This window comes from Parambassis ranga, chromosome 13 (genome assembly GCF_900634625.1).
Source record: "Parambassis ranga chromosome 13, fParRan2.1, whole genome shotgun sequence".
Taxonomy (NCBI): domain Eukaryota; kingdom Metazoa; phylum Chordata; class Actinopteri; family Ambassidae; genus Parambassis; species Parambassis ranga.
The window spans coordinates 19,606,920-19,734,052 of record NC_041033.1 but is presented as its reverse complement, the minus strand read 5'-3'; the positions used below and the strand labels follow the sequence as shown (position 1 = coordinate 19,734,052).

The window sequence follows — 127,133 nt, the reverse complement described above, 5'->3', positions numbered from 1 at the left end:
AAAGGATGGTGTTCAGCCACCGCACAGTAATCAGTCTCACATGGCTGCATGTGTGTTTGTGCTGGTTTGAAAATAATCATTTAGTGAATTCTTTAATAAACTCAACAATTTTGATAACAGATTATTTGAGTCATTTAAGAAATGTGAAGATTTGGTGTGTTGTTTTTTTTTTCTTCCTGTATCAAACCACGGGGGAACTGAATATATTCGGATGTAATGAGCTCCCTCACTAACTCCAGTGTGTGGAGAACTCTGCAAACAAAATGAAAAATGAGGACTGCTTGATATTTGGTCTGACTTTGCTCCATGAATAAATAAATCATATTAAGGAAAAATAACTGGGCCTGTCCTGTTGAGGTTGTCTCCATGCAGCACAGCCACAAATATCAATAATTAATTAATTGAAACCTTTATTAGTCCCACAATGGGGAAATTGCTCAAGGCAGCCCAGCAAAGAGCGCCATACGCCAGTGAGTACACTGGAGGCTATGCAGGTAAAGTGTCTTGCCCAAGGACACACAACAGTGACTAGGGAGGAGTTGGTATCGAACCACCAACCTTCCGGTTACGGGACAACCCTGCTATACCACTGCGCCACTGCTGCCAACTTTTTTTTTTTTTTTTTTTTTTTTTTTTTTTTTTATAATCATCATATCTCTTTCACAATGACAGGAGTTTATTTCTCTGCTCTTTTTTTTTTGGTAATGTGTCCTAACACACAAACACCAAGGTCAAATTTCCCCTGCAAAAATAACATATAATCATCTTTGGCCAGAATGCATAATAATATCTGTTAATAAAGCGGACACACAAGGGATTAAACGTCCACAGGTGGAGGAACATTACAACAAAGTTTCACCATAGAGGTGAAATCCAAGTACTACATGACTTTTTTGTCACTTTAGTCATTCAGTCATTAAAAATAGTTGGTTATGGTTAAAAAATTATCATAATTTAAACTAAAACATGTCACAAAAATAAAAAATACATCTAACAGGATGACATTCGTATTTTTGGCAACAAGCTTTGCTGCCATTTTCTTGATGATCACGATAACTCTCTGCTTAAGTCCATTGACAGTAAAAACTATGGACAGAGCTTCCGTGACGTCACCCGTTTGTTTCTGAAGAGCCGTTTTGAGGCTCGGTGGGAGGCTCCAGGACGCTCCGACCACCGCCATGTTGGCTGCCAAAACTCCAAATACGGACAAAGAGGGGGAGCACGAGCGAGGTTTAGGTGGGCGGGCGATCGCGGAAGCTGGAAACTTGTGCTGTGATACAGCAACCGCCTGTTGCTCAAGCGGCAACGCCCATAATTATGCGTAATTTTAAGTCCGAATAAAATTAAAATGTGTAAAATGTAAAAAAATTCACCCCCCGTACAATTGACACTAGAAGGGAACCTATCATTTGAGACCAGAGTGGTTTTTTGTACCAGGCTGTAAACATGTTAATTTCTGCTGTGAAGTCGGACATTTTAACATGGGAGTCTATGGGAAATGACTCGCTTCTGTTGCCAGCCCCCAGCGGTTGCGGCGTGAACTACAAGTTTTGACACTTCCGCATGGACTTTAAGTCTGAGCCCCGATGGTTGCCGCTTGCTTAAGTCACACATGTGACATGCACTGTGTTCATATGACCACTGGGGGGCACCAGAGAACATCAATCTGTTTATTTATCAGGAAGAAAAGTTACATGTAACTAATTATTTTAATTAGTGTCGCTCTGCAGCTGTTGTTACTTTAAGCTGACATTTTAACAGACTTGTTTTTGCACGTTGTCGCCCCCTAAAGGCCTACTGTGCGTCTGTTCAGCCACATCAAAACCATAATTTCCCTGCCCACCACCTTGTGACACGGTGTTCTACAAAGTTTTCTGTAAACTTAAAGCACTTTTGGAAATTGCTGTTGCTAATTCTGGGTCAAACCTGACAGGCTCCCGCGGAGCCGAGTCTCAGCTCTGCGCTCTGAGTAATTTACTCTGTGGCTGAAGGTTGGTGAAGAAGAGCAGTTAGCTCCAGCTCTGATTGCTCTATTGTTCTCTTCACACGGTGACACGTCGCTGTGTGAATTACCTCTGTGAGACTTTGCAGCACGTGAAAGTTCATGTACAGTATGTTTATTTCTGGAAGCAACAATGATGATTTTACTAATAAAAGCTCCAAACTCTGACAGAATCAGGGTACTTTTTTAATAATTAAATCCTCCATTGAAAGGAAATTCCCCCGGTGTGTGAAGAGGACAGACAGGAGAGTCGCACCATTAGCAGCATTTACAATATTACAGTTTCAACCTTTTAAAATGTCTCCACAGTTTACCACTTGAACTTTTTCTTTTCTTCCAGTCAAAGATAAAAACTCTCTGGAGATGGCTAAAAATAGATGATGAAAAATAGAAAAGCAGAGAGGTAATAAGGGAATATTGTACCTCATCACACTGTGTTATTCTCACCCACACACACACAGTCCACAGTCAAATAAAACTATTCATTCTCATCCAGACTCTGGTCTTTACTGCAGCATCGCTTGTCAGTGTCGGCTTTAGGAGGATACAGTGCGAGCTCTGCTTCATTTCCCCGGGTTCTTTAATTTAGCTCCCCCTAAGGATGGAGCTCCCTTATCCTCATTTACAGGATAATTTGCACAAATGATCCTAAATGTTAAGTCTTAATCAGAATGCAGGGATTCAAGTTGTATCTTTTTCACCCGGGATAAAGGCAGGATTTATCTTCTTACCTTGCCAGGCTTTTTACTCAAATACGCAGAATTTGTTGCAGATTTTTCTGACTACACAGTAATAAAATATTAAAGCTGTGCCAGCTCTCTGTGTGAAAACACCTTCTTTTTGATCGCATGATTTGTCAGTGTGGTCCTGTACCGCTGAGATGATTTAGAATATATATTAATAATGATACATTTCTCTTCAAAATTTCCTTCATGTCTATATTTTCAGTCGGGATTTGAAAGATACACTCTGTGTGTGTGTTTGTTATCTACCCAACTCTAACTGAGCCTATCCCATAGACCCCCATTATAAAAGAGCCAATATTACAACAGAAACATTATTGTAAATTATGCATAATTATCTGTGTATCTGCGTCCACCTGCCCGTCTGTATTTGGAGTTAAGGCAGACTATGATGGTGCCAACATGGCGCCTCCTGCAGCCTCCCACAGGGACTCAAACCAGCACTTCAGAACTGTACGGGTGACATCATAGAAGCTTCATCCCTGTCTTACTGTCGGTGGTAGAACTCTGAGGGTGACAAATGTGAATGAATGGAGTCATTTTCCGCTTCTGTCGTTGTGGAAGTGGTGGCACCAAGTCTCATACGTGGCTACAAACTGCTGTAAAGATCTCTCACACTGTCCCTTAACATGCTGTGTGCTGAAAACCACTTCCCATCAGACCCCATGAGGTTCAGCAGCGACCTGACACCTTTGGTCATTTGGTGACCGGCCTTCTCCGGGATCTCTGCGCCATGTTTGACCTTGTGGACCTCCGGAGGTGAGAAGCTCCTGGTGCCTGTTAGCTGACTTCTGAGTTCCTCCTTGTTTAACAAGCACTTTGTTTCTCACAACACTCCTGCTCGAAGAGAATTCCAGTAAAATGTTTCCCCCACCACAGTAAATAAACGAGTGCAGTTCCTTTGTTTGTGTGGGCGTGTTCCTCTGCAGGCACATCATAAATCTGATGTATTTCATTTAGCTCCCCTTGCTGGAGCACAGAAGATCTGACGATAAGTGAATGGTTCCATTCCAGCCAGGAGCACATAATTGCATTATACAATAAAAATAACTTATTAGCCGTGACACACGGGGTAATTGGTCTCAGGAAGCTTCTGCAGGTCCCGAGGAGTTGAGGTGGACTCTTCTGTAGGCAAGAATTTTTGAGACGTGTACATTTAATCAAAAAGGTCAGAGTGCTGAAGTAAATGGTGTGATACCCCCCGGGGGGGTGGGCTGTTCAGTGCCTTTGCCGAGGGCGGTCCGAACCGTCAAGAGGAGGAGACACATCCGTCTGTCCTTGTTGTGTCCTGCTGTCTGAAAAACACCCATTTTAGCACAGAGCGTCCTCTTCATTTGATTCCCCCTGCAAAGGCAAATAATCACTTTAAGAGTGTTTTAGCAACTGGTCTCGCAGCATATGTCCAATCATAAATCTATGACTAATTACTTCAGTTTATCCAAACACAGCAAGTACCCCCTAATTAGCCAAACAATGGATGGTAATGTCTGGAGTTTCCATGTGGGCTTCACTGTATCAAACTGAAGATGTGGGTATTGAAGCAAAGTGTTTCCTATTTTTCAGTGCGTTCATGAAAACGATGGCCTGAGCCCATATGCTGTTAATTATAGAACACTTAAGACCTGCCTGAACTATTCATCAAAATTACTGGGCCGTCTTTTCACATCCAGGCTGATGTTACAGAGAGGAGGTGTGAAACTAAAACACACACACACACAAAACTCAACACTGTCCTCCAGCTGCATCTGATTTATTCATGCAGCCAATTCCCATTCAAGCACCTTTGTTGTTGAAAAACAGAACTAGTGAAATGAAATATCATTTTTTGATTTGATAAAAGAAAACACGCTCCGTGTAGACGTGGAGCCGTGTAGCTGCTGCAGAAACATTATGTCATGATGGAAACAGCAGAAGCAAATACAGCGTTCTGGATGAAATTCTGGAACGCAAAGCTTTTTTTATTTTTTTGTTTATCTATCGATTCTTTTCACATTATATTTTCCTGTTCTCTGTCAGAGGCTTTGTCAGCTCCAGGGAAGTAAAAAGATGAAGCAGCAGCTGTGGTAGCAGCCGCCTTCGAACTCAGCTCTTCCTTTGGATTTAGTTTGATTGTTTCTGACAGCATCGCCCTGTCCCACTAAACCTGTGTCTGTTACTGAGTGGAGTTATAAAAAAACACACACAAAAACAATAGTGACATTGTACAGCAGCATCTTAGAAAGATAAATAGTGTTTTTCATGTTTGTAAGTGTAGCACGGCAGTGAAAACGAAGGAAAGGTAAAGCTGCTCTCATCACTGCTCCGAGGCTTCAGGTCAAAACACGAAGGATTTACATGGAGCAACAAAGAGAAATGACACAAATATGCATCACAGAGATGGATATTCAATACAAAATATGAGGAGCCTGCCTGCATTGAGTTACAGCTTCATATTCATATTTTTGTGTGCATTGTGAAATTGTAAACGTTACCTACAGCACTGCTGTGTTTCTAGCACACCGCTGATCAGTCTGCCTGCATTGGAGCTACATTGGAGACATATAAGCTGATCAAAGAAACAAAGTTATAATAAAAGATAATAAGTGAGTTGAGGAGACTCAGGCTGAGATCATGTTGGGGGTTAAAAACACAACAAACCCGGCACAGTTTCAGCACCATTCATCCTTTAGGTGTGTGAGCTCCTCCACTCTGTCATACTGTGTGAAAACAGTGAGGCTAAATGAATTTTCTGCTGCCATTTTGACTTTAACACTATTAGTTTCAAGACAACAAAGAGCAAAACGCTGTGAATTCACAGCTTTAATCTCACTGTTTATTTTAGAAGAAGACAGAAAAAGGAACCTGCCTCCTCCTCCTCCTCTTCCTCCTCCTCCTCTTCCTCTTTCTCTCTGCCAGACCAAACAGCATCATCAGTGAGTCAGTCCTTCAAATCTATATAGTATGTCACACAGCTGTGTTTCTGTGTGTGTGTGTGTACATGAAGCATGAGGAGGGTCAACAATTTGATCACTTCTGCATTTAAAAAAAAAAATTCTCCACAACCTAGAGCATGTGGACTGGCAGGTTTTCGTGTATGTGTGAATGAAACGAGAGGCCAGGCGTGTCACAATCCAAACGCACAATGTGAAAACAACCCCCCCCCCCCCCAAGGCTGATCTACATAATAGTATCATTCGTAATGGGACCAAAAAGTTCTGTAACCAAAATAATTCTGTCAAAGTGACTTCAGGCTTTTGTATATCAAAGAGAGAACACACACACACACACACACACACACAGATTCGAAGGAAATTCTGTCATCGCTTTGTTTTTTAGAAGCAGTGTGTGTTGACTTCTGCTGTCTGGGTGTAAAAGTACGCCTAATGGAATATGTGCACGTGCAACTTTTTCTGCTTTCTTTGATTGACTTTTGACTCCACCTCAGGTGTGTGTGTGTGTGTGTGTGTGTGCTACAGGCCGCAGCAGTTAAACACCAGTGTGATGTCGTACCTATAAGCAGTCAGTATTCAGAGCGTGCCCGTGGCAGTGAGGGGGATGTTAGCTGTCTTTTAGAGCAGATTTAAAACTCTCATATGTTTTAACTTCCTGGTTTGCTTATGCACTTCACTCACTGTCACACGTCCCACCTGAGTGTGGAACAGACACAAAGCATCATCGTCGCTACTCTTTCACCAAACCTCTGATGGATGAATTAAAGACTCTGAATCCTCTCTGTCTGATCTAACAGCGTCACCTTTTCACCCACAGAATGCCTTTTCTGCTGCTTTATTTATTTATTTTTTAACACTCACACTAAATGTTTTGCTGCAGCTCGACCCTATTAAATTATGCATCTTCCCTTGTTTAGAGTGTCTCAGCTGAGGATGAACCGAGCCGACGTGGTCTCTCTCTGTTTATAACTCATCGCTTGCTCTACAGACAGCTCCTGTATGCTGCTCATGTCATCGGCGGAAATCAATAACACCTATTTTTTTTTTTTCATGGACATAAAGTGCTACATGATAAGCTGTCCTGAAACATTAAGCATTTGTTAACCTTTCAGTCAAGCCGGATGCTTCCACACGCTTGGTTTGAATGCGTACTGATCCTGCACTATGGACAGATTTGACCTCAGGCGTAATTAGCCTAATAAAAGCATTAGATATGCTGTCAATATGATTTGCATAATGTGCAAAGGCGGTTTCATTCCTGAATGCAGGCGGTGTCCGAGTGACTTAAAAATGCTGCGGTGACATTTCTCTGGGTCTTTTGTTCACACCTGTCAGGGGTGGGGTGGGGTGGGGTGAAATGTGATGGGAGACGGCAGCTGCAGCTGTGGTGACTGCCTCCGGTGAGTCCAGAAAGACATGGCTGGAGTCAGGTACCACACACACACACACACACACACACACTGTCTGCATCTCTAAAACAAGAAGGAGAATTTCATCGTGTGCTGACAGGATTAATTTCTTAGAGCTTTAGTTCTGACATAATCCACGGAGATCAAAACCAGAAGGAGAAGTGAACTGCTGCACGAGCTGAGGTAACCGAGGAGAAAATAATGAAAAACACACAAAGTAGCTGCAGTAATTCATATTTCAGAATGGGTTTTAACATGAAAAAAGCTTTTCAAAGACATGCAAATCAGGTTTCTTTGAGTCCATGGGTGGTGCAGTGCTTCCAGTGTGAATTTTTATTTGCTCCACTTCACAGATTATTGATTATTATGTTGCTGATGTGTATCCTACTGAAAATGACTGAAAGCCATGTATTGAGTCATGTGCACAGAGGTCAGGTTATGTTGCCCTACAATGGGGCAGCACAGCCCCCCCCCCCAAACAGGCCTCTTTTTGTCTTTTATTTTTGGAAAATTATGCCTCTCACATTACCAGCATGCAGCATTGTGCCGCTCAAGGTGCTAGTATGGCACATTTTCCATTTTCTCTCTGCAGGTCAGTTGGAGGCAGCCCTGGCCTTTGTATGCTCCATAGAAATATGACACCATCACCCCGGCTTCATTTCCAGAGCTTAGACGTTTCTAAAGTGCTGCTGCCGCTGTTGTTGCTGCTGTGTTTTGTCACCACGGTGGGGATCCAGATGAGACCTAACCTCAAAGAACACTCAGCCACATTTCTCTATGGCCAGCTGGTTTACCATTCCCTGCCCCATTAGCTTTTATGATTGGTCCACCATTTGCATAACTAGTAGAAAGGGGAATGACTGAAGCCAGAATCTAAGGCAGCCCCTGTCCATTCAGGCATATGGTGCTATAGGGCTGCACAGCAGATGTGGACCATCATACAAACCAGTTCAGGGAGAGCTCACACTGTGCTTTTTTTGTCGGCTGCCCTGCCTCTCTACTCTGGAAAATAAATGCAGCTGCCTGTCATGTAATTACAGTACCTGAGACAGCAGGTGTTTCATTTTAGCCTGTATTTTCGGACCGTGTGCAGGATTCATTGAGGGAACGGATGGTTGGGCCTCGGTAGGAATCAACCTTTTGCTGATTTTAACAGCAAATATCTGCCTGTGTTTATCCAACACTTGGCTTCGGAGTGGTAAAATTATCTGTGATAGGAAACAGATGAACTGTGACAGCAATGTGTAGATATCTTTTCCCATCAGTGCAGGTAATGAGAAATAGTTCATGCACGGTTTTTACAGAAAAAGTTTCTTTTTCTGAGCAGTAAAATCCGGCTGAAAGAAGAGTTTTCTTCTTTCCTCTCACATAAATATCTGGCAGGAGTTGGCTCAGTATGAACGTTATGGTAGCTCAGACTCATAGTTTCATACATCTAAACAATAAATCCTCAAATGCAAAGAAAAGAGGTGATCAATACAAGCTTTAGTGTCATTTAAAGAGACAGTCCCAAAAACAACTACTTATATTTATCCATCTATCCAACTAATAATGCAAAAGGCAGCCAGTGACGTCACCCACTGAGTGTGGAGGCTCCAGCTGCCGCCATCTTGGCACTGACTCATCCCAAAATCATACATAAAGAGGGACATTATATTAAAGGTAGGGTAGGAGATTTCATTCTGATGCACTTTTTGTTAAATTAGTGTAACTTCTCTTTACAATCCGATAGCAACCAATTAGTTCGGCAGTTTCGCTTTAAAACGAAGAATATGAATCATCTGTGGAAGCTTTAAAACACTAAAAACATCAGCCAATCCTCCGGGTGGACCCTGCGCGGAGTATTGGCTGGTTGTCACTCTCTTCCTGCTCTGCGTGCACCAGAGAGGTACGTGCATGATGGCCGAAGTCACAGACCGCAGCTCGTCTTCAGGTCCATGTGATTGGGAGGCGTGGCTTCGGGGTGAGCTCCGAGAGAAAGGGGCGTGTGTTTACTTTCAAAATCTGGCTGACTCTCACTGAGTTTTCAAAATCTCCTACCCTACCTTTAATCGACCAAAAGTATCATTGGAGGTTTACATGGTGGTCTACAGGGATTAGTGGGCCCTTCTGCATTGACTGTAACCTGCTGGAAAAACATGTTCCTACAGGAAACTTTGCTTGATTTGGGAATGAACTGTCCCTTTAAAAACTAACTTTTTTTAATGCCACTTGTGTTTGTTCCTTTGCAAATCACAGCAACAAACTGGCGAGGTGTGGATGGAGTGATGCAGTCCTTACCTCTGTCCCTGCCTGTCACATGCTGCCTTCCTCATCTTCTCTTTCTTGTATTTTAGTCGCTCAGTGATGGAGCACTGTCAGATTATCAGGGTCCTTTTGTTCTCAGGGGAAAAAAACAGAAGTGAAGCTGTGTTATTTCATGGCTGAATGACATGGCTGATGCCTCATTGTTCTCTCATTAGGTCTGAAGTTAAAGTAAATGCTTAATTAGAGCTGATTTGAAGCATTAGTTACAAAGATAAAACTCTTTCTTTTATGATTTAAGAGCACTGTAGCATCCTCCTCTTTGCTAGAACAGGCTGAGGTGAAGTTATTGTTATAATAATTCCACCAAGGACTACAGGCCTTCAGGCTAAAGGACATTTTGCAGTGCTGCAGCAGAATTCATCCTGCAAGCAGGACTTACTGTTCTCTGTAAAGAAATCCTCTTTACCGGAGGCGTGCAGGGCTCCAGGCTCAGACGGCCTCACAGAAAGGAGAGCCTCAGATTTGAAAATTCCTTTTTGTGTAGTCAAACTAGCTGAAGCAAACATCAGACTGTGATCATTTCCCGTGATGCTTGTCCTTCACGCGGGGAGATCAGCACTTTTCTCGGCTCACATTAATGCAAAGTGCACAAGAACAAATGAAGAGTGCTGTCTGCTTTGGTAAAACAGGCCGTCGTGCTTTCTTTGGCGTAGTGAGCTCAGCTCTGCCTGCAGTGAGTGTAAATATTCCAGGCTCCCTCGCTGCCGCCACCACACACTGGCAGTTAACTCCCGCGCCGCCCTGCCCGCTAACAGGATTAGCCCCTGAGCTCCACTTGTTTCAACAAAGTTAAAAAACAGGTCTCCTGGTGGCTTCTGGGACATCAAAGGATCGGTCTTCAGCTATGACAGGTTTATTAATAGTCACGTATTGCACAGCATCCTCAGAGGTCACGTGACAGTAAATACATTCACAAGTTTAAAGCGTAACAGTTGGTCGAGCATGTTTAACTAAATAATGGCACATGGTGCAATATTACATTATCATATTGCATCAAATTAGCCTCATTAAAATCTTAGAAAACGTGTTGACGAGTGAAAATGAATGTATGGATGACACTCAGAAGACGCAGCTGAGCGGTAAAATATGTCTGTAATTGATAAGCAGTGTGACATATGTCAGGGCAACTGAGCTCATGTAGAGAGACGACATATAGTTGCTCCATAAACTCCAATAATAAAAAAGTGTCAGCTGACCGACTCAGCTCCTGAAAGACCTCCAAGTAATGGGGTCTGCATCAGTGTGATGGCCCCTATTCGCCTGCATTGGTGCCCTCACAAGTACTATGTGGTCTAAAAGATGAAAAAGGAGCTCAGGTGTCACCACTGTGACATTGGTGAGGACATCACTGCTCCTTGCTGTTCCTTTCTGATACCAACTTCAACAAAGATGGGACCTGTATGCTCTCTTTTGGCTACATGTAAATGTAGAAGCCTAAATACAGTGCAAAAAAACCCTGGAATCCTCCCTTCTAATACATCCTTCCATGTTGGAAAAGTTGTAGACACAGCCATTAAAACTGTCTGCACAGCATTTAAATAAAACACAAAAATAAACACAAAATATTCCCTTTATTTTTTTCTACCTTAAGACTACACAGGGTCACCGATGTAGCTCTAAGAGGTATCTACATTTGCAATTTATTTACAGCTTACTTTTATGTCTTCATATTTACACAGTCAAAGAGAAGCGCTAAAAACACAGTGTTGAGAACAAAACAAAGCTCGAAATGAGTCCAAAAACTTTAGAAAAAGATACAGTCTTATGACGCAACAGTTCTCAGTGCAATATTCCACAATGCAAATATCCTTCATTCATAATATGTAGAACATACATATATATATATATTTTTTTTTTTGGAAACAAAATGTCACAGAGTCAACCAACATCAGGAAAAAAAAACATGTAACTGTTTGCTTGATCATTTGTACAGATTGAGACACTCAATCATGCTCCCACCACCCACTACACACACAAACGAGTTCATATGTTTGATGGGGAAAAAATGATAAAGTCATGAGTGTGCAGTGGCTTGGCATAGTTCAAAAAGTACCAGAAGTCAAATCAAAGTCACAATTTCCAAAATAGTCTCGACGACTCCTCCCGAGTTTTCACATCATGACATTTTCCAAGCGAGCAGAATCGTCCTTTGCAGAATCCGCTGCAAGGGGAGACGCAGATATATACGGGAGCTAGAAGGAGTCCACGTGGGTTATTTCCAAGGTTGGCGTGTATAGACGACCTTTAGTCTGTAAACGGGAACTAGTACACCTGCAGGTCTGATGCATTTCAGCCAGCCATGGGACCGAGTGGAGCCCTGTTCTGGAGAACGAAAGCACTTTCGATGCTGACCTGTGGGCAGCCCTTATAGGGCAAAGGCAATTTGTATCTTTCTTTCTTTAACCACAGCACGATGCAAAGCCTACATCTCTGCAGCCAGCATGTTAACATAGAATGCATCACTGATGAGATTTGTTTCTGTTGTGACTGGACATTGTGATGAGGAATACTGACTGATAAACAAACACTGCCTTCAATAACGCGACCGAGATCCGTAGATGCAGCCAGTCTAATGAAAACCACAGTAACTGATTTAACTAAACCACCTCTCATAGTTTATTCCATGTGTTCAAACACCCTTATGTATTGTTCAAGTACAACAATTAACAATAAAAGGGACAATAGTTCACATTTTTTTTAAATTCACATTTGTTATACTGTTAATTCATATAGCTATTTATAAAACAAAATCAAAATAGAATTCAAAACCATTCCTGTAAAATACCTTTTGCTGTTTAATACATGAACTCCACAGTATTTTCTTACAGGGTTGGCTCTGTACTATTTTCATCATTGAGTTGTTTTGACCACAGTCAAATAAAAAAGGAGCAGATTTAATCTCGAATGTTTTCATTTTCTTTCATGGAAAAACAAAATACCTGTTAAAAAAAAAACAAAATACACACCAAATAATTAAAAAAAAACTCATATCCCTTTGTCATTGGTACAATTTAAGCTTAATTAAGCAGTTTTTGCTAATTTTGTAGTTCATAAAAAAAGGCTAACATGCACATGTCAGGGTGCACTGAAGCCTCCCAAGCTAAGACCACGAATGAGCATCAAGCCTCCTCTTAAAAAATAAAAAAAAACTAAAAAAAAAACTACAAGACATCACACAAATGAAGGTGCTTTGACAAGTTCAGCTGGGGTTCTGATGAATGGCTCTACCGCCAACAGAAATCTCTCTCATTATTTATGGATAACTGGGGGTATGAGGGTTTCAAGTATAAAAAAGAAGTGATTAAAAGAGAAGGAATCTCCTTGGCTGAGGCGCAGAAAAAGGCAGAATGGAGCAAGCTTGTGAATAACAATCTGCAGAGTCTGGCAGTAGAGTGAGCCAGTGAACATAATGCATTACCGATACTCCTCTTGGATTCCTTTGAACAGAATCACCAACAGGGATGAGGAAATGGAGTCACAAAAATGAGTCAAAGACATCGCAAATTTTCATCCTCTAGCAGCCGCACTTGGAGAGCAAAGACTGTTAAAGAATCTTCAGAAGGAGAAGGGCACTCTTCTATTAATACAGTGCAACTGATTGCAACTATTTTGTTGTTGTTTTTTTTGTTTACAGTATATTAAAAACCAAGTTGAGCACAGTCAAAGAAAGAAAATGTGGTCATGTACACAACTGTCTTTGGCAAGAAGTCCCATGTCCTAAATGTGAGTCTGTCACTCCAGAGCCTCGTGTTCATGTCACCTTCGGCCCATTTCGCTCTGTCTCATGAAATGAATGTTGTTGACACTGTCTGCCAGCTCGGGGTACTGGTCGACTGAAACCACGTAGTATCCATCGTAGCCTTGCACCTTCCCCGAGCCCAGGAGCTGCTGCTTCTCTCCTTCAGTCCAGGTTCGCGAGCCCTCCTCTCCGTCTCTCAGTCTCTGGCGCTCCCGGGCCCAAGCGTGGGCGACGGCCCTCTGCCGGGCCAGCTCCAGCACGCGGGCTTTCTCCTCGTCCACGCTGCTGCCGTAGCGTGTGTTCAGACACAGCGTGCCATACTGCAGCTGGATGTCAGTAATGCGCCTAGTCCTGCCGTTGAGAACAGTGTTGACCTGAGACACCGTCACGTTGACACCGTTCTCTAGAGTGCGCCGGCCCACCGTCATGCCGATGAGGGCCAGGTCTCCCTCCACTGAGCCCAGCTTGACAAAGTAGTGGGTGTCCATACCCGTGATGGTGAAGTGGAGATTTTCAAGGTAGAAGGCATCGTTCAGGACCGCCGCCATGCGACGCCCGTCCTCGTTGGCGACGCTGATGATGTCGGTGCTGATGTGACTGTCTCGGATTGCAAATTTGACCCCTTTACCGAAGAGGGACCCGCCGGAGGCGAAGATCTTCTTGTCCTCGGTCTGAGGGCATCCGGCACTTTTGGCTCTGTAGATCTGTCCGAAACGCTCCAGCTTCACAAAGGCCTTCAGCTGCCTCTGAACTTCACACTGAACGCCCAGCAAAGACTGCAAAACAAAGACATTACTGTTTAGTCACACGGCCCCCGCAGCAGATACATAGAGTGAAATATCTTTTCTGTCTGTTCTCTGAGCCAGAAATTGATTCAAACTGTTTCACTTCTGCCTGTTTGAAGACATTCTGCCTTATAACAAATATTCACTTCTGATTGCGTCACACGTTAGCTTGCAACCTTTAAAAAATCCTGCACTGCTCTGCACTGTGACTATATATATTTATATATCTGAAGGTATATATATCGCATTGATCTCACGTTCTTCCTTGATTAAACGTCTCCATTATGTACAAAAATAATGATGAAATTGCTCCTGTTATCAATGGCAAACAACACATCTGTGATGCTTTGAAGCTGTGAATGTATCACACATAGTCAAGGTAGGGGCAGAGGTGTTTGTCAGCAAATGCAAATCTCTCTGATCATTTGTGACAGGCATGATATTTTGAAAAAGGGTGAAATTGCTGTATTCTGACAGCCATGCTGTGCCAAATATGAAACAGGAATCTGCGGGTAACTACTGTATATATCTCATTGCTTAAGGGATCAAAGCTTTGTATAGATACCACCATTTGCTTCAGCCAAAATTAATACTTTGTCCTAATACTACTTGACAGGAGATATTCCTCAGGAAGAAAGAAAGACGTTAAAACGAGGAGTGGGATATGAAATGGAAGCTGGCCAGCACACACTGAGACAGTTGCCTGAACGCATCTGAGAAGCAACAAAAAGACTCTCAACCGGCAGTGAGCCTTCTTGCCATCGTCCAAGATAAGAGGCTGTGAGCATCCTAAGGAGTTTTTGTCAAACAGTCACGTCCAAAGTCTTCCTGACAGTTTCTAATTCTGTCTCCCTGTGTGTTGGGAGGGTGGCTATGGGCTGGGGGACCTGGGTGGGGCTGAGGAGCGTGGACCAGCATCTCTGCCCCGCTCTTTGACGTGACGCCGCATCAGATCCCATATGAAGAGGAAACATAAAAGTGGGAGGAGGGGACAGCTGTGTGGTGTGCGGGCCCTCGGGAGCCATAGCCTGGGGGGACACTTCACACCATGCCACTCCATGTTTGTTTACCGTGCCAGCGTGTGACCCGGTCAGCTGTCCCAGGGGCGTCGGAGAACGAGGGGGGGGGGGGGGGGGGGGGGAGGAGGAGGGAGGGAGGGAGTGGACAGGGGCCAATGTCCTACACTTTACTGAAACAGCCTCCCGGGACACTCCCAGAGAGGCATCATTCACGTAGCATGGGGTGCAATCAGCCCGCAGCACAACACAGAATGAGAGATCAAGCCTGTGCAGCACAGCCCTCATCTGTCTGGCCCCTCACGGCATTTTTCAATCTGTATGTGTGGATTCAGCAGCACGGAGAAAACGAGGGGGCTTAAATGGACGGGGACAGAAAGGCAGGCGCACAGTTCTACTCGACAAAACGCCAAACGTACAGGCTACACCACGTGCACTTTTAAAGTTATATTTATGCTTCAAAGAAGCGCACACTTAATTAGGCTCGCCTGGCCATCTGCAGTGAGGATCAGCGTGGCATTAACCATCTCTCAGCACCATTTTTGAAGCAGGAATTGTAGATAAGAGCATTATGCCTGGGCTCAGATGCAGGGTAAAAACTAATTATCTCAATCTTTCCCTACATATCATTTACAGTTACATACTCGAGAGGTGTGCTGAAGGCAAAGCCTCCTCACAAACATAAATAAAGTCTTTAAATCTGGGCTATGCTGCTATTTAAAGCCTCAATTACAGCATTTTTTTAGAGATATTAAAGTCTATCATGGGTATTTTTTATGTATAATTGTAAGGGCTGGGCTTAGAGATGAAACATTGCTTATTATTACCCAAATGCAGAAGCTTATTTTTAGTGCTTCACACATATTGAATGTAGCCTCATGTGTTGTATGACTAATTTAATTTTAGCATAATGGAAGAGCTTCTGTCAAGAGCGCTTCCAAGACACTGAAGCTGCCAGATGTTTGGGCTTGCCATGGTCTAGTTACTCTCAATAAATTCATGAATAAACAAGAATCTGATCCTTCATACAGAGAGGGAATTCTTGGGCTGTTAAACTGTACGACTGTACAACGCAGTTAAATCAAATCTGCTCTTAACCTTCTGCACATCGAGCAGTTTTTTGTTTTCAGTGTCTGTAGGCTTATTGTTCACTACAACATAAAGTCCTGCACCTCTATGGAAAAAGCCCAATAATGGCCTCTAGAGACCATTTAGACATCAACAGAAGATTCCTGCTGATCAGCCAAAGACTCATATATATATTTTTTGATTAATAATAATAATAATAATAATACATCAAACTTATATAACGCTTTTCTAGGACATTCAAAGACATTTTACAGATGCATTATTCATTCACACCACATTCACACAGTGGCTAACTACAGATGTAGCCACAGCTCCCCAGGGGGAGACTGACGGAGACGTGGCTGCCAAGGTGCACCTACGGCCTCTCCGACCACTGCCGATTCATTCATACGCATTCATACACCAGTGAGTGCACTGGAGGCAATGTGGGTAAAGTGCCTTGCCCAAGGACACACAACAATGACTATGGCAGAGCTAGGATCGAACCGCCAACCTTCCGACAACCCTGCTCTACCACTGAGCCACTAATTTGTTTATAGCTGCTTTATACATTAATAGCACAACTTTAAGCTTCGATTTGGTTATATTTTCTGACTGATTCTTATGTCATACATGATGCATTCAAGGACAACCAGAATGTTTTATAGCTAATTATAGTAATTTACAATTTCTAAGTATTCAACTGCAGCCTCCTGGCAGGTTGTCAGAGAGGGTTAAATATCTAAAATGGAAATAGCGAGGCTGCCTCTGGATCTAGTTAGATATTTCCTCTGTTGCGACTCCTTCTGTAGATGTGGTACCTTTGGTGAGTTCAGAGATTTCTTTGTGAAGTGTCAGGCACAAGCAGCATGCATGAGTCGGTCCCAGGGGTTTTGACTAACCCTCCCAAAGCACCCCGTGCTGCATAAGGACATACAGTATGTGGAATATTTGCTGTCACAGGTTTACACTACACATATATGACCTGAAGATTACAGGCAGAAGAAAAGATTTTTTGCATTTCCCTCATAACTGACTCAGATGTGCCTGGAGTAACAGAGAAATTCTTGCTGTTTTAAAGCAGACTTGTAAACAAACATTTGAACCAGTGCTTTAGCTTAAACACTCTAAAATGAAAAGAAAACACTAAGTACAAATTCATCAGGTGTTAACGAGATAGCACAGCATCATTGCTTTGTCTTCTCCTTTTCATGCGTACCTATTTAGATAACCTTGTATCATCCCAGAAGCTTTTAGACTTCCAAATAGATGAGAACAACAAATACCCTCTGTGATGAGGTAGCAGTCAGAGTGTCATGCAACATGAATCTGTGCTCTTGATGGGTGCCATTCACTAGTCAAGCTGTAACCAAAGCCAAGAAAACAACAGTGGCCTCTTCAATTATTCAGCTGAGTTGGAGGCAACTTAAAAGGGCTGATAATAGCGAGAATCAGAGCATGTCTACCACTCCTCAGACCTTGGCTAACAGTGTAAAACTGAGATGAAATCAATGGCCAGTGGTGAAGGGAATGGAGAGTGAATTTCCCTAATGGCAGGACAATTACAAGAGCTGTTTAGCCTGACCCCATTCCCCAAGATGGGGACTAGGGGCAGAGTCCTGGCTCACTGGGCCATGTTTTGGCCTGATAGCTGGCAGCTCCTCTGGGAGTATGGCTACACAAAGCATGCCTATTTGCTAATGATGTTGGAAAGAAGAGGAGGAGAAGAAGTGTAAGGTTAACAGAGGCAAAGAGAGAGAGAGATACAGGAGGAGGTGAAAGGGGCCACCTTTGTGCTGTCCCACTCTTGTGTCTTGATCTGGGTGCGCACTAATTCGTAGGACGGCTCCATGGCCTCTGTGTTCGGTTTACGATAGCCGGGGATAACGTTGTACAACTGGAAACCGAAAGTCACCAACCAGCTGTTCACATCTGCAGGAGAAAATAAAACATCACGTCATGTACATTAAGAATAAATGAAACAGCAAAACGAGAATTAATTTGTTAACTCCGAGCAGTTCACACTGTGGTCGAGTGGCTGCCTCCTTGAAATCCTCCTCACTCTGAGCACTTGATTTGTTTGTGAAAGTGGACAAGCTATGCTAAACACTCGAGATGTTGGTGGTGATTCATGTCCACTCCTGCAGGTGCCACACTAATGACACACAGCTGGGTCCCTGAAACGCCGTGTGACATCGGAGAGCGTCTGCTGCGCGGATAATTACACGCTGTAATTTCATGTCATTTCAAGGCAGCCGAGACTTCAACGCGAGATATTTTGAAAACTCAGCGGGTCCTTCTGCAATCATTTTTTTCCTAATGAGATGCTAAAAGAGAGGAAAGTGACATGTCTGAGATTCAAATCTGTGCAATCATAATGTGGTTCATCTAATAGCAGCCAGCAGCACTGTGGTTATAGGTGCCGCCGCCTTCCCCTGTAATAAATCGTCATTAATTCTGAATATCAGACTAAAGGCTATGGCCGTGACTGGAAGTAAAGCCTGGTAAACCTGGGCTATTTGTTTCTTGCTCCTTTCAAAGTGTTTGTTATGGACGGCACAATCATTGCTGTGACACTTGGGGGGCAGGTTTGTCACAGACTGGCACTGGCATATTGTGGCACCTGACAAAGCTTTTTTAAATAAGAATTTGTTTGAGGACAATGAAAGGACCCTGGTAATTTAGTGAAAGGAATGTAAATGTCAGGCCCATCAATCACAATTGAGGCAGACTCACTATAGTATATCTATCCGTCTGCTTAGCATTCAAATGCCAGTCAACCTCTCATGGTGGACTGTGAAGCTGCACGCCTTTCTGTTGGGCAGGCAGCTAAATGGCTTTGTTAAACAGAAAGGAGTCGATTCCACCTGAACAAAAGTATTTTTCCCTCATTATTGTCTAACAGGTAAATTAAATTGTTTCCAAAAACGTTATATACACATGTAAATATAATGCACACAACAAATGCAGAGAGTTAAATGAATAAGCTCCTGCTGAAGCCGAATGGTTTCCTTAACAATGTTGTTTTTCATTCCAGCTAGGGGAGGCTTGATACAACCAGCCCTGGCTACGGCTTCTATGGATCCATTGTGCTCTCCATCTCCAGTGGGGTGCTTTCACTGCCATTTACCTCCTCCCTACCACAAAGAACACTGAATATTTCTAGGAAGGGACCTGAGTGTTCAACAACAGAGAGGGCTTTGCCGTAGAGCATTGTTCCCTTTGAGCACTTTCAAAATGATAGCCACTGAGCACATGCACATGCACAAGCACATATGCAGGCATGCACGCGCGCACACACATACTCAGATGGAAAAACAGGACCCCAGTGTCCTGGTGAGGAAGCTCTTAAAAACCTCCCAAACACACAGCTTTTCATTTTGGCAGTGTTTGTTCTTCTTGTTTTTTAGGATAAAAACCCACATAATAAACACAATTATCCGACAGAACTGTTAAGATACAGCCCCCCCCCCCCCCATCATGTTTAAAAATGTTATAGTTTGACATTTTGGGAAAGAGTTTATAAAGACATGACACTGTACAGATATAATTCAGGTGGCTCTGTCTCTGCAAGAAGTGTCTTTTCAAAAAGCAATTTAAACCAATATAACCTTTTCTGATTATGTGATTGTTACTGTAATTATGAGATCCAGATCCATTATAAGATATTATTGTGTAATTACACAATATGGGTCTTTTTTTCTTTTGTGAATAATATGCCTAAAGGCTTAAAATGCAGTTTGTGCGTAGCTGCATCGACGCCACACTGCTGCCCTCTGTCGTGGAGTAAAGTTTCTTTTATTATAAAAATGAATAATCTCACATCCGTGGAGAGGACGTACCTGTCATGTAGCACTTGATCTCCTCATTATTGCTGAGAGGATTGTTGTTCTTGAACATGTACAGGTTGAACGGTACGATGTGGTTGCTGTTGAGACGTTTCCAGATGTCATGGTTCGGCGTGGTCCAGCGGCCAGCGAGGACGTCGTAATCCCGCCTGCCCATGTGGACCAGTTTACTAAGTGGCTCGTACAGGCCTCCTTGGTATCCAATGATGATCTGGAAGTTGGGGTTGGTGTCAAGGTAAACCTCTCCGAATGCCGTGTGGAGGATCTGCTTGATCATGAGGCCTGAACCGCTGAACACAGCCAGAGGGGTGCCGATGTTATCGCAGGCCACATAGTACTCATCTCCGCTGCTTAACTCCATGGCAAACAGGTGTCCCTGTAGGTCATAATACAGTGAGGTGATCTCAGAGCTGGAGTGATTGTACATATGGGTGACCCGAGTCGGGCTGGACAAGTCAGCATAGAAGAACTGCAGGTGGTGACCGACACTGCTTCTGCTGGACACCCTCCTGCCCAAGCCATCGTAACGGTACTTGATGCTCCAGCCGCTCACTTTGTTGTACACTTTAATCAGCAGGCCTGCCGAGTTGTACTCAAAGTAGTCGTTTCCTCGCTGCTTGAGGAAACCGTCCTCGTCCATCCTGTACTGGACGTCTCCCAGGCGTGTAATGCGGTCTCTGATATCGTAGCGTAGGGGGGTGAGGCGAGCGCTGTTTCCAGGACTGAGGAGGTGCAAGTTTCCATTGAGGTCATAGCTGTACCTCCACAGAGGTTTGTCGTTGATGGAGACCACCTGCAGCTGACCATCGGCATCATACTCGTACGTGTAGCGTGTGGTGTTGGCATAAGGCCCCACCTTTAGCTCCTTGGCCACCACTCGTCCCATATTGTCATACTGCACCATCATCCAGTACATGAGTGAGCGGAAAATCTCATACTGGACCTCCTTCACTCGGCCGTAAGCATCAAAGTGTTTGGTGTGGGTCATCACAGTTGTGGTTATAATCTGGTTTATGTCATAGTAGATTACTCCAAATTTACCAAACTGCTCTGTTTTGCCGGAAACGTCATCATAGCGATACAAGTCGATTGGCAGTGGTGTTTCATTAATGACGGCCTGCATGCTGGTGACACGGAAACTGTTGTCGTAGACATAGTCGAATCTGGCGTTGACCATTCCTTCTTCACTGAACCTAAAAATCTGTCTGTCAATCAGAGGTCCAATCTGACGGTAGCGGATGGTGCAGGTGAAGCCCTCGCTCTGCAGGTTGACAGTCTTCAGCATGCCTGCCACCTCGTCATAAGAGAACCCGATGCGCGTGGTGTCATAGAGGATTTCCAGCATCTTGGCCAGCTTTCCATAAGTGTAGATGACCCTGCGGCCTGTGCCCAGATAGGTGGTCTGCAGCAACTGGCCCTCCTCGCTGTAGTCCTGGAGCACTGAAGCGTTGCCTTCAGGGGGCCGGTACGTGTTTCTGTAGTAGCCAACAGAGCGGGAGGTCTCTAAGGTGTGCCTTGCAACGTTGGGCATGGTCACAGAAGAGAGTCGATCATTTTTGTCAAATTCAAAGATATACTGCCTCTGGCTGTAAAGCAGCAGGACCATGGACTGAGGAGAGAAGAGAAAGAACATTTTACTCAGACTGACTCACAAACAGCCACAGCTACCAGTCCTTAAATATAAAATATGTACTTTCTTTAAGGATATAAAATGAAAACATGCACACAAACTTTTGTGTATTCACACAGAATTAACACAATACAATAAGAGTAGTTTGGCAATGTACAAGACACTGAAATGTTATGCCATGAAGCAACATGTAAAATGTCAAACGCAATAACAGATTATGCATAATGAATCTGAGTCAGACCAAATCTAATTTTCATCATGATCCTGCGGTTGTCAATATTGCTCTGTTAGAATTTCCTTAAGATGATTTCACAAACATGGTGCTTCTCCTTCCTCATATATGGGATCTTTTAATCCGAACTGGATGAAGGAATGGAATTTGTTCTTTTAACTCAGCAAATCGAATATTTTCATTCATGCCTGTCTTGGACCAATAAATGATGTCTTTATGTCTGTTGTAAAGCTGTCATCTTAGCACTGAAAGGCTGCTGAAAAAACCCACTATAGAGTATTAACAGGGTGACTGGCTTATATTACACATCTAAGCTAGAAGAAAACTCAGCTCTTCACCCTTTTTCCAAACAATCTTCAATTAGGAGAGTAGAAAGTGACATTTCACTCTGTTCTTTTCATCAGAGCTATTTCAGGTTGAACTTTGCTGTCAGACTACGGTAACAAAGTATAACGTCTGCAGTGCAGCAGACACTTTTAATTACATTTGGCTGATATCTGTGCTCGAGCCTGATAATGCAGCACAAACACGGCTGGAGTATTACAAGTTAACTTTCAACTGCAGTCTAAAATCGTCCATCAAGTTCCACGCAAGCACAATGTATCTGCACATGGGCCATGCCGTTTTATATTACTTCATTTTTGTTTTTTATCTCTAAACCATGTAATCAGTTACACAGCATCAACAGCTGGTACCTTCTCGAGATAAGTGTAGCTCCATGATTTGCCATCAGCAAATATCTGGGAGGTGATCCTGCCGTTCTGGTCGTACTCCATACGTACAGACATGGTACCTCTTTGGATACCTGCCACGTGCCCTCCAGGGGAGTAGGTGACGTTGACCCCATTCAGACGACTGCTCGGTGCCCACAGAGTGGGCCGGCCGGCATGGTCGTAGTGGATCCGTAAAGTAAACTTCCTGTGGTCATCATAAACCTTTTCTGTCCTTGTGATTCGATCGAAGTCCAAAGACAACAAGTTCCTGTTGTGAACCTGTAGAGAGCAAAGAAAGAGGTGGTTAGAAACACCTAATCTGACCACTACATTTTCACCAAGTGGGATGTTTGACAATGACGGCGTGTAGTTGGTGCACTGCTCTTCTGAGGTGAAGCCTTTTCAAGAGACCTTTAATCACAAGGTGATTATTTTATATTCTTCCTTTCATAGCCTTTAATTACAACAGCAGAGCTCTATCTCAGGACTGCAGGAGCCACTGAAGTAATGAAATTGTACGAATTACCACATTTCTTTGTTTGTGTAAAAATTCAGCAGAGTCTTAGTGGAAGTATGCCTATTCATGCAAGAAACATTAGAGTCACATTGATCATTAAATTCATTTTCACTGCTTACTCAAAAGAATTACCAGGCGGCGCAGATGATTCTCATTTTATTTAGCCTTTTCTGCAAAATGGAAAAGAAGGAAAAAAACAGCTCTTCTCCAGTGTGACTCAGTGCATTGTGCATATAGCACACATCTACTGAGTGTGTGCGGGTGAAAACAGTGACCTTTGGCTACACTGTGATCACACTGTGGAGGCAAACAAATCAACCAACAGTCCTACCGTCATGTTTCTAAGCATGCAGCCTCTGTAGGCAGAAGCTTCAGAGGATACAGAGAGAAAATAAAGGAGAGTGCTGGAAAGACTGGAGGTCAGAGGAGAACTACTAATTACTTTAAACTCCAGCTAGTACATTTTAGAAAAGCTGTAATTAAAACTGTGCCTTTAATTTTGTATCATTTTTATTATGTTTTTTTCTTATTATTCTTGAGAGACCCTGCTCAAGTGTGCTTTGGCTTACAAAAAAGCTTGGCAATGCTTAAAACCAACTCAGAGTGGCTCAGAAAGCTGCTTCTGGCTACTTTCCAGCCACATGCCACAGAGCAGGTCACACAGGGGCGGCTGAGGAACCTCACTCTTTCAATCTTGCAATGAGAGAAGCATGCTTAGGTCTCTCGTCTGTGAAGGAACACTTACACCCGAGGCAATTAACGTCACTGATACCTAATTGAGAGGATTACTTTAAGTAAAACCAACTGAATCATTAACAGCACGGATCCATGGATATTTGGGGCTGCACAAGCAAACTGAGCCCCAAGACTGACAGACTTCAGTGAAATTGCTGCACCTTTTAGTCATTTCTTTTGCTGGATATTGAAGCCTGAGACCCCTCCTGCTTTGGCATTTCCTGAAACACTATATTCTGTATTTTGTTTATATGGAGCAGAGGCTTGCTGTCTGTCCCAAAAAACGTTCTTACGCCAGGATCTAATTTGCCAAAGACTCCTGCTGTAGAAGGAAGAAAACAACCTACGGCAATGATCCCAAGATCCTTCCACGAGAATGGAGAGGTCTTATTTCAAATTGGACATCACCTCTAAAAAGAATTTCTCAAGAAAGTATGTGTGTAGAAACACAAAAGACACTGTTGGAGCACACCAGATAAACCATTCCCAACATAAAAAACTACAACGACACATCTGATCTCTCAATCCATATCAAAGATTTTTGTGTCAAATGACAATCTCAATCTGTCATTTTGCAAGTAGGAATGCCTTTTATCAGTTCTGGTGATTATTTCGAATCAGTGGCTATGTTCTTCAATAACACAATGGTATCAAAGAAATCATCTTATTCTTGTTTTTGGTCTCCATCTTGTGCGTCCTACATTTATAAGCTTCTAATAAACAGGTTTGTCTCCATTTTTCATTCCTGTGGTTGAAGATCTTTGCTACAGTAGAGTGCCAGCCACAAGGGTTCTCTCATTACTGTACATTAACACACTACTCAAACTAAGAGGAAGGAGTGTATGCGCCTCAGGAAATCATGTACTTTGGAAGCGGGGGGGCCTAAAAAAACCATGTGAAGGAGCGGCAAACCATCAGTGATCTGATTACAACGGTATGAAAAGCACAGCATAACACACACATGCAATGTGCAGTTCCACCTGGAACACTTTCCTCCAACATCTCTGCTCACAACAACAAGTCAGTGAAGCCACAGAGTTTCCTCTTTTGTCTTTCTCTGTTCTGCATTCAAGACCCCCCCTGCCCCGCCTGTTTCTCTCCAGCCTTGCACTGCCACACACTCACCCAGCCACCCACGTAATATCACTTGACATGTCACTCAAGGTCGCTCAATGATTCCAGCTCTGTTCATCCCCTCTGTTCTTGCCATTAGGCTGCTCCCATTTCCTATCTCACCCCGGGGGCCATTGTCCGTAACATACATTAGAAGCTTTCACTTCCAAAGGGACGAGGAGGCCATTAAATGAACAGCCAATGACAGACAAAGTGGCACCTCCCCATTAGCTGTGTTGTCTCCCGGAGAATGTGGAAGACAACTTAACCGAAGTCGCCGTTTGCTTTACAAAGCCAAGAAAAACACAACAAGCCAATCAGGATGTTTTGTTATCGGTGTTCTGTTAACAGTTATGTCCAGTGGGCCGTATTCGTTTCTTTACGATCAAACATGGGCTGTTTATTTCATTATGAGACGGGACCTGTTGATATTCTGTGTGCAACTGTATCAGTGCTTGGTACTTGCTCAAGAGGGAATTATTGGGTTTCTCTCTGTAACACTGTAAGTTATTGACCCGACTGTGTAAAGTGCCCTGACATGACTTGTGTTATGAATATGACTCAGTCGTTCTCTAAACTTTGATTTTAACTTCAAACCATTTAGCAACTATACTTAGTCGTATATAATCTCAAATGTCAGCTCTGACTCACACATTAATGAGTCTGATTATCCAGTTATTATCGGTGATTCACATTTTTAACCTGTAAAATCTGAAGCTTTATTACAGCTACAGGACTGAATGTTTGATATTTGCCTACAGATGAAGTCGGGTACACTCTGATAATCTCTCTCTTATCAAGGCAGCTAGTTTACCCTTAATCTGCGTCCGTATACAGTGACCTGGCCACGAGCCTGCTCCTTCCTCTGCCTCCACTCCACCAGGTTGAGGCCGTTGTCGATGGCCAGCGTTACATTCCTCCTGCTGACTGTGGGGTTGACGGTACCAGCCAGCAGGTGGGGCTCCGTGTACAGCGACACTTCCATACCATTGGCCAAAACTAGGCGCAGTGAGCCGTCCAAACCGATGAAGTAGCTGTTCCGAACTTGATCTGTGAATGCAGAGAAGAAAACCACTATGATTAGGATGAAAGGCGAGAAACAAACATGAGCTCCTTGTAGCTGATTTAAGAGGGCTAAATCTAATATTCATCTGAGCGAGACACACACATAATGATCTAATATGGCTGCTCAGCAAAAAGAAAGCCTTTAGCAGCAGTATTTAACTGAACCTCTGCAATAATGTTGGGTCTGTGACAACAAAGATCAATAGTGAGAGGTTTCACAGGGCCAGTAAAGTAAAGTTTTACAGCTGTTGCAGCAGCCTGGAGGGTAAGGAGGAATGAAAACTATCAAAAGCTGCTAGCTTGCCTGTGGCCACGGAGGGTGAAAACACACACACACACACCCCGACACACACACACACACACACACACACACTCATTCACAAGGGATAAATCTGAGCCTGTCTGTTACTGTCCCTAGGTGACGACAGCCTGTGTTCCATCTCCAGACCAGTGACTAATGTTCTCACTGAGCATCTCATATACATTTATCAGAGTGCCTCCTCCTTTGTTCCTGTCAGTAGACTGACAAGGACCAAGATGAATATTATTCTCAATAAAAAACAACAGAATATGTATATTTTAGTTAAACGTCATTGAATGTGCTGATGAGTCATGTTGAAGTGGACAGACAACAACAGTAAACATCATGAGGGAAGATGAGGGTTTGCATCCTTTTGTTTCGCACAAAGCACTGCGGGGGTGTGTTGGGCTGCTGTGACAAGAGATATGGCCGAAGGAGGTAGGGCTGACCTTGTACTGGCCCTTACGTCTCTCCATCATGCAGGCACTTCAGGGGTTGACCAAAGACCTCTGAGGCAGACCTTACCAAAAGGAGGCCTCTGAGACCAGATGAGGCTGGAAAAACTGCTGAACTGAAGGGATTCACGCTAATGCATGCATACAGATCAGCAGGCGGGGAAGGGATCTACAGTGACATTTAAGGAGGCAGCAGTCGGCTTAAAAAAATAATGGAAGTGCTCACTCTGTACTATATATAGAAATTGTAGCTGCACATGTGTTTTACTTTTATAGTCAATGTATTTCGTTAACTCTACACCTGATTGGAGTTGCGACTATAAAGCCTCCTTGAGTCTTTTTTGAACAACACTGTTATCAACTTCACATAATTTAGTTGAGGGTTTGCCGGGAAGAGGACAAAAACACAGTCAGATGACCAGAACAGAATTGTGAAGGCAGTGCATTCATGTGTTATGTGATCACCCAGTTGCCAGCTTACAAAGCAGACAATAGTGAATTAATTAACAGCAGAGTTCCTGGCGCCGCATTTCTCACAGGCACATGTCTAAGACAAGGTCACAACATGGAGGTGACCACTACGTGCGACGACATGGAGGAAACCAGAGAGTGTCATCTTCTGTTTCAGACTTTGCAGTGAGTCAGGGTGGAGGACATATTCGAGTTTAAATCAGAAGATACTGGGTGGAAAGCTGTGTGTGTGTGTGCAGCTGCCTTTTAAAAACTAAAAACAGCTAAAGTTCAAGGCTATCAATAAGTAATCAATGAAGCAACAGGTGAAAAGAAGTCCCTGCATCCTTCTCGCTAAATGTCTCAAGGAGCTTGTCTGAACCACCAGCACTGTTTGTTTGTTTTTTTTTTTATTTGGATTTATGACAGAAAATCAATATTTGTTTCATTTCTGGGAAATGAGCGCTGCAGTACACATGTTATTAAAACAGAGGAGCCACAAATACAACAGTGAGCAAGCTCTATAACTCTTTAGTGGCGAGACATGATGTCTTCTGTCCCTGAGACGTAGCCACGCAGGTAAGGCTGGGTTTTATTTACATAAGTCCTCATATTTCTGAGACGCCTCCACATCAATACAGTCAGATAAAGACATATATTTTAAGCAGCACTGGGAAATTACATTTGGAAAAGTCAACAGCTACGTAAAGAAATGTAAAGTGCAGGTTATTCTGGGTCATTCAAACCCTTCACTACTAACAAGTTTTAAATGGAAAACCCTTCTGAGTAGATAAAACTGTCAGTTAGCCCACATGGTGGCAGCCAACAGTACTTAGCCTAGTAAGACTGAGCCCCACCAGGCTGAGCCAGGGGGTACCTGTCTGTGTGGTCCCTGTGAGGTCTGCGAGGGCTCAAAAAAGCCCCAAAGTGAGTCAACAGAGATCTCTGAATTACTTTTTCTCTATTCCCTTACCTTACCTTACTGGCTTTGCCTTGGGGCTTCCTACAAGGTGCCACTGGCCCTATACAACTTCCAGAATCAGACGAGCACAGCACCTTCAACTCATCAAGGGGCACCTTCTGATCCAGTTTAACCCTCAGAACCCCATGAATCGCCTCTGGGTTTTAAATGCATGCTTTGATGTTAGCAAATGCTAAAATTACACTTGTACATTATAGAGAGAGAATGTTACATATAGACATGTCAGGAAATGATGGCTGTGATACACTAAATGTCTCAATTGCAAAATTGGATCAAAAAAGGCCAAAGAATTCCCTGCTTAGGGACACCATGATTGACTCACATGTCATTGGGCAGTTTTGGCTGATCTGTCAACTTTCTACTGCTTTTTAGAGATGATATAAATCTAAATAATAAGTAAATTTTTTACTTTAAGATTGACAACACCTGTGTTTTCTTTTTCTTTTTGAACACATACTGGAGCTTGTTCTGCTTCTAGCTATTGGCTGTACTGTTTCCATAGAGGTGGTAGAAAAATGAGCCAAATGTAACAGGGGTAAATAAAATGAAGAAAAAAAATCCAAAACCAAAATATGTTTGTGGTTTAAAAGGTTAACTTTCACGACTGTAACTGCTACATGTATACAGGCAGGTTAGCTGAGAAGGGAATCAATAAGACATAAGTCTTATCTAACTTAAGGTTGTAGGTAAGTCAATATCTTTCACTGCATATCACAGAAAATGCTGGGGAATCCTCTTTATATCTACAGCATCAAGTTTCCACTTCACATCGTTAGAGGGATTTTTTTGTGTTGAAGCAAAGTTAAAGGTTTTGGCCTTTTCCATTAAAACAACATTCCTCGCACCGTCACCTTCGCCACCTATGTGCCGGAGTAAAAGACACTCACCCTGCATAAGTGTGTAGAAGGTGCCAGAGGCTGACAGGTTGGTGGTGACGGTGATATCCTCTTTGTTGGAGCCCTCCGTCTGGATGCGGACCGAGCTGTCGACATCTGTGCGGTAGCTGCTCACTCGGCCCGTGGGGTAGGTGATGTTAGTCAGACGCCCGTAGCTGTCATACCTACAAAGAAACACACTCATGTGAACCAAAGAGAGGAGTGTCATCTGGAAGCATGAATAAACAGTAACTGTGGCAGTCTCATCAGCAGTGCTGTGATGTGAAAAATCTACTGAGGCTTGTTTTTTTTTTTTTAGATTTGTCAAATCACAAGGAAGCAATCATAATCGTAAATGCAGGTCAGGTATGCATAAATGCACGTAGGTACATAAATATGACTAATGAGTGGCTCTGTCATCTCCGATTTGCTGTGATTATGAGCTGCTCTCAGTGAATAAACTGTTCAGGGATAAACTGTTCTAGCTGTAATCACAGGTAGGAGTTTTTTTTTTTCGTTGAGTCCGATATTCCCTCCTCAGTGCAACAAATTGTGAAGATGTGTCAACACAAGCAGTAAACAGCAGCAAATCCATCAGCGCTGCCAACCTGAGGTAATATAAAAGTCCAAACTTTCAGCTTTAATCAATGAAGCACAATCAACACAACTTCTAAAAAGTGCACAGCAGTATTTTGTAATTTTTTTTGTAATAGTAGATGCTGAGCAGGTTTTCAGTTCTTCAAACAGGATGTCAATGAAACATTAATATGAATGCCTGTCAGTAACTCCTGATAAGCAAAAAAAACACACACTGAATGTTTGGAAAAAGCTAACGCTCAGATTAGTGATATTACCAAATCTCATTATGCAGTCTATGAAATAGGAGCACTGAGGTGCGACTCTTTGGAGAGGGCAGCGTCTCACCAGCCTACAAATCAGCCAGTTCATCACATTCAGGAACATGAGTAGCCAGATTGTTTCATTTTGCTCAGAGAGCACATCAGCGTCGAACAATTTGAAATCTTTTAGATTGCCAGTGTTCCAGAATGGGAGTGAGTGAACGGTACATTACTTAGAATGAAGACTTTTATCTGTGCTCTGAATTCAGATTGGAAAGCCCTCTTCGATGTTGCTGCCTGCCATAATAAAGCCTCTAATAAATGAGATGGCGGGTGCTGGTTTACAGATATTTCCTCAGCGCTGCCATCTCAAATATCCAATATGGATAGGAAGAGTGGGAGAGGAATCATCTCCCAGAGATAAATGTTATCTGATCTCCACTGTACTAGAGACTGGGATTCATAGTCCTCCACTTCAGGAAATACTAAATAGCAGAGTAATTTATATCTAAGCGTTTGATTTCTTTTGATACTGCTTGCATTTTATCAGTGAGATATTCTCACTGCGTTCATCCTGCAATCATCAAAGTTTCTGCAGTGAAAGCACAGCAAGATACATGTTATCTGCACTGTGCTGCATTTAACTCTTCAGTTCATCTGACAGAGTGCTCCTGTTTGTCTTCACCTCTGCACAGTCCACAGGACAGAAATCTCATTCTAGAGTAACACTACATGCCCCAGCTTGATCACTGACCCAAACTCTCCCTGTCTCAATTAGAGCCTTAAGCTAGTTCCATTCCTTGAGCATCAATGCTGAGCTCTAATGGCTCCGGCCAGCTTCAGCTCAGCTGCCTATTAGCTTGCTTTCTCTGGACAAGAGGGGCATGCAGGGACCAGGGAGCTCAGCAAAAAAGGGGGAGGACCGTTTTCCCCCCGGTTGACCACGAGTCCATTTGGATCGCATCACCTCTGCGTCACATGCTAGCTCTATGACCTTTCACGCTGGGCCCCAACAATAGGCGGAAACACTTCATATCAGCATCACCTCCAGCATACCTCACTTCTGCTGCATGCGGCAAGCTCAGGTTCTCATATTCTCCCGAGGCGTTCACACAGGTGAGCTGTTGTTCAAATCAATAGAGCATTAGCCTGAACCCAGTGGCTACATCATACACTAAACAGAAGTATTATCACTTTGTTAAATGGAGCATAAGAGAATAATTAGGTGTCTTTCAGAATTCAACATGTATTAATACATTTACAGTAACCCTTAAGCATTAGCACTTATCATCACAACGAAAAACATTAGGAGGTCAGCAGAGCATCTGTGCACAGAATTAATGTCAGAGCATCCGAGGTTGCCGAGGGTTACAGCAGAACGACGGTGTTGTTATCCAGTCGATGCTTTATTGTTTTGATCTATAGACTGCGGGATGTACGCGCATGTGAAATAATGTGGGTAAAATGTTTAGCAGTGCATGTTGTCGGGCAGAGATAAATAGAGGTTCTGATGGTAGACAATTATGTTTCCGACCCGGAGGTGGTGGAGTGACCTTCAAAGGTAATTATTCCAGAAAAACAGCCTTTATTGTCCCTAAATGAAACACGGATGAACTGGTTTGTTCACAGGTAAATATGCATCGCTTGATGTGATGAGAAAACAATAAATAAAATGACACATTTATTATGAAACAAATTCTTATCACATGAATATATTATGGAAAAAATGGCTGACAGTTTACGTTGCCAGCATCTTGCTTTAAAACCTATATATTTTGGTTCTTCTGCCTTTTTAATGAATAGTTCTAGACTTTTTTTGCGATCTAAGTTTTGTTTTTGCAGGATGTGATTGACTGCTGATTAATCCATTACACTGAATTAATTTTAGTGCTGTCAAAATTAATGTGCTAATGTTTGTGATTATTTTCCAATTACTCTGGTTAACACAGCCACCTTTTGTTCACATCCTGTGGATCCTGATGCATGGAAATATGAAATCAACTAAATTAACATTAAACAATAATAAATTACATTTTAAATAACAGCATATGGATGTATTGATTCTAAATATCTGATCTTAAAAGCTTTAGTCTTAGATAGTGATTTAGTGATTAGTTACAATTGATGATAAATTATGCATTATTTTTTGATTGACATCCTTTATTAACTTATTCAATAAAGCTGAGATGAACTGGTATACAGAGAAACTTGACCATTTGTAGTGAAAAGGAAAATAATTGAATAAAAACTACATCCAATTCAAATATGCATACTGTAGGATGAAATTGTAACTCAGAAATGTTAAAGTTCATAGTGACCTTTTCAAGGTTTTTCATAGCTGTGGGACAATATTTCGGAGTGTCTGTGTGTTTTCTTGTGGGGTTATTAAATAATACAGTATATGTAATTCAAACATCCTGAAAATACTGCAGTAATTTTTTTTTAAAGCTGCCATCTTACAGAAATAATTCTGAATTCCAACCCTTCTGTGAGTCTGCAGAGGCTGTAAGCTGTCCACCTTGATGCTTATGCATGGCTGCATTAGTGCTGTTTTCACTGCATCGTTTTTTTTTTTTTCCAGTCCGACCATCTCAGATGACAACCAAATCAAACACAGGTGATAAACGTCTGCTCGCATTAAACCGAGCGTCTGATTATGTGTCAGAGTTATATTCCTCCAGCGAAGGTGTAACAGATGTCTGACCAGCCAATCTGCTTAATCACACTTTTTGGACTGACATCCAGTTAGCACTGTATCCCCTTGGTACATTATATTAAGCGAAGGCACAGACTGCTCCACACGAGTCTCAAGAACATGAAATCCTTCGCTCATATGCTGAACGTGTGTGGGTGGCTTTTCAATTGTTCCCTCACAATGTGTGCTTCGCCTCAATCAATTACCACCTCTGACTATTCCATTATGCTTGTACGGCCAGGCCTCCACAGTCCTACGGCTAAAATTTGCTTGCCAGCAGATATATGTTGTTCCCATGCACAAGTGATGGTCTGTGGCCTGTCACTGCAAGCAAGAGTTCAGATCAGTAAAATATCATCCAGTAATCCTATTTGGTATGATAACAGCAAATAGGATTACAGCCACACTTGCACAGGTCTTGTATTCTGACTGACATCAACATCTAGACACAAGTAGGCAGCTTATATGCCAAAATACTAAACCCTGATGCCAAAGAGCTCTTCAACAGTTCTCACTCTCAACATCCACTCACTTAAGCCTCTGAGCTTTCAACAAATCAGATATAAGTTTGCTGTATCACCACAGAGGTTCACTGCACTGCCAGGGCTCAGGGCTAACATGTCTGAATGGTGACTGGATAAATAAACATTTTAAATCCAACATTTCTTCATCACAAAATGTTTCCACAATGTGAAGTTGGCGATTATAAAAAGTTAGTTCTGGTCCAGTGAGCGCTGGTGATTCTGTGATTCTGTTCAACAAGTTGAAGATTCTTGTTTTTTTTTTTTTAAATACATACTCACACCACAGAGTAATAAACAGCTGCACAACAGTGCTGTTTTAATGAGTTTGTTGTGCAGTCATTTTTTTATTGTGTTATATTACTAAAGCTGCATGAGTTGAAAGTGAAAATGGAAACTGAAAATATTAACAATAAACATACATGTATTTATAAACTAAGGTGTAAATTGGGATGATTCAACAAATTGTACCACAAACATATATTATGGCAGAGCTGTCATTTGTGTCTGTACATTAATGAAGGGCTGGAGTGAAGCTGGTTTCTGTACGTGTGTAGTCATCCCTGCTGATGTTTTAGATCAGATGTTAGATTAGTTAGTTTGTGGTGAAACAATGTGGCATTCTTTTTGGTATATAGGGAATATAAAACACACAGTGTACTTACTCAAAGAAGGTTGTCCATCCATTTTCATTTGTCTTAGTTGCCAGCAGTCCTGAGCTTCCATGGTAGGTCATCAAAGCCAGTTCTTGACCCTGGGCAGCAACAGTTTTGAGTGCGTTGTTTGTGCCGATGGTGAACCAGAAGGTCTGCCCATCGGGGACCATCAGCCACAGTGGCATTCCTGTTGTGTCCCGACGGATGATGACTGTGTTTTTGTTCTTGTCAGTAATGCTGCTCACATCTCCCACTCCTGTGTAGGTCAGATTGTAGAGGTAGTCTCCTGTAGTCAGACTCTGTGTGAAAATGTGGCTGCCGTTGGAGTCGAACAGATAGAGTTCATCGTTAATGGGAGAGGACACTTCATACATGCTGAGGGGATTCAGATATGGCTTGTTCCTGCGCACATATCGGATACGAATGTTCCCCAGATCTGCAATGTAGAGCTCTCCATCTGGACACACTGCCAGGGATGAAGGTGCGTTCAGCTTGGCGTCCTTGGCGTAGCCTTCATCTCCAGAGTAACAGTCGCAGTTGGCATCGTTCTTGCAGTCACAGCCACTTGGTGCTCCAGCAACCAGGGAGATCTCTCCATTGGTGGACACCTGTCGTACTCTGTTAATTTTCTTCTCGTCTGACTCAGCGATGTACAAAACACCATTGTGAGACACAGCCAGGGCGTTTGCGGACTCCAGAGTGGCATGGATGGCCACTTTGCTCATAAGAAAGTGGTCGATACCAGGGACTTGGCAATGCATGGGGCGACCTGCCACAATACGGACTTGATGGTTTTCTGAGATCTGGAGTACAACGTTGTTGTCCAGCACGTACAGGGAGTTGTCCATGGGACTCACTGCCAGGTCTGTGGGCCACTCAAGGCGCACCTGAGAAGGAGGGGGAAAAAAAACACACCAAATAATATCAGCTTCAGGTCACAAAACACAGACCATGCTCTTATTGATCCACACAGTTTCCCTTTATCAGATAGAAACAGTCCCTGGAGAGAAGAATCATTTAAAACTACTAAAAAAAGGATGCTGTGAAGACTGCTGTGGAAAAAGGTTGGGTATCTCATGGCTTAAGCCAGAAGCAAAACCATCTTTTGAAACAATTTATTATCTGATAAAGAGGAAAATAACAGCTGTTGTACAGTTAAAAGGGATAACACAAAAACACGATTCTTAAGATCAAGGAGGATAACAATGGTGGCGAAGAAGGGCAGCATGAGGAGAGATCATTCAAATGATCAGATTAACTGAAAAAAAGCACACTGCAATTGATCATGAGTACTGTGGACACCTAAGGACGAGGCTTATGCATCCTTCACCTCTACACCAAGTCTCTGTTTTTCTTGCTTTAGGTTATTAATTTTGTAATGACATGAGATTGCATAAGTCCTTGAAAGAAACTGGAGCATACTTACCCAATGAAAGCCTAGCCTGTCCCTGGCCTCCTAAATTATGACTTATTGTTCTGCTAACAATGTATCAGGCTTTTAACAAATTGGAATGATTGGCTTCATCCAATTTATCGGTCTCCCTCTCACTTATGATCCCAGTGGGATCTCCTAGAAACATAATATGAAGTGCAATATTTCAACAGAAGCCTTGGAGCACCAACAAAGGAGACTGATTAAAAACCTGGACCAAAACACAAAGACAGGTTGAGATTTTAGGCAACCTTTCAGATGAGCGCAGCCTTAACATTGTTTGGGGGTACTTTGTCCTACAACTGGGAAATAAGAAAGAAGTTACCAGGCTTGACTAATTTGTCATAATGACCTGGAAATGCATATTTCATATATCATTAACTATAAAAAGGAGGAGAAACCTCCTGAGCATCAGCTCATGTTAACATGAAACAAATTGTTACACTGACTAAACCTTGTCAGTGCTTTGGATGAGTAAATATACAACTAAAGAAAAAGACTGAATGCATCAATATATGAGAACTGACACCGGATATCTGGTCCAATCCCATCTCTAATTTTAAGAGGTCATTAATATTTGAGCAAAATATTTCAAAAACTGTGAATGCTGCAACAAAGGGTCACAGAGTGGGCAAACGATCTGAAAAAAGCAGTGATCTAACTGATTCCAAGCATCTGTTTCTGTATTATGAAAACAAACTACACACTGATCAATAATCAAGGCTTATTTACACTGGTTTAGTATTACCTGGGGATACTTACTTACTTAGATGCACTGACCATATTATCCTATTATCCTTGTTATTTGATACAAAATAGACACACATAACAGCTGTTAAGCCTCTTGAAAGACAGCAAAATATTTTGCTGTTCAGATGGATTTGAGCTTGTGTAGAAGTACAAGCCTTCTGAAAAAAAAACAAGAGGAAGGTGGGAGACATAAAAACATCATACAAAAAAAATGAGCCCAAATCACAGAGATGCAAATTTACACAACTAGTGTGTTTTTTTCCCCTTAAAATTACATCCTTGCACATGATCACAGACAATATCTGCAGTTATTACCCCCAGGTAATACAGTCCTGTGTGAATGAGAGTTTTAATAGGACTATTAAGGACAATAGTGCAGCTATTTGGCTATGATGTGGGCATCCACCTACCATTCAATCACCAAACACTATGTTAAACTACACTGGAGTAGCAAGCTGTAGCAGCAGTTTAAGAGTCATATTGTGGCTGTTTCCTGGTGTGCTATGTGCACATCCATCAAACTTCCTAAACTTATATAACTAACCTATTTATTTAAAATTGACAGGGTTTTCTGTGAAAATCATTATTAAATAGTCTCTTCACTGCATTGGTCATATTTTGACTGTGCTGTTCTTGTGGAACACGTGTCCACCTTGGACTGAAAAGCAGATCCAAGCATCACAGACAGCTCACATCCTGTAAAGCTACCATCATCCCCCACAAAACGAAGGAAGGTTTATATAATAGGATGTGTTTTTTGGCATATACATACAACATACAGGAGACTTGCAGTGGATACATGTCGTCTTTCAGTGAGCAGAAAATGCATTTACTCGGGTAATGAAGGGGAGACTTTCAATTTCTTAAAACCTATTTCTTGTCAACACTGCTGGTTAAATATTTCATGAGCCAGAGTGTGGAGTGGCTCGGGGGAGCTGCCTGTAAGGAGGTTTTCACGCCACTCTGACTGATGAGGGGATATTTCCCGAGCTGCTGTCCCATATGCTGTAACACGATCATACCCTCCCCGTTGTACAGTGGGGCAGCTGTCAGTCGTGGCTGCACGACACATCGGCCACTGGCTAAAAAAAAAAAAACAAAAAAAAAAAAAAACCCAAAATATGCACATCAGCCGAGGCAAGCAAGCCATGGAACACAACACAAAACTATTTTTAAATATATCAGAACTTCTTTTAAAACTGTAATGACATTTTCCATTAGCAATCTCCTCACTCTTTGCTCGTACCAGCATGATGCCTGACTGAAGAGTAATATGTCATTATTTGAAGTTCCTCTCAGATTTTGGATTGAATGTCACAGTCAGAGTCTTGATAAAGCTTTCTGAAGCTGCTAACACCCTTGAAATATGTTCAAGAGATCTTGTTTTAAGACATATTTTCCCTCTATTTAAGTCTGAACTCAGCAGGGAACGTGGAGACTTGAAACAGAAAATGGAACAGATTTCTGAAAACAGCAAGAACCCCCTAAGCCTTGGGTATAAACAAATTAAAAGATTCGTCAGTGAGGTCAAACTCTTGTCCTTTTGTGTGATAGTGAAAAGTTGAAAGAAAGAAAGGTCACACAGATGTACGTTATATTAAGAGAAACATTTGCTGCAGTACACTTACTGCACAGATGGCATAGCAAGATAACAATGACCTCATCAGAGGATGGAGAGAAATCTGACATTTTGTCTTGCTTAAAACAGGTGTGGTACAGCAAAAGTAATGACTCCTGTGATGAGCCTTCTCCAGAGAAGCTCTAGCTCTAAGTGAGGGGTTGGGGAGTGTTTGAAGTAGGAAGCTATGTGCTCTGGATGAATTTTTAATGGATGCTTTTTACTGTCTGAGTGTCTCTGGCAATGCTTGTGTGATTTGTCATCATTGTGGAGCTGCAGTCTGCCTGCCTGCATCCTCCTGGCAGTGGAACAGGGATGGTGAGCATCTATAGGCACTTGTGTGTGTATGTGTAAGGAGGTAAGGGAACAGCAAGCAGAGGTCACAAGGGGGGCTGCAGTACCCGCGGGGATGGAAATGGGCAGCTGGAGGCTTTGCTTCCTCTACTGAATACATCATTTCAAACACACACACAAATCTTCTCTCCACCAGCATCCGCGGTCCCTTCAGGACCTGTTTGCCAGCTGTATTCGACAGCATTCATGATGGGACAGGAAACTAAAGTAGTGTATGCACACAGAACTAGCATAGATATCAGTCAATGCTTAACTAAAACTACACACAAAACATATATGTGCACATGGCAAAGATAGAAAAACTACTTAGCAAGGATGCTATGGTATGCAAAAAGTCTATCTTGTCACCTCTAAAGGGAAGTCACCATGCCAGAGAGCGATGTGACCTCAGTGCAGTGTCCTTGCCTGGGGGATGTGTTCTGTCTGGTACATATGAGTGTGTGCGCGTACATCAGTGAACATGTGTGCATGAAGGTTATAGGTCATTCGTGTCATCCGCCTACAGCTATAGGTCAACGGCCCTCTGCTATTGGGGATGTGTGACCACTTGACATACACATGGAAGCTCGCAGGACTACAGTGCAGGACTCTGACTTTGGCTCCATGGTGCTTATATTTGTTTCAGCTGCTATGAGCCTGGCCGGTCTGGACTGAAACCAATTAACTGCTCATTTACATTTTTTATTTGTATTTGCTCATTAACCATAAGATGATTTAAAATTTGCATTTCAACTGCCTGCCACAGCTGTGTTTGTTGCTGCTTTTTCTGAATCCATAATCCTTTGGACTGTCGAATATGATCTCAGTGGATTTCAGACCATCTTTTAGTTAATGGGTCTGATATCCTCCTCTCTAGTCAGAAATGCAGGTTTTGTAAAAAATAGAAGCACCATATGCTATATGTAATACATTTCCTAAATCTCTTTGTTAGACTTGCAGCCTATGCTTTTATCCTCTTTACTCTTATATCATCCATATTCTTAAAGGCTGTCCATTTTTAATGCACAATACTGTCACATTGTATTCATTTGTTTTTTGCCAACTTGCCGCAAAATTGCCCCTAGCAGCAACCTCCATAAAACATAAAGCCAGTGCCAGAAAGTGCAGTCCCTGACACGTCCACCTGTGACTGCCTCCAAACGCGAGTCACTCCCCATAGATCCTCGTGTTAAAATATTCATCTTTACAGCAAAAAATAAACATGTTTACAGGCTGGAAGAAAAAAAAATGTTCCTTTCATGAGAACTGCAGTCTTTAATAATCTCATCCACTTAAATTATTTTGATCTTATGCATAATTAAAGGCATGAGCGCTTTGAGTGACAGGTGGGTGCCATCACAGGTCACATGCTGGCTGCCTCAGCGCTTTGTGCGGTCTACCTCTTTGCCCATTTTTGGATCAGCTGAGAGTTCTGCACTGCCAAGATGACACCAGTGTCAGGTAACATATGGGTAACGTCACAGAGGGTCTATCTTCATATACTGTCTTTGACAGTATATAAAGCTTTTCATCCTACCCCTATAGGGTACAAAAATCTGAACTGACATTAACTATTTCAGTCATTAAAGATGAGAAATACAGTATTTAGCTGAATGTATGCCTGTAAGTACTAACTGTATTGTCCTTTGTGAAGCTTATAAGAGACCCACACTAACTGCATCCTGCAATAAAAACAAAAGCCCACATGGGGTTGGGTTAATGTAAGCATCCTGCAGATCAGGGTCATTCAAGGAGACCACTGCTGGTTGGGAGACAGGAAAGCACATGCTGGCTGCACAGGTCGGAAAAAGTCACATACCTGAGAGATGTCCATCACAGCATCACAGCTGAGAGGTCGGGCGGAGGTCAGGTCATTGAAGCCCAGAAGAGTAGAGATGATACCATTCTGATCAATCCTGCGAATCATGGTCCCGTCCACAAAGAAGATTATGCCGTACTTATCCACCGTAATGCCTGCAGATAAAAAGTCACCCAATGAGCAGATGAGGAAAATATCCAGCAGTTACTCTGTTTATCTGCGACTGAATGTGAGAACAGAGCACCACTAAATTACAATTAAGGCCTATTCACTGCAATAAAATTAAAGGCTTATCACAACAATCAAAACTCATTCTAGCATTGATTCTTTAATCAATAGAGGAGAACAATGGAAACATCAAAACAAATGAAGACTACTGTATTGAGTAAGCATTGATTCAATTCAATTAAAATTTCATCAGTGCATTATCTTGCTCTCACTGTCTTAAACAATGATGACGCTGAGAATATGATTCACATTCTCAGCTCTGTATTTTTCTTCAGTCTACATACAGTTTTTCTGTTTCCTGTCCAAACCCTGGACTTCACATGTGCACATTTCAGAGGGACAGTGTTATTTCAGTGCATATGACTCATGATGTTATCCCTGTAGACTACAAAAAGTAAGCATGTGACCTAATGACTAATGCATCAGCCCAATACGGAAGCCACAGTAAAAAAGAAAGAAGACCCCAGGAAACTTGCAGAAAGGCATGTAGCAATGGAATTAATTCAGTTTAAAAATAACGAGCTGGTATGCTACTTGTGAATTTATGAATGTATTGATCTTGCCTCTGGGACTCCTTTCTTCAGAAATCTAGTGATGCTGAAACATGACACACTATTCATTATAGTAACGTTCATGCATTACCTCTGGGGTTAGTAAGAGTGGCCTCCACAGCCTTTCCTCCGTCCCCGCAGCGGGCGTCATCGTACGGGAGACACTGGTCACCTGTGCCGGCCACCAGCTCCAGGTTCTTAGCCACATCTTTCACAACATTTAGGGATTTCACCTTGAACACCTTTCTGCTGCTGGTGTCTGAAAGGTACACTGCGCCGTTCACTGGACTGGTGGCCAGGTAGTACTTGTGAGCGGGGCTGTTGCTGTGTGGAGAGGAGAAAAAAAAAAAGGGAGAGAGGGAAGAAGCTCGAGTCAATAAAGCTGGAAGGGCTACAGTGCTTTCAATAAGAAACATTGTGTAATACAATTAAAATGGATTCAAAAGCCATTTAGAGAGTCAATTGGGCACAATTACAGTTTAAACCCAGGACATGGAAAAAGAAAAATAGAATGAGATTAAACATGGCAAAATAAAATGAGATTAAATATGACATAATGGCGGAGCTTAGAAGTCATCTACAATACAGTCAGCTTAGTTAGAAATCCCTGTTGTCAGAAGAGACTGGAAATGACACTCATCTAAATATATGTCGACAGATATACAGTACATAATGGATCTCTGTTTGTTTCAAATGAAGGGCTGTGATGCTGAATTAGGAAAACAAAGAGAAGTGAGGGTCTAGTGGGTGTCAGTACTGGGGGTACAATGACAGAAATCCTTTCTCTCCCACCACAGTATGAACGTCCGTACGATAGCAGCAGCCTGGTTATTGCTACAAGTTCAAAGAAGTTTATTCTCCATTTCTCTTGAGACTTTCTCACAAATACATAGCTGAGCCTACAATCCAAACACATTATGCATCCATCAGGCAGATACTCCTGCACAGAAAAAAATATCCTATTAAATTCCCAGCCAAGTCAACAAAGTAATCCTTCATATCCACAGGAGGTTGCCCAACCTGACAGACAGACAATAGAACCAAATATAACCAATCCTGCTGTGGCAGGATGTATGCAATCTGTTGGTGCACTCCACTCCAGGATAGGTGTCAGAAAATACAGACAACAAAGATAGCTGCAGACAAATAAGTTCAATGACACTCTGCTACACGCTACTGGATGCTAGAGACTCCAGGCAGGACTCATCTGTTTTGATCTTTTGAAAGTGACTTTACAAAGCTGCCATGAATACAGCACACAAGGCACATGAGACACTTGGATTAAAGGTTTTTTCCTCATTGGGCGTCTGATCCCTTTTGACACTGAAATTTCATTAATGCGATGCAAAAACAAACAAACAAACAAAAAGCAGGAGAAATATCATCGCCACTTTTAAGATGACCAGAAAGTTAACAGGGCAGGATACGGCACAGTTCTGCCGAGGCCTGATAAGCATGATGGAAAAAGCCTGACAGCAGGGCGTCTTTCAAAGTGGATTAAGACAGTATTTCAACCATAACCTTCAGGGCTCCTTTAGGGCTACCGGTCAGCGCGACAGTGCCAAAGCTGACATTTTTAATTTTTTTTTTTTAAATACAATGGGAAGAAAGACAAGTGGGTCTGTGGGATTGTCATCTCCAGTACATGATTTTAAATGACAATTGACCTTCAATGAATCAGTAGTGACAGGGCAATGCAGCAAACCTCAGGCACACATGTCACAGTCAGTCCCCTGACAAAGCTGACTGATATGCTGGTCTACAGTACATTCCAGGTACAGAAAAAAAACAACAAAATAAAACGACTGCTGCAGAGTAGGTCAGTGGCAGTTCTCTATAACTGGATCCTACTTTGCATTCTATCTGCCATGTGCAATCAGCTGATACCTTATCAGCTCCCATAGTTGCATGTTGAACAGTGTTGGACCCCCATAGTGTTTGAAACTATGAGGTGTTATTTGCTGACCTTGAGCTACGGACATTTACTCCATCTATATTCACTGACAACATCTAGTTTGTAGGAGATAATTGGATTTTGCTGCATGCTGTCGTGGAAATAGTCGGAGCGGACGGGGACATCCTTAGTAGGGGGTCAATGAACATTGCGGTGAGATCACCCACCTCCCACTCCTATCGCTAGCTCACACATGAACAGGAGGCAGCCACCCATTTTATACAGACACACACTGTGTTTTCCTGGATAAAAAAAAATAATCTCCTTTTTAATATGCAAATGTGTTTGGAGTGCTGAGACCAAAAGGACGGGGCTGTGGCGTTTCTGGGGTCTTGCCTTAGCAAGCACAGTATGTATGGGCAAGTCAGTGTACGGACAGCTCCTCTCTCATATGCAACACTTTTCCCAAATAAATATAACTGCAGAGATAGAAAAAAAAAACAGAGCTTTTGGGTGTTTTGTTAAAATAGTCACTCTTGAAAACAGAGGTCACCAGCATTATAAAGCTTTTCATCCACAGTTTGACTACGTGTTCCACAGTCATGACCCTGTGATAGAAAGTCAATCAATAGCTCTTTGCTTGAGACACAGTATGAAAAGACAGCCTGTGGAGATTTCCCTCACCACCTGCTGCCATGGCAAAAAAGGTCTCAGTATCTTAAGCTTTACCGATAGAATCTACCTAGTCCACCCTGCACTCATCTCTGAACCTGTAACAGGGGGTGTGGTTAATCTGTATATTATGGTAAAGTATAAATAAGTAAACCAATTAAGGAAACTTTCTGAGTACTTTTCAACAATGGCTAGTCTGCTCTGCTTCACACCTGCTTGGTGCACTGCTGGGAGATTAAGGAAGTGAGCCCAGTATGAAATCATTCAGTCATTAGTTGTTTCTATGATGCTAACTGTTTAGCCTGAAACCTCTTCCTCCTTAGACAATCAATGTTTGATGATGATGTCATGTTGGCAGTGCTATCTCACTTAACTCTTTAGGCTACTGCTGCAAAATGAGTTAAATTTGGTTGTCAAAGTAGTGTTACGGAAAGAATGGTCTAGGTTTAGCATTCTCACACCTGTGTCATAAAGACAACAAGCTGTGTGAAACTGAATAAGAGGCTATAAATCCTCATCTGCTAAGTTTAATGGTTTAGCCACTAGTATATGTATATTATGAATAAATATGTCATTTTTAAAGGTTTTAATATGACTTAATTCTGACAGATAATCCACTTCTGCAAATCCTTTGATACTGTTAACAAAACCTGGCACACACAAAAGTGAGTGGTGAGATGTCCTTACCAAATGCAATCCCCTCATATACAATAGACGCTGGTGCAATAGTATACATTTTAGTACACCGGACAATTCAATTTGACAACCCTGAGGAAAAGCGAAGCCTTTACTGAACCAACAATTTGCTGTGTTTTAACTTGTCATTCACACATGCAGATGCAAACACACTATACACAACAATGCACAAGAAAGCACAGGAGACACCGTTAATAAACCTAATGCATCTCCTCCTCTGTAAAGACAAATACTGCACACTGTCTTACAAGATGCTCACAAGTGCATGTCTGGAACGCTTTCAAAAGGTCACTGATAGCCAGTGTTTGGAAGGTACCCTTTTCTTTATTATTTGAAGCAAATACCGTATAGCTTACCTATGCCTGAAGTCTTTATTTCTGTCAAAGTTTGCCAGAAGCAGCAAAAAATGAGAGAGGAAGAAAGAGGAGAGGAAAAGGTTAGTTGTTAGTAGATAGAATTAAAAAAGAAAGGGACAAAATTAATCATGACAAGACGGTTTTTCTTTTATATTTACTCAAACCTCTCCTAACAGTCATCAACAAAGAGATTCATCTTTTCTGGGAAGGCTTCTCTTAAGACCCCATTACATCCTTTTCAGCCCCTTCTGAGTACCAAACTCCAGCTGATACAGGTGGATGAGAGAGGCGAGACCATCAATCCTTTGCCTTCCGGGCATTCCTGTCTATCTCAATCGACCTCAGTGCTTTATGACCTGTGCACAAGCCCATCCAAGCTTATGCTCCAGAGCGGGATGTTAGTAGGCTACTCCTAGCCGTTACCTGAGCTCCAGGACGCTGGTGACATTCCCTGTGGTGAAAATCCTCCTCACATAGTTGAAGTCGCCCACGTACAGACTTCCATCTGAGCCGCAAGCCAGAGCCACGGGGGCCAGCAGCTTGTTTCCGTCAGCGAGGCCATTACAGCTGGGGCAGGAAATGCTGCGCCTGCGCCCGTTCCCCATCACGCTGCCGATTACAGGAGGCTGCTGAGAGATGAAGACGTTCTCTCCGTTGCCCATGTGAAGAATACCTGATGAAGGCACAGGAAAGACACAAGTATAACCTGCAACTGAATGTGGAGCAAATAAACAAGCATGTTGACGATTAGGGCTGTTGCTGGACTTATTCACTGGAAAAGCATAAATTTTAGGCATAATTATATTGGACTTAAAATATGTTGGCAGAGGCAGAAAATATTTTATTTCAAATAACAACTGGTTATTGTAACTAGGGTACTAATGATGACTGAAACCAGCTAGTCATACTTAAATATATTTATATGCAAATATTAATTCCAACACTATGATAATTACATTATTAGGTAGCGGCTTCTTAAATGCCCTGTTTACACAACAAACACTTTGATTACACATAATTAAATGCAGTTTGGACTTTAAAGTCAGGACACGTCCTGATGCTGCAGTCCAGACTTCCAGTAAATAAACTTGAAGCATAGATTTCCAATGTGGTGTATAATTTAGAAAAATTCATACCATAAGATTGATAGAACTAATCAAGACACCAGTGCAGCTGGATGTGTATGTATGTAATGATGTGTTGTGCAGTTAACAAGTGTTGGAGCAGATGATTAAAATGCTTTATATAAGACTGTGTACAGGCTGCTGTTTTCTACTTGTTCCAAATGGCATAATACAATTTAAAAGGTATGTTAAATGAGATTTAAAATAAACTACGCTGTGAGCAAACATGCATATTCAATCTGATGTGAGTCTAAATAGTCTTGTGTGTGTGTACCTCCATTAACTGAAGCCATGGAAATTGCTCTGTGTGCCTGTGTTTGCAATGAGAAGTCATCTTAGTGGATGAAAACACAGGGACAATTTCACGGCAAAATGGGGACCGGGAACCCCTTTGGCACTAGAAAAATCTCTTGGAGCAAGAAAATTACCACGAAAAGCACACGTATAGTTCACGTGCAGGCATCCAGATACACACAAAAGCATGAACATTCTGTTTTTTTTTTAACACTAGTGTTGCAAATCTGCTCTTGGAAAATGTTCAGATATGTAAATGTGAAGATGCTCCTGCTGCCCGATCAATGTAATCATATTTGAAATTCAGCATCTGCATGTCTGTGGTAGTTTTTCTGCTTCTGAAGCTGCTTGGTGACCTGAGTTCTTTGAGCAGCACAACATTTGGTCTATCAGAAACGATCAGCCAAGCATCCCCTTTCCTGGGACGTGATTTAATCTAAGGGACTGCTGCTGCTGGGAGAAGCAGTCTGACAGCAATTAAATTAGGGATGATTCTAAAAATGCTGGGCATGAGGAAGACGTGGAGGTGCCAAAGGTGGGGGGAGGGCGGGGTGGAAGAACTGGCAGTGCCGGTGGTGAGGGGGCAAGTGGCAGCTCTCTCCCTTGCCTGGACGCTACATTCAGACTCAGCAGGTTTAGTGTGACAGATCAAAGTGCCACTTTCCTGCACACTTTTCAACTATGCCTCATCTCCTCTGATGAGCCCTTCCAGATACAAACAGACGGCGGAGCCAGCTAGTGACAAGTGCTGCCCAAAGTTATTCGTGCTGCCACCTTTCAGGAGTAATTTGCTGGAAATAAGAAAATTGTTCCCCCTCACCTAAAAATGGACGGCGGTAATAAAAAAGACAGATCTATCTAAGGCTACATGGAAAAAAAGACACAAAGATGCTACAGGCAGGTAGGAAGGACAGTTCAGCGGTACTCTGAAAGCATTGTACTGTGAGGCACAGGGTGGACATGTGGCACTTCCTGGCACAAAGCTGCCTTGTTAAATGAGATGACTACTTCCAGTTTATACAGGTTACTTTAGTGTATTAAATGCTTTTTTATTTCTGATATGGGAAAACTGCTTTAAACAAGACATGCTTGCTAATGTGATCACCAGCAAAATACTATCGATCTATCTGGTGTAACTTAGCAACAAAGTTTCATTCAATTCTGTTTCTATTCAGTTTCTAATACTCAGGTAAAAACATAATTGATTTTTTTCTAACAATGCAACATACATGATGGGCAAACCAAACAATAACAGGATAACACAACAGTATGAACAGTATGAATTCAAGCTGACTCACCACTCTGGATATTTAAAGCATGGTGCTTGTCTATAGTCCATCCTCCCAGTTTGGAGGCAGTGGTTTCGTATCCCTGTAGAACAGCAGTCCTCTTCTCCCATAGTATAAGATCTGGACATGATTCATACTCAAAACCCACTGAAACTGAAGAGGGAGAAAGAAAATATAAAAATATAAAGTTAGTGAATTACATGATATATACGCCACATATACAGTAAATAATACAGTGTATATATATCTGCGCTTACCAAAAGCCTCAGACAAGCCGTAGACCTTCTGGCTGTAGACATCTGTTTTGTCCCACACAAAGTCATAGGAGAGGTTGGGGGCTGCAGGAAACCATTTCCTGAACAGCCTGCCTTCCACCGCCACCATCAGGTGAACCTTCATCAAGTTGAAAGGAATTGTGGAGTGGGTGAGGACCACCCTCAGTATGGACTTGTAACCTGCGGTTCTGCTGCTCAAATAACTGAGTTTCATTTCTGATCCTGGTATGGGTACATCCTCCTGCAGAGACTACATGCACAGAAAAGACAAAGCTTATTAATGAAAGCAACACATGCATCCTGCAAGCAGCGGACAGGTTAGAAATGTATTCATTTAAGCATTATTAAACATTATTTTTCATATCTGTGCCTCCAACCAAACACACAGACAGGTGGAGATTTTAAACAGTAATCGGAGGACAATTCTGTTCATGTGTTACAGAGGATCAGATGATCATTATGTACTCCAAAAGAGTATTTTTCATAATTGATTTAATAATAGCAAGCCCTTCATTAGGACAATAGTCTTCCCTGCAATCCACATGACAATGGAATCACAAGGGTGCCCTTGGGCTTAGAGCCTGCACAGCCCAATAATATATGGAGTAATAAAAGTTAGTTTAGTGGTAGACAATGTTATTGTGAGAGGAATTTTCCACAGAGGTCAGACCTGGACCCCTTTGATGAAACAACGGCAGGTGAGCACTGAGATTGGACAGTGTTCACAATTAGGATCAAGGGTTGACCAACGTCTCTCTGACATAATTACATCCTCCTGTCGCCTGTCTCCACAGCGCAAAACATGATGTAGAGTAAGTATTAACACTGCGGGTCAAAGCGACACTGATCAGAGGACATGTTGCTTACATTGTATTTATTTTTAAACATTCACAGCTATTCATAGTTAACAGACTAGAATTGCTTTTAAATGTGTAACTGCTGTCCTCCCTGTACACTGCTCTTGGAGCACAAGGAATGGCAAAGACAAGGGAACTATAAATAGACTGAACTGCACACTAAATTCACTGATATGCCATCAATCTTATGAAGTGAACTGGGAGGTAATGAGAGAAGGGCACAGAGATGCCTGCTAGACATACAGTACTCACACAACCAGCCACACATAGACGAAGTGTGTACTTGCAGCAGACACAGGAACACAGAGAACAAAAATGTGTAATCTTAAAATGTAAAAATAGTCTTTCCAGAGGCACTTAACCTGGCAGGCTACACTGTGAGATGTCTTCTGTGTGTGAGGCAATAATAAAAACTCAATAAGGCAATACAATGCATGTTTCAAATTATCGAAATTCTTCAGACCAATTACACAAGAGAGCTAAAATCACAGCATTGCCATGAGCCAGAGTTACTGTAACACTTGTGCTTGATGAATAGTCTCCTGAATCTCTACCAGCTGTTTGCCATGAATCATATGCATGAGAGACCCACGCAGATTACAACCTGCAGGGCAGTGTAGACAGTGTGTGTGTGTTTGTGTGTGTGTTGGTGTGGGTGGGTGGATGGTGGGGGGGTTAAGAGTAGCACCTGGATTTCAGGTACGACGGTCCCCCGTTCAGCGCAGGAGCCGGCGAAGGCAGTGAGTGGAGCTGGGGACACCACAGGAGCGGGCCTGGTAAAGCTGCTGAGGTCACAGCTAGGGATGTCATTCTCCTCATGCCGCATGACGATGGTATCCATGACAAAGAAGCGTCCCCATGGCAACCAGAGAGTGTGCTCCTGGGTGATGAATGGTGCACGCTCAAAGTGCAAGGCTATGGCAATGCCCCCATTGGTCACCAAGTCAAAACTGGAACACAGACATGCACAATGTCAGAGAGGATGAATTGATTCACACGCTCTGAGGATGAATTACATATTTTTCAAATTAATACTTTGGAAATTCCCATTAGCAGTGCTTCAATTCAATAAGTATTGTGAATATAATAAATATTTTGTATTCTCTATTTGAGTGCTGTTTTAACAAATCAAACACTAATACATTAATGTGTTAATAAATGCAGATTGTTAAAGAATGCTTTTGCTGCTTAGCATCTTTCAGGCATACAAATGCAATAGGATCCTTTTACCCTAGGAGCGTGTAATGCATTGCTCCTGCGCTCACATTTATATGGGAGCAAGAGAGAGATTTGTGCTGCAGGATGGAGGCAGCCACCACTTCTTTATTGATCCCTTAGACGAAGGCTGTCCACTCTAACATCAGTCTAAAAGCCCTGCAATGCAATCCCATCTACTGCTGCATTAAAGGCCTTCTGCCTCTGGTCAGACCCATCTGTGTGTGTCTCTGTGATGTCATCATCTCTAACTGCTGCGTGGTGACAATAGCATGCCTGCACCTGCACTGGACTTCTGCAGCTCTTGTCACTTCTCTCTAAGAGCCAATTAGCACCTGGTCACCTGCAGGCCCCAGGGACAAAACCTGCATCCTAGCACAGGAAGCACCTTTTTCAAATTACAGGTTAAAAAAGCAGGTTCTAATAGTGGCCTCTAAACAAGGCAACCTCCCTCTTGGGTTAAGCATCTATATAAAGAATCTGCTTGGTCTAACTTCCCTTGAGGGTAAACATCTGATTGCTGTGGTGATAAACAATGGCTTGTCCTGCCCTTGGTATTGTGCCCTTGGCTGGGTGTGAGCAGAGTGAGATCCTCCAGCCGTCTATTGGCCGCAGTAAAGGGCTGTTAGAATACACACATGCAGCCGAGATCTGACAGTTACCATATAGCTGTACAGTCTGGTCAGTTTGCATGATATCTGGCAGACACTTGTGGGCAGATGGGTAGTGTAGCCAATCGATGAAGGAATTCACTGGCTGTTATCAATCATGACAACAGCCTTAAACCATGTGACAAAACTTATTAAGTTACCTGCAACAGCCTTGCCTGCTTGTGCCCTCAGGAAATGCATCAAGCTCGGAGAGTTAACCTTGCCAATGAATTTGGCATGCCTCATACAAATTATACACAATCATTTGCCAGCCAATGTATATTTATAATGAACCGGATGATTTTCAGCTCAGGTTAAAATGAGTCAAGGGCAAAACAAACTGAGCAAGAATGAATGAGGAGAGTGAAGAAAACTAAGAATGGATGCTTTAACCCTCCGAAGCCCTCCTGGACCGGAAGACTTTCTGGTCATCAGAAAAGTAAATAATATTATTATAAGGCTTTTGTTAGTAGGAATGGTTCAGTTCAGCTAATGTATAATTAAGTAAGCATCATTTGAGGCCATTATAAGCTTAGATTGTTACATTTTCTGATGGAACTGTACACAGACAAGAATTAGCTAAAAGTCAGTCAATGCATTAAAAACACAGCAGCAGATTTTGGGGGTTAAGGGGTTTAACAAACCAAATAATGACTCTTACACATGTTCCCATCTATATCATGGCTCGTGTAGTCACATCTGCTGATGTAATGAGCTCAAATCCATGTCAGCATTTTAGTCATTAGGACAGAAAAGCTTAAAAAAGGGAATGGGTCTCAATGCCCAGCCAATCAGAAAATGGCTACACAGCTGTAACGAAACTAAACTAACCTTCTTTGTTTAGGCCAGAAAACTTTTCCAAAAGGTAATTTGAAAAACGAAACCCTCGGACAATAAAGAACACATCATAAAAATGAGTTGAGACAGCTTTCCCATTTCTAAGTGGCTGAACAGGTGCATTTCTGATTTCACGCTGCACTGAGCCTGTTTACAGTGATTGCAGGGGAGTTGCAGGAGACTGGGCATGTTTACAGGGGAACCTGGGAGATGGAGTAGTGTTTACACATATGCTGGAAGGTAGAAAAGAGTATAGAGCTTTGCAAAAAAAAAAAAAAAAAAAAAAGTGATGCATAAGAAAAAATAGGGCATGCGTAAATGGGGAAAGGATAAAGATGAGGGAAGTCAGTGCAGTGGAAAGAGCATGAGACCTGGGCTCAAGGAAAGCACAGGATGTAAGTGAAAGAGGAGTGCCCAGAAAGGAAAGGCTTAAGGGCAGTGGGAGATTAGAGAAGGAAAGGCGTGAAAGGATGGAGAGCAGATGAAAAAGTGAAGCAGGTGAAGATGATGAGGTGGAGATGAGAGATTTTTTTGTAAGGGTAGGAAGAAGTGGAGAACAAGAAGAAGATGGGAGGAAGGAATGAGGGGAAGCAAGAATGATCAAGATCAAACCAGTGGCAGAGATGTGGGCCTTTAGAGTCTCGGTGGCTGATAAAAGTGACAGGAAGGAGTGGAGCTTGGAGAGCAAACAACCAATTCATGCTGTGCTGTGATAGAAAGGCTTGGTTTGCCACAAGGCCTTACGACTGCTATGAGAGGGGAGACCAGGGGATTGGAGTGCTGTGAGTGTGTACTGTACGCTTGCACAATCATATCCAAAACCATGCTTGGAAAAGAACAAAGGGAAGATTGCTTGCAGGTCTTTCGCTCCTAGAAAAAAATTAAAACCAGCTTTTTTTTTTGGTCTGGATATCTCTCAGAAATTTCTCCGAGGCAGTTTGAACAGATCGCATAAACGAAACATGCATATGCAGAACACAACAATTTCTGTGAAGGAGTTCTGGTGGCGCTGAAATGATACCACAATAAGCAGGACAATGAATGCATCGTACGTTTCTGCTGACGATGTTTTAGTAAGAATTATTTCACGGACAGAGAAGTACAAAAAAAAAAAAAACAACACATAATTAATTTAGGTCATTTTTCTACCCATGCATTGCTAAGCCTCAGAGTATATTAGGAGTGGATATCGATGCAAAGCAAATTAATCGCTGGTCCGTGACCTAAACTTAAATGTGCCTCTTAATTGTCTAAATCTTCCATTGTCAGACAAATAACGTCCATCTGCACTGTGTTTTCTAGCTCCACTGAGATGCTTTGAATTGGCATATTTTGTTCTTTCCCCTCCCTGCTGCTACTGAAGCATAACTTATGAGTGTACCAGAAGGGCTTTGTTTGATTTCTCTGGGAATTGAGCCGAGAACTCCAAAATTGGACCAAATGAAAGCACAAAGCAGATCAATGGCGGCACAGTTTGCTGTGGCAACTGTGTATTTTTTTTCCCTTTATCATTAGAACTCAGAAAAACCCACAGTGTATATTAATTCAAATATAAATATTGTTACATCTCTATACAGCATACTTCTGTATTGTATTATCCATGCCTTGTTTTTTTCTTACCTTCCATCCTGCCTGGTGATTGTGTAGCCATAAGATGGGCTGTTGATGAAACTGATGTTGACTCCAACCAGTGGTGTGCCATCCGAGGTCACAACTTGTCCACGAATGACACAAGCATGCCTGCACAGGAGAGGGAAGGACCAGCAATGATGAACCAGCACAAAGGAGCACGAGCTAAAATGTTATTTTAGGTGTTGGCAGATATACCTCCAAAAAACACCTGAGAGGAAAGGAATACTGCAGGTTTAGCTATGATAACATAAATGAAAGGTGTATGATTGTTACTTCTAAAAACAGATCAGTAAAGAAAAAATACACTTTGTCAAGATGGGCTACTGTAAAAATAAAACAGAGAAAGCTAACACCTCCCAGGATGTCTCTAAGGGTTTTTCTATCCAGAATGGAAGGATAATGAGATAAGGAAGCTTTACTTTGCTTTTGCTCTAATTAAAAAAAAGAGGATTTATCTTTTCCATTACAGAATGCAAGAGAGGGAAATAATAGGAGTGCAGATTGCATGACTTGCTTGGCTGATTATCAAGACCTCAACAGATTTCCAGACTGACATCAGGTCTCCAGGAGCTGCATAAATTAGATCTGATTATCAGTCCCCACCAATCAATAGTGGGAAGTCATCCAAATTCACCTCCTAATCTCACTGAACTGATGAGTTGAGACCTTGCTGTATCACGTCTCCCTTGTCGACTCCTGTCCTCGTCATTATCAAGGCCCAAGCTCATGGCCGGCCATCTTTTTTTTTGTAGTCGTTTGCAAAAAAAAAAAAAAATTGGTCCCCTAACAAATGCCTTGCTGCCACTTCTTCATTAGACCATGGCTATTTTTAATACATTTGGGTCTTAAACACTGCCACAGACTGGAAACAATTAACACTAGCGTGTTAGTAGCTGCCCTCAACATGTCCTTACCACAGGCAAGATCATTCACCCCACACTATCCTAAGTCCCCAGGAACCCAGTTTTATGTTAATTAGGCCAGGTCCCCTTCAGAAGACCTTGGCTGTCCACGACTGTGCTGTAAACAAGCAAGGAGATACTGCTCTGAATCTTTGGACTCACACCCAAAGATCGAAGAGGACGCATTTACAAAGACTTACTACTAAAGTTAACCAAGCTCTGGCCTATCTGTCTGTGATTACTCATTGGCTGCATTAGTTTATTTTAGAGTCTTGTTTGAGGAGGCAATCATCCACATTTTCTTCAGACAGAGCTGTGAAATTGGAACTATCTCCTTCCTGCCTCTGTGAGCCACATGGGAAGATGATTCCTCGCTGTCAAGACAAATGATTTAAATATTGACATCAAATACAGCAGAGAGAAAAGAGCAGCGGAGGAAGCGTGAAGAATTTGCTGCAGAAACTTTGCCTCCGTGTGAGGTTTCGCTCGTCCAAGGGGACTGATAAAGTGCAAAGGGACTTCACAACCGCAACTCCAACCTCCGCCTTATCATGCATCATCCGCAGAGGGCAGAGGGAGGACATGTTGAGAAAAATAAACAGGTGAAGCCCCTGAACTCAGCATGAAATCATCCCTGGTTTAGATTGTTGCTGTATTATGGATAACAAGGCTACGTCAGGTCGAGTGTTGTTAGGCTGGATTTTTTCCACAGATGTCAGCTTCACCCCTCACTTGCGTCTTTGACATGATGAAGTTGAACAAGCCTTGAACTCACTCTGAGGATATGAATCAAGTCTGCTGTTAGACAAAATACTATATGGGTGTAATAATTAAGCATGTCAGCTGAAGGGACTTTTAATGAAAGTGAACAACCTCCGGTGAAATAAATGTCACATATAAACAGAGCAGTACCCTACACTGTTTTCTTACAGTGTTATTTCAGACACAGTAACAAATGCATGCCAATGGGCAAGGCTAATAAATAGTACCATTACCACGGAAGCAACAAAAACATCATTACCCACGCAAATGACTTGATTACAGGGTAAACTCTGCTGCAAATGTAAGCATGTCACTGCGGCCCTTTTTTCCCTGTCTGTATGTTACACAGCCTGCTGAGCAGTGTAAAACTTTAGCTCTGCAAATATATAACACCGCTAAAAAGGCTAGAGCACAGATAAAAAAAAAACAAACAGGAGCTTTTCTGACATTAATGGCCTAACGCTGATAAAAGAGTCCTAAATAAAATAATAAAAGCACAAGCCTGTAAATGAAGCGAATGGCTTCTGCCTTGCTATTATAAGCCAGCTATCAATCTTGGCCCAAATTGTTCCACGGACAAAGTCCCTGTTTACTATTCTGGTCAGCACGCACTGCTGGGTCTAGAGGCAGTCTCTTGTATTGTGTGTCATGGTGGAGAATCAAGACGTTTTATGCAGTGGCAGATGCTTTATTCGGTGGCACCTTTGCAGCCATTTGTGGTGGAAAACATCAGAAATAGCGGTCCAACATGTCTACTAGCATCAGGAAGTGGTTAGTGGATCAATAGAGAGATGATCGGGTGACCAGGGCAAGGCGGATCAGGAAGGAAGATGCCGAGACTGTGCCTGTAAGGCTCATCTTAAAGCCCAGAGCCCCCCCCGTCATAAATGCTCATATCTGTCAGTGGGTGGGGAAAGAATACCAAGCATGAATAATAGATTATCACTGATATTTTTAGGTGAGCCCAGGCCTCCAATCTTGCAGCTTATCTCTGGATTCTTCATTTTACTTATTTATGGCTGCATCTTGTGAGAGAGAGACAAGAGGATTACTCAACCCTCTACGCCTCGTCCTCTGTCCAGTGAGGAACTGCAAAATGTTGAGTGGTTCTTGAAAGCTAGAAAAATGTCAATGAGGGTAAAATGTCACAGTATCAGCCACGAAAAGAAAAATAATGTGATTTATATATTTTTAAGATAAAGATAAAATAGTGTAATTATGTGTTGTCCACAAAAAGGAAATGATCTTGCCTGAGCAGGGACACCTTTGACTTAACCTTCAAATGCCACACTAAAACATAACTGTCTGAAACCACAACCACAAACCATGAAAATCCAAATTGACATTCTACAAATAAAAATTCAAATATTCTCAATCTGATCTTTATGTTGCTGCGGCTGTTTGTCTGTTGCTGTCACACAAATATAATAAGCCAAAATGAGAGAAATACATAAGCAAGTGAAATGCAAATAGGTGACACAGCCTCACAAGCGATTAAAGATGAAAAGAGAAGGAGACAAAGGAAAACAGAGGCAGGGGGAATCTTTTGGGACAGTTGACTGCTATCCTGTGTGATATGAAAGAATCTCAGATTCCATGGCTGGGGTGTCATGAGCTTTGCCTCTGGGAGTGGGCCTCAGATGGATTACAGTAAAAGTAATCACAATACATGAATATGAGATGCCTCTCTTGGTGGGGAATGCTCCTTGCTTTTCGCCACATTCTGTGTTTGTCCATCATCATTTGTCCATCAACCTTTCAGCCGAGCATGTCACATGTCTCTGCCCGTCTCGACCTACATTTCCCTACAGCTGCCTCCACTCCACTCCGCTGCACAGACATTTTTTTTCTGGATTCAATTTTTTTTTTTTACATTTACTAAAAAGTGCAATAGCTATAACAGGCTACAGCAATTTGAACTGTCCTACATTAAAAAATAAAACCCATTGACTGATTTATGCTTGCTCCTGAAATGACATTACTTAAAAAGTGATGTTAGCTAATTCAAATTCAGTCTGGACCACTGTTGAGTTCAACAGAGCATCAATTACCAACTTGACTACCTCCACTGAAAGAGCACAATCTCAAAAAACTCTGAATTAAAAAAAAAAGAAAGAATTCAATCAAATATTGATGCTAGAAATCTTTTCCCAGGAGAACAGCAGCTCCCCTCTCTAGTTAGACATGGGTGCACTGGGTGCTGTCTGGTGGGAGTAATGCACAAGTCACTCACATGCCATCGAAGGGGTTGGCTCCGGGGATGATGTGTGTGCTGTCCCTGCCCACCAGGAAGCGCACACGCTCATAGAAAGTCTGCAGGTTGCTCTGTGCAGAGGACATCTGTGTCTCCTGGATGATGTCCAGGGGATCCGGGGAGCCCACACACAGAGAGGTGGTGTGACAGGTTGCCTGCAGACAGCAGTCTGGATCCATGCAGTCCACCAGGCCATCTGACAAGGTCAGACAAGTCACACACACACACACACACACAAAAGCACGTTAAACAACAGCATGGACACACACCTGGCAAAAGCAATCAAGCAATATACAGCAGTGTGGAAAAGTTTTGGGTACAAGTGATGAGCTTATCCAGTATATTACGTGTGGCAGGTTGCTTCTTATTCCATGATTCTGAGACTAAGGACGTGCAGAGGCCACACCATCCACTGCGGGGGTTTTTGTTCTCATCTCATTCTTTATGAGTCTGGCTGAATGTTTTGGGATCGTTGTCATGCAGCAGATTGAATTGGGAACCAATCAGATGGAGATCATTTATTCTCATCAAATTCCCAACTCCATTTACAGAAACGCAGCTCTAAATCTGCAAGGAGGTCTCAGCATAAATCCTCCACTACTGCTGCTGTCTGCACACACTCTCCATATCTTTACTGCCCAAATTTCCTGCTGCTATATTTCGTCTCATGTTAATATATGCACAATACTTCAAGATATAAAATAAGCAGAGGATACAACTTAGCTATAATCAAAGAAAAGCAGAGAGAGAGTATTATGTGTCGCTTATTTGGGGCATTTGAAGGGAGTACTAGAGAAAAACATGAAAGAAAAGAAGAGACAGGTGGGGATTAATCATTTTGATTGTGGTTATATAGTATTATAAATATCTTAAGCATTGCTCTTGGTTATTAGTAATTTAAATAAAATAACACTAAACAGAAGGAGCTGTTTGCAATGCACTTTACTTTGCCGAAGTGGGTCATTGGACTCCCTACCCTTTACTTTCAGGGCCTATCTGGCCAGATGGGTGGTAAAAATAAACTCTGCTGTCAGGAGTCAGTCAAATCCCCAGCAGCACCTTGCTTTTGCCATCGAGAGCTGTGTGGTCTCTGTACAGTGATGGGGAGACAAACTGGCCCTGCATAAATAAGGAATACTAGCGCGAAGCTCAGGCCAAGAAAGAGGTCTGGAAGAAAGGAAGTCACGTCTCTCTGTTGGCCTCAAGAGCGGCGCAGCCCCCTGGGCTGGCTCTGTGTGTGTGCCTGGCTCTGCTCTGGGCTAGTTAGAGGGCAGAGCATAGACTTCCTCCTGGGGCCAGTGAATGTTCAAGGCCTCGGGCCAGCGACTCTGCTTTTTAATAAAAAACCTGTTGTCCAGGTGACTGGCTGTGAGCCATTCCTCATCCACACCTGTGTAAGAAGTGAGGCTGCAAAAGCATAAAGCCGGTACAGTATATTCTAAAGCACAAAGGTGGTTCATTTTATAGTCAAATCATGTCTGGGTAAGAGTCTCTGTTGACGTCTGGCCAGTGTCAGAAGTCACTGCTGTGTGTTGTTTGTGATTTTACCTCCATCGTTGTCCTTGACATCACTGCAGGCAGTTTCCATTGAGGTGTCACAGCCAGTGCCCCTCCAGCCCAGCTGGCACACACAGTACCAGCCATTGTTACCCAGAGTGCACCTACCATTTCCATTGCACAAACCAGGACAGCCCTCTGTGTAACAAAAAGGGGACAAACACAAAGGTTGTTGCAGAGTACACAATAATGCAGTTTTAATGGGTAACAGATCAACACTGGGCATCGTCTGTGCAGAAACAGACAGAGTGTGGGCTTGTAGATGACAGAGGCTGGTTGCTAACGTTTCTCTAGTAGCTAAAGACTGAAGTCATGTTAGGATTTTAAATGAGTGAGGCTATAATGACCCTCAGCTGAAGTTGATTAATTTGATACACCTTTTGTGAAGCTTCTAATATCCCTTTGTAGTACAATCAGATAAGAGGGATCTTCTAAATCAATATTCACTCATTACTACAGTAGATTGGCCTCCTTTAGCTGTGCTGCTATGGCTGGCTAATGAGTGCAATGGTGTATATGCTGGTATTCCTGCACATAATTGGATCTACTTTTATATTTTTGTGGATTTTAAGCATAATTTTGTCACTAATATTACTGATACTGTCTTCTGTAAAAAAAGAAGGTCTATATTATTACTTGATAATTGATCCAGGCTCATCTTAGCAATCAATAAGACTATCCTTTAATGGAGGAGTGCATGCTCAGAAAACAAAACAGTATAGTAGTATATAAGGCAGTGTCATTCTGCAGGGATGGGCTGTGCTTACACTAACTGTGGACATGTGACCCCAAGGGAGCTACTGTAAATGCAGGCTGAGGCAGAGCGACAGGTGAAACGTTCCTCTGTTTCTCTTTGGATGTGTCGTCACAAGGGCCTACAGATCAGAGGATTATCTCACCCATTTTCTCCGGCTGTTTGACATTTATCTGGTTCTTTATGATTCATATCCTCTCACTGAAGAAGAGGGTTAAAAAATCTGAAGATATCAAACACGCCAACACTGTCACAGTTTGTGTTGTTAGTAAGCTGCCTTGATAGAGAGAATGCCAAGCTGACCCATTTTTTTTTTTATCAACTTAAGAGATGGGGGCAGCTGTCTCGACTGTGCGCTCTTATATCACAGACAGAGAAAGAAAGAAAGAAAGAGAGAGAGAGAGGCAGACAGAGAATAGGTGTGGGCAAGCGAGAGAGGCAGGTGTGCTGAATGGGAGCTGTATAAAAGAGAACAATCAGCTGATGGAAGAAACAGTGATGAGAAGGACACAGAGACCATCTTTAGCATGAGAAGAGTTAGAAGCAGCACCAGCAGTAGATGGGTAAAGTTGGACGCGGCTGGTTGAGTGATGCTTTAGTTACATTTTGTTTACTTCAGCACTAAGTAAGGAAGGTATTATAGCATGAGCCGTCTGTTCAATGAACCGCCTCATGTACTGTAGGAGCTGTATTGTTTAAAAAAAAAAAAAAAAAACTAGTCGAGTATTTTTCTTTGATTCGACTTGTCTAGATTGATAAACGCCAAAACAATTTGCACTGACGAGATTTTCTCAGTGGAACTAGGAAGCCATGATTGATTCACTTGCCACCAGCTGTCATGCGGCAAAAATTCAGCAAATATTTGGCTGATTCGGAGGCTTTTTACAGATTATGTGCAGAGTAGTGTGAAAACTAGTAAATAAGTAGCTGTAAAAAGTAAGCATTTGTATTATTTCTTTCATATTTGTAAGGGTTTACGTCTTTATGTATGTATTATACTGTACAAATGTCATGTTGGCATTCTCTTATAGCCGTGATTATGCTGTTTCCACAGAAGCACAAGACTTTATATTGTAGAAAAAAAATGAGCCATACTGACTAAAAGTATGACAGGTGTGGAAAAAACACCCACAAACTGCTCGGGATTCAGAGGGTTTAAAAAGTGGGAATATATTTATATACAAAATATGAGTATGAGTATTTTTTGTGTCTCAGTCGCAGCCATTCATTTGTACTCTTGTACTATTCCTTGGGTTTTGTAAAATAGTGTAGATCTATGTAAATAAAGGAAAACAACAAATTCCCATCTGAATGTTCTGTTTGAGATTCACTACTGAAGGCTGATATAATGATTCAATGCCTTGCCTCCTAGACACTTTCAGGAATTAGCTGTCCTTTAATTTGAGCAAATGGACGAAATAGCTCTGGTTAGACCAGTGGAGACAGATGATTAGTAAGCTCAGAATGTTTATTACAAGGACAAATAAAGATCCACTCTCTGTTGGCACTGGTACAACTTAATTGGCAGCCCTTTCAGAGAGAAGCCCCTGCTGAGCCCTGCCCAAGCCTGCCTGAAAATGCAAACGTGAGGCTGCAAGTGTTCGCACAACTCCTCTGGCAGCCGCACTCGTGCCAGGTGGTCCATTACCAAGGACACAGTCAGAGCGAGAGAGAGAGAGAGAGAGAGGGTGCTGGAGGCAGAGAGGCCAGGTTGCAGCAGAGCCTCCACCCCCTGCTCGCCCTGCACCAACCAGACCATGAACTCTTTTAATTAGAGAGGATGCGGCCTCAGCACCTATCAGGCCGCTCGCATAGCTGCACACTCATCCATAATGCATGGCACAGGTTATGAAGCCCCCTTTTCCCCAACACCCCCTATTGAGAAAGCAGGATGCACACAAACCAAACATCCAACACGTAAGGAAAGCAGCGCAACTTTATCACACGGTGCGAAAGTGCTAAGAGGAGATTACTGTGTGACAATATGGCAAAAAAGTTGATGGGGGGGGGGGGGGGGGGGGGTAATTAGAATGAGTTGTTTGGAGCAACAAGAAGTGCATAGTGTGTGCAAATGTCAATGTAAGAGAAGAGCATGGAGCGTGTGCATGATTTGTTAATGCTGGCTGGAGTTACAATGGGAGGAGGGCAAAATAGAAGGAAGGAGGAATGCCATACCTTTCACTACCTTATCCAGATAGTGAGCTTGGGAGATAAAAGACAGGACATATAAGGGAGGTTTGAACAGTGCCACTTCCATGACAGGACAGCAAGGCAATGTGTTAGTTTACAATTACAAAAAGGAAAAAAAAATAACAATGCAGTCATGAAGCATTACAAGCATGCATTACAAGCAACACGACACGTACGATCCAACACACAGGAGAGGAATGGAGATGGAAAAAAAGACGGGGAGGTCGTGAACACGGAGAAAGAGAATAAGAGAGGAAAGATAAACAGAAGAACCAGAGAGAGGATAAAAAAAAAATATGGTTCAATCTGTCCCTGTTTATTAACTGCTACGATCGGCAGAGTGTCTCAGGGGAGTGTTTCAAAAGCAACATGATTGATGCACATATTACCGCCCATAAATGTCTTAACCAGTACAGGAGGTCGGAATGTTCAACAAAAAGTGCTTTTAATCTTGAAACGCCTGTACGGACGATGAGGTCACCAGAGGTTTTGTCAATGGCAGGACCTCTTGGGCTCCGCTGCACGGGGGGCTCTGGGACAACACAGAACTCCCAATAATGAAAATTGATTTAAATTGAGATCTTTGGCATCTTAATGGATGACACTGAGGAATATTCTTGTCAAGCGGGGGGGGGATCTCAATATGGCACTTATAAAAGTCTCATCAATAATGTAAGGTCAGCATATAAAACATTCACAAACTGAGTCGAGGCGCTGTACTCAGGCAGCTCTGCATCAAGATATGCAAAAGAGTACTGTGAAAAACCATTATCTATTTGACTACAAACGTACTTATGAGCATTCTCAAATTTTTGTCCCACCTTATTTCTGAGTCAAATTGTTGTTCACTAAACCAAGAGGGCCATTGTATTCCACAGCGCAAGTACACTTTTTTTTTCTTTTACTGGATGCATTCAGTTACTTTCCTCCAATAAATCAAAGAAATAAAAGAGAAGAAGAAAACAAACAGAAGAGGAAAAAAATGAGGAACTGATGCACACACACACACAACCACAGAATGCTAAAGTTGCAGTCTTGCAAAAGCAGGCATCACATAGCATGTCCTTGGCATCGCCTCTGATGTTTAGGAGAGGTTTGACAGTGCTGACATCAAACATTGAGAAGATAACTGCATTATAACACTTGTCTTAATGAGCTCAGGTTGCACGTAAACTGTCAAAACCTCAGGAACATCCATCACCGTAACTAAAAATATCTGCATTCTCCACCTTTGAAGCAGTTGACATTTCAGAAACAGAAAAGACGGGTTACAAACGGAGGTCAACTACTGCTTGTTACTGTTGAGCTACTTGTGATAAAAGCCTGGCTGCAGTGGGAAATTAACATATTACTGCAGTCACCTCGCCTGGAAAGCAAACAATAGCAAAAAGTACATTTTCAATCTAAAGTGTTGTGTACACTTAACAAGAGTTCTACCGCTTAACTATTCTCTGTTTAAACAAAAATAAAAAAGGGCAACATTATCAACCACTGAACCACAGCTGGCACACTGAGAAGAGATGATGAAACCACCACAAACCACACAGCACTTAATCATTTCAGTCTCTGGCAAGTAAATACAAACTGAAACTTTTTTTTTTAGGTTTACATGAGTCAAGGTTTTTAAGAAAGCTTTTGACATCTGGTGAAGGTCTCGAAAACTTAACTTGTGCGAGTGTTTACAGAAGAAGAACGTCAAAAAACACAAAGAGCTAAAAGCGGTGGTTGACCTGCTTCACAATGACTCACATGTCAGCACTTGAAATTCATAGTAAATGGAATAAGGAGCAAAGAAAGAGATGGGGAAAGGGATGAGTAAAATGAAAGGACACCTTAGCACATTCCCACATTAAAATGCATGAAGGCAAGCCTCAGATCCTTGAGTAAACCTGTTCATGCTTTACCGAGTTGCACAAATTCAATTAAGCATGCTTTTCCCTCTCTTTTCCGACTGGACCCCATCCCCTCACACCCAGTTCCTCATACACAGGCAGGCAGAATGTCAGCCTTCGCTTTTGTTGGATTCCAAAACACACAGACAGACAGAACCCCCCCCCCCCCCCATTCCACCCAACCCAAAACCTCTTCCCATCCTACCAATAGTGCAGTGTTCTCCGTTCCACCCGGGACTGCATTCACACTTGCCGTCCTTGCAAGTGCCATGTTCGTTGCAGCGTGGGTGACACGCCCTCTGGTCACACCCAGTGCCCATCCAGCCTTCGTCGCAGCGGCAGGTGCCCGAAACACAAATGCCATGGCCACCACAGTCCGCTGCACAAATCTCTGTGGGAGACAGGGACATAGAAGAAAGACAAAAAAAAGGGAGTGGGGGAAGACAGACAGAGAGGAAGAGGGGGTGGTGGTGGTGGTGGTGATGGGACAAGGCAACAGGGGTGGAAAAAAAGACAAATCCAGAAGTTATTGTCAAGGAAAGGCGGCCACGCTCCACTACCTTGTCTGATGGCAGCTGAAAAGAAATTCCTGCACCTCATGAGGGGCAATCCTTTTTGACAATACAAATCTAATAAGTCCATTACCAAGAAAAGACAAGGATTGCTGTGGCCTTAGCAGACTTATTCTTCCCCTTGCCTCTTCTCTGTTTTGTAAATTCATCTCTTTGTGCTATGAAGGTGGGGAAAAAATACACAGCTGGAACTTCTAGAAACGGCAACAACATCAGCCCTACCATTTTGATTAAACTGTAAGTCTTATCTCTTTTATTTTTCACGCTGTTTTCAAAGCTTGGCCACATGGTCTGCTAAGGGCTACAGGCATGAGGCAAGGCTCCACACGCAGCGATTCAAACCACAAAATGTCAATACTGCTATTTTTATTCTAAGTACTGTGTACAAGAGGAAGAAGTACATTCATTCATGGAACGGAGGCGACCGAGAGACAGAGCCGTGGTAAAGCTCGGCTGACGCTATTGTGTGGCGGCTGAAAGACCTCCCTGACTGGGTGTGATAGAGCCTGGGACATTACCCTCATCTCATGAACTCGAGGGAGAGCATGACATGCCGAAAGCTCAAAGAAATTAAACACTGACAGATTACTTATGAATCTCATTGAAACGTTAACCTCTTTATTAACTATTCTGTATTAAAAGGGGCTTAGCAGTATAGGGCAACGATGAACAATAGGCCATGTATTCCTGGCTTATTAGCCAAGCCAATTCAAATATGACCACAGGGGACCAAACTGAAGGTAAAATCTTTTAATAAGTCAATTACTGCCTTTACAGTGCCTATTTTGTCATTGTTACAAATTCAATCCGAGTGCTGTTTTCAGCCAGAAACCATAACGTGCCACTGCTAGCTTAAAAAGCTTAAATAAATAAATAAAAATCACTCTCTGCTAATTACAGCTCTGCGACAAGTGCTAATAATATGCCTGACTTTTGATTTCTAGGTATAGCATGCTAGTAGAATTTGAATTAGTTTTCCTGCGAGTGCTTAAGCAAATAAAAAAAAATACAAATTTGGCCACAGAGCTCTGCTTATGCATCTGAACCAGTGCTTCATCCACTAAAGATGATATTAAACAGGAGGTGCTAATGACCATAATGAACAGCGATCATTAGCACGTATTTTGGAGGAAAAAAAAAAAAGAAGCTGACTCCCAGTTCGTTCTTCAGAGTTATTAGAATGCATAGTGGTCGGAGAAAACAAACCGACTGTGAGACAACTGTTCAGCTGGAACAAAGGAGAAACCTTTAACGTGATAAAGATGCAATTACAGCCTGCAGGCAAACCCTCATTATCCGTGGCCAGAGGAGTCCACAGTGAGAAATACCCCCATTCCCATGATGGCTGCTACCATTTGTGCAAAAGGACCATGTAAACAAACTTTCCTCTGGGTGGGAGAATGGCAAAAATGGCATGAAAACACACATATTAAAGGGCATAAAACCTCAGGCATTGTTTTATTGCGAGTAACAGCATTACAACCAACTGTGCACACCTAGGTTGGACTGTTCCAAAGCCGCACAAGAAAATGAGTTTGTGACTTAAAAGTATTTGGGAGGAGGATGGGATTAAAGAATCTTTGAAAGATATATTGAAAGCTTTCCATCCTTTTTTTTTTCTTTCCCCAAGTCAGCAAGGTTACGGGCTGCCGGCTGTACTACCACACCACTGAGCTTAGTGTTGTATTAGTCCACAGAAAGCTCGACAATGAACAGGATAAAGGTGGATAAAGAGCCAACTCGTCATCATTTACAGAGCTTTTTCTCTGCGAGGCAAACTCAGACTAACTGCCCATTTCCCTGAAAATCCTTGGGATTACCTAATAGGTCACTGTGTCTGCGTGGAATGTAAAAGGGATTCGTGACTGCTGTGCAAAAGCTTTGATTTCGGAAAAAATATTTTGCGAGAATACAAATTATGTTGTCTGAATGAAAGCAGCTGAAGCAATTGTATCAGTCTGTATGAAAACAGAGCTGATGTAGAGATTATCAACACATCAGAGAGCTGCTCAAATGCAGCATCAGTCTGCAGGAGAATCCCCATAAACACAAATCACATGTCTCATGTGTGGAGAATTGTAAAAATTCCTCAGCTGGCATGCGGTATAATGAAAAATACAAAAAAGAGACACCTTTTTCCTTTGCATCCGCCAACACTGCAAGTCAGTGATGCCTGCATTTGACAGCTCTTTAACAATCCACCTCTGAGTTCAGTGAGGTTTTTCCAGTAAAATACTTCTTTAGTAAATGTGAGCAGGCACACTGCTGTCAGAGCCAAACCTATATTGTACTCATTTCATCCTTAGAGCCCCAAGAAGGTATATTCTGGCTCTAAAACTGTATCTTATTCTCCTGCATACCTAAGAGAGAACATTCCCCATAGACAAAATGAACACAATGAGGACAATCCTCTGGGGGTAGGGGGTAAAAAAAAAAAAAATTCAAAAATCTTCAGCTGTGAACCTGTGCACCAATGTGAAGAAAACCAGAACTCAACAAAGAGCATTAACTTGCATTAGATCTTGCCTCTGACAATATCCCTGCTATGCATGCTTCCCCTCCCTTGTGTGGCTTCCAGCTGTAACCATGTGGAAAGTTGAGTGAAGCCAATCGTAAAAAGGAAAAAGCAAAATCTTTGATTGCCAGCCACGGACCTCCAACTGATCATTGATGAGAATAATTGAGGCTTTTATGTGAGCCATTTTCTTTTATGCCAATTTCTTTTATGGAAATCAAAAATGTTTACTTGTGCAGGGAGCCGGCCATTTATCAAAGTTATACAGAACCAAACGATACAATATATTTAGACACAAAGGCGAGGAGATTATCAGAGATGAACTGATGGGGGATGTCAAGGTTGCTGTTTGTTTTATTTTTATTGTCAACAGTTACAGTTCTAAGTATTGGTGGACAAGCATTTGTAGTCATTGCTGTAAGATATTTATTGATTCTATGAAACATTCAACTACAGTATCGTGTTGCAATTTAATTGATATTTTAAGATTTGTACAAACTGTTGCTTCTTCATATTTAAGCAACATTAAGTGCATAAGCAGATGGCTAAAATCATGTTTATACCCTAAGTAATTTCTTGGCTAATTTAACTTAACCTCTGCAACATTTTCTGTGATTTTTTTCTTCTTCTTGGTAAGCAGAGCTTAAGTGGTACTGGCCAGTGAAAAGGGAGGACTGCTGCCAATATTTACTCTCATCTGAGGGAAGTACTCACCTGTAGCGCAGTCGAGGCCCGTCCAGTTGGGATCACAGCTGCAGGTTCCGGTGTCTGCCAGGAAAGCTCCGTGTCCAGAGCACTGGTCCATGCAGGAGGCCCTGGGGCTCTCACATCCTGGCCCGCCCCACCCTACAAAGCAGTGGCACTCTCCCTGGACACACACCCCTCGGCCTGAGCATGTTGGATCCAGGCAGTCGACTAAAAAGAGTTCCAAAGAGGGAGTGTTAGACACACCAGTCACCTGCTGTTTGTCTTTTTTCAGAGGCAACCTGGCATCTCTATTTGATCCTGAGTGGAATGGCAAAATGCAGCGGGCTACCGCTCAGCTTAGCACATATAAAAAAAAAAAAAAGGGTACAGAGAGGAAACACACACGTAATGATGCAAGGAGGCCTACTTTTTCTTAAAACAGAGCCAAGATTTTCAAAGAAGCAAATTAAATGGCTGTTTTCACACTGGGTCTTATGGCACAAACCTGCAGGTACAGCCCACGCTTCGGCTGGCACTCATCACTGCACAGTGAAAATCCATCGCAAAGAGGGAAGCTCCCTTAATAGGAGCATGTTTCTTCTAAAACAAAAAGCCAGAGTGACGCAAAGCTAGAAATCCTATAGAACATAAGGAGCAGTAAGGAAAGGCCTGAGGCAACAGCTTGACTTCCTGTGCGAGGGAGCATCCTCAGCTCTGTCGTAAAGATTAGTTTGACGAAAGAAGCCGTTGACTGTCTTCCCTCTGCTACATCTTTTCTGTACATTGTATCAGTGCACACTGTATCGCTTCAATTAGTATGCAAATATCAAACTGATTCTTGTTTCTATACCATGTCTTTCCCCGACACGATGTTCAATGAGAGTTCCCTTTGTAGGGAACAAGCACTGTGGGAGCACACAGTCACAACATTTGTTTTTTTTTTGCCTAGACAATATCTGCGAGGTACACACAGATGGCAAATGGGCTCCAAGAAGGAGCAGTGTCTAGCTACTGAGAGCAGCAGGCCACGCCATGGCAGCTCCCCTTTACCATGACATAAATGGGTATAAAGGCTGTTATAGCGAGACAAACAGGATCCCTTGCCTCTTAGCAGATGGTTTGGGCACAAGGCACAAAGATCAGAGGCTAACTGACAAGAAACTCTCTCCTGGCAATTAATCATTGTGGCTGAAGGTCACATGGAAGAAAGGTAAAAATGTTAAAGGGCCCTCGTCCACATTCCCATCCACTCCTTATGGCTAACACTATACCTAAAATAGAATGGGGGCCTATGGATGTCACAAACCCCCATTTATCAAACTCCCACGGTCCATTTTTCATCTTGAAATGAGAGCTGACAAACACAATGGCTCCTTCAGTCTTATCTGGTCAAGCCTTATCCAGCGAATGAATGTAGAGTTCCTAATAGATTAACATCAGGATGTGCGTCTAAAAATTCAGACAATAAATGGACTGTTTCTATTAGCGTAATGTCTTATATCCATGATTTATACAAGGAAAATTCACCTCGGATGCATATTATGAAGTGTTATGGCTATAACGCTTCATAGAGGATGTCCTCTCTTTACAACTACAATGACTGTAAGCCATACTGACTTAATAGGCACCACCATTATGAGGAAAATGTCAAGCACTAACAAGCTAAGCTAGTGGTTACAGCGGGATTTATTCATTTAGGATACATTACCAAGAGTTTATAAAACAATTACCTTCTTCACAGTTCTCCCCCTTGTAGCCGGGGTTGCAGATGCAGGTTCCCACGATGCAGGTCCCGTGGCTGCTGCATGAGATGTCGATGCACTGGTTGGTGGGAACGTCACACTCTGAACCTTTCCAGCCGCTGTGACACATGCAGCGACCTTTAAGGTATTGACCATTCCCACTGCATAGCACTGGACAGGCGGCTTTGAAAAGAGCAGACAGCATGCATCTGTTTGAATGGAGCCCTCTAACCACAGCTTCAAAGAATGGTGTGCTCAATATGACTGAAATGTTAAAAGGTTTCCTGTCCTCCTAGCACCAATTACTTGGTGCATCCAGAGCAGATGACAACACCTGACAACATACATCAACAGATATATTTATATACAGTACACGTGGCTGTTAAAAAATGTATTACAGCATGTATAACCGACACATGCACAGTGTGTTTAAAGACAACCAAAGCAAACAACACGCTGCCTAAACTTGTATTTTATGTGATTTTAATGAGGTTAAAAATTAATACAGCCTTGGTTTTAATAATTGACAGAGTGAGTCAACGCTTGCCTTAAAATTCAAATTTTTTTTTTCTCTATGCACCACTGTGAGGGGGTAAAAAATTACCAGTTGTATTTTATTTACATAACACATTCTTGAATCCAAATGAACATAATAAACTGCAAGAAGACACAAAGGTACTTTGTTAACAATCCTCTTCAAGAGCATATTTTTGTGACTAATCTTGTTATTTTCACATTACATTCAAGTAGAAGTTTTGCTCTGAGGTGTCGCAGAAGGACAACAGAGTCGATGTGAGAGTTAAATCTCACACAGAAGGTGTGCTGTAATGCCATGAAGACCTTTTCATTTAGTTATAATCAAAGGTGTGGCTCGAGTCAAGTGTCTGATGTGACTTGTTCCATCTATGCTATCTCGCACTTTCACACGTTGTGAGAATGTGCCACTGCAGGCTCACAGGCACGGCAAAATAAACCGCCACTGCTGCACCCTTTACACCGATCAGAGACATGCAATAAAGGTGTAACGGTTAGAAACAGGTGCTGCAAAACACACTTTTTGTCATTTTCTATTGCAATAAATAGAAAAACTCCATGGCTGTGTATCCTTTAAGTCACGGCAGGACACTTCAGGTTGTTAAAGTTCAAGGCTAAGAGGGAAACTCAACAATCCCATCTTGAGAAAGCACTTGGTGACGGGGGTGGAGTAGCACTGCTTCATTTAATGAAAAAAAAAAAGATCTCAAGTACAATTAAAAGCAATTGTAAGATTAAAATTCCTTCGCCGCAGCCATGCAGTGAATATAATTTGGTCAGCCTCCTGAAATGAGATGTGTCTGAATGATGAAGATTATTAGCGGCATTTTGAGTGAGGCAGTGACTCACCTCGCCCACAGTCAGGTCCTTTGAATCCTAAAAAGCAGTGGCATGTTCCAGCGACACAGTCACCGTTCCCAAAGCAGTTACTGGGACAGTCGTCAATAGAATCTGTAAAGAGAGCAGTCAGGAGATTTTCTCAGTAATGTGCTCTGAAAAACAATTTTTCCTCCCACTCATTTTCTTTATGGTTGATTATTATCCCTTTGCTAATGACAGTGATAAACAGAGGCTTCAGGCCTGTCAACATTTCTACTTCACGGCTCTGAGTGTTACTAATGTTTCACACCAGCAGGAGCATTTTCAAAGAGTAAACAAGTTCTGATTGTGTAGGATTTAATATACAGTGGATGTTATAAGTGGCTCGCATGTGTCATTTGCTGAACCTAATTGGATGCTTTTATTGCAAACAGGCAAAGAGTCAGCAACACTACATCCTCCATTGTAATGTAACCATCTATGGTCTGATTTCAGACCGCTGAAACAATGAGTAGACCAGGCTGACTACATTGTGTTCCTTCGTTGTCTATTTATCACAATGCTATAAGCTAAGTTACCTGAAACCTACTAGTTCTTATCAAGTGGGTCTTTGAAAACAACCTATAAAGTCCTGAATACAAGACAATAAACTGAATCAGGAATAAAAAAATTGCAGTGGGACACACAAACAGCACCACAACACCTTGTCTAAGTGTGTACAAATCAAATAGTGTGTGACTTACCGCAGACCCACAATAATTCATGCTGATCCAGACATGTTTTTTTTCTTCGGAGTCACTGGTGTTTATAAATGCCTCTCCGAGTACACAAAGCGTGCAATATAAATAATCATAAAAACACAATGCTGTGTTGTGTTATTCAACACTACGTTTCTTGCAGCCCTTGCATCAAACCTCTGATATTTCATTTTTACCACATCATAATCCTAATATATTTTTGCTGGTTTTTTCCCACAGATTTGTGGACCTGTAAATGTTGTTGTAACGCTTTTTAATTGCCTTCAGCACCCCTTTTTAATTTTCAGGTGACAAGAACATCATGTACTAATAAGCTTTTCTTAGCCTGGGACACCAGGAGGACAACACTAAGATAGATTTGTACGATTTTAATATATGTTTCGTGTTAGTATTTATGCCGTTTACAGGCTGTCTGCATCGCATTCGTTTTTAACTGTGATTATGACAATTCATTGTATTGCTCTCCCAGCACACAGTGTATTTTTATGTGTTCCAGACAATCAGCAGGACATACAGAGCCATATTTTCCTCTATTGATCCCTCTAACTAAATCAAATTCATTTGCAAAATAATTATTTCTGCTAAAACGCCATGTTCTGACACTTGTTTTTATTAAAAAAAAAGACCGACTGCTGATCTCTCAAGTACAGCAGCACAACTGTGAAATGTGATGCTCACTGAATTAAGTCTGAAATGGTGCTGAAAAATATTCAATCTTGTCCGTTGCCTTCAGGCAGCAGAAACTCTGAGGCAAAACTTAGTGAACAAAGCATCTCTTGTGCTCCACAAAGGGGCTAGAAATGTGAGCCATGGATTCAGCTTCCCTTTACTCTGGAGAGTCAATCATCACTGAGGATGCAATGCAAGACAGAGAGAGAGAAAAGACAAAGACAAAGAGAGAGAAGGAGAGAGAGAGAGAGAGAGAGACAGAGAGGGAGGGAGAGGGACATACAGGCAGACCAGAGATACAGTGAAGACAGAGAACGGTGGGCAGAAAGCAGAGAAAGGCTGCTGGTGTTTTCTGTGCTATAGAGGCTTGCAGGGGAGACTGTCCTCTGGTGTGGTGGAGGCAATCAGGACTTTGGTGGGGTTTCGATGGCTGTAGAAGAAGGTCAGGGCTGCTTAGCTCAAAGCTATAAAGAGACAAGTCGTTTGTGTGTGTGAGGGGCGTGATGGTTAGGGAAATTAGATAGGAGTGTGTGCATAGGGATTAGAAATGCCTACCAAGTGTTACAAATATTCAGACACTGTAGTGTAAATATTGCAGGGACACAAATATTGCAAAGTAAGGTTGTCATTTATTATTCACCACGAAAGATTCTGAAACTAATCCACTGCAGGTTGTGCACACTAATGTGTCTCTAATGAAGGCTATCTTTATCCATCATGGACATTTCTGTGGTGAACAATAGTCTGTCAATCTAACATGTTTAATTGAGCAATCATGGACTGACGCTGACGCAGTTTTGTAGACTACACACTGCCCACGTCTACTGCCTGCGATTCCACCGAGAGCAGGGAAGGGAGGCCATGAATATCTCTTAGCCACACACTCGACATAGGCCAACGCATAAATCACAGATTCAAGCAGAGCTTCATTGAAATTCATTACCCTTCATATCAGGGGAGCTAACTATTGTGTGAGTCTCTCCAGTCGTGGAGGACAGAGTAGCATGCAGTAGGCAGGTTTAATCAGCGACTTGCCATGCTCTCAGAGGATGCACAACACCTCTGAATGATGGGTGGTTGTGTACAGAAAGAATCTCTACTATAGACTGGGACAGGATATGGAGTAAAACTCCTGGAGTAAGACATTGGTGCCCGCTGGCTCTTTGCTTTACCTTCCTGCATAGGAAGTCTGAAGGCTGAAGCATGTCTGGCACCAGGCAGCAGGGACAAATGTCTTCATGCTCCAGAGGGTTGTGATACAAAACATTCACTAGGACACATTTCACATTGCCATGGAGCCACAGCCAAGTAATGAGGAGCAACCCAGATTAAAGACAGGGACGCTCCATCCCTGCAGATATATTATGGCACGCCTGTGTGCACCAAGAAAACCTTTCATTTAATACATGTAAAGAGCATGAGGCACCTTCGTGACGGAGAAGTAAGACATTTTTTTCCTGCAACCCCTGTCAGAAAGACTAAAATAATGTCTCTGTTAGTATCTTTTAAACAAGACTGCTTGTGTTTCTCAGCGTGCCTGTTCTGGATATTGTTCACATATATTTCTATACCTAGGCCACTCTATTTGAAGGTCAACTCCATCCCTCCACGGCTCAATACAATTCAGGCAGTTGGTGAGATTCAATTTCTGCTGAAGGGCACTTAACCGGTGACCCATTTTAGAAAGGGCCCCCCTGCCTCCCTCTGAGCAGATCAGCTCCAATACAAATGCACAGAGGCAGACTTCTTGCTATGACTAACTCTGCCCCACCCCATCCGCTGCACAGAATACCTTATCTAGATGTGTTTTCTCTGATGCAAACCACAGGAGGGCTTCATGCACACTCAGTCAAGAAGAAATAACCAAAAGTAAACACGCTGCCCTGACTCCCCCTTTCTTGTGTCATATCATATATTAAGTATTGAATTACAGCTGTTGTTGGCACAGCAGGGGGGGCATAGTGCATGTCTTGCCTGTCTCCACTTGGTGTTGAGGACAGCATCTCATCGATCTGCTGCCTGGCACAGCCCTTGTCACAGATGGACTCTGGCCCAGGAGCTTTTAATTAAAGAGCAAGTGAGAACAGCTCCCAGCTGCCATCCCTGTGAAAGTCGACACCTCAGGCCCTCTCACACCTTGCTTGATACAGCAGTGCTAATCAAAGGTGCTTTAGGGAGAACAAAGAGGCGCGTACAAAACGAAGTCACCTCCACAAAGAAGGACGTATGTTGGAAACACAGGCGCGTGCCGTGCAGAGTTAGAGTCAGAGCAGAGAATTATCTTTGCCACTTGGAGAGTAGATGGAAATGGGAGCAAATCGTGATCAAAAATGGCACTAGCAGGAGGGTACAATCATACTTTGAATTGTATGCAAATGGATCCCAGAAGCTGGACCCCTGATTCGCTTGGAAGACACTCAGGCTAATGAGGATATTATGATCTCTCAATGCCCTACTCAGGGGCATGGCAGGATAGCACTGATGTCCTGATTTTTGTAATATTCAGCTTCACCTTGATTAACCTGCACTTTCTTTGGCTATTGAAGTCTACCAGTGTCTCTGACTCATGCCCCAAGTTTGAGCTGTTTGCTATGGAGCGCTGCTGGTTGGCATTATAGGGATTATGGATTGCTATTACAGGTTTGAGCAGCGGGTCATGCCCAGGGCACTCACCTATGGCGGTGGTGAGGAAGGAGACAGTCTCAGTTTCTTTTCCATCGTTGTAGATGGCCAAGTGCCAGATGCCTGAGTCCATATATTGGATAAAGCCCGTGTCGTGTGTGGTGATGGGCACGAGGCTCCGCTGCATAGCCACAGGCCCTTCCAGACCGTGGATGTCTTGGGCCAGGAGCCGCCGCCCATCCAAAAGCTCCACAAAGTCAAACTGCAGACACACACACAGAAAGTGAGAAAGACTGATGGATGGACCGCAGACACGCCATTAGAGTGACACATGAGACTTGAGTGCTTTCAGCCCTCTTTAGAGCAGAGCATCATTTGGTCTGCATGAATAACTCATCATTCTAGAGGAGCTTGAGTTAAGTCTTGGCACATCTTGGCAGGATGGGTTGGGATAATTTCATAGGCCGCATTTCTTATATTAAAGTCTTGTTTAAAACTATTAGTGTGAAAAACGGCAAAAAAAAGCTGGAGGAATAAACGTAAAGTTAGTGTTTACCACATAACATCTGCAACGATTTGCTTCATATCAGTGCTGAGTCAATGAATACCAATGAGACGACATTTCATTTTCATCTACACATGGAAGGGAATCTTGACTCATCTGCCACTCCAAGTGTAATCACATGCAGCTTGCATACTGCAGTCTAGATTATTTTCTTTGAAGTAAAAATAGAGGAAAGAGGCAACTCTGATCTTTTGACTGAAAGCTAAATTGCGCTGGACGTTGGTGCAAACAAAAATACTGCTATGAACAATTTGCAGTTGCATTTACAGCAGACGTCTGAAGTCTGCGAAGCAGGCAGTCAGATATGATTAATAACATGATCTCACTCTGCGCATCTCACTCCGTGCTACACATAGATGGGAAATTAGCATAAAGAAAAAAAAAACTCTCTTTCTTGGCCTGTGCGCCCCGCATTTTTGTGTGATTCATCGATGGTATTGAACCTGAAAGAAATTCGCCATAAATCCCTTCTGCAACAAAGAAAGTGATTCATAATACAAAAGAGAAATGTATGAATTGTTTTGTATTCACCACATGCTCCTACATGGTTAGACAGATATTTTTTAAACAATATCCCAATTTATATTCTGTGGCAGAAGAAGAATGGAAAAGTCCTTATACAATACAGGCATGATTACAAAATGTGTCACACCACTGTCTAAAGAAATAAAACATTCTGTGTCATATTTTTGTTATTAAACACACTCAAAGGAGAACATTTACATTAGAAACTATTCTTTCAACTAAACACAACAAAATGCTATTAAAAACTGTTTCCCACCTGTGTGTGTGATGGAGGAAGGCCTCTCCTTCCATAAATCCCCACTAAGGCATCTTTGCTGAGGGACACATTAAACTTCAGGTACATGGGATGATCAATGAAGACCTGGGATCTCCAGAAGATACCAGGGGGAATCTGCTGTGCGACCTTGCGCCCCACGTCAATCTCTCCCATATCTATATAGCTGTCATCCGGGAACAAGCTGTCCAATTTGCCTGCATTGCACACAAAGTAAATCGGTCAAAGAGATCACACCATTAATCCAGTGTGTGGAGGGCAGAGGGAGTCAGTCTGCTGAAGCATGATAGTCTGACCATATCACAGATATTCAATCACAATGCTGACAGCCAGAGGGGAAAAAATATAATGAATGATCCCTCTCTGACCACTGCCAGCAATTCCACTGGAGGAGACAGGACAGAAGTGAGAAGCATCTGATTGGACGCCTGTCTGTTCCTCAAACAAAAATCTAGCTTTGTTTTGAAATGGCAAATAGAAAATAGGAAAAGGAGCAGAAGACAAAAAGTTATCTACAGAGAGGGAAGAATAAATCTGACAGACATCTGTGGATTATATTTGAGAGTTATCTATTGAGGTTTAGCATGTTAACCAGAAAAGCCATGGCCTGTGACCTCACATAACACCACTCTGAACCCCTAAGATGACCTAATGAGCCAATGCTGGGGCTAGACTGCTCCAACCAGAGAGAGAGGAAGGAGAGGCATCAGAGTTATGGCTGATGCCTGTGGCCATGAAGTGTTGTGCATGGAAGAAGGGGCACAGCAAGAAGCCGAGTGCTTTGTGCTGAGCTAAACAAAGTTCTGGACACTGCCTGACTCACTTAGTTTAATGCTGGCAAAACTGCAGCTCTGAGTTTACATCAAGTCTATCCTAGTGTATCGCCGGTGGAATAGTGAATCAACAAGTTTTGTTTCAACTTACAATATCACATTTCTTATTGTATACATAGTTTTTCTCTATGATCCTCCTGCACTGATTAAATTACCCTATGATTCTAAAATTGAAAAAATGTGTGCATGGCACAGAAATAGTGCTTACTTTTATTATTTAAAAGGAAATTATGATACAAACCACTGAAACACTGCTGAATGTGTATAAAATATGAAGACTGATCAGAAGGTGTGGACATGTCATAAAGTACAAAACTGTGCTGAGAAGTAATGAAATAAAAATTGCAATTATAGTAGATAGGGATGTCTAAAGCTACTACCCGCACAGGTATTAGCAAATCTACTGCCAAAGATTGTCCATATGCTCTATAATACAGTTTATATTGGACTCCGTGGAACTGGCAACATCTGTTTGCCCGTGTAGATGAGCTCATTTTAGCAGCAGTGTCTGCTAAAGCAGGCATCTATACAAACTACCCCTAGGACTTGGTAGCAGACATGGTTTTAGGTTACACATGGCGCACCAGATGGAAGTCTTCTCAAAAGTCCATCAGTGGCAGTGGGTTATATCAGAGAAGACAGGACACACTCTCCAGATCTGGGCTTTACATAATGCTACAACACATTTTCCACATGTTGGGGTGGGTGTGTATTTATGCAGCACATTAATGGCGTACTCATCAGGCTGTTTAAATAAATCATAAGCTGAGACCAGTGATAATAGGCCTCATGGTTAAATAAATGATTTTTCTTCTGCAAGCTAAACTTCGGCAGAACACTGAGATGGAAACCCTCAGAACCGACGCTGAATTTTAACACTGTACGCATTAGCATCACCTTGATAAAACATCAGATAGCTCAGCACTGTTTCTAGTCACAGCACTGCAAAATGAAACTTATTTAGAAAACTATGGCTATTGATTTCCTATCAGGAACGTCTGCCGTGAAGGGGCCTAAGCTCATGCTTGTTGTTAGCTAAACACACTCTCTGCTGTCTGGTAAATGAAAAAAGACAACTCCTGGATTCATCTATATGGTAATAACCCCATCTTCTACCCATTGTAGTCCACCAGGGGCAAATCACATGGTTAAATCTGGGCCCGTCTGCTTTGAGAATGGAGCAGAGCAAACTTTCCTTGAGTTGAGCACTTGGTACCGTTGGGTGAGCACATGCTTTCTTTGGCTGCCAGGAAAGGCAGCCCAGGCTAGGAGATGAAAGGATCACATCCGTTCTGAAGGGGACAGAGTGGCTAATCCTCCTCCAGCCCCTGGATACTCAGTCCCTTAAGCTGTCCCATTTTCTCCCTCCAGGAACAAATAACACTTTCCCACTTACAACAACTTTTGCAGGATTACAATGCAGATCTCTTTGCATACCGTGGAGACCAGCGAACACAATGTGAAACTGGATGACACAATAATAACTTGCATGAGCTCTGAAATGTCATCTGTAAACTTTAAGATTTGAGAAACTTTTTTCCCTCTTTGCCCAGCGTTCACTGATATAGTACAACACAAATGAAGAAAATATATTTCGCATATTTAATAAAAACACATTGCACTTACTGTCATCTTTTCCTTTCCCTGGTATCTCCAAGCCCGTGTTGCCAAGAGGTGGCAAGCTCAGGTCTGTGGGAAAAGGTAGGCCACTTGTATTGTCCTCTGAAAGCTGGTACATCTGTCTCTGCATGGGCTGCAGGTGCCAGTTTAATCCAAAAAGGTGCATGGCTGAAATATTAAACAGAAGAAAACCTCAGGATTGATTTATGTTAAAAAAAAATACTTTAAATGCATTTTATCTACCGAAGAAATCCACCCCCAATACTCTAAAGGAACTATGAGATTGTTTTTCCTGTGTAATTATCCAAAGGTGGCAGCTGTGAAATGAAAGAAACAGGAAGTAAACGAAATAAGGAACAATACACGGTTTAATGGTTAATGGCATTTTCTGAAAAGTGCTGAGCAGTCAGTCACAAGATGAATGCTATCCTGACCCCACGGGACAACATCTGTCTCACACCACCATCCACATCCTCACTGCCTTGTCAACCCCACCTTTAGAATTCCCCTGCACAAACTTGGGGACAAAGGAGGGGGAAAAAAAAACATCAGCAGGGACATGCCAGTGGTGTTTCAATGTGAACACGGTGGATGAAGCACGCAGATATTTTACAAGGTCGACAAAAGAAATGTCCTTTGGAACAATGGCAGCAAAGCACAGGACAGAGGAGGAGGAGGGGCTTGACCATGACAGATCACCAATAAGAGAATGGACAAGACGAGCTTAGCGAGGCAAAAGGCAACTTGGAAGTCACCAGTCAGCAGAAAAGGCAGAGGAACTCAATATAGTAGCCATTTTATTGTTTTGTTGTTTCTTTTAAGCTCCTCAAGCAAATAACCACACAATTCAATTATAAAGAGTGAAATAATCTGACCAGAGCAGCAAGCACGACCTCTCCAGTACAAGGCTGTTTTCTTCGATTCTGTTATTTTTTTCCCTCTTATATAAAGCACAGTCATGTCACAACAGGCAATTCAAAGACCAGACAGAAGAGATAATGCCAATCTGCGACTACTTATAAGAAAATATGAATATTTCCCATCACACCCTGCGCAGACGGCCCCTTCTTTTAGAAGCTCGTTCCTAGTATCGCACTTATCTGGACTGAGATGACTTGGAAGGAAGTAAAAACATAATAACCACAGCTGAGTGCTCCAAACAGAGCTAGTCCCCCTCTTGTTTGCTAACAGCTTTTTATTTTAAATAGTTAAAGTGTAATTTATGTGGCTATTTTCCTCTTAATTATAGCAAAAATTGCTAACTTTCTTGCATTTCCTCTTGTACGATGCTTCATCCAATCACCATTCAAGCATCTTCTGTAAGTGAAAAGAGTTTTTCTATTCTTCATCAGGACCCGTGCAGCCCAGGCAGCAGCGTCTTAGACCAAGGACGTTAAACTCCAGAGGACAAAAGAAAGCACTGCTGGATTTGCAGCCTTTAATACACTGACAGATCAATCTTTTGACTTTATCAATGTAAAACCAAAGACTGCTTTATTAACAGGCAAATAAGAACTGAACAACCTGTTTTGCTTCATTAAGCAGTGGATATTGTATTAAATCTCTCAACTATAAAGCCGCAGCTTCTTGTGTCCAGGCTCAGCTATTAACTCGGGACTAACTCAGGAGAAACAAACACAAACACTCCCCGACGTGATGAAAGTTCAGCTGCAATACCAGCATCTGTTCTGTGCCTGTCCACTGCGTTTGGAAGTGGCTGTGTCAGTGTAAGGAGACCAGAGGAGAGACAGATGGCTTTGTTTGTCATTTTGTAAGCAACAGAAAGGCATTCCTTTTGATTTGTAGCAGTACATTGACTGGCAAAGTGGAAAAAGGAGTCTGTGTGTATGTAGCTGAACGACGGCAAAGTCACTAGGCACGGTGTTGTTCCAAGTGTCCCAGTAATCACGTCTTTGTGAGCCCAGTTCTTCATCCCATCCGTCCCTGAGGCCTCTAATGGAAAATGGTTGAAGAGCCACCCCTCCCGCCCCATCCTTAAAGATTTACTTCAGCGCCTTTGTGGTATCTACAATATGCAGGGCATTGGACCAGAGCCAGAGAAGAGCCTGCTAATTTTGTCTTGCTTGTTCTTCAGACTTTGCAAACACTGTGCAATGACGCTCAAACGGCTGCTGCTGCAAGTGGCTGCAGAATGAAGACAGGTTGCAGGAATAACAAGGTGCTTCTAATAAGACGGCCACTGGCAGTGACAAGCTGTGTCTGTGTTCCAGTGATGCCACTGAACCTGTCAAGAGTACTGCACTTTATAGCACTGCCCATTTTGTCCTGAGCACATGTTGTGCCCTCCTTTCACTTATCTCTTGGCAGGAAGTTGGGTCGCGCCATGTGCCAATTAGGGAACAGAGGTGCTGCAGAAGAGCACTTCTCAGCCAATCTGAGGAAGTCAGAGCTTATTGCTGTGGGTCATCTGCCACAGCACCGCTGTCCTCTGATCGCAGCATTTTCCAACCAGTGTGCGGTTCAAGGGGAAGCTACAACGAGAAGAACATCTATTCTTATCTGACTGGTCAAAAAAAGCTTATTTTGTGACATATCAAAGGAGACAAGTCTCTAAATCTCTCTTTAGAATCCTTATGAAATGCACGTACTTCTTTATTTTAAGGCTCTGCATGTAAATGAAGCATCCACCTCCAATTTTCAGGTATAATGTTGGAGAAAATTACAGTCACACTTCTATTTTAGCACCAAATATTCAATCACTATATCATGCTGCTTTTCAGAACAAAGCACTGCTAAAAAAGTAACACCCCGCCAACAGACTGGCACACCAAATGCCAAGTTTCAGACGTATAAAATTAGCAGTACACTCTTCTCTCCAAGATCATAGCCGAGCTAATGTATTTACATCAGTCAGAATCAGACCATTAGGCGTCTGGTGTAAATTAATTTTTGCAACATCCGTGCTGGGGGGGAAAATGGAAACATCACACTCATATTCTCTGATCTCCATTTTGATCCTGTGAGCCCCAAAACCTGTTGGTGGGTTTGAAACACATGCTGTTGTTTTTTTTTTAGCCAAAATTCACCTGTTCATCACAGTCAGAAAATCAAATCTATGCTAAAAACTGTAACATTTAATCAAAATCACGTTATTCTACAGTACAAGCAATATATTATCAGTCCAGTGCTGGAGTGGGAGTTTCACTGAGAGCAGACAAAAGGCCATTTGGCATTAAAAGTAGATTATTGAAAGAAAAGTTTTTGTTCTTGAAAGATTCTGATCTATAGCAATTTCTTAAATTTAAAGCAATATCAATAACTCATAACGTCTGAGCTGCACTGACACTTTTTCTGGGTTGGACGATCACAGAGTGAAAATTTTGCTGTGTGCCCATCCTCTTTGTCCTTGGCTGCATACCCAGGGTGAATGGAAGTGAGCACAGGAGGATACTGATGACCTTAAAATGAGGTGCATATAACAAATGTGCTAATGAGTGAGCGACCACAGAGAAAACAGTGCCATCTTAAACTCCCGACCTTTTTGCACTTCAAAATGTGGCAATTTACACAGCTGTGGAAAAACCGTGCTAAAAGTCAAAACATCTGTCACGAGGCATAATTGGGTTCATTAGATCTCTCACCCAGAGTTCCCAATTACAGGCCTCAATAATTAATTGCACTTGAAATTAAATGTATTTTCTCATCAGCCTTTAATTAAATACGGCTCTCGTTCTTGATTGGAAATTCCGATCGTAGGGTGAGGTTTGGTCTCCAACATGTTTACTTGTGGTGCATCGGGAGATGGTCGGAGTTTTGCAGGGGATAATTACATAGTTTGATTATGCACCATCAGGCTGATGGGGCTGTTTGGCGGTATGCCAGGTCCCAAACAGAAGACACATAGCCTAATGTATCTCTACCTCTGCAGCCAAACCACACTGCTGATGCTAAAACAAGCCGAACCAGACTTTCATCACAGCCACCGTCAAACTGAGATCAGAGTAGAAAATCATCACAAGCAGCAACCAGTTGATTCTTCTGTTTAATTCAGACTGAAGCTGGCACTGATGACAAAAAGAATAATCAGATTTTAGTTGGTTTTGCCTTCAGTGTAGGAAGAATTAAAAATGATTTTATCTCTCTTTTATTTCCTACCTACATGGTCTCTGGTTTTTTACTGTGAGGCTGTTTTCAACAGTCTGAACATGTACATGTTAAACAGGTATTCACAGTCAATCTGATGTGTTTAGTAAATGGGAACAGTGTATTAAAGAGAAGTGTGTGTGTGAATCAGCAGAACCACAAACTTGTGAAAGCTGATTTTAAATGTGCTTGACCTACCTGACTAACTCTACCTGATTACATTGTTGTTGATGTGTATTTTACTGTCACTGGCAGTAGCGCTGGAACCCTATTGGGAGCTAACCTGTTTGGAACACTTGTTTTAGGTGGAATTCTAATGAAGAATGTTTTCATTGTTGGCAGAGCAGCTACTTATTTAGAATGAGGAATAATGCAGACATGCATTGTGAGACCACACAAGAAAACAAACACATTTGTAACAAACAGCTGAGCAGAGGCATATGGCGAAACACAATCACAGCAGCTCCTTGTGAAATCCACCTACATGCTACAAGAGTGCTGGGTGAGATCTTGAATTTCTTTTCAAATCCCAGCAGCTGCAGTGCTCTATCTGTCACTGTTACATGGCTGAGCTTTGCCAGGAACAACATGGCCGGCACCAGCCCTGAAAACAACAACATAGCACCAAAGAGAGGTAAGCTCATGTTACCTCAGTGATTTGGAAATGACCAGCATGCTGCTAAAGGTTTATAAAAATGTCTCCTAAAACCTAAAAGTAGCAGACTGACTTGCTCCTATACCCCAGCTAGAAAGCAACAAACTTAAGCAACCTCATTTTCTGGTTCCTATCCTCCTCCTCCCTCTGTATGACAAGACACGGCGCAGGAGGAGGTAAACTACAGAAGCACTGGCATTTCAAATGCAGGATTGTTGTGCTAGCAGTCTACATGGTTGTCAGTAAATATGGTGAATACAATCAATCTCTATATGATCCTGGAAAGTGTATATATTCTGAAGAGGGAGTGGTTCTGAGTCTGAGCAGCAAAACACAAGACAAGATTGTGATGCAGCTGAAGAAGATGCTTTTGCTCAACAACAATAACAGCAGCAGCAGCAGCAACAGATCTCCTGACCAGCATGATGACTGACAATGAAAGTGAATCAGTGGAGAAGCCACCTCCAGTGTTTTGGAAACAGGCTGTACCACACAAATATTAATGAGGCTCCAGCAACAACACTTTCTCCACCAGAGGCCATGGGCAAACACTTTAGTTAAGCCTAGGACAGCACTCTGTTCACGAGCACAGGATAAACAAAGATTAAAATCAATAAATCTTCTGTAATATGAAAAAAAGATATTAATATAGCCCTACTTCCAACTTTCCCTTGCTTCATCAAATGTGTTTCCTTGCATGGAATGCTGTGTAAACACTTTTGCATAAAGATCAGGCAGATAAGTAGGAGACAGAATGATCAGATATGAATATCAATCCTTCAGGATGTGACAGCAGTCAAAATGAGCAGAACTGATTTAATAGCATAACGTAGCTGATAGTTCTTAGCCAGATGGGACCTGGGAATGCTGGTCAGGGAATCTCAAATCAAATAGGATGAATATTTCTAAATTTGCAGTCCAGTCCTCTCTCGTGTGATGGCTGATGTCTTTTTAATTTATTTCTACCCTATTCATGAGAGCAAGACACAGGATTGCCCATCTGCAGCTTCAGCCAACCCAATCTATGAATGATAATGTTTCTTTGGATGAGTCGTGTGGCCGAGGTGTCAATCCGAGAGTCCCTATATAACTGTGGTCATATAAGGCACAGAGGATAGGATAGAAGGAACACAATACAGCACAGACTCATCCTGTGTCTGCATTTAAATGAGTGGGTGGGGCTGAGAAAAGGGGTGAATTGGTAGAAGCAGTGTAGAGGAGTGTCAGAGGTGACTCACCAATGAAGTAGGCTAATAAGAGCAGCAGAGTTACTGAGATGAGGATCGCACTGAGAGCAGCACATTTCCAGTTGCAGTGCTTGTAGGGTTTCTTCAGGCTGAAGGCAGGTCGAGAGAAGGTGTTCCGAGGCAATGGGCGAGGAGGAGGCGAGTACACCGTGCTGGAGGTCAAAGGGTATCCTGGTGAAGTTGTGCAATACATTGGTGATGTTCCACCTGGTTTGAACAGGAAGTGCCTGAGAAAAACACGTTGTCTTGTTAGTCTGAACAGGAGCACGGATGTCTGTTATAGTACAGTAAGTGCAGTCCCTTCCACTAATTCCGAGCACAGTCAGCACTGTCATGCTTCTGTTAGATTACTAAAGGCATACTGAGGTAAAACTGTGACTCGATATTAAATGTAATTTACGGGACTAGTGACAACAGCTGGCTCTTGTTTACGAATTCATGCCAGTGTGGGAAAAGTAATTCCCTGTAACCATGTGTCAAGGCTGTCCACAGGAGAGATGCAGTATATAAGGTAGCAGCGCAGACTTGAGCAAATGTATTCGTCCTTGAAGAACATGGCTGGCTATCTAAGAAAAACATGTGTAGAGCTATAGTAGATGTCCAAGCGCCGTATGATCAGCCCATCAGAGAGTCGCTGTTGTCAAGGCCATTTTACTGACAAGTTTACAAGAAGCTCCAGAGCGACAGTGACACGGGCGTGATTGAATGTCACATTACAATGTATGATGTGGAAAGTCACGGAGACCATATTTTATTTATAAATATCAGAACAAATCTCTGACATGTCCTCTTCTAGCAATAGAAGATATGACAAAGCGGTCATTTTTCACATTAATCAAAAAATACAATACGAGCCGACCATGTGACGCAATGCAAAACTGTTAGTTGTATTAAACAGGAAAGGACAAGCACAGCAAGGACTCAAGCACTGCAGGAGACATACACTGATGATTGACAGCGTTTCAAAACAGAGGATGTTTGATGGAAAAACAACACAGGCGTCAATTGTGCTCATGGCAAAGCAGATTGTGACAGATAGCAAACATGCAACATACCCGTCGTTGAACGCGGCATCGTGGCGTGCTGATGCCAGAATGTCCATCTCAATGAGGTTGTCCTGTAAAGTCTCTAGGAATGTCTGCTTTGCTATGTTTCTACACACAAGTGGAAAGATGGATAATGAAGCTAGTGTGAGATGTGCGTGCAAGAAACAACCACAAAAAAGGCCAATTACAGTATGTGATCACCAAGCAACATCAACAACAAGTGATGAATGGAGATCGAGATGGACAGCATGGGACAAACAAACCAAGGCCCTTATGGAACTACTTCTACGAAGGTGTAAGACAAATAACATCTAGCTCTCTCGATCCCCTTGTTTGGACACTGCCATACCTTGTTTTGTATGAGCCCTGCCCTTCTCTGCAAGCGTCCTGCTCTTCTCTGATAAACATTAGAGTATTCTGGCTCCTTTAAAGGTTGTGGTTGGAAGAAAACAATGCATCATTTACAAATAACAAAACCTTAACTTAATGTCTAAGCACAAATGAACCTGTAAAAGATTTACAAACACATGTTCAGTTACTTCTAAAGTTTTTCTATAGGAAACCAACCCCGCCCCCGATGATGAGCTCTGTTCCATAAGGAAACACTGAAGCAATGCAATGGAGAAATGAACTGTCCACATGCAATGGGCAGGCTGAACACGTTCTGTAAGGCGAGAGAAAAGCCCTGTTTTTGATCCTTGCCCTTTTGAGGCCAGCAGTGAAGTCTGTTCATAGTCTCACAGGCGTGTGTTCTGGAGAAGAATGCAACTTTTTAATGAAGAGTGTGATGCTTGGCAGAAGCTCTAAAGAAAAATGGTGAAGTTGGACGGGGCCAACCAACTGCTGGCAGCTCTCCAGTGGCAGAGCGGGATAAGGTCTACCAGCAGAGGATTTATCAGAGCACGTTAAATTTTACAGAAGTGACGAGAGAGGGCCATATTAATGCTATTAACTTAGCAAAAGTGTCTTTTAATATTGCAGGGTCCATGTGGATACTACTAATGGTTTCAGTTTTATTATTAAAACTTTGATGTTCAGATTTCCGAGACAATAGGTTACAAAGACTAAATGTGTGGTTTCGGTAGCGCTCCTACCTCTCCTCGCCATCTGTTCAGCTCCACAGGGAGTACCTGTGCAGGATTAACTGGAGCTGGATGATGTGTAATCATTCATTATACAACTAACTGTCCTTCCACCCGCTGAAATTGATTCTCATTTTCCTGTTGACTGAACCGTCTCACAAAAACTGAAAGAAGAGACAATAAGTCTGTTCATATAGCCGGTTGTTTAGCCATGCAAAAATTAGCTGTTAGCCACATTCCTGTCAAAGCCAGTTTCATTTAAACTGAATGCAAGATTTATTTTATTATTCTTCATTTTTGTGCAATAATATTTTTAGTAAAAATATGTCTGTTTTTTTTAACAATGTTAATAAGCAGCTTCACCACAGATAATTACATGGCAAGTTGCTGTGATAGAACTGTAAGTGATTGGGGGTCTAAAATGGTAAACAGAGTATATATATGTGCATTTCACAGCCCTTATCACAGTCTGGGGTGACTGCACAGTGAAAAACAGCCTGATCAGTGCTCGGCTAACAGCTTAACAAGATGGTTATTGATGATTGTCTGCCTTAGTGTGCGTTTCCTACATCACATACGACAAGACGCCACCTGTCAGAGGTCAGAGCTGTCTCTCACTCTCTGTCCCTACAATGTGTTAACAGCACCAGGTGTACATAGGATAAATTGAACACTCTGTACTTGTTCTATATTTATAGTGAAGATGAAAAAAGTAGCCTATAATAAAATTATTCCTGAAGAAATGCTTTGCAGAACTGATCAATGGGCAGGATTATGTCTGTAAATGTCATTACAAATTAACAGTTGTATAAAATTATTGATTTCTTTAGTCAACAGATGTGTGATAGATGGGATAATGGGGAGATATCCCGTGATTATAGCAAATATAACTCTGTCAGGTAGTAAAGCTGCAATGATAGCTTGAAAGCTACCAGAGAAACCACGGCTAACACTAACCAGCAGCAGCCATACAGAGAATTACATAAATGTGAAGCATTGAAATAGGGGCTGGAGACAACCCAATTCTCTTAGTGGGTGTTATGTAAAAATATATTTTTTAACAATGTAATACATAAACAAGATATTTTAGTTTTGAGGAATCTCTGTGATAATGACGACACACAAAGGCAGACGACAACCACAAAGTAAAGTAACAAAAGATGCATCACTGCACATCCGTGTGAATGCAAGTGGTCTACTTTACTTAGGTAATTGACACATTTTCTCTGCAGGCAACCTAATGATGGTGAGAAGTTAGCAGAGTAATGTGATCATTTAGAAGGTTGAGATCATGATTTGATGCTGCCTCACAATGAGACCAGCCAAAGAAATACCAACAGATATTCCCTTTGTTACAATAACACTTGACAGATCTACTTCACACAAGGGCCTCCTATTGAGAAATGAGCTGGGGAATTGAATGCTGATTAATATGAAATAAATAAAACTCGGGGCTGAAGTGGAGGCGCTATGAAGCCTGCTCACGGGAGCCTGAATGTAATTTTGAATTATCCAACGTGATTATAATTACTCTGCTGTTTAAACTCGATAGCTTCCACTGTCAGGACTGCTAATATTAGACGCCCAAAAGCAGCACTTTTCTCTTGTTTACCACAGAATCATGTTCATCTCAAATGTAGGCCTTTGCCCCTAGCAGGATATTTCCCATTTTATTGCTTTGCTCCTTGTTAGCACTGTGGTAATTCAATATGATGCAGACAGCATGAAAAAAGCGGAGTTCAATGGCACCGGCTCAAGCTGCTCCTCACAGATGCCAACATGTCAATATATATATATATATTCAGGGAGACAGGTCAGACAGTACCTTGTTTCCAGGGGGATGTTACTGTTGAGCAGCCAGTTGTCCTGTGCGCTGCCAGAGTCTTGACCACTAGCAGGACCCTCAGGAGGAACAGAGCTGTCAGTGGGGGCAGGACTCGGGTTTGTCCGCGGTGTGTAGTTGCCCCTGTTCAAGGAGTTAATGGAGGCTGCATGGTGCTGATGATTGGGCGAGTGAGAGTGGGAAAGTGGGAGAGGGGGCGTCTGCAGCCGGGAGTGGTTCTGAAAAAGTCCGTCTGAAAAAGGAAAAAGAGGAAAGACATGAAACTGTTTCCAGATCTTTTAACAAGGAAACCAGTTCTACTCATTTGCTGTTTGTTTTCAGGCACTGTTGAATTGTGGTCACCTTTGAAGGCAGCATCAAAAACAAAAAGATTCACAGTTTGTTAGCCAGCATAGCTTAAGTACTGCAGGACGCACATTCCAAAATGTGTGTGTGTGCAAGCTGTGTGAAAAAAAATCTACTGCTTACTTTAGTGCCTTATGGTGTTACTTTATTCAGTAAGCATCAACATTCTGACTGATGAATGATTTTTTTTCCACACCTAAACTAACAACTCTTTTTTTTACTGACAAAGCACAACATGAACTTTAAAAGGCCCTCTCTGCTCATTATTTCTTCCAGCTGATCTCTACTAGAGCGTGCTCGCTGCCTCCCACAGAGACCTGTGTCAGTTTACTCAGACCAGACACTAGCTCCTGTGTAAACAGATGAGCTGCCCTCCTCCTGAAACTGACCAATTCTTTACACTTTTCTTGACATTTAAAGATCGTTTCACTTGGAATAGAAGCAAACTTAAGAGCTACAGTGCAGAACTTTTGTCTGGCACCAAAATTAAATACACAAACTCACCAGGTTTCTGTTGTTAAAGAGTTGCTAATAGTTTGTCACCTCTAGGCACTCACTGTTCGGTCCTTTTCAAAGGGGTCAGAGGTCAATATATCACATGTGTGAGGAGAGAACAGAAGTACAGAAACAGGAGGAGGCAGCATAAGAACCATGTGATCAACAGTCAAATCAAATATTTGATGCAATACAGCCAAGATTTGTTCTCTGAAACCATGGACTGGAAACAGTTTTGGCATCTGTTTAAACACCACGAGTGCATGCCAATCAGCCCAGAGACTAAAGATGGCCATTGTGCACAAGGAGAACCAGCTTGATTTCAATCCACCTCTTGGAGGTGGATCTAGTCGGATTGGCTCAAATGTGGCTCAGGTCTGAACGCAAATGCAGCTAGCGAATCCGGCTAGAATCCGGCTAGCGACAAAATACTTCCGGTTCAAGGGGACAGTGTCCGGGTCGTGTACAAAAGCCGTATGTAAACAACCGTTGAACTATGACGGTGTATTTTCCACAGGGCTACAAAGAAATAAACTGCTTTTTAAACTGGAAAAAAAACGAAGGAACAAGCAAAACGGGACAAAAAAACGCACGACGCATGCACACACGCGGTCCTACCACGGCCTGAACAGACTGTATATTACGAGGCGCCACCTAGCGGTTTGGAGGACAGCAAACAAGCCGGATTAAGCCGGATTGAGTGCGGACATGCGTGTGTGATAGCCAGATTTGAAAATAGGTCTGAACGTATCCAGCTTAAAGACTATCCAGATACAATCCTCAGGGCTCTAGAGTGCGACCATTTTGGTCGTAAATGCGACCTAATTTCTCAAAGGTGCAACCAAAAAATATCAGAGGTCGCACCGGTACGACCAGCTGTTAGAGGGAGATACATTCCCCGTGGTCCAACAACAGACACACATTAGGCTCATATCGTGGTCTAAACCAATCAGAGACCGTGAAGGGCGGGACCCTGCGTGTGTGTGTATCTTTTAAAACGTGTCTGCTGCGGTCAGCAGAGACCGCAGGAAATCCAGAAGAAGAACACGGACATATGCTGCACAGAGCTGATGATGTGCGCTAAAGCTTGTTCCATACTCCAGTCCACGAGAACAGAGAGATCTGTTCCCCCTTGTTTCCGGGCTGAAACGAACTTTTTGAAAAGTGTGTGCAAAACTCGTACGGCCCTCTCACTGCAGCGCGCAGCGCGCACACAGACAGACAGGTATTAAAGACGTTTCGCTGCAGAAACCGCAGTTCAGGTGAACATGCAGCGGAGGAGCAGGATTTGTTGCTACTATGCAGGTTTTGCTAATTTGCTGTTGACCTGAATGACTGACGATAACGGTAATGTTCAGGGAGGGGGCGTGATGTGCTCGTAGCATCATAACAGACTGAACAACAGGTCTGACGGACAGTGTTATCTGACCTGTGAGGTTCATCCATGAAGGCTGAGTCACTGACTGACAGCAGTCAGCTGGTTTTAAGGAGTTATAGAACATGGTTACATGACGAACGCCCATTTAAAAAGTATTGTTATTATCCTGCTATAGTGGACCATTGTCTGCCAGTATGATATCTGCATACAGCTAAAACTGTAACAGACAGAATGAAAGGTCTGTCGGCTGGAGCTCAGCTTTAGAAAGAGAGGAGACAGAGGCAGAGAGGAAGAGGTGAGGAAGATGAGAGAAGAGATACTGTAGCTGCATTAGAAACGTGTTGAAGAAAACAAAATATATATCTCAATCACAACTATTAAATAAATAATGGTGTATGTAATTTTAATCATTTTTAATTCACATTGGCAGATAGATAAGTGAGGAGTGACAGCCAGAAAATACAGAGAGAAAGCAAACAGGGAACTGAAGAGTGCTGTATGAACTTTGAATCTTCATCATGGATTTCTGACATGCAGACTTGTTGGCTAGTTTGTCCATAATTTGAAGGAGTACTATCAGTACTTTATCAGTACTTAAAATACTTTTTATTTAACTGTGTTCATTATACAAGGTCCAAATTCATTTTAAGATGATATGTGATTATTAAGCCTATTCATATGTACAAAATGTACTGATGCATACAAAAATATACAGATTAAGTGTGATGCAGTGCACCTAATTTTTGTGCTGGTGGACCTAAGAAAAAAGTTAGGCGCACCAGTGCAACCAGTGCAAAAAGTTAGTCTAGAGCCCTGATCCTACTCTAGCTGGATTAACTTTCTCCAGTGTGAACGGGGCCTAAGTGGCCAAAGGCTAAGGTATGGCCAAATACACATGATCAACCACTCAGGTCTGCACATTTCTCCTGGTGTGTTACATCATTGTGCCTGGAAAATTCAATGGCTTAAATGCACGTGTCGTCATTTGTATGAAAACATTCTGCACTGTCTCTTTAAGATTTGAAGCAGAATCACAAACCAGATTTGCAGCAGTCAAACTGATTAGAAGTGATTCCAGTGGTCATTCAACAGTGAAAACATGCTCTCTGTTTCTTTCTTCTTTCTTGTCCCGCCTTCCTGACAGTTGTCACTTTCTATCAAAGGTTTTGACCCATTACATATGAAGCCCAGAGGAGATTGCACCCTGTGGTCCTTTACTCACTATCCGATACTCTGTGCACTTCACAAGAAAGAGGGCCAATGTCGTTGCACTTTCCATCCATTTATTCCCACATCTGCTAAGCCATTCATCAATCAATGAACTCCGGGCTTTACACAGTTTGGCTTCTCTTTATAGCAGAAAGCCTCCTTTATTTCACAGATATCCACAACACTAAATTGCCAATTTACAGCAGAGAGCACAGAATACACACACACACACACACAGACAGAGCTTATTTTGTATAATCAGCTCCTTCATTAAAGCCATACCTACTCATGCCAGTCACACAGCTTAGAGTCACATCTCATTTTTTAGGGGTCAGAAACATGAAGCTCACACAACATGTGCCAATCAAAGCAGACTGACAAACTTCTGAGGTGCAACACTGGCTGTACCGAGAACAAATTAAGCTTCAGAGCTTAGGGCTACTCTAGAAAGTGGAAGAGCCATTTGTGTTTAAATGTAATGAAAAGACTCGGCAAGGGGGAAAAAGAAAATGCAGCATGTCTCCCTCTGTAAGCCTTTCAACAAGCATGTGCTCACCAGGAACATTTTACATGTGTTTCAAACGTGTGTTTCCTTTTATATACAAACCATTAGCCATTAAGAAAAAATGTAAGAGCAGTCATTTTCAACTTCACACTTAATTTTGAACCTGGCACGCTGCCACGTAATCCACATGTTTCACATAGGAGAGCTTTGTCATGCATTTGTTGCAATGACAGATGGTTCCCCACAAAGTTCCACACTTCCTGCAGAATGCTGCCCTCGTAATTAGCAGAGACGCCGTGAGAGAGAGAGAGAGAGAGAGGCACCACAGGCCCGAACTACAGCAGACTGGTGTGAGGTAAAAGCACACAGTTGTTGATGACCTCCCTCCTGCTCAGTAATGTACCTGATCCCTAAAGCCATTAATAAGGTTATGCTAATTTGATACGGGGACAGCACAGATACACTGAGAAATATATCACAAGGACAAATGCATCACAGCTCCATAATAAATGACCTGCTCAGTAAACAAATGCTTTACTCAGTGCGGTGTGGTCATGAAACAAATGTGGAACTTTTTGGGGGGTATCATACTTATGCAATATGTTTTAAGAGTCATACTAAAAATACCAAAACAATTAATCAACTCGCTTCAATAAAACAGAATAAATTACTGCATATCTACACAATGATAAACTCTCTGGCTACAAAAAAGCACCACAGCAACACACAAGTACAAACAATGGAATCAAAATACTTTTTTTATAATAGTCTGCTGCTGTATTAGTTATTTCCCCCTGATTTTAATTTATATTTTTAATTTTGGTCAAACATAGTGAGCTTTTACTCAATATGTTCTATTATCTCTTATCTTATTACAATTTTATTATTTTATTTATTTTATTATTTTAATTAATTTACATTAACAAAAAAATACCAAATATTTTAGAATAAACGGCCAAATTTTGTGCTGCTAATTTATAGTTTTATATGTAGAAATCAAAGCAATAATAAAACAATAGGAATAGCACAGTGAAAAAAAATGATTAAAAGCTAAACTTTTGAAATATTTGACCCTTTCCATCAATTTAAGGAGGAGTACTTATATGGAAAACCTTTATGAGAAATTATTACTTATATAATCTTATTAACTTTTACTGAAAATTACATTTCAGGAAATCAAATATAGTGGCTTTATAAGTGGTAATCATAGAGCAGCCTACACTAAAGTAAATAAAATAAGTTCCTACATGTAATAAAACCCTCTGCTGCTTAATTGTCTGTGCTGAAGTGTCGCTAACCTTCCGATTTCACTTGCTGACTTATTTGCATAAAAACCATTACCAGTGCAACACACAGTAGAACATGTTCTACATACAAAGACCAAGATAAGCATTTTATCGTGATTTAAATTCACCACCCAACAGTATGTATGCAGCACGCCCTTGTCTGCCCAATAACCCTTCGACAGCCAGGTAAGTAGTCGCTGTTATTTTTGTGGAGATAAACACAAGAAAGAACACATGAGACAAAGCAGCGGGCAACACGACCCCCGACAGATGTGGTGATTCAGCAACAATTATTCACTACTATCCAAAGAAAGGAAAAAATAAAATAAATGGTTTTCTACTGACCTGCTTTGCACAACAAAATTGGCAAGAAAAGGAGATTCATTTGTTATCAGAGAGACAGAGACGCTGGGACTGTGCTACAAAGGCCAAACTTTCACGTGACATTCAAAAGAGAAGCCTAAAGATATCCATTCAGTCTGGGAATGTGGGGATTTCATTTTTCTTCCTAACAGATGTATGCACTGGCTTAGGCCTCCTGATGCTTTCCTAGACAAGTAATTAAGGCAAATGCACTTCATTAGCTAGGACCTCATCCCCCACCCTGAGAAATAGCAGGGGTTTCTGTCTGATGGTAACATGCTATGATTGCAGGAAGACAACTGTTCAATATGTGAGAAACGGAAATTTAAGTTAATATAAAGTGTTTTCAAGAAGATTACAATTTTTGGTTAAGAACCCAGGAATTTGAAGAGTTAACATATTTCTGAGCATGTTTATTTTCAGAGTCATGTGATGGTGAATTACTACGAAAAACAAATGTTGTCTTCTATTATTAAAAGAACTAATTTAGGGGATTGCTTGGTGTTGGTAAATGTAAAATATGTACTCAGTCAGTGCTTTACATGTCTAAAATATTTATTATACTACGCAGACTGCAGTCTGGACTGTTGGAGAAACTGCAGCTGATACAAATTAACAAATCACATAGAATAAATAATTCAAAACATCAGGAAATTATGACATTAAATTCTATTACCTTTGGGAACTACATCCTTCCCTTACTGGTAAATATGAGCCATACTCAGCTAGGTATTTGTCTCTGTACTGTTGTTTTAGAAGCAAACTAAACTATTTCAACTGGAACAAACGACCTTTCTTGTGTCAGTGAATTCATTCTTGGCAACGCAAGCAGTCATAGAAACAGTTAAATAAACTGCAATGTAGCAGTTGAACAGCCTTTACATGTCCTGGATGCACATTGTATTTTGGGCAGCTATTGCATGGATGTTGATGTGTTCAATAGCAGCAGTCAATATATGTTAATGTCAAACAGACCACAGAAAGCTGTGTGCTGCTCCAATGTTACAATACTTCCTCTAAACCTCAGGAACTGCAAACCCCAGAAAGGGTCCTCCACCAGTCCCTACACTATAACTAAAAAAAAAACCTTAACTTAAATGTAGTCTATTATAAAGCCTTTAAATACATTAGAAAAAAAACCACAGTGACATAGCTGTTGTCACGTTTGGCTGCGTGTGCACTCTGAGCTCTCCACTTAATTTGCCACCCTTTGCAGAGTCCAGGGAGAGGTTCTATTTCTGAACAAGGACAGTGGATAAAACCCACAGCACTGATGGTCACACCTGATGAAATAAAGTGATATGACATGCCCCAAACACCCGATCAACGCAGTGAGGTGTGAGCCATTCGATACAGAATTAATCAAAAGCTGTCCAGCGCCTAGATAAATCATTAAATCTTGCTTACTGCTACATCCCCTATGGCTAATCACAGAAGCAAAATTTCCAGCTGAGTACCATTTGTCTATAAAAATACAAATAGAATTTGTCATGAAGGCAGTGAAGCTGCACTGGCTCTCTCCGGGCTCTCTGTAGCTTGTTCTCCCAACTGGCCCTGCTGTTTCTTCCACCATTAGAAAAGGGGGGAAGAGAGGGGGGAAGGAGGCATGTAGGAATTAAAGCTGTCTTTGCTCGGACCCATTGAGAGGTAACAGGTACCACAAACAACAAATAGTGGGTATAACACACAGCTCTCTACTGCTTCTCTCTGTGGGGAAAAGGAGGAACGTAGCTTCACCTTCATTATGACTGGAGGAAAAGAAAATAACATCCCTGTCACTAGCTTCCACTGAGAACAGCAAATGAGGTATGGAAGAGGAGAAGAGCTAGTGTCATATATGCATATAGTAAAAAAATGTAGTACAAGACCAATCAAAAGTAAACTACACACCATCAGTTGATAAGGTTTACCACCATTTGCAACCTCATCTATTAGGACCTGCCCTGGCCTGTGTTTCTCTCTCTCTCTCTCTCTTTCTGAGATCTAATGGATTTTCTGTCATTCTCTGAGCTGCCTTAGCAAGAACAAGACAAGTGGTTATGTATGCTCTGTTCTGTATGTCACTTTGCCGCATATCCATCAAGAGGGTTGAAGATTTTGTTAGAGGGCACAGATGGTCTGCAATTATCATGCAATGAAAGTGATGCATCTCAATTTCTGTCACTGAAAAGAAGATATGTAGGTATGCAAAATGCATTATCCATGGTCTCTGTGCAGAGATGAAGTGCCAGCTGAATGGAAGTGGACAAATTGTCTGTTCATTGATAACTCCAACATCAAGATATATTAAGACCAAAACTAGGATTTTGTATACTCGGAGAAACAGGGGCAGACCATGCCACAGTGCCATGTGCTGCTCATTAAATTATTATTTAGCCTCAGATAGTTCCATTCCTCATGGTGTCCAGGGCTAAATTACTTTCTGGTGTGACCTCTTTTAGCCACATTTCCCCGTCCTTGCAGACACTGGGGGGGATGATTAAGCAGTTCAAATGAAGACTTATTTGAATTCACACACACACCCTGCGTTCCCAAGATTTCTGCCTGGCTCAGCATTCCTGCTTGGTCAGCTGTGAGGTGGCCGGAGCGCTGGCCCTTTCACCAGGGGAGCCCGGCCGCACTGAAAGCCAACACCGGCCGACCCCATGCTGTTTTGCATTAAGAGATGCTAATACTGGGAGGTCGTGGTGTCTCAGATCTCGTGGCTCAGCGTGGCAGCGGGGCTCTCACTGGCAGTCTCCCCAGGAAGAAGCCCCTCGGAGAAAGCCCAGGGCCACAGTGAAACACATGCCTCACAAAGGGGACTGTAGGCTTCAGTGAACAGCCTCATCAGCCTCAGAGAAACCATAGCTCAGTGTTCCTCCCGAATGAAAACAGGAACCCCTGCTCCACACATACACACTGCAGCCTGGGAGGTTACTAATGTGAATATGTTGCTGAGGGCGTTTACTTGTTTTAAAATCCAGCGGAACATTTGAAGCCCTGCTCGTGGGCTCAAAGATGACCTTGAGCAAATGTAATTTGAAGCGATAAAAACACCTGTTTTCCTTTAGAACAGATGCACTGTGAGCCAATTATTTTAGGCATACATATTTTGTTTGGTTGTTTACTGACAATAAAAAAGGTAAATTTTCCCTTCACCGTGTCAACTCGGGTTTTTAAATATTTCTTCACTAACTGACCTGCATGTCAAAAAGATCTGATTAGATATTCCAGTCATTTTTGCCACGGTGGCTTTTAAATTACCTTTTTGCTCATGTAATTCCCGCTCAATACCTGAGATGCATACCTAATTCCCATTTACATCTGGCAACACAAAGCCTTGTTTCATCCAGAATTCAAACCTCTGCTTTAAACAGAAAACCTGCTCATTTATTTTCTTCTTCTCTGCATGTTTGCATGGTTAGAAACTGGTGAGCTTTGGTTTTATTTATGTTGGCTTTAAGTTTGTTTTTTTTGCACAACACTTCTGCACTGCATGCCAAATCTACCCGACACTATGTTTGGCCCGTTCTAGCTTCGTCACCTTGTAAGGATTAGATTTATGTAGCTGAAGGTAACACTGTCACAAGTTTTAATGAAGTCATTTTATTCAGGTGAAAACCAGTCTGGGTCGAGATATTTAGAAACATTTACTATTTGTCACTGGAAAGGGAGTAAACATTTTAAACTAATGTCATCCACATATCAGTAAGCTAATTCAGCATGTGCATTAATTTTAGGTATGATACAGAAAATGCAAAGACACAGAGCCCTTAACTCACCAGGGCCTGTTTCTGGTGTTTGTCTGCAGTGGGAAAGGTTAAAACTGGCTTCGAATCCCAGGTCAAATGACTCCAGTATAGTCACGGTTGCTCTCATTGGCAGGGATGCAAACACTGCATCCTGGTGGAAAGTCCTATGTCCCTACAGCTCTTTTGTCACAGATACATTTTCCAACAATTTCATGCTCATGCTGCACAAACTTGATAATGACAAATGAATCAATTAACCTTTTTTAAGGGGGTTATACACCTTAAAAGGTGCATACACACATGTTTTTAAGTTGAGAGAAAAGACTTTCTATAATTGGCTTAAAGGATACAATTATTTAGTTAAAAAATATGTGAACGATCTCAAAAGTCACGCCGTTTGGCTCATTTTGCTAACAGCAGCAAGGTTAAAGATCCTCAGAATGGACAAGCATGTACTAGTAGATATGAAGCAGGGACAAGGTCTTACACCCATTAGCAAGAGCCACACAGAAACCTGCTGTACTTTGCGTGTTACAATGAGTCTCACAAAGCCCGAGGACGACTGAGCTAGCAACTAGAGCTGGGAAAATTCCCCTCTCAACCCTCTCCTTTCCCCTCACTGTCGGCCCGAGGCCGACCTAAACGATGTACCTATGCAAATCAGTGTCATTGTTATGAGACCAATCTGCCGCGGTAAAGGCCATTCCCCCCCACAACCGCGTCCCCTTAAGCACAGTCCTGTCACAGCTGGGGTGACCAGCATGTTGCTGCTGTGGATGAAGTGGTGTGGGGGGGATTTGCAGCAGGATTAATAACTCATTCTCTGGGCTTTCTGAGCAGGCGTGCTGAAGCACTTTGGAGTTTGATGTAATTCATCCCTTTGGGTAGTTAACTTGTATGCTTGATCAATTATTTAGATCATTTTTATCTTGTTTTTGGGTTTGCTGCAGTTTCAAATAGCTGCAGTAGTTTTAAGGCATTCGTATACATCATTCAGCATAAAACATATGCGTCACGAATCACTGAGTTTGAGTGACAAGTTCTTACACTTGTATGTAGATGAATCAAATGTGATATTTAATGACTATAATAACAAATTCTTTCCAGGAGTTACCTTGAGGAAATAATCTCATGTCAATGCATTTTTCATATTGTATGCCATACATTGACTGTTTGTGGTGTTATAAGCTGAGCACATTGAATTAGAGAGCAATAAGGCCTTCAGTGCCAGTAACAAACACACAAGTCTATGAAACTACAACAAACAAATATCCAATTTCACCCCATACACCAGCCAAACTATTACACAGCACTAATGCAAAATAAAAGCTCCTTATTAATTAAATAATTGCTACTTAATGCTGTACGTGTTTTACAGTCACAGAACCGTTGTCAACTGTCAACAGCATGTTAGCAGTTTGAGCACAAATGTCACTCTGTCAGCCTGAATGAGTGTAAAGTCAACAGCGGGAGAAGCTGCCTTTCATGAGGAATAAATAGTTGGCATTTATTAATGAGGAGGCACAGAGGGAATCTTCAAAACTAATCTAACTCAAGAATCAGTTAACAGTTTAACTTAATATGAGAATATAGAACGGATATCCACAGTTTTTAATGAATGTGTTCTCATAGTGTGAGCAGGAACCTGGTGAAATAACTACCTTTATTTCCTATCCAAGGTGTGGAGCTTCCATGCAGGGTGTGAAATTTCTATACAGGAAATGCAGAGGGATACTCCCCCACCACCATCACACACACACACACTGAAAATGAGGAGAAATATCTGTGACAAATATCTCTATCTGCTAAACCAAAATCGTCCATCTCTTTGAGTGAGGCTCTGAACTTTGCAGACCTTGCTTCAGAGAGTTCTGTGCATTTCCTGAGGCTACATATCGACTCAAAGTTTCTGTAATCTCTCATGGTGCTCAGAAAAATGAAAAAAAAAAATAAAAAATAAAAAAAATGGGACATATTCTTGCCCATAGCCATCTGCATGACCTATAACACAACATACTCAGGAGCAGGGGGAAGGCTAACCTCCAGAAAGCAACAGTAGTTTGAAAACCAACTCACCATCAGCAGCTGCAGTGGCACGAGCATACAGGTTCCCTGAGCCAGTTTTAACTAAGAATGAATTGGGGCCAAACTCATCCTCAGAGTCAGAGTCCTGGACTGGCTGAGCCACACAGTTACCTAGCAACCCTCCCTGGCTCTCATTGGCTGCAATGGAAGGGGGAGGGTATGGGAGCAGCTCAACGGGGGAGGAGGAGGAGGAGGCGGATGAACAATGCAGCGGAGGACCTGTGGACCACAAACAGAGACAACACATGGGGGGGGAATGAAACACACCCAAACACAGGCAACATCACACAGAAGCTAAACACACACACACAGATGCACACACACATGCAAGACTTAACTCTGACACTTTAAAAACAAACAGGGACACATCTGCCTTTGTCTCCACCACCTCACCCCAGCTGGGAAGAACAATACAAACAACTGAAATGACTTTGAGGTAGAATAGAAAAGGCAAACGCCTGGCACTGGTTTAGGGAAATAAAAACAACAAAACACCATTTTTGGGATGTTAAAACGCAAAACAAAGAAAAGGGAACAATTCCAGGTTACAATCGTGAAAACCAACATAAAACATCAAGTATTTATTCTGTACATACACATACTAAAAATACACACACACACACGACTCACACTACACCAGTGAATGTAAATAAGCTATGCAGCATGGAGGATATGTTACCAGATAGAGTCTTACCCCCCACCTGTGGAAATATATATAACCCCTGCCAGTCAAGAAATGAATCCAACCTGAACCAATCCTTCTTTGTGTACTGTGTCTATTTCTGGTTTCCTGTATTAGATACCACAGCGAACAGAAGGGTTATTCAACTTTATGCTTCCATAAGTATTTGAGGATTTTCTTTCATGTTTACACTTCAGAGTGCTACACTGACATTAGTTATCCAGAGACCGTAATGAGGCAAAATCTTTAAGGAGAGGTTCGCTCAGCTTTACCTGGATAGACGCTTGGATAGCTTGTTAGCATTGCAGAGTAACTAACACCAGATCCATGCAGTGTAGCCATGTTACAGTGAGCTGGCTTAGCTTGGCCAGCTAAGATGATTCATGATGTCAACAGTAACTTGGAGCTAGGTGCTCTGGTGCTTCCCAGATGGCAGCAGCTGGATCCCCCCCCCCCCACAGTGACCTTCAAAACTGGAAACCTTCCATCACCCACACAAGGTTTGTCTGTCTCTATTAACCATGAGTGTCAGGGTGCAGGATTATAGTGTGGCTCTCTGATTTTATATAAGGGACAACTCACAGTTGTGATTATTTATAGCTCCTTTATTCAAGCCACATTCTTACATATGGTACAATTTCATATTTCAAGGCTTACTAGTTCCAGTCCCATGCTGTCACTGAATATTAAATCTCCACATAAAGCTCCGATTAATGTGTGATTAACTTGTGCCGCAGCTATGCACCACACAGAAAACGGAGTGCTTAAGTAACACCACTACTGCGCACAAAGCCATCAGTTTGGTGTTCTTCCTGTCTTCCCATCATGCCTTCAGTCCTGATGCTGAAAATCCTGCTGACCTGACTGTCATTCATCAAGCGAGATGAATTTCCTCTAGCTCTGTAATGATCCCCGAAGAGTATTAAAACACGATTCAGTGACTCGCATCTAATTAGGAAACAATTAGCGATATTAACATATCAGCCACAGCCCTACACAAGCAGTTAAATGCCCACTGCCCCATCGAGTCACAGTTTGTGCTTTCTATACACTTCACACCACCCTTCATTTCTTTCTCAGCTCTCTATGCTGTTGCTGTAATGGGCACAGAGGCGCAGTGGTCCTGCTGTGGGTTAATGACCATGACACTGCTGTGCTTGAATGTACAGGAATGTATAAGCAGGAGAGCAAGGGCCGCTGAAAAGTGCATCATTACAGCTATTCCCCCAAGTCCCTCAGATACTACATTTAATGTGTTTCAAAACAACACTCTACTGCTGAGGACAGATCTCTCTGCCTGTAAGTCCAGAGGCAGGAATGATTTTCTTAACATAAAAGACAAAGATGAGCTGCACAAAAGGTGCTCAGACTCAATATTATAGCATTTTTTTCCTCCAAGAGATTCAAGTGATTCAAGAAAATCCTTCAAAAACAGTCAAAGTCATCACCTAAATGAGGTCAAGATAGTCAAGTGCCGCAGCCATTAGTCCAGCACACAAAGGTTTTACTGTTTCACTGTGTTTAATTAATGCTGCTCTGCGCAGTTCGTGTCTAAGCTGCATTAACCTAAAGCCAGGGACATGGCCTCTGCAGGCCAGAAGCCGCAGCTTGAGACAACCGCAAAAAAGTTTCTCCAGCTGCCAGAGCTGATTGCCTTACTGCATTACAGCAGCGAAGGGGGACCTTTACTCAGGAGCACTTGGACCCTGCTTTACTGCTTCAGCTTCTGACAGCTTCAGGAAGTGCCAGTTAAGTACCTGCTCTCTACGGCCTGTGTGCAAACGCAGATCACCACCCACTGCATTTAGGGTCTTCAACAACTCATTAGCAACCCAATTAAAGGAATAGACGAATAAAATGATGCTTGTGATCTGTAGGTAATCATATTTCAGCATTTAGCCGCCTCTGCCAAGAGAAATGCTCTGGAGTTCTCGAGTTACTACAAAAATCAACAAATTTATTATTGACTGTGTGCACATAATTAAATTAGATATATTTTGATAGCATTCATTTCAGAAAAGTACAACAATTAGAGGATGTAAGTCATACAACAAAACAAATGTGGCTGTGACAACACAACTCCAAAAACATGTACACTTAACTTCAAAGGCTGAGTTCAAAGAATGACATGTATTTTCATGGGGAGGAACAATAACAGTATGAGGTGCTTGTGTGACAGACAGAAGCAGAAACATGCAAATGTGGGTGGACAGCTCTGTGTCTGTGCATGCATTTTTTACAACCCCGAAGCTTACAATAAATAAGCAAGTATGTTGCACTGAAAAACTTTGAGGAGGACACAAGAACGGAGCGGGGCATGAGGCGGTGTGTGATCTTCTGGTTGTACAGTGCATGCTATAGATAAATAATCAAATGCTCCCTGCTCTCTTCCCCCGTCATTTGCCCCCAAAATAGTGAGCAATATGTAAAATATATGCTATATATTATGGAATTCTATTTCACACAGGAATATGTTGTGATGTAGGTGATGTTTATGCAAACCCCTGCAAATCCAATATCACAATGTCAGCATGAAGCCATCCTGTTCATTGATTTGCAGCCTTCCCTCCCACTGTCAGAGAGCTACACACTTTAAAGGAAGAGTTAACATAGCAGCAGAGGTTGTATTAAGTGGTTAAAGAATTTTTTTGATCAAATATCAACAAGAGTTTACACTTGGGCCATGCTGAGCAGTTTGTAAAGTGTGTATAATTAGTACTAAATGATGAGTACGTTAACATAGGTTTACATTTTTACACTATAATTTTCATCTTTTCTTTCCGTCTTATAAAAGCGAGTAAAACATATTTTTTCAATTCAATTTCTTGCTGATAGCAAACAGAACAAAGTGGAGGCAAAAGAGAATATAGAGAATCTATTTCTATTTCTAATTCTTTGAGACACACATTTCTCAAAGAACCTCCAATAGCCAGTGTTTTTTGGAAGATGGGCTAAATTAGTCAAAAGGTCACACACAGAATCTTGGCAATCTATCAGCAAAAAAAAAAAAAATCATGAATATAAATCTTTTTTTTCCCCACAATTATAATCCGAGCATGTTTTCCTTTTTCCTTTTGTCTCTACTGTATTTCTCTACACAACTGCTTGAAGCCACAAAACCACACAACATCAGAAACATCAAAAATCATTAATATAATTGTATAAAAGTTTTTATGACAGCAATTAATATTCAATTAACATATTCGTTTTGTCTAACACATCCCACAGTCGGGTGGTAAGTGTATACGGCTTTTTTTTGTATGAAAACTAATCAATTTACAATTATAGAAAAGCAGAGAAAGTCACATTTAAAAAGTTTGCAGCTGGGTTCCCTAATGACAAAAACAATGAATCAATTCATCAATCAATCAGCTAATTGCTTCGGCACTAAAACCAATAACTAATTACAACCCTGAATAAGATATGTGGACACTAATTTGCGCTTCAACCTGGTATATGAGGAGCAGAGACAGGAGGAAATGATGTATGAGATGTAAACACACACAGATTAAGCACAAGTTTGTGAAGGTGGGACAAGATGAATTGATAAAAACATCAGCATCTAAAAATGCCTTTATTTCAGGAGGCTTCTTTGGGTAGTAGAGTGAGCATTAAATCAGGCAAACAGAGAACACAATTTAGAGGAAGAGGGGGGGAAAAAAATGAAGAAGAAACGTAAACATCTTTCATCCGCAGAGCGCTGATTTTTAATTCTCCCTTTCTTCTCTCTCTCTTTTTTGTTTCTCTCTAAACCTATCTAATCTTTCCGATTCTGCCAACAGCTGATATAAATTCCGAAGCTGTACACAAGAGGCAAGGAGACATTTCCAAGGAGATAAAAGTCTTCAAAACACACAACAGGGTAAATAAGATCTATGACTGCCTTAGTTAAATGTACTGCACACGAACAGCAGCGAGAAAGGTGAAGCAGACGCGTGACTCCACAATGACAAGAATTATGTTTACTCAAGGACTACAGCTGCAGGCGCCGTCTATACAAAATGTGGTGCGCTTGCAGTTGAACGGGGAAGGAAGGGGAAAAAAAACAAACATCTTGGCGCCTGCCCTGAACCATCTACTGACGCTATGAGGCTTACAAAGCAGTGAGGACACAGAGGGATGACTCAGAGAGTCTCAGTGGGGACTGAGCGTCATCATCACACTCCTAGTCGTATTGTAAATGCAGATTGTGTTGAATCACCACCACTGAGAGCGTCAGTCTGCATGTGGGATTAATGTTCATACAAGAATTTACAAAACACAGAATACTGTTAACAAATTGACTTGGACAGCTGCACGGTAACATTTGAACAGGGGTGTGTGAAAGGTTGGCAGTCTGTCGTTGGCAGATCAGTAAAATGTTGCACAATTTGCTACTGGCATCAATTTTGTCATCCAGTGTAGGTGGAGTGGGATTCACTCCAACATGTGATGGCATGAATAAGGCTTTTGTCATATTTTTCAGCTGTTGATAAATTCAATGCTCGCTGCCACAGCGACAGTAAAAGGGCCGGACAATGGGTGATTATTCTGATCTTCCTTGTTCCTGTAAGTGTCCTTACTGTGTGTGAAAGCAGAGGTTAAAAGTGAAATGGACAGCTCGATTTTCCTGCGGGCACAGTGGTATATTCTGCCACGCGGTGGGTTTTGTTCGCTGCCTGCGCCTGTAAATCAGCCCTGCGCTGCTTTTATAGTGCTGAGATTCAGCAGATTTTTTTTTTGCATGCTTGATTGTTGGATCCTTAGATGTCTCTTCCCTTTTTTTTTTTATAAATTATATTTCTCCTCTTCTGCGTCAGCGTCATTGTAACATTCTTTCAAACATCAGGCATCTAATTATAAGGCTTCTTTTTTGAAATGAGTATTTCAGGGGTTCCACAGATTACCCTGGTTCTTTTCCCTTTTTGTGTATGACGGCCTTCCCTTTCAGTTGAATAACTCTCTTTGGAGCCATCTGAAGGTGGCAGGTATTGGTTCCCTCTGTGTGACTAATTTGAGTGGCACACATTGTGAAAGTGCAATTACGCACACCTGATCCACCGGTAGCCTTGATTAAGTACGGAACTATTGCAGAGTCAAACTTTCTGCTTTCTAGTGTACATTAAAGCTATACTGTAGTGCGGGACTTTTACATATAAAAGAATATCTGTTGCTTTCATGTGCTGATTAAACCATTCAGTTCCTGGTACATCTCTTGACACTGCAGTGCCGGTGCACCTGATTTGCCAGAGCTGAAGAGCGATGGAAAAGGAGTAAGCTACAAGATGTATGAGTGTGGCAAAGCCCTCTGGAGGAGAGTACTAAAACCTAGGAGGCTCCTTTTTCTAACACTTCCAGATAAAAAAAATAAAAGCGAGAGAAAAAGTGATCGACAGCGAGGACAAACGCTACATAACACCACATGTTATGGAAGGTCCCGCAGGCTCGTGTTCAGAAATAGTTACAAAAATGCAGAGGATTTTCCACAGTTCCTAGAAAAGGATTCATTATTTAGGCAGAATAAATGCAATAGCTACTACATCACCTACTACCTAAATATTTTACATATACCAACCTGTCCGAGAGCAGTAAAGAGACACGCAGGCCTGCTCTCGGTCACTTCTCTTCTTCCAGTGCCTTCCAACAAAGAAAAAGCCACATCAATCCTTGTTAGCGAGCTAGCTAGCAGCATCATTTGGTGAAAACTGTTGTTACATCTCTCAGAACACAAAAAACAACACTTGGATGTGAGGGGTTACACAAAAAAGGGATGCATTTGTGTGGTCCAAACATGTCTGGTCCGGAAATGTCCAAAGGAGGGACACTGTGTATGCAAATAGAGAAAAATATGAGATTTACATAGGTCATACTGTAGTAGTATTACTAAAAAGCATTCAAACTGTTCAAAGTAAAAGAGTTGGTTTTATAAATAAGCCTATTATACCAAACTAAATACAAATGATGGTCTATTAATTGAGTTTTATTTGCCTACAAGGTACTTTGGCCAACAGGGTGCCTTAATTGGATATTTAATAGCTTTTAAATTGCCTGGGCATCATCAATTCCCCTTTCAGCATTCCTTAATACCGCCTTGTTGCTTAGCTCTACAGTGACCATATTTACAGTGCTCACCTGTCAGGATCAAGTCGTATTTGAAATGCTATGCGACACAAAGACTCATGCAAAAGAAGAACAAGGAGGTCCAGACACCCTCTTAAGATTTTTTTTCCCCCTAAGTGACTGGCTGTAAAGGAGTTCTGACTCATTAAATGTGCCCTCCTGTGAACTGTATCACTCAGAGTGCTGATAATCCCAGCATTGTGTCACAGACAGACATGGACATTCAGCATCTTTGCAGCTGAGTGAAATAAAACGCTGCAGTCCTGTGTTGGTGGGCTGAATATTAGCTGACACACCAACAGACAGGTTAGGAATTAGTGACATGATTATATACAATATACTGCGAAATGAAAAATGTGTCACACACAGAGTTTTTTTTATAGTTTGTGCCTACTGGCTGAATCCCGATAGCCCTTTTTAAACATGTCTGAAACCAGACCTACATGGATTAATGCATGTAGGTCTATTAATCTATTAGTAATCTACTAGTAACCACAGTTACCCCCATGATTGGTAACATCTGTCAGCGAAGTGAAATATATGGAACAAACTCATTACAGATTATTACAATTCATCCGTTCCTGCAAATCAATAACATTTTTTTTCTTTTACTCATATAATTTATGGCTTCATATTTGTGTTATAATGCACTAGCCATGATCCATGATTGTGCTGTGTACATAGAGGTGCAGGTCTTGAAAAATGGGCCTACAGTTACTGAAAACGCGTGAGGTGCCCAAAACACTTTGGGCTCAAAAGGTCAACATATTCTGTCAGTTATCTCTGTATAAACTGCTGGAGGCTGCTTCATATTCAAATGATTTAAAATGTAACCTCTGAACTTGAAAAACGATTACAATAATATTTCCTGCATGCAAGTTAATTCACAGAGTGTAAAACAGACAATAATCTGTTGACGTAAACAGAAGAACTTGTAGTATAAAGGTTTGGTTCATAATATCTGCAAAATGAATTCAAGCTGCTCTTTACCTCCATGTTTTGGGAACACATTGAACTAATTTTCGGATATGTGCTCAGGTAATAATTAAAGCCATCAGAGTCCTTCAGGCATCGTAAACAATGGGGCGGCTCAATTCTTATTATTAGGTATGATAAATTGACATAATTGCATTTTATTGCACAGCTGCGAGCAATAACTAGCCTTTCTATGGAATTATTAGCTGACAGGTGATCTCATGTGAGAAAAAAACTCTCTAACGTCTGACATTTACAGATGTTAAGACCCAAGTCAGACAGATGTCACCTCTTTTGATATATATTTTAAAATTTAAACTTCAGTTTAACAACACCTACAGCAGTGTGAATGAACAAACACATTCCTGCTGCAGGATGGACTCTTCTCTGCTGACGATGGTGAACAAAACTGCACAATGCAAAAACACACACACACACACAGTTACGGAAGTGGGAAATAAGCCGTTATGGACCAATATTGGAAAACTGATAAATATTTCTCTGATGATGCCATTTACCTGCTAGAAATCAATATCATAATAACGGAGAGTGAACATAACGTATGATTGAAAACTAATTGTAAATACACATAAATGCTTCTTTTTTATAGTGGGGCCTGTCCATTACTGAGAAAATGGAAATTATATTTGTGTGTAATAAAAAAGTATTACCACAGAAGGCACAACTCCATTTAAGGCTGACCCACACATTTCTATAAGCACTTTAAACCTAGCATCCATTACTTACAATGACTGTGGGCTCTTAAGGAGTGAATGCTGAATGCCAAATAATAAATGAATGGCTATAATAAACTCAGAAAACAGGCCCAAAAAAAAGAATGTGCTGGCTACTATTATTACATATATTGTTGTGCTTGCAGAAAGGAAGCAGAAATTGGTGATTTAGATAGAGTCAGAATTTCCATAATGTTCACAGGGCCATAGGCCCCCGACAGATCAAACATCCTAACCTTCACTCCTCTTTAAATGACACCATCATAAGGATGCACTCACTCACTGCTAATCTATTCATCTGCATGGAGGAGGAGGAGGAGGAGGAGGGAAATATCCAGCTGAGATTAAAAAAAGAAGGCAGTAGCACAGAGGCATTAGCAGCAGCAGCAGCAGAGTAGATACAGCCAGTGGCATTCCAAAGTATCACCTAGGAAGATGAAAAGAAGGCCAGAGTAGCTAAGACTTGAGATGGCATTTCTTCTCTGGGTGATTATAAGCATAGACTCTTTTTCCCAGTCGTGGTCTGCCCACATCCCTCCCTGGCTTCTGCCACTCTCATCCACCCAGTTCACTCCATTTCTTTGTGCTGTGAGATGCTGTGACCCTGCAATCCAGCTGAAAGACGGCATCTGTTTCAACTTCTCTGTCACAAACAGAAGAAATCCTAGGGGAACTGAATAGAAATTTCTTCCTTTTCTTTTTTTTTTTTGGAGACACATTACTACAGTGACACAGAAAGCTTCAAATCCAGGAGCGGCAGCATTTTTTAAAAAGGTATTTTCACACAAAAAGCTATATTTCACTTGATATTATAACGCCACAGGTGCCCATTTATGCACCAGTTCTCAACAAAGCCGGAGGGAGGACTTTCATCCAGGAGACTGAGGTTCAGTTTAATTTCCACTCACTGTTTACATTTGCTTTGTCTGACTGTTTCAGATTGCATTCAGTCAGTCTGGTTGGGTTTAGGCACAAACAATTAATGATGTCAAAATGGATGATAACTTGCTACCGTTGAGACCCTGACCATGTGTCAGTTGCTGATGCTCTAGAGAAAAGTTTAGGGTTTCTTTTACAAAAATAAAATTACTAATTGATATATTTCCTAGACTCTTCAGCCTGCAAGACCCAAGCCCAAATTTTTTACTTCACTAGATTCTTGAATCAATGTTAGTTCAGAGGCAGTCTGACACTGCTAAATCCCTCCATACAGCCCCATTAAAGCATCCCTGGGGTTTTCTTTGTTCTGGGATGAAAAGTAAAGGTTCCAATCTCCTCACCTCTCACCGTTAACAACATCCTGCAGGCATGCGAGGGCTGTTTTTTTTTTTTTTTTTAAAGAATCTCCAGGTTTACACCAGAAGTCATAGCTGAAATGGTGACAGAATATCTTCTCTAACTGCTGAGAAAAAGTGGCGTAAAAATAGGCTTATGAATTCATCCACACCCATTCGGCAGAGAGTCCTCTGCAGAGGATTCCAGACTTCAAAGATGTGCACATGGTAATCTGCTTTAAATGGATGTTTCTGGGCCTCTATCATAGCTTGATCATCAACTGAGCCGACTTAAACCATAGCAGAAGAAACAATGCTAATAGTGGATAATTATCAGCTTTTACTCCGTCTGCACTGGCTGCTCCATTCCCTCTCCCATCACACACAGAAGCTGGTGAATAAACACAATGGCATGAATAAATAATGACCCCACAATCCTCTTAAGGTCCCCGAATAGTGAGGGGGGAAAAAAAAAAGACAAAAGTTTACTTTTGGTGTTTGAGAGCAAGCGGAGCCTGAAATTGTAAGCGACTCATTAGGGCTACATGTGGCTTGCCTGGGGCCTTGCTGAACAAAGATGGCACCATCCCCATCCTGTCATTCCTCAGCGCATTCTAGGCCTGGCCTAATAAAATTCTAAAGCATACCCTTAAGAAAAAGCTACATTACCAATAAAAGACAGTAAAGAGCTTAAGCACAGCCTCAAAACCGTCACATCCTCCGAAGTTACTTGTGGAATTAAAATTTTATGAGGCCGTAAGGGATTCTGAGAGGGACACCTGACTTGTGCAGATGTTGCATATAACCACTGCAGTAATGCATGTAGTATATGCGTTCACGCTTAAAGAGCACACCTCTGTCAAAAACGTGAGTCGCTCCTCTCATCATGCTCTCCTGATAGCTTCTATAAAAGCCCACTGTTTTTCACTTCAGACACTTTGTCAGTGTTGAAGAATTGATTTGTGTGTGCCTCCAGCTCCCACTGAGTGCATGACAGTTCAAAAGGCTATCTAAAATACATGCTGTCAGGAGGCTTGTGTTTCCAAGTGCTTATATAACGCATGCCATATAAGACACAACGAGTCAACAACAATAAGCCAATAAGGTTTCTTTATAATGTAACAAGAAATGATGGCTGTGTTGACTGAATCGCTTGAACATAAACAGCTAATCCTGATCTCGTGTGAGCATTTTTTCTCCGTTTTCTGAAATGAATCCCGCTCATGGTAGCAGCAAGAAAGAACGCAGCAAGAAAAGATGATGCATGAAGGCAGAAAACCACCTTTTCTTGAGCGTAATTGTTGAGACTCTGGTCAGAACGAGGAAAGCCAATTTCTATTCCAAATTTCTACTGAGGCGATGAAAAGAAATTAAGTTGCCTGGGGTAGATGCAGTGCTAGCAACAGCAGAAGGGCAATGACATGAGCGCCGTGATTATCCTTTAATACTCTATGAAAGTGGTCGTAAATCAGGCCGAGAACTTCCAATTTGTTTCACATGCAAATTTCAACACTGGTAACTGCAACAAGCTGTTTTGTGTTTACAAGAAACCAATAAACATTAAACAGCATTACATCTACGTGGAAGAACATGTGGCTGCGTACTTCAGTCACTTTCATTTGTCACATTGTAATATTTGGCTTCTTTGTGCATGTAAATGTTACAGTGTGGATGTCCTGAGCTGAACTGCAGGATGAAGAGTGGGGCCAGTCAATTGTTAATGGATCAATATTAGCCATATAAAACCTGCTCTAATTTCAATCCTGTTTATTGCACTCAGGCTATAGGTTGCATTATTACTGCTTAAGCTTGATTTATGCTTCATTACAGCATCTACACAACCAGCCTCCACTCTTGTGTGAACACAAAATGCTAGTCGGTTTTTAATCCTGTGTGTACTTCATACAGTAGTGACCGAAACTGAGGGGGCGATGTTGAAGTGTTTTTTCTGAACTTATGTCAGCACAGATTAGAGAGATGCTGAGTACAACCACTGAACTAACCAAGGCAGGAAGAGACTTTTATGTGCTTGCCTCTGATCGACACAGAAAGAGAAGTACATGTGTAGATGTTGGCAGGTATGTGTTGATTTGTTTGTTGCTATTAGCTCCGAATACAACATGATCCACAGCAGCTGAAATGTAGTTCAGTGGACAAACCATGTTACCAAGTAGATCAATGAGAGTGGCTGCAGTTCCTCATCAGAGTGACATTTCATGTCATGAAAACAAACTTCTGACCCTTTATCACATTATTTTTTTTATAGTGGTGCAGCTGGGATTTTAAAAGTTTAAACTAAAAAGTCAGAGCTGCATGTAGGTTAGGAGGCCTGTTCCTCCTTTTGCTTACTCCAACACTGCATCTTTACTGTCGTTTCAGCAATTATGGCATTAAAAAAGACAAAGCAATCTGTGTGGCAACTGAATATAATTAGGGACCACAGCAATTAAAATCTGATCCAATGGATCCAATAAGAGCTAAGCACATCACACAACATAGTCAAACAGACTTCGGGGTGGACTGATGGCTTCATTCAAGACACCAGCTGCATTCTGTAGGGTCATGCAACCAAAGTATGGTTTGTAATGTCTCTAGGAACCATCCATGCCCAAGCTCACTGGGGGAATGTTTCTGTCTTGTTTTGGACTGCGCCTCCCTTTGGCAATAACAGCAATAATGGAACTGTTACACAGCTAACCTACTAACAGCTGTTAGCACTCAGCTAGTAATAAGCCGACTTATATGGTCTAAAAGTGCATCTATGCCACAGTTTGGTAATTCACCGGACTGGCAGGCACTGAGGTTTGAGGACAGATACAATGCAGCTCTGTTGTGACCTGCTGCAGAAGCTAGAAATCCACAGAGCTGCGATAAGACTGGCGTTTCCAGTGTGACAGCAGTACTTTAAGGACAACCTCTGAAGGCTGAAAAAAATGTAAAAAGCTTATATCCTGAGCTATTTTCTACAAAATTCACAGGCTGTGAAATTCCACTGTGCAGAGCTACTTTCTCTGGGAAAAAGAGAAATAATCCAGGAGGAACCTGAGCTGCCCAGCACAACAAGATCTGTGTGAAAATGCTCATGCTAATCGAATCCTAATTTATACTGTATTGACAAACCCCGAAAACAATACTCAAGGGTGCTTTTGTGTTAGACAGAGGACCATGAGGCATAATAAAAAAAAAGATGTAAGTGTGTGTATTTACCTTATGTGCATTTATGTATGTTTTAGACCTCCAGAACTCTGTGTGGTGACATATTAAATATTAAATAAATAATTTCCATATCTGCTGGTTACTGCTAACGTTTTTTGAAGATCAGCCAAGTCTTAAAGTTCTGCACCTGGATTTGTATCATAGACTTTTACATATCAGAGGTGACTGCTAATGAGAAAAATCGCAGCATGGAAGTTTAATTATTTTTTATCTCATACTAGGGCAACAGCATGTTATGATCTCCGCTTCCTCCGCCTCAATAGCAAACACTAATTGCTTCCGCTAAAGATAACCGGCCGTTCGCGGATATCTGCTGTTTTATTTGCGAAACCGGTATACAAAGTTACTAGCCAAAACACGGGATAAGATAGAGTTGGGAGATGTTTGTATTTGAATTTTACAACAACAACAACGCCTAAGCAGCTGTACTTAATGTGGGTTGGTCAAACATGGGAGAACATCCCCTGAAACGAATATAAATATAACATGAGCATAGATAATTGAGTGTTGAATGAATAATGCTAAGAGAGGGGCAGAATTTCTAAGACTGATGATCCTCCACAGAGGACGGCTCATCCCGCTCCATGTCGTGCTTTGAGCTGTAGTGAGGCCTCAGCGGTAAGATGAGCGCCTGATGTGCTGTTGGTTTAGACGGTCTGAGGCACTGGCGGGGAATGGGTATGCAACTCGGCAGATAACAGCCCAAAACTGTCCACAAGGGCCTCTAAAACCCAGCAAATTAGCCTGCAAATGAGCCAGAGAATATCTCTACTAATCCATGATCTGAGCGGAGACTGCCAAAAAAGTAAACAAATAAATAACTTCACAAGAAATACTGGGGGTGGGAGAAAAAAAAAAAAAAACATGGCTGTGAGCTGGGAAGCCACTAGTGATTTCTTTGAAGCATCATTTCGCCTGATATTCTGCAGCCTGTGACCATTTCAGACGAGCCTCCATGTTGTGCTCAGTGTGGAGAAGATACAGATAGTAATATTACAGAAAACAGTGTCCCCTACAGCAACTGGTCACAGTCCCTATCGCAGGAGCCAGGAGGCAATGATGCATCAGAATACCACTGTTTGACAAAAGTGATTATGTTTGTATCTGCAGGAAAACTGATATAATTAATATACTGTGACTGTGTGTACATGGTGTGATTGTCAAGTACAAGGACGTTTGATGCAGAGATGGAGTTACAGTCTGTGTTAACCCGCACTCAACCCAGTGAAAGTTCTGCTGTATATATCAAAATAAAATAGTAAAAAAAAAGGCAGAACAACTTTTAAACATTCTAATTATTCTTTTAATATTTTAGCTTCATGCACATTTTATATTAATTCTAAATTTGAATATGTTCTGACATTAAGCACTTAAATATGCGAGAGCATATTCTGAAGCATATAACGGTTTTGATTAATAGCAAAACACTGCGGGGAAGGTAAAAAGAATCACTTAAACTTAAAGCCTGTTAAAATTCAAGGTAAGCTACCTCACTCTGAATGTCATTTTATTTTAGAATTATTCAAAGCCATTGTGCACACACTGAACTGAATTACATTTCAGTTTATAAAACTGGACCGTGATATATAAGAGTTTTATGTTAACACAATGTGTTAAAGCAAGAAAGATTATAAGGCTTTTCCTGGCGAGCAATCATATGCTTGTTGTTTGGCAGAAGTCATAATATTCCTCACATATATCAGGGCAGCTTCAAAATATTCATGTAATAATTGTCTATTTTCAGTATTTCTTGAATATTTTCCAAGAAAAGAAGCTTGTGTCCCAGACAGATCTGTCGGTCTTGTTTGGCCAATGTCATCAAATGCCTCACTGAACAACAATTTACAGACCAAGCACTGTAACAAACATAAATCACAGAACTAAAGGCAAAAAGCCGCACAAAAAAATAATGAATCCGCTTGATCTCACATCAAAAATCTTTGAATAAATTGCATTAAAAAACATGTCAACACAACAGGCCAAAAATAGATCATCTACTCTGAAGGTCACAGTAAAAACCGGTCTCTGTGGTCCTACCTCACACTGCTGTAATGCTCTAAAACAGGCCCTAATGAATCTTTAACACTCACTGTAATACACAACGATCTTGTCTAATTGGAAGTCTGATGTCACTTCACGCCACAGGCTCCCAATATAGTGGCAAAGCTCCAGAGAATCAGTTCAAAGTTACCACACAGCGTGAGTGTGGAGTGTGCATCAAAGACATGGGCTCGTGCACCTCAGCAGGGCGTGGCCGTCGGCAGCTGTGTTTCGCCGTCTGCAAGGCAGAAGATTAAGCTGCGCGGGTTTTGTATCAAAGTGTAAAAAAAACACTGCTGCTTGTTCTGGGGTTATTTTTAGAGAAGTGTCATTATGCAGAGGGTGCACTTTCTTATAACGTCGGCAGTCCAGTCAATAATGACCAGCAGTTATGTTTATGTAGATTCCACACTGTGACTTCTAGCAGACTTACTTTCGGCTGAATAGTAAAAACACCGAACAATCACTCTTAAGCTCTTCTCTATGGAACTGAACTGTGGCCTGGGCCAGATAATAAGAGCTGAACAAAGGTTCTAGGGACAGGTTGCAGTGCCCCCCGACTCATGTAAGAGATTTGCTTTTCAAAGCTTCTTGCAGTCTTTGGGGGACTGTGAAATGTTTCTACGAGGAACACCTGTCCTTCATAGACAGTCACGCAATGTTGAAAGATTCAGAAACTGAGCACCGCCCTGGAGCTCTTAACCTCAATCTTTCAATAGTTCAAAGCCCCCCCACCCCAAAGATACATCTGATACAAGTGGCAAGGGAGTGAGAGTCATTTCACTGTGGAGTTCACAAAAACCAGGGGGAGATTCTGTTATGTAGTTACATAATACAACAAATTTAAAAAAAAAAACATTATATATGAATGTAATGTTACATTTTTACAATGTTTTTTTGCAGCAGTTGACCTTAAACAGAAGAAATACTAACACAAAGTTATTCAGAGTTATTTTAGGATACGTGTAAAAAGAAAAATGATACAGAAGAGTGCAGATGCAATAAATCCACATGAACAGACTGGCTGCAGCCAACTCAACATCAATAAGTATCACTCTTACCCCAGATCAACACATGATAACATCTGCACATTAGCCACTATGTGCTTTGATTGTAAAAATAAGCATAAAGTTGCTTCAAAAGTGTGAGAAAAAAATGTGGATAAAGATGATTTCTGACACTGATAATGATCATGTCATCAAACACCTCCCATTAAGCTAAAGAAGTTCCAACATGTGATTAATCTGCTCTTTTAAGAAGCAGCACATTTATGTATATTCTTATAATGTCTGCTTTAATGAAAGTCCCTTTATCATCTGAAACCTTCTCTTCAGCTCAGAGTGAAGCCGCCTGACATTCAACTGGCACTGAAACAAGAATGTGCCAGACCAGTCTTTGCATCATTCTTTTGAATAGCTGTGAAACTCACTGAATCAAGCCAAGGCACTCCAACATTTTATTGAGTACTTTTCAATGGATCCATCACTCAACACCTGCCAACCTTCTTGGATTAAACAATCTGTTGTGGCGGCAAAGGAATCATCTTGCACCAGGGCTGATAACTGTGAACTGTCTTTGGTAGCACGTCCTGTTTTAAAATAATTTGGAAAGCTTAGGTCAAAAAGATGTGATTAAAGAGTAAATATACAAATGAAGTCCCGCCCTATCTAGTGATCACCATAGGACTGCATTTCAGGAAAAATATGACTGACAGTCTATGGCAAGGCATGTTTGAAAAGTGCAATGATGTTATAAGTTTGAAAGATAAGTTAAAACAACAAAGGTTTTGTTTATATACTTCTTATCGTCCTTATCCCACCAGAGAAGCACTCTGACCTCACTAAAACACAAAAATAAATGAAGTATAAAAACGATCTGGGATGATTTAAAGACTGTATATGTGTGGAGAGATCTCAAACACAGCTAAAGGCCTGTGGATGGACTTCCACCGAAAGACTTTCTATGGAGCTCCTAGAAGCTTTGCCCTGAAGCAAGGCCTACAGCTACCAGCATTTGAGTAATGAGCAATATTTAAAACAAAAAACTAAAATAAAAAAACAACCTCAAAGCTAAATTTAACAAAGATGAAATTTCAATTGCATAAAATATCCATATCCATAGAACAATATATTGTTTAAATAAAATAGTTCTGCTATGATGCATGTTGCAGCTATATATCTCTATACACATAGTCTGTGTGTGTGTATATAAAGATATATATACACACACATACACACTGTATATATCTGTTCAATCAATACAGAGCACATCTCCCAGGAGGAAGGAATGAGTTGAAGCGAAATCAGTACACAACTAGCCACCCACTGGAACTAATTACACTGTGTCCTTAGAAAAAACACCAGCGTCAGTCACACAAGCGCTTTCTATCAACAAGAAGTGTGTAGGCCTTAGCCGCATTATTTTTCTCCACAGGTTACAGAACACATGAATAACAATCCCTCAACAGGCTGTTGTGGCTATCTCCGCTGCCGGTTCTCATGGTTACAGAAATGTAAAAGCCTCGCCATGACAGTAGGGAAAAGTTGGGATTAAAGCACACATCTGGATAAGCTGTTATTGGGTAAAAACCAAGAACCAGCAGCCCTCTCCCAAACCCAGCAGTCTGGCCAGCCACCTTGCTCTTTTGGGCTCTGTAGGATGTGCTATGATTTGGCAGGCGCAGGCTGTTGGAAGTATTCTCTAGGGGCTCCCCGGGGAGCAGAAGCAGCATGGGTGTAAACACATACCTGTACAGCATGGATTTATATAGCTGCGTTCAATCATTATGTATGTGTAATAATGTGAAATATTCAAACTCTTTATTAACGCATAACAAACTGTGGTAAGGACACTGATGACTTAGAATCATGGTGCAGAGAAAATTGTTCCAAAATTGCCATCGCTTATTTGCATGAATTAAAAACCCGGGTCAAGTAAGTCACATGTGAGGAGTCGGGGAACTGCCCAGCGGCTTGAATACATTACAGCAGAGTAAACGGTTTGTTGATTTAAAGAGATTAAAGCACACACAAGCAGGCCTGCTCGATGGATTTTAATTAACTTGCCATATATAAATTGTATGTTATAAGGCATTACTGAATTAAATGCTGAATACAAGTACTCTTTCTGCTTGGGTGAGTGGAATAAAAAGCTACTTAGAATCTCGATTGGGTCTCACAGATGCATGATGCTGCAGCAGCAGCAGCAGCTACGGGTGCTCTGAATACATTCCAGCGCACCAACCCCTGAACAGCCATCCGAGGAGATTCTCTTTAATTATGTACAATACAGACGAATTCAAGTCCCTTGGCATCTCAGATGATCAGGCAGAGGGGCTGCCACGTTCTCTCCCCGAGTCATTCGGGCAAATGGATTCCACTTCCAAGAGTCATTTCTGTCAGTTATAATAAGAAGCTAATACATAATGTGACACACTCTGGAATGCAAAACTATTCACAAGGTTCTCTACAAGGCTGTGCAGGGGCAATTAGAATTTTGAAGCCAGGCCCTTGATGAGTTCCTCTATCTGTAAAGCATCCTGGGAAACACTATCATAAATCTGCCAGTTAATATGCATAATCTAGGTTTGTGTTTAACTTTGTTTCATGCAAAACAGAGCCTACATTTTTACCACTTTTACCACTCCATCAAAGAAAATTGAAATAATCTGTTTTGGCAAAACCTGAGTGTTTTGACAAACGCAGAGAGAGAGAGAGAGGAGCAGACATTATGGACACAAACAAGAGTTTAATGTGTGAGAGAACCTGCCAGGTACAGCCTCCACACTGAGCTGACTCCAAAAGCTTTTTTCCCCCCTTTCAGAGTGGCCAAGAAATGGCAAGATGGGAGTTTACAGACAAGTAAGCACAGGGGGGGAGGGAGCATCCAAGTTCCTTCTTCCAACTGAATTTTGCAATTTTGTAAGCTTTCGTTTAAAGCACACTAATCTGCAATGTGAAAAGTATCTTTCTTTAATGCTCTCGGGGACAGATCAAAAACACCAAGCCACAGAAACATGCACGTAGCTTTCCACTCCCTGGCACTGATATCACCAAAGGAAGCTGCCAAAGACATTCGTGCACAGCCTCACAAAAACGACAGCAAGAATAAAATGATCCAGAATTATAAGTGCATTTTTTTGTATGATTTCACAATTTAGACAAAGTAAAATAGTTCCAGAAAGTGACTTAGACACCCTCAGAAAGAAAAGAGGCAGCTCACTTTGTGGTTGTGTTTGTTGTTGCCTCAAAGACACAGCAAGTCATTTTCATCATGTATGACAGGCACATCTTTTTATGACTAAAAATCAAATACACATGAAAAACAAACAGTTTAAAATCTGCTGGCAGACGACTGTAAAAGAGATGCGTGTCCTACCGTTCTCTGTGTTCTCATGCTCGGTGTCGGTGAGAGTTAGATTGGAGTTGGCTCTGCTGGAGAGGCACGAGCTGCGGCCTGACTTGGTGTTGCTGCGGCCCCATAGTCTGACTGCGTGCTCCGGTGACATGATGCCGTCCGTCTCCGTGTCTGCGTCTGAGCCCACGCTGACGGAGTAGTCGCGGTGCGGCAGCCCCATGTCAGACCTGTATGTGGCTACGTGCGACGGGAGGGCTTCTCCAAAGCCGAGGTCCCGAAGGGAAAACTCTGCCCCTACAGCCCGGACACAAAACTGTGGTAAATAAAAACTGCCACCAACCTACATCACAAAGCATAGTGAACTGTGATCACCAAAGGAGTGTGTGTGTGTGTGTCCTTTACCTTTCTAGATACATGCACCTCAGTCTGTGCACATGCTGTGTGTTTGCTAAGGTACTTTCACATCAGTTTGTTTTTAGGGGCTTTGAGTATGAACTCGGGCATAATAAAAACCCATTGGTGGCATAACCCAAGTCTTCTTCACCTTCCATGGAAGGGGAGCAGAGCAAGGACACTTGGCCAACTGACACCAATTTTAAAACCCTAAATTCACTAAATTCCCTAAATTCATGTTAAATGTTATTCTTAAAGTGATACTAGATTATGATATGGTATCATAAACTGCAGACAAAAAATATTGCATGGTACCATGTTATGGAGAGCTTTGTGAATGAGAGCATCCATTTATAGCCACAAGGGGGCAGTGTCACAGATTTGCAAAAAAAAAAGAAAAACTAAAATGTAAGCTACTTGTGTTTGCTGTGTCATTATAGGTTGAATTTGACGCAGTACCATAAGTCCGACTTACTTCATTCCTTCAGCGCCTTATCTAAAGGGCATGGCTGTGTTGCTATAATATCTTAAGAGGAGAGACTGCACTTCAGTTGGAGTCGACTCAGTCCTCATCCGGTTTGAACTTTGCTGATCAATAATATATATAAAGGAGGAGGTGAAAGTGAGCATGTCCTCCATGCAGTTTTTAACACTGTCAAATCCCCGGCCACCTCAGGTAGTAGTTATATGCTGAGTGACCTCTGCTGTGACTATGTGTGAATCACCAAGAGACTCCTCATTAAAAAACAATGATGCATGTACAAAGACCAGGCAGGAGTGTGTCCCTTAAGTAACAAGCAGCTACTGCTAATGGAGGTATAGATGAACCAATGACATTTTCAGGTTTTGACACAGTAGCATAGTTTTTATATTATTATTATTATTATTATTATTATGATTGGTCTGACCTTGTCGGCCGAACTCATCCACTTCGTGATGAACCATTTCCTTGACACGGCTCCCGTAAGCCATCCTTGAGTCGTGGTCAAAGGCCTTGAGTGTTTCACTGGAGCTGTAGGATTTGGGATTGGGTTTGCCATCCTCGCTGTCTGCAGAGGAGCTGGTGTAACGGCGCTCTGTGTCCTGCCGGGCAGTGAGTGAGCGGTAGGGTCTACGTTCCTTTACTTCCATGGCTGCCTCCACGCTGTGTTCACAATCAAATGTGGGTTACAACACCGGTTTAATGTGAGTGACTCTGTGGAAAGAAAAGCAAAGACAAAACCAAGAGTTAATAGAAAGTACTTAGCTGATCTGTAGATTTTTTTACAATGTCATAGAGAGTGTGTATAGGCTTGTAAAAATGTAATGTAGATATCTATAGCATGTAAAGATCTATAGTGGGCACTTTCATTTAAAAAAAAAAAAAATTCTCTCTTCTACCCATGATTATGCTGGTGCCATGAGGTGCAGGACTTGACAGAGCAGCAGCATCAGAAATATACAGATTAATTGATAATGATTGTTGGATTCTAGTGGTGTGTCTCTTCACCAACCCACACACACTCAGTTGACCAGGCCGCATGTAGAAACACATAAAATGCAAATGCAGGATCCCAGCCAAGCGCATGCATGCCTCAGCACCCACAGCGAGGAGCACGAAGAACCGCCGGGATTAGATTTAATAAAATATGGCACAACAAATCTTGTGCCTATAAACTTTACGGTGCAAGTCTCCCACAAATATTCTATTTTATGTGCAGTATAGAAAAGCCGGCTCTCGGGCATCTGTAAAAGTGGCAGGTGTCCTTCCATGAATTGTGTTGTTTGTAAGTTACAAATCATCACCAGTTGAAAACGGCAGAGCCAAACAAAAAAATCTGGGACTACTCTCAACCAGCAGAGATGATTAAAATCTGCAACATAAAACCAGTAGTGCCAAACAGCACAGCGAGTAGGATCAATAGAGACAGGGACTTTTAGCATTCAGCTACGTGCTGCATTGAATGTTTTGAAACGCACTAAATTGAAAACAGACAAAAATACAGAAATAAATAAAGTTAAAAAAAAAGATCAAAACGATGTTGTGTTTCAGTGATACATGCCTAAAATCAAAGGGTAATATTGCAGTGGTAAACGGCTCATTTGAAATGACCATGTGGTTTAAAGATATTGACCTGGATTTACAAATGTCAGAGGCTTCGTCACTGTTTACTCTGAGGCTTAAGCCCTCGTCATGGGAAATTAGATTTTCCTGTTTCTTTACAAGTGCAGTGTCATGATAAAATATCCCCAGTTTTATATCATAAGAAGAAAACTATTCATACTGCAGGATTCAGACACACACACTTGAAAATGAATTTTACCATGAGAGAAAACTCGCTGGATAAAAGGATGCAGAGATAAAAAGTACTCCAGGCAAATCTGGGAGTTTTTACTGACAATATGCCTGTGTTGTTCTGACAAGGATTTTTCCACCAGATAAGCTCTTTATGAATACTGTATGAGATTTGTGCTGGACAGAACAGTAAACAATAATCCTTAGTGAACTATATTTGCCCCAGCTCGGAAAAAAAAAAAAAAAAAAGCGTTTCATTTAAGACGCCATTGTTGGGTTTTGGGGGTTTCTTTTTGTATGTATTGACAGCTGAAAAGATCCCGGTGATTAATGACTTGAGGCCTCAATACCAGGACCTCCGCCACATGGGGAGGGGTGGGGAAGGGGGTGCTGGTGGTGCTGGTGGTTAGGGGGGGAGGAGGGAGGAGGGGGGGGGTGCTCCCACTCTGCAGCCACAAGAGCACTTCAGCGGCTCCCAAGATTTTAAATGCAGCTTGTATGAACTGCTAATTTTTTACCTTTTACTCGAGAAGCTATGCAAATGTGAGAGCGCCGACAACAAGCAGCTTTCTAAAGTTTCAAGAATGTTCTGTAAAGTGTATTGTTTTTGTTTCCAAAGAGGCAGGGCTCAGTGCTTCTTTGGGCATCTCTCCTCTTTGCACAGCCTGTCCTCCTCATTATTAATCAGCGAGTATGCAATGAGATGTACTTCTGAGACCATGGGAACCCCAGTGGGGTTTTTGAAAGAAGCAACAGTCCTTGCACAGTGTGACAGATGATCCAGGATGAAAACATTTTTCCTATCCTGTGCTGCTGTCAGAATTTTCACTGAAAACCATACTGTTAATCTAAAACGGCGTTTAGCAACATCAGACATTATCTTTGTGCTTCGACATCACACAGCGTAGCTGTTGTTGATCTGTCCCAAGTCTACATCTTGGGAGAAGGTGCCAAAACCACAGAAATACCGGTGCTGTAGTATTTTAGAAGGCGAAGACAACAGCAATAAAAAAAAGGTTTTATTTAACTTGACTCACTCACTAAGAAACAGGGACTATTTTTAAAGTGTTATTATCATCTCATGGTAAGACACAAAGGACTGACATGAGTACCGTACAATAATGAAGGAGAAGGTTAATGAGGGTGCGTTTAAAAAGACTTCCTTAGAGAAGTTATTTACAACGACCAGTGAAAAATAACTGCCATGGATTGAAAATCTCTGAGCGCAAAGATAAGAATCGTGCTTTTATTTCAAAGACAAAGTTCTGAGCTGCAAAGCCTAAGCAGTGCCAAAAAGATGCTAACAGCATATCTCTGCAATGATCCGAAATCAATTGAGGACTCACTGCATAGACAAAAGAATGATGGATGGTCTGTTTTCCTCGTTAAGGCAGTTGCAGACTCTACATTTTTCAATTACATTGTCTACAGTTGTCCAGGGTACCCAGTCAGGTTCATCAGTGGGTGCAAAGCCGATGTATGCAGGGCAAAATAATGGTTCTGCAGTGAAAATGTTGCAGAGAGTGCTGAAGAATGAATTTAAGATCCATACTGAAACATGCACATGCTTCACAGGGATCATCTGCACTTCAGAGGTGTATCTGGGAAACTAAAAGAACTGAATAAGTCATCACAGATAAGAAAAATCTAAAAATCAAAAACAGGCCTAAGCTGCAGAGGGAATATACAGGAGAGCACAGAAAAATTCTCAAATTGTTACAGACAGCGAATCAGAAGTTGCTCGTCCGCCTGGTATAGACAGCTCCTTTTTCATGCAGTGGTTAAGATTTCACTGCCTCTGATGAAAGATTAAAACCAGTTTAATATACCAGACAGAAGGCAGCTCTTTTAAAGCAGCAATGAAAAAAACACTCTGCCAGCTACAGTAGAGGCGCCCTGAAGTACCATTCAGAGAAAACCTGCAGATTTTAACACACTGCCTAGCCAGCTATTGTATTTCCATCTGTTATAGGATTCTGGTGATTGTTTTTACTAAGTTTTTATTTTCATGAACATTAAGTGGAAACAGAAACACCCATTCACCCATTATTGTAACTCTCTTAAAAACCTGCTACTATTAAAAATGGCTTTTGCAAACTTTTGCAGCTTCGGAGAAGTTTGTTGATACAACGGCGAGTCTCTTACACCACACAAAACCTGTCAAACCAACCCATCAAACAAGCCAAACAAGCAAACAGTGGGCAACAGAAGCTCCTGTTAAAACACTTGTTGAGTTTTTTTAATGCAACCATTGCTCCAGTGTCAAGAGTTAAATACGGGATCTAAAGAGGTGGGAGGCATTTGGGGGTACAATATAAATGCAAATGGCTCTGTACTATCCATCAAACAATTAGCAGTGTGCTGAGAATTGCTATTCAGTGCAGCTGCATATAAATCTAGCCTGCACAGCCCTGTTTTCCATTATAATTAACTGCTGGCTGCTCTTTACATGTCATAGTTTTCCATGCAGACTACGGGACTGAAATGTTAACTAACAGTCTGTGTCAACACACAAAACAGACAAAGAAACTCATATGAACATGTTTGCCAATTCGCTGGGAGTATTATCCAGGATGATTACAGATTACTTGTCAGTGACATAACTTTATTAACAAAAATTGAGACTATATGTCTTATTGAGTTATTTTTAGATAAAGATGCTAATAATTCAACAAGACTAATTTTTTTTATCCTATTAATGTAAACTACTGATTTACCAAATGAAAGCCTACTGTTGAAAACTGTAGATCAAGTGTGTCTGTGCCGTTTATTATAAATATAAATATTAGAAATGAAACAAATTTTCTTTTGCCTATTTTAATGATCTAACTTTGATCCACAGTCAAAGGACTAGCAACAGTACACTCACAACAGTGCAGCCTGTGGTGCAGCCAAGAGGAAATTTGGGCAGATATCAAGAACATTGTCTACAGAGTCCATTGAGAGCAAGGAACGCTCCATACAGACACCACTTACTTCTTTTCTGGAGAAGTTTCACATGCCGAGGCTCTATAGAAAACCCTCCTCAGTCAACAGAAAGGTGTGTTTTCAATAGAGCTAAAAAAGACTTGGAGGGGGGGGGGTAGGTAGAGGGGCTGAATGGCTTGCCAAACAGATCTGAATTTGGTAGTGCTAATGCATGCTGCATTGGAGGAGAGGGGGTATCTCAGCTGCCACCTCCTTCCGGGATCAAAAGCGAGCCCCGCTAGCACATAAAACAGAATGCGTAAAAGCCTTAACATAAACAAAAGTAGCCTGGGACTACTGCAGCAGCACGCTGCCTGCCACTAATCACTCCAAGCAACTCAAGGTTTAGTCCTGACAGAAAGGAGCAGACCATGGAGTAATGCTTTTAAACCAGCCCAGTAAATAACAGGGAGAAGCAGTCTATTTATTCACTTTCTGCATTGATGTACACCGCTGACCTTGGCAAAATACAGCATTGATCCAGAGTTATATGTCCTGAATTAATGGAAATAAGTAATATGGACTCATAAGGTGCACTACAGTCCTGAAGAAGAAGAAGTGAGACAACAAATAAACGTGAGGTTCACTCAGGTTTAAAAGAGAAACTCCCCTCCAAGTACTCTGCTGGTGACCTGTCTCTCATTAGTCTGAGACTAATGCTCATTATCCTGCAAAGGCCTGACCTGAATTTGATTTACAGTTTGGCCCGCAGTGAAACCAAACCTAATACTAGCTAAGGAATAATCAACTTACTGTAAACTTGCTACTGTCACACTCACTCTTACAAATATTTTCAGGCATGCAGCTGTAACCCGAGGATGGACAGAAATGCTGCAAATAAATGACACGCTGAACAAAAAAAAAATATTTTAAGTGGTGGTTTCTTGCCTTCAGGATTTGTTGGCTGAAAATGACAAAAACACCTGCATGGTGGCTGTGTGAGTTTCATATGGCAGGTTCAGAGGTTCAGTCACTTCCCCTAACACAATACAGGAGAATGGATTTGGTGCTTGCAGCGTTGAAATATTACACACACCAAAAACGGCAACATCCTTTAAATCCTCAATATTGTAATAATCAAACTGTTATAAAGATATTTCCTGGAACTCTGTTCGACTTAAAATCCACTTACCTCTATTGTCTCTATTGTATTGAGGTAGAGGCAGACAGTCATAGAGAACACTGAGTATTAACAGATAAAAATATTACCACAGTGATAGTTTCATCTAAAGGAAAGTGACTTCTGCAAGTTCTGCACCAAAATATTCAAAAATGAAAATTTCTGTTCACAGTATCTGTCAGAGCCAGAGGTTTTAGTAAATATTATAGAGGAATAGTAGAGCAACACATGAGTTAAAGGCAGCCACGTCTGCAGAAAACATCAGAATGATCCATTGGCAGAGACGATTTCATTTGCATCCATCCAGATTCCGACACAAAATGAAAACACTTAGCAACACTTCCAAAAGTCTCCACTTCAGGATTGTTGGGAGTATTGTCCGAGCATTGTTCAATGCTGGGACTGCATCGTCTATGCAGGTGTGTCCTTTATGGACAACAGGCCTTCATAGATTGTAGAATTAACACCAAGTGTTGTTAAGTGAGCCGGCCTGGTCTGTAGAGGGATTTACAATTCATCACACACTGCTGCCATCACCTAGCAACCTGCAGTTGACAGCAGTTCTCTTGTGCCATTACCGTTCAGCTTGTGGAGTCTATTGTATCTTTAATAAAATAAACAGAGCAAATTAAAAAAAAAAAAAAAGATCAAATCAAACACATGTGCAGAGTAAATGCTGGAGGAACATGAAGGATTCACCCACTTCCTTCCCTATCAGGGAGAAAAGGATGCATTTCTTGACCACATTTAAAGGAGCTCCTTCAAATGGATCAGCCCTGTCACACAGCTGTAATACAATTGCCTTTTAAAAGCAGCCATCCAGAGATGCAGCCCCCTGAATGGAGACACAGCTTTCTCAGCATTCTCTGCGAGGCCTCTAAAATCCTCTAGCAGCACATTCAACAGACATCTTTTCAGGTGTCATTACAAGCTTCCTGGCAGCTTATTAGAGGTCTCCTGCTATTTGTAAACAGCGGCTGGAAACAGCTGATTAAATGTCTGAATGTATGATCTGGACAGATTTTTAGCTAACAGTCAGTATTTATTTTTTTTAGCCTGCCTTCGCTGAGAGAGCCGATCATTTGGCTCTAATGTTATTCTGCTCTTTTTGCTAAAACGACCTGATGGCAGGTTGGTAATCTAAAACCAGTGAGGCCGCTTTCTGCTCCATCTCCGCAGGTCAGAATGTTTCTCTAGCATCTTAAAAGAACTCTCTGCCTCTCTAACACAGCCTTATCAGATGTAACCTGCCTTGGTCTTGTTAAAAATAACCGACTCCACACTGTACACACCTGTTTTTCTACCGGCCTTGCGAGTAATCACGCAATTGATGTTGCCACTTTACAGGGGATGCAAAATGAGATGAAAGCCAGTGTTTATTGTTTTCTCCAGCACTTTATTAGTTTTCCATTCAACCCTGAGAGTACGCCGCCAAGGTAATTTAAAAAGACTCAGAAGAACACTAAAGGCACAGAAATTAAAGAAGGTGACATCCACGTTACTGACATTATATTTAAAAAGCAAAATTAAATGTCTTCCCAGAAATTCAATGTTTACAAAATGAGTCATGGATGTTATCACACCTTAATGTCAGTAATGATCCTGCTTTTACTGGATTAACCCATGGCGCTCTGCATTTTACTGCAGTGTAGGGCTGTGTATCGAATCTAGCGATACGATACATATCACGATACATATCATGATACAATACGATACACGATATAACCCGATACTGTAACAAAGACGTTATATATTGCGATTTTATATATATATATATATATATATTTTTTTTTTAAGAGAATGGAAACTTGTTTGGAAAGCCTCATCTGAATACTAGTAATACAACTTTCACAAGAACAAAATGTTTAATTATAATTATTTTAAATGCACAATGCAACTGTATCTCACATTCAAGTTGTTTTTATGCTGAAAGAGACAGCGTGCACCACAAAAGTAAGATGTTGAAATTAATGTTATATATATGATAATAATTAATAAAAAAATCGATTTGGCCACAACTTAAAACGATACCAGTATCTAAATAAAAAAATCGCGATATATCACAGAATCGATTTTTTCTTACACCCCTATTGCAGTGTGCTGTGAAATAATAGCATTTCTGTTCAAAGACAGAAAGAAAGAAATTTGAGGTGTCAACACAAACAATGTAGAGCAAAGAAGTGGAGTGAAGAAACTAAACTGCTTCACCAAATATGCAGTAAATCCAGATTGTGTCAAGCCAGATTCTCGTGGCATCAGAACCCGTCTCAAGTGGCCACTTTTGTTTGGATTTCACATCCCTGTCCAACATGCAAATAACCATGTTAATCACATCCACTCCTGCATGCCAGAAAGAACTGACTACAGCTGATGTCTGTATTCACCACATACAGCATGTTGTCACAAGCAACTGCAAAAAAAAAAAAAAAAA

At 41.8% G+C, this 127,133-nt stretch overlaps 1 protein-coding gene across 3 annotated transcripts; it reads right to left on the bottom strand.

Moving 5' to 3' along the window:
• Positions 1-12,521: 12,521 nt before the first annotated feature.
• Positions 12,522-119,471, bottom strand: tenm4 (teneurin transmembrane protein 4). 3 transcript variants are annotated; one of them, XM_028418878.1, is made up of 30 exons: positions 119,249-119,471; positions 117,969-118,241; positions 87,154-87,403; positions 84,256-84,354; positions 83,192-83,427; positions 77,201-77,362; positions 74,724-74,938; positions 73,429-73,639; positions 69,359-69,460; positions 67,964-68,158; positions 66,261-66,461; positions 62,665-62,850; positions 60,553-60,579; positions 57,615-57,761; positions 56,046-56,262; positions 52,137-52,256; positions 48,503-48,764; positions 46,940-47,207; positions 46,692-46,835; positions 44,399-44,648; positions 43,976-43,996; positions 40,449-40,681; positions 39,579-39,733; positions 33,636-34,513; positions 28,928-29,100; positions 25,602-25,837; positions 22,405-22,701; positions 19,842-21,456; positions 17,789-17,931; positions 12,522-13,906 (listed from the first exon to the last, which is right to left on the bottom strand). In XM_028418878.1, exons 1-30 carry the CDS (start codon positions 119,469-119,471, stop codon positions 13,148-13,150), a joined length of 8,298 nt encoding a protein of 2,765 aa, XP_028274679.1. In that variant the 3' UTR covers positions 12,522-13,147. The 3 variants fall into 3 exon arrangements, with proteins under 3 accessions (XP_028274679.1, XP_028274678.1, XP_028274680.1); XM_028418877.1 differs by lacking the exons at positions 43,976-43,996; positions 60,553-60,579 and adding an exon at positions 98,563-98,790; XM_028418879.1 differs by lacking the exons at positions 43,976-43,996; positions 60,553-60,579; positions 84,256-84,354 and adding an exon at positions 107,525-107,538 and having other exon boundaries at positions 77,234-77,362; positions 87,154-87,389.
• Positions 119,472-127,133: the final 7,662 nt, after the last annotated feature.

Bases quoted from the DNA above. Each gene is read 5' to 3' on its own strand.
- tenm4 (XM_028418877.1), bottom strand. From the start codon at position 119,471: ATGGAAGTAAAGGAACGTAGACCCTACCGCTCACTCACTGCCCGGCAG. The intron at 118,242-119,248 runs GTCAGACCAATC...TCCGGGCTGTAG, and splicing joins GGATGAGTTCGGCCGACAAG to GGGCAGAGTTTTCCCTTCGG. The intron at 17,932-19,841 runs GTACGTCCTCTC...TTTCTCCTGCAG, and splicing joins GATCAAGTGCTACATGACAG to ATGTGAACAGCTGGTTGGTG.